The sequence below is a fragment of the Condylostylus longicornis genome, unplaced genomic scaffold (assembly GCF_029603195.1).
Source record: "Condylostylus longicornis isolate FDR11 unplaced genomic scaffold, ASM2960319v2 ptg000055l, whole genome shotgun sequence".
NCBI classification, from domain to species: domain Eukaryota; kingdom Metazoa; phylum Arthropoda; class Insecta; order Diptera; family Dolichopodidae; genus Condylostylus; species Condylostylus longicornis.
The window spans coordinates 13,666,222-13,777,848 of record NW_026578024.1 but is presented as its reverse complement, the minus strand read 5'-3'; the positions used below and the strand labels follow the sequence as shown (position 1 = coordinate 13,777,848).

Below are 111,627 nucleotides of genomic sequence, written 5' to 3'. Positions count from 1 at the left end.
CAATTCAGATACAATGTATACATATTACTTCATAAGACCACATGTGAATTTGTGCATTAAATTATGCATATTGTAAATATGTACCTATTGGTATATAAAAATGTAAATCGCATCATAACTATTATTTTGTTGCCCCCAAAAAAAATTTAAACACTGAATTATTTATAACTCTTACTAAATCAATAAAACAAAAAATAAATTAAACACGGATCACAAAAAATTTAACTCCCTTCTCTCCCCCCCCCCCCCTTGCCACGTGCATTATAAAAGTCTTAATTTTTCAATTACACACCTTTATAGTTACTGAAATACCTGAACAAAAACAAAAGAAGTAAAATAGGGAAACAAAAATTAAACGTACGCTCTAATTTCTCTTTATTTTTCTTTTTTTTTTCTCATTTTTTGTAAAATTTTAATCATTAGGCTTGAAAACATGTCTAAAGGGAATAAAATAGCAAAATAACAAAAAAACTCTTTTCAATACGTACATACAGTCAATTCACTGACCTGATTATTACTGCATCTAAAAATAAAAAGAGCAATAACAATGAAATTTTACAATTTATCCCCAACAAAACCTAAATGAAATGCCTCTCTGTTCAATATTCCGAAATATGATGGTTGAATTGTCTACTAAAGTAAAAAAAAAAATTTCTACTTTACAAATTAATTTTCAAAATTTATCCTCTGTGGCTTAAAATGGAAGTTAAAACAGGAGAAAAGAAACTGATGTGGTCAACACGTAACCGACCGTGAATTGTACTTAACATACAATTAAGCTTTAACCACATATTTTAGAGACGTTAGTAAATTTGAAGTTTACCAGCGTCTCCAAATACTTTGAATGACGTAAAGTTGATTTTTAATAGACGTTTACTTTCGTCGAATCCAATTTTCCCGTAGTGTTTGATAGTAAATTTTATTAACAAATTTAACTTAAATATTAAATTTCAAGAAATTTCAAAGAGAACCTGGATATTCCGGAAAAACTTACTGCTTAATTTATTGTTATAACAACCACATTTAAAATATCTAATAAGCGTATTTATAAGTTCCTGTAATATGACACATAAAATTTTTCACCAAAGTTAATTCATCCGATACTATGAATTGCGAATCCACACAGAAACAAGACAGTAGGTTCTTTTCTCTCTAAACGTAGTTCATATTCGTTGTTTAATCAGAAAGAAATAGAAAATTTGAGATTTAAAATTTGATACAATTACAGTACCTCCCTTATTATATGAAATGCGAACGGTAAAAATTAAGAGATTTCTTTTTTTTTTTTGTTTAAATAAAATATTTTAAATATTTTAATCTCTGTGGATCGCATTTAGTGAAAATCTTTTGAACTCTACCCATATTATTAAATCAATAATTTTGATTGCAATTATAGCATGTTTTATTATTAATATGTTAGAGGAATTCCGGTGGTATGCTAATAAAATATTTTAGAAAAGTAATTTATTATAGAGAAATTTGAAACCACTTAGAATTTGAAAATTTGAGAACGATATTTTGTATTGTTTTTTTATTCACGGACAATAATAAAATGCAGTTTTTTAAAACTGTGTTGAAGTTGAAGTTTTGTTAGCAAAATGCATACAATTCCGTTTTTATTTGAAAAGATGAATTGAACGAGGACTCGAGGATAATTTCATTTGAATATTAGCATTGTGTAAGCAAATTACTTTAATTACTTTATTAAAATGCTCTATGCTAATTATTTTTGTGAAAATTTTAAGCTATTTAATAAAATTTAACAAATTCCAAAATATTGCATATCTGCCGGGGTCGGTAATTTATTTTATAATTATATTTTAGAAATAAAATTCATCAAAGTCAAAATTGGGAAAAGGAAATTTTTTTTGTTTTCTATTTTATTAGAAAAGAAAATTACAATATTATTTTTAATATTTTTCATATGATGCTAATGTAGGGGGGTACCTAGATAAAATTTTTACGCTTCTCGCATTAAACAATAATATTCATATTATAACAAAGCTATTATTTTAAATGTACCTACAAATTCCAGGTCTACTCATAACATACATACGAACAAAATCATTTGAAAATCAAAAAAATTTTTAAACTAAAAAGTTTAGCTATCATAGAATTTTACAAATTTATTCAAAAAATGTTGAAATAGAATTCAAAGTATGAGATCGTTTAGGTATGTAATTTTTCTATTTAAAAAAAAAATGTAGAAAATAATGTAGAAAATTTTTATTTTTTAAAGAAATTTTTTTTCTTAGTTTGGAATTTGTTTTTTATTTTTTCAAATTATGTGAAGACAAAAATACTTGAACCATATTAAAATGAAAAGGTTGGGCCAATATAGTTTAAAAAAGACTAAAATATAAGGAAGAAAAGAAATATTAGATGAGAAAAGATAAAAATTTAAGCTGACAAAAAGAATGAATATTTTTTAATGCTTTTTTTCCTGAAAAATATAAAAATCAAAATTTTTGATATTAAGAAATTTAGAAGTTTTTCAACCCTATCTTCTTATGCTATTATACAACTGAAATTGTATACATTTTACGATATGAAAGTTAAAATTGTTCTCGGAGATTGAAAACCCTACAGATACTCCGAAGGTATAATACGCTTACACATGTATTTAGTATTGAACATGTGTTCAAAAACTAAATACTAAATATCTTAATGCGAAATTCTTATTTATAAATTATTGAATATTGCAGTTTCCGGTACATTAGCCCCTTCCAATATCATACATTATGTCGATACAAAATTTATATTCCTAAAAATTTTCACTTAATTCTATAAATTCATTTTAACTTTCACCACATTATAATTTAAAACATGCATACAAACATACTATGTAAGATACAAAAAGTTCTTGATTTTAAATTTACTTAAAATTCCTGTACAAAATATATAGATAGAATCATTACCATTAAGATGAAAACTAAAGCGATCATCATTATTTATATTTTCATTTTTTTTTTAAGAATTTTTTTTTTAACAGTTTACATTAACTATTGCATCATTACGTACGTTATACCAGTTAAATTGTGGGATTTTTACTCTTTAAGTAAATGAAAAGAAGAACAAAATTATAAAAAAGAGAAAAGAGAAGAAAAAAATTCAATGTAATTCACGTTTTTTTATTAATGGAAAAGGAAAAGGGAAAGAATCTCTCCTCTCTACTCTCTAGTTCTTTTACTTTTGTTCTCATCCTCATACAAAATTACTTAGGTTGCGTATACGTACATTATATTTCGATTACAATATATTTGACATCCTCATCATTATAAGTAAATATTTAATAAAAAATAACAGTCAAAAAGGATGACAGATCAACTCAGCTATTGTAAAAATATCAAATAAAATGGTGAGTGTAAATTACAAAGAACGGAAAGTCTCTTTTATTTTCGATTTTTAAGTTGAATTTCTTTGTTCTCCGATGGTTGATAATTTCCGTGACGGTTTCTAGAACACGATTTTTACATTCTTCGAATATATACGTCAAGAACTCAGTAAACCTACTCATTTTTATGAGCTTCAATTTTTAATTGTAATTCAAATTTTCATACAATTTTGATTATTTGACCAAATATTTGTGAGAGTTTTTGTGATTTTATGCGTTTTTCTCAAATTAATTATGAAAAATCTCAAAATAATATTAAAAGTTCTGAACAGTAATAAATGTTTTTCCATGTGGTAACCCCCAAAATTTGGATCGCAATCAAATTCTTCCCTCTAGGAATTGTGTTCGACTTTATCGTTAAAGACTTGTAATAATCAATTTTACAATTAATTCTAAATGAATCTCACATTTTCGATATGGTTCCATTTATTGGTTAAGATATAACTGTTTTGTAATACCCTAACCGCTTAAATTATACAAAATAATAGTACAATATAAAAAGAAAATAATTTGAAAAGAATGTTTTGAATTAATAAAAAGTAAAAAAACTTACAATTTTCTTTATATTCAACTATTTTTACTTCTTCCTTTTCTTTGCTTTTGAAATTTCTTATACAATATGTGAAATCATATTAGTGAAAAAATTTACAAGAAAATTGAGAAAATTGCGAGAAAAAAAAATCTATATTGAGGGAAATAAAGAATTCACAATAGCGAAACATATGGGAAATAATAGGAGTATAAATTGGGTAATATGTGAACTATAAAATTTTTATATTGTAGTTACTTTTCTAGTAAAATATTTTTTTTTTTAAATTTTTATATGCTATGGAAACGAAAAAAAATGAATTTGTGAAGTAAAAAATTGCAACGAGAAAAGAAATACAAAAGGATATTCATTGCTAGCGATTGCTTGCGTTCCATTATCTATACATACATACACATAAATTTATAAAATTGACTAAACGAAGATCTTATTTGATATTGACATTCGCATATAATATAAATTTTCCTTCAACTTAAGGATAAATTTTTTATATAGAACCAGGAAGAAAAAGAAAAAAACTTCATCGTTTGTAAAAAATTTTTTATTTGCTTTTCTTTTTTCTCCGATCCTTATGTTGTTTTTTGTAAATAGAACCAGTATAACAATTGAATTGCATATAATGTAGCTCAACTTTTAAAAATAAACTCAAATTATATACAAGGAGGTGAGGGCGGGTATAAATCAATAATAAAATAAAATGAATAATATCTTAAATGATTTTGACAATAAAAATTCTCTAACAAAATAAAAATATTTTCAATTTTAAGTTTCTGTATTCGCTAAAAGAAAAAGGTATCTCTTCTTCACTTTGACAAAGACAAAAACATTTTTTTTTAAAAAAACTTTTAGAATGTACAAAATGAAAACTGCCATTATTGTGTTTTGTTTTTTTTAAGTGAATGCACATGAAATATTTCAATTATACAAAAATGATGTAGAAATTTGTTTTAAATATTTTGGTCATAAAATATAGGTTGAATTTTGTTCAGGAGGAATGCAAATTTTAAGCAAATGAAAATATTTACATCATAGGCCTGGAAAATCCCACTATTTACTGTCAATTTTGCGTCTAACTTGTATTTCTCGCAACTTTGTAATTAATTCAAATTAAAAATCTAAAATTATTTCAATTCTTCAGTTTTCTAAAATTTTAAATATTTTAGAATTTTTAGAAAAACAAGAATACGCTCAATGTATATATACAATGTGTGTAAACACAAAGCGCAATTTTCACCATTAACAATTTGAATGTATTTTAGAAGCAAATAATGTGGTGTTTCCTTAAAAGAAATAAAGACAGCAAAAATGAGTGGAAAATATAGAAAATTCTTTTTGCAATACAAATTTCCGGATGAACAATTATTTTTTAAATTATTCACATAAATGTTTTTCGCTTTCGGATTTTCCCGTATATTTTTTTTTGTATAAAGAAAAAAATTTAAAATATTCTTTATAGAACAATATACCATTTTCAAAAACGCAAAGCACAAGTAGTATATCTATAAAAATATCTTGTCATGCTTTCTCAATTTCATACGCATACACATACATACAAAGTCAATGACAGTTTAAAATTTCAACAACAACAAAAGAAATGAAAAACAAAAATATTGTCTAATAAAATTTTTTAAAAAACAAAATTTTCAGAGCGTAATATACATATACATACAATATATTGTGTAAGAGCATAGCGAAAAGAGAGTAAGACAACCTGTCTACAATATTTTAAAATTAAATTTTTTTAAAAGTTAAATTAAAAAAAAAAATAAATAAATTTTATTCTTTCAATAAAAATTTTAATGAAAAATTGCAGAAAAATTATATCACAATAATATAAATAATGACATTATAAAAATTTCATAGTGTCAAAAGAGTTCCCATATAACATAAGTACTGATTTATAAAGAAAATTGCTCATTTTGTATCAAAAAATGTAAAGCCTTTAAAAAATTGTGAAAAAAAAACGTTTTATGTAAACCATTTTGAAAATTTTAGTAAAAATTTATTTTGAAAAATTTATTTAACAATAAAATAATTCGGATTTTGTTTAAAAGAATATTTGCAATAACCGGTTTATACTTTCAATAGTTTTCTACAGTAAAACTCGGAATAAATGGTTTTAGATGAGAGGGATTATTTTAATAACGTCATCTGTTTGTTTGGGAATTTCGAATTGGTCATGAACGAGAATCTCAAATTGCAAATAATTAATTGTACACGTCTAACATGAAAGGAAAATTCGTTGTTGCTCTTCATTTGCTCTTTGTTTGACATTCAAAGAGCAAAAGCTTAATATCAAAAGATTTTATTCTTACGAATTGACAATAACAGCGTGTAGTTGTTTAATCGTTATTATTAACTTCTAATTGAAATTTCTTCATATTTGATTTACTTTAATCACCTTACTTTTCTCATCTGTAAGGATATACTATATTCAAAAGGATACACTATATACGTGTATCATATTACGCTAAATGTTTAAAACACCATTTTTACTTACTTAAATCATAAGTATGTTGCTTCACGTTAACAATATTAAATTTTATTATAAAAAAAAAGAAACAAATTTAAATTAATGGAAAATTTTTCAACTCAACATACTTTTATTGTTGTTTTTTTTTTTTTAACACACTTTTCCTTTAACCACAATAATAATAACAACTACCTTGTTAAAACAAACAACAAAAATAAAATAATATCGTAATTTTCGTTGATATACTCAACTATCAAATTATCTCCCTCTCTCTCTCTCTCTCTCTCTCTCTCTCTCTTTGAATGTGATGCACAAATTTTTTTAATTATTATTTTCCTCATTAAAATATAGTATCACATAGTATTTTAAAAATATTGGTTTCGTCATACACATCCTACTTTGTATTTTAATATTATATAATTAACATTTATTTCTGTATGGTTTACCGGTATAATTTTAATAATAATAACTACCTACATATTAATTTATATTGCAACACTTTGATATTGCCACATGCATATACATGCATATGCGAGTTGAATGAGAGTTATATAAATTTATTGTCTCTGATTCTGTTATCCTAGATTTATAATTATTATTTCGTGATGTAAACATAATGCGGTTAAATGCAAATTAATATTAATTAGGATGATGTTCGAGATTTCCAGAATATTTTATTATTTTTATATATTATATAATAATGTTTGTATTGAATTGATGGAAAATTTATTACGATTTATTTTATTACTTTATGTAAGTACTTTATATATGTATCTAGGTATATAAATAGTTTATTTACTTATTGTTGATATCCAGTGTTTTGGATATTAAAATATTGGTAGATATGAAAACGTTAATTACTTGTAAAAATTTTCAATTTAATTATGCAATTGAATTGAAAAAAAAAAAAATTTATTATTAAAATTGCAATATTGAAATAATTTTTATTTCAAAGATTTTATTATATATAAAATATGTAATTAAATTAAAGTATAGTTGAATATGAGTAAGTATATGTGTAATATTCCTTCAAATAGCAATAATTAATATAAAAATTCATGAATCTTTTCATAATTAAATTATTTGTCGTAGAAGAAAAAATAAAATTTTTAATATAAAATTTGTTGTAAATCTTTGATATAAAAGTCTATTTATATAGCTGTTATATTAATTATATGAAGCGTATATACCCAAAAAATTAGCATACAATTTTCACATCCATATTACTCGATATTAAACTAAGAAAAATAAACAATAAATACAAACACCTTAAATATTTAATATAAAGGAATAAAACTACAGCAAGCCAGTCACCAACCTAGTTAAAATACCTATGACACAATGAAACTGGAGCATGAGCCCTATACTTCTAGGAGTGAAAAAAGGGGAAAAAATGTACCTAAAATTATACAATATTTAAAAAATCAGCAAAATCTTAAAATCTCCAAGCTCAGGATGAACTTTATCAAAATGTGAAGATAATGCGTTAAAGTAATATTATTTGCATCAAATTTTTACAAAATCTTAAAGAAATTTTTATGTGGGGGTATTTTTGTAATTTTGCATACTTTTGGGATGAATTTAAAACAATATTTTTAAAAAATTAATATTGATGTAAAGATTGGATTAATAAGGTAATCAATTTAGTTACGATATAAGTGTATAGGTACTTTTCAATCTGAAGATGATTCGTTTTACTATCAGTTCGATAGAGCTTATAAAATAGGACTTAACGAAGACATTTGTTGATACATATTATCTATGAACTGTTATTATTAAAGATTCGTTCCAGAATTTTCTTTTTCCTTAAGATAAGAATTAGTTAAAAAATTAGGAGAAAGTCAAGTCATTTAAGATATGAATTTGACAACATATACGTTGACTGAAAGGAATGTAAAACCACTCTAAAAGTCCTATGAATTTTAACACACATCCTATGAATTTTAACACTAGTACGATTTATGTGATAGAGCATTCATGTTGCTCTCTTCGAACAAAAATATTATTCAATCTATTATTTAATAAAATATTTTACCATTAGGCTTACGATTTGAAAAAAATATTTGTATAAACTATAAGCCAAACCAAAATATATTGGTAAGTGGTGTAGACGAACCATTCGTTTAATACAACTTTAAAAATATATAGATCTACCACAATTTTTTAGTTTTAGAAAAAATCAGTTTCTAGAACACATTATTGTTTTATTTATTTTGTGTTTGATTTTTCATATATTTTCATATATACAGGGTGATTCAGAAAGGTATACAACAACATATACCATTGGTTAGAGGGTCGAAAATGGGTAAAACTTTTGTTCCGGAGTAGGTGTGAAATCTCAAGGGTTTTCGAGATACAGGGATTTTAACGAATTTTCACGAAATTTCTAGTTATCTAAGCTTTTTTGATTATAACTTCCGTTCCGAAAAAGATAGGGGCTTCAAACAAATAGTTTCTGAAAGGTCCAGTGAAGGGCTTCTTTTTCTTGCTTGATTATGTATTTTGTGCACTTTTGGGATACCAATCGTTCGAACTTTAGGAAAAATCAAAATTTTCCCCTTTTTTATTTTTTCAGTTTTTTCTAACCAGGTAATTTCGCTCGAAAATTTTTTGAAACTTAAAATTTTTTTATACAGAATTTTGGCCACTTTCTCCAGCTTTAATTTAAGCCACTAAGTGTTGAAAAAGTGTTGAAAGGTGCAGAAGATATAGCACGAAAACCATTCTTATGTCAAGATTTTAAGGGCCCTAATAAAATGTAAAAAACGACAAAATTGTATACAGTTGAATCCGATTATTATGACCTGGATACACAAAGGGAATTTATTTTTCTGGAAATTTGAATTTGTTTTAAAAACATTAATTACTTTATTCGTTATTTTACAAAAAAACTAATTTTTAGGCCATATAAGAGGAAAAGTTTTTGCTATTGCCTCTATGATCAATTAAGTTTTACGTTCAAATACTCATACTCATATTATTGCGACTCATACTATGATTATTAATGATTGTTTAATACTCAGAAAAGTATTATAATTCTTTTAAAATAAATTTTGCAGATGCTTCATTATTCTTCTTTTCGAATTGACGATTTGAATTTTCTTTCCAATATCATTTATTTAAGTGGCATGAATATTTCGGCGCTCATAAAATCGATTCTTTTTAAAATACAACTGTGCATGTGGTAATATGTATATTATATAATAAGCGGACAACCTATAAATTTTTTCATATATGCATAGTAGACTTTAATCCTTTCAAAACCATTACGTAAGTCTCTTTTTTCCATATTTTTATTTAGAATTGCATTCGTATTGTCCCACCCACATATGTCATATACAATACTATATAATATGTAATAGATATTGTGTACTTAAATTCTTATTGTACAATTGTGTGGTATTATGTAATACTCGTATGTTGGTGTTAACATGCCTGATTTTATTTAACGTGAATATTCTGTATTTGATATTCCAATATTTTAGAAAAAAACTAAGCTGTCTCCTCTATACGTTTTTGTATATTCAATAAAAATATGTGTATTGGTTAGAAAGAGAAAAGAAAGGAAAAAAAAATTTGTTTCATTTTTTTGTTTTAAAAACATTATTCCGTTCGTCTCTTGTTTAATTCTCTTCTCTTCGTTTTTCATTGAATTTTAAAATGAAATTTAATTATTCAAGAAAACAATACGAGATTGAGATTCCCAACCCAACCCAATCCAAAACCCGAAGAGCAGAAAAAAAAAATAAAAGACTCACCGTTTTTTGTTCTCATTTTCTGATTTTTTTGGTTTTATTTTTTTTCTTCTCCATATTTCAATATGTTTAATGAAAAAATAAATCAAAGAGAAAATAAATTTTAAGAAGAGCAAAATGTAAACGTGCAAATTGAAAAGTTAATTTTCTCAACTTTGAGATATTTTGCGCTTTGAAACTTTTTCAAAAGCCATTAAAATATTGTGAGATCTTTAACATTTTAAATGATAATTTATTATTTTAAAATTTTTTAAATTACTACACTTTGATTTGGATTGAGTTGGAAGAATGTGAGGAAAAATTGACGCAGATTTTAAACAGCAAAAAAAAAGATTTAAAATCGCTTGAATTATTATAGATGCGAATCCATTAGAATATGAAAATCGTTATCAGCAAAATTTATTCAGCAGCCGAAGTATACAACTTCAAATCAAGTTTAACATTCATGGGTAATAGCAATTTTAAGAAAAATTAAGTTTCTGTATTCACTCCGTTCAGCTGTTCTTATTCCATTCACATATGAATTCCCGAAAATTTTATATTAATAATTAGCGCTTTATTAAAAATCTAGCAATAAATTTTATTCTAAACAAAGATGAATATGAAAAATAATTTTTATTTGTGAAATGTCCGTGCTCAATTCTCAATTTATACCAAATTAAAATGGAAATAATATTTGATTTACCGTTGAAACTAAAATGTCAACAAAATAATCTCTTTGAGGGTTTCTCATTAGATAAGCACAAAAGAAAATTCTTAAGAAAAAAGAAAATTGTGTTGATTTCATACTCAGTCATTTCCAATTATATTCAAAAAACGCTAATCTCAAAGAATATATTTTATTAATCCAATGAAATAAATCAATATAAATACAAAATATTTGAAGGTCCTGTGGATTTCTAAGAGAAAATTTATTAAAAAAAATAACTCAATTCTTTTTACATTCATTAAAAATAATTACAAACGCAAAGATGGTCTTTTAATATCCTTTTCTGTCTATATCATGTAGCATGTAGTTACCAAAAATATTAACGTTAAAAAAAAAATGAAGGTGAAAATTTTTTAAACAAATCGTATATTGAAACCGAAATTTTTCAATGCCATCAGTATTTCATTTGTAATTTACTTTTACGTAAATCTGCAGCCGCTATTAAAGAAAGGGATTTTCTAAAAGAAATTCGAGTTTAAAAAGACACTGAAAGCACATGTTCTGTTAAAGAAGGTTTACATACATAATCTAATGGTAAAATTTATCGCTTTGAAGCGGCATAATACTAGGAATGATTTAAATCTTTTTTGAGAAAAATAAAAGTGAAAAATCTGATAGAAGATTTCCAATTTTTATTTTACCTATTTTTCTTCTTTTTTATGTTGAATTGGAAAACCTTTTACAACGAAAGCGTAATAAACTTCATCCAAACAAAGAAATTTCCAATAATTTTTGTTTGAAGTAAGGAAGAAGTATATATTATAGTCCTTCTAATAATTTTACAAAAAAAAAAAATCACATTTTTCTCATAGTCAAAATTCTAATAGGAAAAATTTACTAAGGGCAATGAAACGAAAATGTTCTGAACAATTTTTCGAGTACATTCCCAGTTAATTTTTAATAAACCAAATGGAAAACAGTAAATTCCAAAAATAAAAGTGTGGTGTAACCGAATACTGAAACCTTATCACTCGATTCCACAGCTCTTTTCTAATAAACTAAAACTCAATACATCTAAGGTGTAGATGTATTGGCGGAAGTGATGAAATTTTAGCCTATATCCGTGAAATTTAATAGTCTATTCAGTATATTTCATTCTTATGAAATTGGGAAGGTTATCTAAAATACCAACACTATTTATTGTTGATAACCAGATGGCATTCAGCAGAATTTGGTGTGTTTTTATAAAATTATTTCATTTTACTTCAACTAATTGTTATACAAAGAAATTGCATTGATTGAAAATCAATTTTAAAATTAGGACTTATTTTACATCAATTTGTGACGATTAAATTTTTATTTCGCTCTTATATGGCACACCCTCTCTAATGATTAATGGCCTTAAACTTTTAATATAGAATTGCTTCAAGCTATGTTTTTAATGAAAGGCAACAGTTTACCCAAATTGTGTTGATGATTTGTTATGTTGGTGTAAAAATGAGTAAATTATTGAAGGAGTACAAAAATAACTCAGGGAAATTTTGTGACATAAACTAACGTACATATATTATGAATTATTCTGAAAATGTTAATAATTTCGTTGAACTATATTCAAAACTCATGGGATTTAATTTAATGAAAACCGAAAGTCTTTAAAAAGGAATAGGCTTTATTTTGAAACTTACAAACAAATCGAAGTTTAAATAACTTCCAATTAAACTGCATCGAAAATCGTCATTCTGAACTCGACTCGATTTTCCTTCTTCCTATTTTTGCATTTGATTGAAATCATGGGGCGTTTTGGCAATTATAGTTAAAACTTTGGAAAATTATTGATAATTCCTGATTCTACATAAGATTAAGATAAAAATTTAATCACAAGTAATTTGTACTATAATCCATCAACTGAAAAATTATTGATTAATACTTGTTAAAACTAATATGTGTATGTGCTGTTTAAATATGTATATGTTAATATTAAGTTTAAATTATTTTACAAATTAGTGTTTTCAAGTTGAATTTTTCACCCTGGACTCATTATCACATTAAATATGAATAGAAATTAGAAAATCTAATAATTAAAAAAACCTATAAAATTTATTAACTCACACATAAACATGAAATTCTCACTCGATTAAGCACTACACACAAAAAGTTTTCATTACCTTAGCACATCACTTTTAAAACTATAATTAAAAAGTTGAAATATAACCCTTTCTTTAGGTATATAAAAAGGAACATAAATACATGGAAACGAATTTTGATTTCATGTTCTTAATTAATTACTTATACGTTATGCAAAAGGTTAATCAGGGTAAAAGGTAATTAACAATAAATATTCGATGAGAAAAAAAAAGATTAACTTCTTAAAATACAAATTCTTGTTACATAATGACGTGTGCGAAATATAAAATAAAATTGATTTAAATTAAGTCTTTAGTAACCTTTAGAAACTTGATAAAAAGAAAGTGTATTTGAGTTTGAGTTCATTTTGAAGAACTGCTTTTAACTGTCGAATATTGGAACAATTATTTCAAATACGTCTATAAATTCATGATTTTAAATTTCTACTAAATAATATCAAAAACGTTCAGGGTATATTTAGTTTAGACGAGATTTTCAAAGATAGTTTTAATATTAATTTTAATAAAGTTGGGTCAAACCAATGGTTTGTATTGTAGCACTTTTCCCTTCAACAAGTGAAAATTCTGCTTTTAAATACAGTCTATGTATACCTACCACACTATTAAAACTATTTTCATTCATATTTAACTATTTCTAGGATTGCCTATATTTAGGATGACGCATATATGCAGTCTTTGAAATAAAGCAAAAATTAATATAAAAAGGGGTTAACACAATGCTCGATTTTAAGGGTTAATTGTGTGAGTTAAGAAAAATAATTATATTTTTTAATTTCATGGAATTTACCGTTAGCTTTTTGCGTTTATAAAAATTTGGAAAAGCTTTCGGTTTCGGAAATATAAGGTGTCAAAAATTCAAATTTTACGAATTTCAAGAGGTGATAACTTGAGAGGGGGTGGAGATGGAAAAAAATTTTCTTCTAACAAAATGAACTATTTGTTAATATCTAAAAGCTCCTAAAATTTCAAGCTTCTACAGTCTGGGGTTTAGAAGAAAAACGACATAAAAAATTTGGAAAAAAAGGACTTTAGATAACGGTAAATTTGAACGGCCATTTTGTTTTTCTAAAGTTTAACTATAGCATACCGCGCAAGGGGAAGCAAGCCACTGCCTTTCTCCGTTTGCAAAATTTCAAAAATGCTTATGGTTTCATTGCAACAAATATTTAAAAAAGGCCATTTCTAGGGTTTTGGGGGGGTATAACTTCTACAGGGGGGGAGATAGGTAAAAATTTTGTTCTACAGAAATAAGTTTCTAGTGAAGATCTATGTACGTATTAAATTTCAGCTTTCTATCTTCAAGGGTGTAGAAGTTTTGTAAACAGACACACGGACAGACGGACGGACGGACGGACGGACGGACGGACGGACGGACGGACAGACGGACGGACGGACGGACGGACGGACGGACGGACGGACAGAGTGAAACTAATAAGCACTTTTTTCAAAAATCATTTTGGAAAAGTGCTAAAAATAGCCCAAACTTTCACTTTTCCAACATAAAAATTACGCAAAAAAGGTCCTTGAAATAAACTTCTGTAAAATGCAATTTAAATTGCTTACAATAAAGTTAAAACGGGATTTATATCGTCGACTGAGCGCTATTGTGATGCATACGACATATTTTTTAAATCGAGAAAAACGCGCTTAAAATTTAACAGCATTTTATTTCAAAACAAAACGATGAGATTTCTCAAATTTCTGTAGGGGTTTCATTAAAGTTTAAAGCGTTTGAATATAAAGTTTCGGTCAAAAAACTAATTAAGAGATCTAGACTTATAGCAAGTTAATTAGACAAGGTCCAGTGCGATTTTGATGGTAAATAAAAAATCTTTGTACTTTAAATTTATTCCTCAAATTAAGCCTGCGACGAGTGGCTTTTAATACCAATAGTAAATTAAATCTCGTATTTTTAAAACAATGTAAGCAATACCCTCAAGTTTTCATGAATCTAATTAAATTCTTGTAATTTTCCTTTACAGAAGATTTAACAAAACAAATCAAACAAAATTAAATTCAACTAAAATAAACGCAATATCAAATAGGTTCTTTTTCCATTTCATGTACTCATACATTTAAAAATATTTCAAGTTTTTTCTTTTTTTGTTCAAATAAAATTGAAATTCGCACAATTATTTTTTATATTTTTTGAAATTCTCAATTTTTCTCAATTTTTTTCCTTCTTAAAAAAAAGTCACGTTTATTTCTTTTGTACTTTTTTTTTTCGTCCTTAATATTTATAACATTTTTGTTTTTTTTTTTCTATAATTGATTTTTTCCTTAAATTTTATTTCACTTTACAACAACATTATTATTTTTTTTGCTTTAAATTTTTTTTTATCCTATATATTTCACTATAATTTAAATTTTCAATTTTGTAAACCTCACGTTTTCTTTTATAAATAGTATAGAGTACGAGTACATAAGTATTGGCGTGCGGGTTTGCATCGAATAGAGGGCTTAACAAAGAAAGAAAAGGTAAGTTAAAAAAAAAATTTTTTTTTTTTAGTTGGAAATTTTTTAAAATACTTTTTAGCCAACAACAAACAATGTCCTTTATGTTGTCCTTTACAATCCCGCCAAATTTTTTTCTTTCATACTTCATTCTTCATTTTACTTTTTATATACTATCTACTATTAAAATTGTCCTTAAATTTAAATTTAAGGAAATATATCCTTTAAGGATCCTTATTTAAATTTACACTATTTTCTATTCCCTATATACTTGCTTTAACATTAAAATTTTCTCCTTATATTTTAAACTTCAATTCAAATTGTACACCGAAATGAAAATTTTCCTACATAAGAAGAAAATTATTTATTCTTCTTCCATAAAGTAAAATTATTTACAATTTCACATTCTAATTAAAAAAAAAACTTTGCATACATTGGCACAGTTTCAAATTTAATTTTCTTTTTTCATTTTATTTTCTAATTTTTATCAAATATTTAAACAGTTATATTCATTTATAATTACATACTTTATATGTGTATGTAGTTGTGAACATTAAATAGTAATTCAAATATTTTAAAGCCGGAAAAATTTTCCTGTTTTCGTAAAAAAAAAATTAAATTTTTTTTATTTTCTTAAAATTTTCCCATAAATTTTTTTTTGTATTAAGAAGAATTTCATCCGTTTTTCAATACCGTATTGTTCGAATTCTATCGAGATACTGACTGAATAATATTAAAAATGGGAAATCCATTTAAAGTTGTCAGAAATACAAAAAAATACAAAAAAAAAAAAAAAACAAGAAAATTTTCTATATTTTTACAACAGCCAGCAGCAGTAGCAGCAGTAAAAGAAAACAAAAAGAAAAACAAATAATAAATACGTAAACGTACTTTTTATGTAACAGCAACATATCGATAGCCCCAGTATATTACAGAATATTTTGTTCGGTATATTCATATAGTTGTCGGTATTAGGCAAAAAGAAAGGAAAATCAAAAATAATAATCAACAACAAAAAAAAAAGGAGACAACAACAACAACAATATGAAAAATTTTCTAGCATCCTATGAACTCTGTGTATCTTGTGTTGTAATATTTTTATTTTTCTCTTTTTTTTTCTTATGAAAAGCACAAATTACTATATAGAAAAGTAAAAATAAGAAATATAAATAAAATGAATAATATAATGGTGGTTTATTTAACGGTAAATATGTATATATGTATGTAGTTTTATGTATACATATTTTTATTACAGTTTTTTCTTCAAATTCTATAAATTTTATTTTTGTTTTCTTTATTATTTTTTACTTTTTATTCACCGATATCCTTGCAAATGTAAACTGTAATATTCACGTTCATTTATATAGGTTAAAATATAGTTTTTTTTTTTAATTCTTCTATTTCTGTATACACTTGTGTGGATATATGTGTTATATATACATATATATATAATTAAGTCAGCTGATATTTAAGGAAACCACGTTATTGAGCATATTTTTGATATGTGCATATACATACCCATTCACACATAGTTGGCTATACATACATAAGTATGTGGGTATATAACAATTATATGCAAATGTATGAACTTTGTTATTTATGTAAATAAAAAATTTTTTCGCCTCAGACAATCGTCATTAATACTATGATTTTCGCCGCTCAAATATTTTTTTTTTTATTATACTTTCTTTTATTCTCTCTTACTTAGGTATACAAAATTCTCTATTTTCCTGTCATTTTGTTGTCTCTCTCCTAATGTTATTACAATTACAATTTTTAAAAAAGAATATCACAATATTTTTGTTGTCTGTTATCTTTTATCTGTAATATAATCTGTTATTTTGTTTGTGTAATAATAACATTATTTTTTCATATTGAATAAAAAGAAGCAATGCCAAGTTAATTGTTTTATCTTTATTTACAAGATTTAATTAAAAAAATTGAATATAAAATGGTGAGAAAAAAAATTTTGATTGCTTGATCAAGGAATTATAGGAAGAATCGAATATCGTATCTGAACAATCACTCATATCGTAAAATAGGCATAAGAATAAACGATAGATGTGATTTAACCATAAATTGTTCTTAATTGCTTATAATTTTATTCACGTTGTATAGCCAACTGCTTTCAATAAAAAAATTTTTCAATATTATCATTTTACTTTTATTTTTATAGATTTTGTGATAATTTTGCTAAATATTTTATTTCATATTTGCTACAGGGACGTGTCATCATGCGAATCCCTTAATTTAAGTATTTCCCAAAATTATCCAAATTTAATTCAAGTTGAAATTCATTCTTCAACGATTTTGCTAATTAAATTGTACTACATATGCTTAGGTATAATTTTTTGCGTATCATCCTGAAAACGAATATAGAGAAAAGTATTGGCTCCTAAATCGTAAATGAAAGATTGGCAACATACAATAACGTGTTCATATATAAGCAAATAATATGGACGTTTGGCTTCCAACGTTATGGGGTTATTACAAGCAAACACAAATCAAACGACTGCAAACTTTCCAGAACGAGATCTTCGTAATATGGTGGGTGTACCCTGGTATATGCACAATAGTTACATTGATAGAAATCTGGGTGTCCCCCAATGAAATTAGGAACTGTAGAACACGAAACATACTGCGCATTTGAATCAGTATGTAAATGTCGAGGCCTGTCGGCTTATAGGGAACAGGATTTGCACAAGAGTGAGTGAGACCTTTCGATTTATCCTTAAATTCTGTGACAGCACTTCTCTGCCTTCTTTCATGGAATATAGGCACAAAAACACAATATAGCAACTAGCAGTTTGACTAGTTTTGGGAGTTTAAGACCATCTTGGGGCGTTAACAAAAAAAAGTATAACAAAATCCTGAATTTTGAATAGGAAAGCTATTGAAATTAATTTATAATAATAAAGTCATCATTCTTACAAAATAAATATTTTTTAATTTTCAAAAATTGGAAAATAATTCGATGTATAAACTTGATATAAAATGAACTCTGTTAAAATTAATTCTTATATTTATTATTATTTTAATAACCAATTTATATTTTAACTGACATGAAAATATTGAAACTGACATTATTAAAAAGTAGTATTAAAAGTTGGAAATTTATAAAGTTTGAAAAATTAAATTTTGTGCCAAGTATATGATAAGAAAAATATTAAAATAGACAAAAAAGCAACTATGCACATACCTGTTAAAAATAAAGATTCTGAATTCAACTTTTTTACAAAAATATATAGTTAACGAGATACTTTAAGGATTTACTATTTCTTAATGCTCAATGATGAGAGCAAATATATATGAGTACATTTCGTATATGTTGCTTAATGCTTTAATAAATTCATATACGTGTATATAAATTTAGCATTGATATACAAATATTGCATGTAATAAAACATAAACCCTCATACTATGGCTGGAATAGACGCAGAATACATCATCTTCTGTTTCATACAATTTGAAATGTTAAAAAACTGTTGTCTACTATAGCTGGAATTACTTATATATGCACATATACGCTTAATATGTACAAAATGTAAAATCATAATAATATGTGAGATGATAAATAGTGAACACTTTGTTATATGGTGTATGAAAGCTGTAATTTTTCTTCATAAATTTCAATTTTCAGGTATATATGAAAAAGTTTTTTTTCAAAAAGAATAAGAAAAAGAAAATTTTTTCTAAAGTTAAAAAATAAAAGAGAAAAAAACAAGGACAAAGAAAAATCAAAGCCAAAACAAAGAAGAAGGACGATTTCATATTAAATTTTTTTTTTGTTTTTGTTTCTTTCTCTCAAATTAATTTTTCGTTTTGTTATTTTTCTTAATTCTGAAAAGTTTTTCGTACAGATAAGAACGACGAAACCTTCATTAAAAATAAAAAATTTAATTTTAAATGCATTTCAAATTATAGGGAAAAAAAAACAAAAAACTATAAAGCAAGTTTAAAAATGTTATTGAAAAGTTTATAATCTTGATATGTTGGAGACGATAATTAAATTTTTTGTTCATTTTCTTGTTTTATATCCTTTCAACCTTGTCAAAATGATAAGAGGGAAAGTAGTAACTGGTCAAGGGGAAAATATAAAAGAAAAACAAAAATTTTATTTAAAAACCAAAATTTTTTTTAATGTGTAAAAAATTAGAAATGACCATAATTTAAAATTGAAGCATAAATTCCAAAAAAAAAAAAACAAAAGGAAAAAAAAACAGAAAAATTTCAATTTTATTGGGAAAAATTCCAATAAATTTTCAAAAAAAATTGATTTTTTTCATACATATTAGAAAAAGTTCGAAAGGATTTTCATAACACTGACAAGCAATTAAGTATAAAATTTTTTGGCAAAATAAACTTTTTTTTTCATTACTCCAAATAATATTTTTGGAAAATTTTGAAAAAAAATACAAAAGGAAAATTTGAAATTATTATAAAATTCGAATAAAAATAAGAATGTAAGATGAAAATATTATTGTCCTTTATGACGGACCTTCTTTAGAAAGTAATTGAGTAGATTTAGAAGCTGATAATATTTCTACACTTCTATGGTTCAGTTGATTTAGGGTTAAACGTCATTGAGTCTAGTTTGAGGTTAGATTTGAGTAAGGCTTTTTATATAAAAAAATATGAATTTGAAGTCATTCTTGCATAGGAGTATATGTGAAGTGTTTGATCGAAATTATGCTTAAAAATCGGGAATTTGATAATTTTGAAAAATATTAGAATTGATAGTAATCAGTTTTTTACCCTATCATTAACCTGGACCGATTATGCTGCAGTTGTAACCCCGGTCCTTTAACCGAAAAACTTGGGGTCAAAGCCCGGTCAAGTCAATTAAAAAAGTTTATATACAATATTATATAGCTTAATATACACCACATATAAAATAAAAAATTAGCATTAACTCATTACTATTATTTTAATATTAGTAATTTCCCAATTTTTTTCAGAACGGAGGTTATTAGCAAAAAAAAACTTGGAAACAATTAGAAATTTCGTGAAAATTCATTAAAATCCCTGTAACTCGAAAATCCTTGAGATTTGGCACCTAATCAGGAATAAAATTTTTACGCATTTTCGACCCTCTATAATCAATGAAATATTTATTGTTGTATAATTTTTTAAATCACCCTGTATTAAGAAAAAAACTACGGTACGTTTGTCGCCTTAAACTACTTAAAAAAAATTGGTCATGGCTTTCTGCGATAACATGAACCAACCCTATAATTTTCTTTTAGAGTTGAAATAGGAAAAAATATATAGAGCCCATAGTTGAGTTGGGAATTAATAACTATACATACTCGTACTATTAATTATTTAAGTAATAAACATTTCTGGTCAACCAAGAGATTGATGAAATTAGTTTTATGATTAAAAAGTAGGTTTTAAAATATAATTAATGGGAAATTTTAACAAGATCAATCAATATTATTTGATTTGAAATTTTCGTAATAATTAAAATAATTTTCATATCAATAGGGGCTTATACATGTTCTAATTACTCAAATTCCCTCAAACATTTCAATTAAAAGAAGAAATTTTAATATTAAGATTAATTTCAAAAATTCTACAGTGTATGTAATAGTAGTACAAATAGAATACCCTTTAAAAGTAAAAACCCTTCAAAGTAACAATATTAAATATTAACATCTAGGTACACAATGTACACAATTTAAAAAAAAATAATAAAACTTAAGGGTATTTTATTCCATAATGCATAATCAAATAAATTATTCTATGACATTTTATATTCAAATATATATTGTATATAACAGTTCCAAGGATTTAAGTAAAATTTAATTTAAAAAAAAAAAATAAAAAATCCTATAAAATATATTCGCGAACAAGTACTTTAAATAATAGAGTACACTATAAATATTATGGAGGATTTCAAACCAAATATGTATACACCCATGTATATAGGTATATGAACATTGTGTTCATTTAAATATTAAAGATATTTTATTGGTGTCAGACTAAATGTCCTAAAATCATAACACATAAAATTTAGGTTTTATTGCAATTTAAAACAGAAACTTAGTGATATCGAAGGAGGAAACATGTTAATATTTTGCTTAATATTAAAATTAAATAATAATATTAATGTGGTTAAAAATTTTTTCGCTGCTACTTATTCTATCTTATTATTCATTCCCTTACCGTAATTCAATTAATTCAGGCTTCATTTTTAAGGTGTAATATTCGTGCACAAAATTTTTTTAAATGCTCTATAGCTTGTATTGGATAATTTGGGCTACGGGTACAATCACTAATTCAGTTATGAATATAATCAAAAATTTAGTAACGACTACAACCGATTTTCGAAAATCTTAACGTGTCTAATATAACTTAAGGACTATGATAATTTTTAACAAGTTGCCTATTGTTGAATGGAATATAAATGTGTAGCAATAATTTGAAATTAAAAGATTTTTAATTCAGAACTAATTGGATTCATAAACATAACAGTTTTCCTATAGCCCCACCAAAATTTTAATTCAAAAAATATTAACTTTCTTATAAAATTCATGATCTCCGAAAATTTCTTAAATTATTTATGATTTCTTCACTTTTACTTATTACTATTCTTCTTTTAATAAAATATTGTGTATTGCTTTCGGGTGTTATACAAATGTTTGGTCTGAAGTAATATTGCACTCATTCTCTATATAAGGACAATGTACATATAAGCGGAATGAAATAACTTAAAAAAAAAAAAAAACTTTCAGTTTAAAATTGTTATATGTATAAGTATATTTATTAAATTGTGAACGTAATATAAATGCATGTTATTATATGCACACTACATACATACCTACATTTAACACATATATAGAAAATATTGTTCTTGAAACATTTTTATTACTTAAAAAGTGTAGAGTATTGCAACGTTTTAAAAAAAATGTAATCATATGAAAGGCTTTTTTCCTTGAAACAGATGAATGAACGTTAAATAAATAAAAAGAAAAAACAAAAGGCAAAAATATTAAAATGGATGTGTGTCATAAAAAAAAAATAACGGTTTTTTTCCTTATTTTTTCTCTTTGCTCATTTGATTGTACATTTTGTTCTTCTGTTGCTTGCTTTTTTTTTAATATTTTTATTTTATTTTTATTTTTGCTCCTTTTTCATACTAAATTAGGTCATATTTTTCAATTTATTTATTCTTACATGATGCCCTAATACAACACAAATGTCGTAAGTATTATGTAGCAGTTGAAGGTACTCATAAGTCATAGTAATGATGTCAAAAAACTTTTGATTTTTTGTTCATTTTTCTTCTTCTTCTAATAATATTTTTGTTTTCGTTTCTTTGTATTTTTATTATTATTACATTTTGTTTTTTTTTTTTTTTTATTTTAATATTTAATATTTTTTTTATAAATTTTTAAATAAATATTGTTATACACATTCGTATATTCTTCGTGGTAGGAGTCATGAATTTCCTCCCCCGTTCATGATCCCTACTATCACAGTCTCTTTAATGTACCCCGCCATGACAAATAATTTTAGAACTTTAATTTGCGAGTTAGCAGGAATTTAAATTTTAATCGGCACCCCCCTATAGGGTTAAAATCAAACTATTTTTAGTCACACTTATACTTTAAATAAAATCTTAATTAAACTCTAATAAACGTTTACCATAATTTGCCGGAAAAAACTGAATTTCTTTACTGATTCTTTTGTATTGAAATTTAGATTTAATGAAATTTTTTGAGAGAGAGAGAGAGAAATGACTTATGATACAAAATGAAATCAACGACAAGCCATCGAACGAATCTGAGAATTTAGCATAAAAATTCTTAATATTTAATAGAGTTCTTCAAAAAATTTTTGAGTTTGCCTGGAAACGCAATGACTTTCTAAAATACTCAATATATTTCATGAACGAATTATATACTCGGGCTAGTTATTAACCAGGCTAAATTTAAATTTTCCTAGGTCTTCCCAATGTTTTAATTTTTCAAATCATTTATAGGAGTGAATAAATGAACTCTGATTTCTTTTTCTATTATAAACTTACAAGTACGCTTATATTTTGTATCTTTTTGTATTATACATGGTCCCATTATAAAAAGGAGTCTATAACACTTGTATATTACATTATACTTTTACTTCTGTGTACTAGTCTGTGTATTCAATACATTCTTTATCATAAAGGAATTATAAAAATGTTGCAATAAAAGTATATGAAAAAGGATATGATAAATTTTTATGGTAAAGTTACTGAAAAAATAAAAATCAGTAGGTAACTAATTTAAAAAAAAAAACAAAGTTTTTTTTTTGGTCTTTTAGTTTCTGAATTAAAAACAAAAAGTAAGGTGTCATTTTAAACGCAATGCTTTTTACAAATTCAACAAAAAATGTTAAAATTTTCTACTTATAATATTTTTCTTCTATGCCATCTATCTTAGATCTCAAAATATTTTATTTATTTTTATAAATTTATAAAGGAAATATTTGATTTTATGTTTCAATTTTGTATTTAATTTTGCATTGCTTCACTTGCATTTTACTTCTTAGACTTAGACCGAAGAAATGGTACTAAAGTTTTATACATTTATTGAACATATATATATAGTCTGTATAGGAATATATATACACATAAAAATTAAATTCTGCATGGTTTTATTTCACTCAATAAATGTCAATAGTTGCGTCAATAATAATTAACCCTTAAGCTGTAAAATAATTTTATGGTCACAAAATGGGTATAATATTAAGTACGGGTTTGTATTACTAAAATGAGCTAAATAGCAAAGTCAATATATCTAACGTTAATAAAACTCTTACCAATTTATAAATTTCAAAAATTTACTAAAAGGGAAGAGTACAAATTTGTGCACAATTACCCTATTATTACGCTATTCTAACGACATACTATGATTTAAAAATCTGTTACCTAAAACCCCCACGAAATCTAGAGTGAATTCTAAACCTTTCAAATTTTATATATTTCTGTATTACCAATATTAGACCGTCATATTTGAAATTTCAATTTATTTGGTTGTGTGGCAGTATATTTTCTACTTCTTCTAGATTATTATCTATCCTTATTATTTTATGCTACTTAAAATTAATATTATGTAATGTGTAATAGCTTTACTTAATGTTGTAAATCAAAATTTACTCCTCAATTTTCGATTTTGATCAATCCTTAATAATTAATTATACCGAATACACGTACAAAAATGTATAAATTTATCTTTCGCAAGAAACGGTTAACATTTAATTGAAATTGTAAAAAATGTATTTAAAAATTTCCATATTGCTATAATAAGAAGCCCTTATTGTTCTTTATTTGAATTGTTATCAAAAATTTTGTAATGTTAAAGTTTATAAATATTAATAGCCAGACATTTGTTTTTCCTTTTTACAAAATTTATAATATCCTAACAAAAAATAACGAAAATCCTTATTTCGACGTTATACTATGCGCCTTACCCTCATAATTACCCAAAAATTAAAATATATCCGTATTATTTAAAATTCTTTCAAGGTCACATATTTTTTTTTTAACATTTTCCTTAAAATAAATATTGTGTACGCACATACATCTTATCTAATATCTAAGAATCTTTAATAATTAACCTTATACAAATTTAAAAAGAAGACAAAATAAGCCACCCTTCAAAATAATTTAACAAGGTCAGTGTGTATTACACATGTACGTATGTATGTACGTACCTTCATTATATATCAAGTTATAAAATAAATTTTATTTATAAGGTTTGTCTTTAAATAAACACAATTATTGGTACTTGTCACACAAACCACTTGTACTAATTTACATATTCTTGACTTTTAAAATTTAAGAAGAGAATATGGTGGGAAATTGTAAGTATAGTGTAGAATCTTGACTGTATAGATCTTAACAATATTTTTAATAGAAATGTTAAAGATATTCTTAAAAATTGAATTATCTGAAGGTGAAGCTTACTAAAATTTATTTTAACATTAACAGAGAAAGAGAGCGGATAAGAGAATAATTTCGCCGTAAAACAAAAACACAACAAAAAAATATTAAATATTTTGAATTTTTATCTCTCCTCATTCTCTCATGAGAAAATTTCTTTTGAGAGGAAAAATTTTTTTCTATATTTATAATTTTTTTTTTCTCTTTTTTTTTGCTTTTTATAATTGCGTTCTTTTTATTCTCTTTTATTGTTGTATTAGTGTTGTTTACTATTTTATTAGCCGGAAAATTCAAGTCACATGTTTTGTTAAACACTTTTGAGTTCATCATTCTTGATATTTTCCATTTACACACTAACACAATATGGAAAACAGCAAAAAAAGGCGAAAAACAATAAAATAAAATAAAATAAATCTACCTAATAGAAAAATATAAGAAAAAGGGTTAATAGAATATTTTACATTATGTAGGAAAGGAAAATAGAAAAAAACTAAAAAAAGAAGAAAAAAGTTTATGACACCCTAGTAGTGAAAGAATTATTTAAAGTGTCTCCTGTTCTTCATTCTCTCTCTCTCTATCCTTTCATTTCATCCTTTCTTTAATTCTTCCTTTCATAGTGCTTTTTGAATAAGATTTTTTATCCTGTACGGCTTTTGTATTATTTTTTGCATTAGATTTTTGTATTTTTTTTTGATAAGGATATTGGGCTGTACAGAAAATCCATTGGGCTTTGGACATAATAAATTTGTATAAATGTGAAATTAGTCTTATGTATGTGTCTAAATTTTTTTAGATAAGGTGATTAAGAGTGAATAGAATTATATTGAAATCAAATTTTAATACCTAATTATTTAAGTACAATTATGGTTCTTATTACCTTATAGTAATAATAATTAATTAAATAAGAACTCATAATATTTTCGTATTAATAAAATATAGCAATATAAATTAATTAATATAAACTGTCGATGTATTATAATTATATTATAATCGAGGACTTCATCATATTAATAACAGAATAATGGCGATTTAATTAAATATTTATAAAAATTAATTACCAAATTATTATTATATTACATTGTTCGAATGAAAACTGTTATATATAATAGAAAATTAATTTTTTTTATTATACATTTAATAATTTATTACAATAAATTAGTTAAACAATTCAGAAATGGAAGGTAAGTACCATACAAATTAATTGGTGCTACCATACCATCCGAACAAGGAAATCGAATTACATCGTAAGGCCCTTTATGTCGAAAATTCCACATAATTGTTACCTTTTCGATTGTTTTTGATTTAGATTGAGTTGAGAGAAAATAAATACAAATTTGAAGTTGTGAAACATGTTGAGGAGATTCGGGGTTACAAGAATTGTACTCAGAAATCTAGTAGCCATTGAAGTTTTAATAAAAAATATAGGAAGGATACTAAAATTACACTTATTGTATGATAATGGAAAAAAATATATGTATAAAAAATCTATTGTAATCAAAATGAAGGTTATTCCCAGAAGTTCTAATCAGACTGTTGTTTTGCTATTTGTGAAATATTAATGTAATTGAAAAGAAATGTGAACACTTTATGTTTTACAATATCGAAACTCTTAAGCGACTGACAATGTACTGAGATTATAAGAGTCTATATTAATTATACACGTATAGAAATACAATAAAAAGAAAAAATGTTTTTTTTTTCTAAACACGTGTGTCCTTCTCAAGAGTTATATAGGTGTGAAAAGTGATTTTACTTTTCTTCATTTTTGAATACTTTACATTTTCCACTTGGGAGTCAATACTGAAAATTGTTAAATGAATATTGTAGAAAATACAAAATAAATATTATAAAAGTTTTCGCATATAACACAGCTATAAATATATGTCAATGTACCTAGAACAGTTTTACGACTATATACATATGTACTCGTATGTATGAATTTGATGTTGATCACGAATTTGATGTTGATCATTGAGCTGCCACTCAACAAAAGCAAACGTAAATTTGAATAATGTATAAACAATTTATATTCTAAAACAAATTATTAAGCGACCGTCTCTTTATACAGGGTGATCCGATTGTGGTGCTCTGTAGAACAAAGTTGTAGCGCATCGAAAAGAAAGACAAAGATACCAGACATTTTTAGATAAATAACGTTTTTTGAAAAAATATTCAGATTATCAATCCAAAATTATGTTTGTATAACTCGAAAAAAGCAAGCCCGAATACTGTATAGTGAGTTTATAGAAAGCGTTCTTTCTATAAACTGCCTTTAATATCATTCGAGTCGAAAAAGTGAATATTCTAATCATCCTCCTAATATTAAATTCTGTATAAGAAGGGTTATATACAGCCAAACTTTCATAATACGGATGACTATTTAGCAACCAAATTACATTTAATCGCATTTATTATTTTATTGGGAAAATCATGTAAGTTAAGCATGCAATTATATACTGAACAAGGATATATGTGAGCTTCGAGTTGTTTTGCTCGATATTTTAGCTTGAGTAGTTCCGTCAGTACAACTTATGTTTAAGATAATTTTTCCAATTTCAGCACAAACTCACAGATTCAGAAAATCATGTTTATTTTGATGTCCAGCCCAGATATTGCCGATAGGTGCTAGGGCTATCTTATGTACTTCTATAGGAAGAAGAGGTTTAAAATAAGCAACAAATAATTGTAATATTTTTAAATCTGACTTATAATCAATTAATCTCAAATATCTGTTGAGCATTCAAAATTAATTTTGATAAATCTTCAAAACATTTGGCAATATATCATAAAATTTACATTTTTATTCTTACTAAGCTAAATTTAACTTCTTTTGTTCATATTTTATACAAAAAACCCGATTAATTTCGTTAAGATAGATTCATTAAGATTACACAACTACATCTATAGAAAAATCATTCACGTATGAATAGAGGATGTTTGTGGTTACAGTAGACAACAATCTATGATATTATAGATCCTTCATGATTGAATCCAATGTAAAGAAGATTTTTTTTTTAATCAGACATAAGTATATAATTATCTTGTCTGAATTTTCATTTACGTGCTGTTCAAAATATCACATAGATAGAAATGATTTTACAACTTCATTATATTATTTTAGTCTAGTAGAAATAGAAGTATAAAGGACCTTATGTGCGCAAAAATAATTCCTTTTCTAATGTATAATACTTAAATAAAAGATATAATGAAGGAATTATTTAAATATGTACGTATGTGTGTGTGTATTTCACTTAAAAGGAGAAAGAGATTTTTGTTATACAACTTTGTAATAATATTTTCATTCTAAATTCATGAAATATGTAGATGCTTATTGGTTTAATCTTTGTTAGAATTTTAATTTTGATTTAATTATACTCACGGACATAAGTATTATTCATAAACATAATTTTTCTTGAGTTTACAAAACTGGCACATCTTTGGAGTACGCATTTGATAATATGAAATAAAAGCTATTTGTCAAATTCGCCAAAATAAATCGCCTCAAGAAATAATTTTACAAGAAACTTCTAAAAGGAAGTAAGTTTTTTCTTACTTTAAGGTAGATCAGCAACCAGATATTATTAATTTTGAAGTTATTTCAAAAACGACTGTGCAAGCACAACCGACAACCGCCCTCAAGTTTTCAAATTTTCCCTACAAGAAATTTGCTACAACAAAAATGGTGCAAGAACGTTCCCTGAAACAAGTCGATGAATAAAAACCACATCAGCGATTAACCTACAAGAGCTCAATGTCTGTTAGTTTAACAATAATAGTTTATCTTCATACGGCGGCAACCTGTGATGATCAAACCAATCTAAGCCACGCAATACGAAACGAAGAAATCTCCTGCGAACCGATTCTGTTCTAGAAATATCAATAGAATTGATTAGCAAACTCCTTTGTTCACCTTATAAAGTAACCTAATTTAGAATTCACATTATATTTATCACCACATTAAGATGGGCATTAAAGTCAAACCTCCGGTTGACTATGATCCCAAGATCTTCTTGAATTTAACACGCTTCACAAACTTAATACATAGCACTTGTCTACGTCTAGGTGGCTGGACAGTGTAACGAAAAATAATCACTCTCAGAAAAAATCATGTTAGAAAGTTTTATTTTGTATCATCTGAAGAACTACTCAGTCTACAGTACACTGCAGAACCCGACGCATTGTTCGCGGATATAATAAAAACCGTGGCCCAAAAGCAGCAAAGAAAACTTCAGACAAAGATGATCGAAAAGACATTTGATATTCCCTATCTAACAAGTACAACCAAACTCACCTTAAACTGCGGATGCCGAACCCAACATCTCTTAATTTCAACAATATTAATCTATGAGGAATCCTATCAAAAATCTTACTAATATAAGTAAAAATAACGTCGACCGGACTGCTCTGCTCTGTAATATTCAAAGTATCCGAAACAAACTCCACAAATTCATAGACTTACGAATAGATTATTGTCTCTATTGTGCCTATTTAGTTAAGGAGCCGTAAAAAGAAAATTTTTGGACTAAACCTAAGTTTTTTTTATATTTAACTGCGAGCACGGGTTTTATAAACCATTTCAGATTTGGTCTCTGTTGGTTGGGATTCAACGTTAAAACATTTTATCGTAGTAACAATCGGTATTTCATTCTAAAAGAATAACTTTTAAATACCTGTGAGGCCAAAAGTCATAAATTTTTTAAAGTCAAAACCCCTACTACATACATACATAACATTTTTTCGTCTTTATATTTTCAATAAATTTATTTTTTCACGTCAAAACCCCATTATGATAAAGTGTGAGAAGAGATCTCAGTTCACCACCTAAATATTTTTCACACAATATACAAATAAACCATAGTGAGCAAACATTCATTTATACACATACATACATTACATACACATGTACTTTGTATACAATCAACTCTCCTTTTTATATTATTTAATGTGTATTCACGTCAACCTTTGTACGTGTTTTGGAAGTGCCTTGTTTTCATATGAAAAGAAGAGGTCAAAATTTTATATGAAAATTTATTTTAGTGTTTGATTGTCGTTAACATTGTATCAGTTGAGAATTTACATAATGTTTATTTGCTTTTTGTTTTTTTTTTACAAATTCAGTGAAAAATAACAATTTTTATTTATTTTATTTGTTTTTTTTTCTTTTTGGTTTTATAATACACATGTAGTTAATATCATTGTAAATGTAGGTTAGAAGGATATTTTGACAGTTAATACTTATTTTATTTCCTGTACAGCATTCGTCGGTCAACAAAGTTAAATTTTTTGTGAATTGTTTTTCGATTTTTTTTGATGTAAATAAAATTTTTTTTTACATAATTCAATTTGAATTTAATTGGAATCATAAAGAGATTAGTGAATATTTTGATTTAGTATTTTGAATTTTAAAAATTTAATTTTAGGGAATATTTTATTGAATTTGCTTTAAAAATGTTATTGAAATTGTAAAATAGAAATAAATTTGTAGCTGATATTGGAGTGAAAATAATTTATGTATGTCAGCTTACTTAATAAAAGTAAACTTAGCTGAACTAAAAGCAACATTTCGATATCAAGCATTAAGGTTCATACATGAGATTCATACACTAATTCGTAACAAAGTTTATTTGTGAGTGAACAACGTTTTTAATGACTTATTCAATAAATTATTAAAAAGAAAATTTTTTTTATGAGTAGAATAGTCTAAACAATTAAATTGGAACAAAAATTTTAGAAAATATAGGAACTAAGATTGTAATTAGTCAAGTAATAATTTCTCGATTTCTTAAATTTTTCCATAATTTATTCACTAATTTATTGCATTTTTCTCCGTGTAAGTTTAAGAGCTTTAAGAGTGAAAGTAATTTTACTGTTACAAAAAAAGTTTTATTTTTAGTTTTCACCCAAATTTGTGTTATTCGGTTTTTTCTTTTTAGTTTAGAGCTGAAAACAGAGCAAAAGCGATTTTCCGCGGCCAAATGTCCGAATTAATATAGAATACATATGTTTGAATGGGACTGCCAAGAATCAAGCAAAATTACCATCTGATTTCAAAATTTTGACATCATTTGTTTCCAGCTGTGGGTGTTGCATTATATGCAAAAAACAACCCGAAAAATCGATTTCGTCATTCAACTGTTGCAAAGGGTTTTCCATCATTATTGAACGGCTTTAATTCTGTTTTTACAGTATTATTAGTGAACGTTAGCATCATTTCACTTAAAGAAAATAATAGTAATCAGAACCGATGTTACCTCCAGTGCTGAAACTATATAAGATAGAAATATTCGATAATAGACAATTACAAACTTTTAGTAGAAATTTTCGTCCCTAAAACTTTACATAGCCATAACTTTACTTATTGTTAAATCGTTATATGAAGTGCTTGTGCTTGTACTACGTATAGACCACATAGAACTAAATCTCATTATTGATTTTTGATAATATTAAAATTATTTAAGCAAATTCTTTCGATTTTTCACCAACAATATCAAACGGGAACAATGTTATATAAAATATATAAAATTTCCGATTTATTTATTGGAAAATATTGTGGTATTTTACAAAAAAACAACACAAAAATCACACCTCGTTTAATTTTTCAACAGTTTAAATTTAACATTATTATTGATATAAAAATATCAAACACTATAAATTCAATATATCTGTTTCCTCTAACAAAATATACACATAAATAATCAATTTTAGATTTACAATTTATTATTTAAAATGTGAATGTCTTTATTATTTTCCATTTAACTATCACAATTTTAAAATTTTCACACTTTATACTATTTAATTTTGATCACATTCATTATTACGCGTCACTCATAAAATATACACTTAAAACAATATTATTTTGCATTTAATTAACCATAAATTATTATAGCGTAAATTAAATCATGAATTTCATCCTCAATAATTTATAATTTCATAATGTAGAACAAAATAATTTTCTCTAAACTATAATAATTATGTATAAATTTATATAAATAATATGTAACCTTTAACAACATACCTACATACTTTCTATTGCAAATCTTAATATACTTCTATTATCGATAGCTACATATCCAATATAATATACATAAAATGTCTCAATTTCAAAAAATAATCATTACATTTTGTATATAATATGTATGTGTGTATGTACAAGGAGGAAGAAAACAAGAAAATCACTTGATTTTCATATTGCATATATGATTTTATACATACATAACATAATATAACCGTAACCACAATAAATCTAAAGAAAATTACCATAATCGTAGAACAAAAAAAAAAATAACCGACATTATCATTATTATCTTCATCAACATTGTTTTGATGACACATAAAGTCTGGTTATTATCATTAAAAACGGAAATTAAAACATGTTTCACTGTTTTTTTTTCACTGTGTAGTTAATTTTACACAGAGAGAAAAAAACATATCGCACATATCAAGTATATACCGTCTTTATTTAAGTATCCAAATTGCACGCATATTTTCTGTACTATAATGTTAACTATACTCATATAATGTATATGTATGTATGTATAAGTAGTATAAATGTAAAATATTGTAATTAAGTAGATAGATTCAAATAAAGTTTTAGTTTTCCTTATTAGCATTGAAATATAAATTAAGAACAGAGAAATAAAACATGAAAACGTTGAATAACTTTAACTTGTATGATTAAAATCATAGACAATAATAAAAACTTGTTCATATGCTTTTCCACATACACACATATATATGTACATTACATATACATTTACTTGGTTATTTAAGTATTTTGTATATAAGATTCTCAAAAATTCATAGAGTAAAATGTGGAAAATCTTTGGTTTTAATTTATTTTTAGTTCTTTTTATAGAACTAATATTCCTCCGGTTTGTGTTTCCGTAACACATATCTCATAGTATATGTGTATGTTGTATGTATATTATTGTATAATAGAACAAGAAAAAAGGAAATTTTATTATAAAAGTTTGTTTTGTCTTATTTTACTTATATTTTTTTTTTGCCTCTTAAATGAAAAAACTCTCTGTATATATACGATAAATTGTTAGAATTATAAAATCCGACGGTATCTAAGGGAGAATTTACTTAAATATTATAATATGTACGTATGATGCATAATCCACATACATACTATAAATGAATGTAGGTGAACATATTATTTTTTTGTTCTTGTTATATTTATGATCCACGTCTAAATGTAAATACATAAGTATACTCGAGCATTAAATTGAACCCATGAATTGAAATATCCACCCAAGTTATACCAGTTATGTTTAGTACGGTTTGGTTTGAGATGAACTAAAAATATATAAAGAGCAATCAGAAATAAAACAAAAAAAAAAAAAACAATTTTGTTTTTGTATATGCACAGTTAACTTCCTCTTCATGTCTATGAAGACGAAGATTTATGAGAGTTAGAAAGGTATGTTACATTAACTATTATTTTTATTATAGTATACTTATGTAGATAGTTTTTAGGATTACCATACAATATGTTAACTGCCACATATACTTCCGTTTATATACATACTTACGATCTTGTAAATATTAACAGTTATATAATTTTATAATAAGCTAATACATAATAATGTTTTTGAAATAATAATGTTAGCTATTTATTTACCGTAAATTTTTGTATCTCTACGAACGTATACTCGAAGAATTTATTATAAAATTTACCATTCAGTTTGCAATACTGAGAATTAAAGGCTTGAGGTATAGACATGATTGGTTGTTTGACGTGGCCGGTGCAGCAGGCTCACCGCCCCCTAATTAGAACAAGTGTGCCGTTTTGTTACCACTGCTACGTGATTACCAGGAAGTCATTGAGCATACGATTACAAGTGGCCTATCTAAGCCAACTAGATCTCTTGAGAAATCTATCCGAATCTCTGATGCTAATCTTCCACATCTCGTATAGTCCCGTATAGGCTGATGTCAGGCAGCAAATGTCCCCCTGAGGCGTCATCAGGATAGAGACATATACATACATTTTTGCTCAGTACCGAATTTTAAGTTGATATAGCCATGTATATATTTATGCATTCGTCTGTCTGTCCTAGCGATAATTCGAAAAGTGACTTAACAAGGCTCAAAAATTTTACACAAATGCTAGAATTCTACTTAAATTGGATGTGATCGGAACCAGAGGATCAAGTAACTGCTATTCAACTTAAAAAGTTATTTATCCATACCATAAAAAATGGTTCAAGGTGCAATATTCAAATTTCGCACAAAAAAATATTTATAAATATCTCACAGTTGACAAGATCATCTTTACCCTATACTCACGTTATTATTAATTTTACATGAATATTTTGTATTAAAACACAAGTTCGCTTTTATATGCAATTTGTATCAAGTTTGTAGGTACACAGTGAACGTAATACTAAATAAAAAAATTTAAAATCTAGATATGAGTGATGGTTTCATACCATGTACATATAATACACTTAATAAGTACATAAAGGAAAATAAATAATATTATAATTACATAAAAAGTAAATGTGAAAAAAAAACTTAAAAGGAGAAGCAACAAAAAACATCCTGCGAAATTTTCCTTTATTTTTTTTTATTTTTATTCATCTTTGTAATTTATTTTTTTTTTAACATTATTCATAGTTTCCATTAAAAAAAAAAATTTATTAAAATATAATTGCAATTCATATAATTATATTTAAAAAAAACGAAATAATTGCAATTTATTTATTGTATAATTTGTAATTATTTTCTAGAAACACTCTACTAAATTAAAATCTTCCTTGAAGTTTCATGTTACTTTTCAATCTAGGTCTACATATTTTAATTATCTTTGTAAAATTAACCAAAGACTTTTTGTTTCCTTTATGCGTATTTCATTTTAATAAAGAATTTCATGCAATTTGTAAATTAACTTTAATATTAATAACTACTTGTACTATGTGTGTGTATTATGCAAATGTATGTGATCCAAAACTAATATTGTGAAAGAAAATAACTCTTGAGTTGAGATTCTAAAGAAGAAAATTTTTAATATTTGTAGATTTTCATCCTGACTTGAAAACACCCTTGAGAATTACTCAATAACTTATCGGATAACTCGGATAACTTACGAAATTATATGGTAAGATGAAAGTATAAGAATAAGAAATTTGCGCCTAATTTTATGCAATTTGAAAATATTTTTACTTTCATCATGTCATAAATAATTTCTTTTCTACATTTTTTTTTTTAAATCAAAATGTCAAAAGCAAAATATTTTATAAATCAAAAATTTTTACATCTAAGCAATTAAAAATTCAAAATAAAATTTTGATTTCTTTCGAATTTCATTTAAAAATTTCAAAATTCTTATTCAATATTCAAAATATTATGATTTTCGACAAAATATGTAAAAAAACGTCCCCATTTGAAAATGGTAAATATTCTTTAGAAATTGTATTCGATATTCCAGAAAATTTCACAGTTAAACAATTGTCAGAACTCGCTTTAATTGCTGTCAATCGAAAAATTCAATTGGATGTAAGAAAATGGCACAATGAGTTAATCCAAGTTCGTAATGAGATTTCAATTCTACAAACGCTCCTTTATGCAAAAAAACAACAAGAAGAAATTTTAAAACAAAAGTTAGACATTAATGATGGTTACAGTTACACTAACATAACAGGTTTTATTAAAAGAATTTTTACTCAATTTGGTATGAGTTTATTTTATATAAAAAATTATTTTATAAATTTGATGACGTCATCGATAGTAATTTCAATTGATAATGTAAAGAATTGTAATCTTATAACATCAACTGTTACTAAGATTCAAAGTACTTTATTAGAAAGAGAGAAAACATATGAATCAGCAATTGAGAAATATATTTTCAATGATTCAGAATCAGATATAAGCATTAAAGGTTTTCCATTATCACCACGGCATATTTATTTAGATGATGTCTTAGAAGATGATCAATTTAAAGAATCTAAAGTTTAATATTATTGTTGAATAGAAATAGGAGTGGAGGAATATCTGAAAAATATAAATTTTTTGTCAGAGAAGTAAGGGTCTTACAATTTTTGTCATTGCATTTTGGAATAAAAAATAAAATATACGGAAATAACATAATAAATAATATGAAAAATCATTCAGAAGATAGTTTGAAGTAAATCTATCAAGTATAAAATTATTGAACACGAAACTTATAATGCACCCGACCCGATAATGATGGCGCATTGCTAGAAAAGGAGACGCTAACATGGGGTATTCGCCAAAACAACAGATTTTCATTTAAAACTTACCGATACGAACTAGAAATTTAAACAAATTTTCATTCTTAAAGCCTTATGGGGTAACTCTGCTTTCCTAAAAATAAATTGGGGACACGAACATTGTACCAGGACAATTTTGAATGGCAATCTACATTATTTAAAACCTTTATTCCTTGTTTTAAATTTTTTCACAATATTGGTGAGGGAGCGATTTTTAAACTGATGTTTTCAATGAAATGATGAATTTTTTCGAAACCCTTCTAAAACCATTTGTTTTAAACGTGTATTTAATTATAATGCCGATCTTATACTTAATTCCAATTCGGATTTGCATGCAGTAAATAATTTACATCTACTCCAGATTTTAATTCTCCAGCTTTTTCAAATTCTAGTTGTCAAGAAAGCAAGTACATAAACAACAAACAGCCCGCGTTGCATATAATTATAAACGCATATATTTGACAGTATACAAGCTTATAAGCGATCTTTAAGCCATAAAATTTTTACCTATTTCAGGTATTTAGTTACAATTTAAAAAGCAATCATGAAAAGAAAGTCGTAAAGTTTTCACAAAAAATTGTATATACAAATTTTTAGTTTTACTTTATTCGAATGTAATTTTGAATTTTATAGCTAGTGTAGCTATTATACACAATTATTATTTTTAAAAACATTGCGTACTTACAGGTGCAAGTTTGTTAGCTGAATGAATTTCTAGTTGAATGAATAAAAAATTAATCAGTTGTGTATACAAATTTCTAAAATTCAAAATACATTCAAACTTTAATTTTACTGAAATAACAGTAAATAAATATAAATCAAAGATCATTTTCCACCAAATTATACTACAGCCATAATATTATAGAACCTTAATTTCAAATTGTAACAATTTAGGAGAAGATTTTAATTAAAAAAAAAAAAGAAAACACAAGAAAAAAAGGCGAAATCGAAATTGGTTCAGTAATTTAAATCAATAGCCCAGTTTAATAATTTCCAGCATCCATTTTGAGTACTTATCAAAGCAATTTACACTAAATTATCATTATTTTTCTATTCACTTTCTTCAGACAATAATAACTTCATTCCAAAAACTTAAAAAGAAAAACCTTTTTCCTTATATTATTGTACATTTATTTTTCTTATTCTTCTTTTCTCCTACATTTTAAATGTCCTTTATTCTTAAAACTATCTTAACAATTATTTTTTCTATTTCTTAACTATTTTTTATACCGCACATATATAAAATGGGTTAAAATAAAAAAGAAAGAAAAAAAAAATAGAAATGGCAAAAAAAAGGAGTAATCATTTTTTCATTTTATTATTCCCGTTTTTTCTTATTCTTCTTCTTCAATTCAATTCTTATTACAAATTCTCCTCCTTCTCATAAATTTTGATGCCCTTCTTGACTTAACAATAAAAGAAGTAAAATAAATGAAAAGCAAACCAAACTATTCTATATATATATATATATATACACTATGTATATACACTAGTAATATTTAGAATGAGTAGATGAAAATAATGAATATGTATATGGATAATCGCTTCAAAGAAAATTTTATAAGATTCTACAATGTAGGTTCCTAGACAATCATATAAAAGAAAATAAGAGAGTAATGATAAGTTAACTTTTGTTTTCTTCCAATTCTTTTCCATATATAAGAATGGTTGGTCATCATACAAATCTCATCTTCTATTTTTTTCTCGGTTTTATTTATCCTGATTTCTATAAATAATAAGAGAAAAAAAACTTGAATAAAAGCAATTTTTGTAATTTACAGCAGTAAAGACTCCAGGCAACAATTGTGTTTTTTTTTCATACATTACAGAGAAAATGTGTAGTAAAGAAGGACACTAAAGATAGACCTCATGTGGAGAAACATTTTTCTATAAAATCTTTTTGTTTTTTATTTTAGTTCTAATTTATTTTTTTTTACTTTTCAACTTATAATTTTGATTGTTAACAAAAAAATATTAAAGAATCATGAAATTAATTTTTCTTTTTGGTATAGCAATAATTGTTGGTATTTTATTTAGTATTAAATTTAGATTTTGGTGTAGGTACATAATACGAGTAAGGGACAAAATTTGTCTTCAATATCAGCTGCAATAATAGAAATTAAATTTTCTGAGTATAGTAATTTTTAAAATACTATAAAAATGAGGCATTTTCTAAAACACTTTAGGGAGGAAAGGGATAAATAGCATTTTGAATTAAATAACATTTTTTGAAAAATTGAACAATTTTCATATTTCTTCACCTTAACCTGAAATTAGCTCCAATATCTACGAAAATTAAGTTATTGTGTAACTGGACGAAGGCATTACATTCCTTTTTTTTTTTCTAAATTGAAAATTTTTATGAATTTTTATCTGTAATCCAAAACATTATAATGCAAACTTCAATTCAAATGAGTAAAATTTTGCTTTAAATTTTTAATTGTCCATAAAAATAATTTGAACCATTTTATTCCAATAAGACAAACTTAAGGTATAATGATTGCCCAATACAATACGCACTTTAATAAACGAAATACTAAAATTTAAAATTTAAATTAAAAAAATAATAAAATAAATTAGTGAGGGAAATTTTAGAATTCTAAATAAAAAATACTCCAATTATTAAAACAAGACCCTTCCGAAAAGCAAATGTCTAATATTATAGCAGACATTTTTGCATTTTGACAATTTCTAAAGAGAGGAAAGACAGGCCAAGAGAATAAAGAGCATAGAAATACCTCTTTCATTATCGCGTATTTGTTAATAATTTTAATGGGAATAGCAATCGTTATACAAAAAAAAAAAAACAAAAAAACAAAAAATAAAAAACTATATAAGAGAATGGTGGATGCATTTGAAAAATTCGTCTTAATTGCTTTTATAAGAATTTCTTCCTTACATAAGTAATTTCTTTCTTTTTTTTTCTAATCTTTCAGGGAAATTTTTTCTTCTTGTCCTTTTCTTATTATAGAGGAAAGTTATGAGATTTTTATAGCGAAGAGGATTTTAATTATTCTTGTATTATTTTATTTTTTATTTGTGTAGAATCCTTAAAATTTCAGTTTTGTTTTTTTTTTTTTTTGAAAAGAAATATAAAGAATTTCGGAAAATATTTTAATATCCCAAATTAAAATAATAAATTCAACATGAAGTGATGATTTTCTTTTAAGAAGAAAAAAATTTTCGCTTAATTAAGAAAAAAAAAGTTAAGAAGAATTTTTGTTGCATAAGCAATAAGTTTAAGTATAGTAGTGAATTTTGGAGTAGCAACAAAAATTTCTAAAAAATTGTATTCAATTTTTCTTTATAATTAATATAAAAATAATTTGAATAGTTTCGTTTTTTAAGGGCAGTATAATTATCGCAAAATTTTACATTTTCGACTTTTTAATATGAAATTTTGTTGAAAAAAATTAAAGGGTTTTTGATGGTCTACAACAAATAATTTTTAAGTGTCTTTTTGTAAAACTTGTCATTGATAACAATTAATTTTTAAATAGCTCAGATTCCAGAATTCAAGAATTAAAGATTTTAGTATATCTCGAAATTAATAATGGTTATCGAAGAGTTTAAATGGGGTGCTCAGCACCTTAACGGCCTATGCAATATTCTTGCAAAAATGAGTTATTATGTTCAATAGCGTTGTAATGGCCTAAATAATTTTTCTTTATTTTCAAAATACTTAGTTTAGTTTTCTTTTCACTCTATTTTGACGTACTCGTAAATTCGCTTGTGCCTGTGTTAAAATATTTCTTGAAATGTCATTTTTGCAAGTAGGCCACTAATGTGCTGAGCGCCTCAAATAAGAATACCTAATATAAATCGTAATAGTGAATTTCTTATTGATTTTATGAATTTTAAATTAGGATATATCAAAGATAAATTATAAATAGAGCTCGCGTATATAACGTAATTTTTTACTTCTTGAACCTATTGAAATTGCAAACAAGAGTAGCCATGAAAATTTGTGCTCCTATCAAATTCAAAATCAAAATTTTCTGCATTTTAATTTTTATTCTTACTTTAATTTCAAAGCATTTTAAATAAATTTGCGAATTATACAACAGATCAAACCAAAAAACAAAAACAAAAAAAATTAATGAAAAACAAAACCCATAATGAATAGCTGTTGATCACAACACCCAACAACATTAAAATTCTTCATTTTATTCATTTTAATGATGGTTCAAATTATAAAAAAAAAAAGTCCCTAAAAATATGCAAATTTTATGAATTAATAATAAATTGTTTGTATTTTTCTTTAGAAAAAGGAATTGTTCCCTATCGCTCTACCACTCTAGAACTAGTGGAATATTAGTTCACATAGACCCTTGATCGATGTAAATCTTAATACATAAATTTATAAACTATCGAACATAATATTCATTTTAAAAATTTTGGATTTACGAACTTCGGTGTCTATCAGTTTATTTTCAGGAAATAAATGTTCTAGTTTTCAGAGTGAGAGTACTCTGAAAGTAATAACGTAACGTATAGGGGCATTTAATATTTTCCGCATTGATATTCAATTATCTAACTCTGATAATTACTGATATTCAGTAATCTTTTCACGTCAATTGCGGTCAATTTAAATTTAAATTTAATAAACGAAATTTAAATTTTAAAAAATAATTTGTGAAATGATCAGGTGTGTTTAGATTTAGAACACTTCAAATTCTAAGTACAGTGGAAGTTCTTTTTAAATTATAAAGGAAGAAAAAGCAAATTTTGTCCTTAATTTTCTTGATATTCAATTCAGGTGCTTCAATAATATACTAGCTCGAAACCTCAAACAAAATGACCTAAACTCTTAATTTCTTAAATTTTCAATAAAACTTATTTTTCAAAAATATGATATAAATTTATATCATATTTGCAAACATTTCCCTACAGAAGTTCCTTACAGTCTTGAATCATCCAAATTTTATATCCAAATCTCATATTAATAAATTTTTTTTTTAATTTTAAAGGATTTCGCGTGCCTTTCATTGGCCAGGAAATTGAACAATAAATTATTTGTAGTTTTGTTTAAAGGATTCACATTACTTTTGATTTTAATACTATAAAATGCTCCTTTACAAAATACGAGAACTCCTTTTAAATTAAGGTCAGTAAATTATTAAGAAATCCTAACCTTTTTGTTACGTTTAAAAGTTTAGGTCAGGTCTATTTCATGTATAATTCAAAAAATCTTTTTAAGCAAAATAAAAATGTTTTTTTTTTTTTAAATTCTCCTTAATTTCAATGTGAAATTAAATAGCAATACAAAACATTTTCAACTTCTTAAGAGAATATAAAACGTACACACAATTCAACCAACTTTTAATGTAATATAAGGTCTGATGCCGACACGTGTTGATTAATATAAGTGCAACTATACAACTTAATACACGTGAAAATTTTTGTATATCAATAGTCGTAATAGTGGTATAGTCATAATAAAAGTAAAAACGGGAAAGATTTTTTCTCCTTACCTTTTTATTTTTTAATTTTTATTATAAACTTGAGGTTAACCACCATTAAGAATTATTCAGCAAAAAAAGCCATTAATAGAATTTGCCTTTAAGGTTTTTTGAAATTTCCTTATTTTGTATAATATAAAGTTCCTGCGTTGTCCTTGTACTCTTGCTTTATAATAAAATCATTTTACCAAAATATTATAACAAGTAATTTCTGTATTTATATACGAGTATATAGGTATTTTTAACTTTTCTGCTTTTAATGTTTTCTAATAAATATTCTAAGACAGTATCTACTACGAATAGTTATAGGGTCTGTCTATATGACTATTAAAGATATAGTGTAGTAGAAGAAGTGAAAATGGTAAAATAATGTTATAAAGTCAAGCGCAAGGAAAAGAATAACAGAAAATATGAAAAGGAGAAATCAAAGGGAAAAAAAAATTTTTAGCATGGATAATGGTCACATGATGGAAAGGATATCATTTAACTATTATATGGCTCCGTCTTTCCTTGTCTTTTATTATAATAATAATAATTGTGTGCGAAAAAAATTGTTCTTGCCCTCTTGTATATTATAATCACTTTAAATAATGCCACCCATTATAACAATTATTGTAATATACATTGGTATTGTAAGACATAAACAGTTAAAATATACACTTAATGGCTAATACATGCATATTACAAACATATCTACATCTTCAAAGCTATAACGATGATTATACGAGTATACATAGTGTATAACATGTATAACATTTGTTATATTGTCCATTTCATTCAATTAATATTGTTATTGTTTGTTAGTACTCGTACAATATTATAGCGTGTTATACTGGCACAGTATAACAGCGTTTTCCTGTTATATTACTGTCATGCTTTCAATATTTTTCAATATTGTTATGCTGATTTTTATAAAATTTCGCTTAAAGATATTTAAAAAGTTACAAAATAAAAAGTAAACAAGAAAAAAAAATTTATAAAATGATAGTCAAAACTGATCCTTGTATCCAAAGGACAAAAATGTCTTCAAGAACAAAAAATTCAATTTTATTTTCTTGCTTGTTTTTTTTATTCTTTCGAAGAACGAAATGAATGGGAACAATACCAAATGATTGCAAAATCTGTTGGAAAATTATTTCAGGAAAAAAAGCAACAAAACTAAAAACACCAATTTTATTATAAGAAAAAGTAATTGAAGTTTTCCTTGTATAGTTTTATTTACTGTTGATCTCTTGCTCTTTCTTATTATTAATAAAGAGCCACTCTTTTTTTCAGTCTCTCAGATGGTTAATATTCTTTCAATATTGTTGTTGCTGTTGTTGTTTTTTTTCTGTGTTCTCTATACGTTTATGTTATTCTTGTTGTTCTTGTATTTTTTGGTTTCATTTTGAAATTTTTTTATTTTTCTCATTTCTGATTTTATTATTTAAAGAAAAAAAAAAAGTGAATTTACCGACTCCCAATGGTGGTTTAATGGAGTGAAAATTTATTTAATGTGGTAACAATGAAAAAAAACAATTGCATTTAATGGACTCGAGAATATGAACTTCATTTATTTTTATCTGTTCTTGTTTATTATTATTGTGCTTGCTTCTTTTCCCTTCCGCCATGTTGAGGCCCATTAAAAAATTAGAAAATCTCAGTTTCAATGTTTTTTATATAAAATTGGAGATTTCTCCTTTTAATTTTATGCGGTAATTTTGTTTTTTTAAGTCAGACAAAGAGAGTTGTTAGTGGTGAGTTAGTGTGAATCAAGTATTGTTCGTAGTTACTGCAAAAGTGTTATAAGTCAAAAAATATAAATTTCTAGCAAATATGACACTTACATACCCGGGTAGGTTTTTCAATCTTAACTCTTAATTTTACTATCATTTAGATGTTCAAATAATCTAAAATTTTCAGTAGCTTTCTAAATTATGAAAAATATTTAAAAAAATATATGTACTTCATCCATTCTAAGCGATATGTTTTGTATATCACTTATTTCGTACACCCAATATACCCGGATAAGTAGCATGCATTTCATACATTTCATATGGAATTCGACAATTATTGGAAGCAGATGTTATATAAGCAGGTATATGTGTGCCAATAACCAATAAAGTAGAAGCAGGTATATTTGTGCCAATAACCAACTTTACACTGAAAAAATGAACCTTGGCCATAAAATTACGTTATTCTATCCTATATGGGAATTTTTAAAATTAACCTGAAGCTAGCTTCTCTGGATGTAACCTGAAGCTAGTTTCTCGTCCTACTTCCAACCGGAAAAATTGTTCTAAAGGTTGTTTTGGTATAAGAGTGAATATAATTATGACAGGCAGGCAGGTTTTATGAAATGTTCTTAAAAGAATTAATCTACAATATTTGCTTTTAGTAACGAAGTTACAACATTCTGGAATATTCCAAAAAGGAATAAAAATGTAATTCAATTAATTGTCTATTATTCATTTCAGCACAAACATTCTAATGCATGAACTACAACTATACTAAGAATGGTGTCGATAATTTCTACTAAATGCTGTATGAGCAAAAGATCATTAAATCAATAGCCCTTGTCTTTCTTTCTCAAATATGTTAGATGTTGCTGCTTTGGCTGCTTTTATAATTCATAAGCAATTCCTTATAACAGAAGGAAAAAATAATACTACCCATAGAAGAGGAACAAAAAGTATACAGGGTTACAAATAAAAATTGCAAATTGACATACCAAATAAATTCATTACGCCAGACCGGGATGGCTGTGAATATAATTTTTAACTTTTATATAATTTTAAAGAAAATTCATGCTTACCCGAGTTTGTTGGGAGTGTACGAATTCTAAAACACAGTATCACAATCTCACAAAATTATCTAAATTCCGAATGAACCGTGGTTGATTTTTTTATAAAAAATTCCAAGTAGGTCTCTAATTAACACATTACATGCATTTGAAATACGATAACGTTTCTGTAACAAATTTCCAAAAAGATTTTTTGCTGTCTCTTTGGAATTTTGATATTTTTTAACACCAACTTATTAATTACTTTACTAACAAAAAAATTTTTACTTTTATTAGAAACTTTTCATGTTGAATTTCGGATTATTTTTATTTTCAACACTTTATAAGTATACAAAAATTATTTTTTTTTGTATGATCATTTGGTGTGTATAATTCTTAATTTATTCTGTTATATTAGCACACTTATATATTTTGTATACCAGTTTTCAAAATAAACTGAATTTGAGTCAAAGACTATTTATTTTAATTTAAAAAAAAAAATTTTTTTTCTTAATTTTCTCTAAAGTTTTTTTAAGTATTGAGATTTTCTCAACTTTCTTATGCAAATAATTTTTTTTTTTGAAGATTCAGTTTTCCATTTTATATGACACTATATCTAACTTTATTCAAAGTGAGTGTTAATTCAAATGATTTCTTTGAACCTTGTAAAGAGTGTCACAACTTTGATAAATTTTTGTTTTTTTTTTCTTTTTTTTTTAAATTCCACTTAATTTTAGTTTGTTGTTTTTGTTATTTTTTTAATTCAGATTTCACTTTTTTTCTCTTGCAATTGCATATTATATAATAAAACTTTACTTAATAATGAATTTCCATTAAAAACTTTTCTTTTTCCTATTTAAACTTATGTAAAAGTTTTCCATCACTATGGAAAATATTTTCTTTAATGAAGATAGCGTTAGAAAAGAGATTGCTTTGTCGCAGTATTGGAATTTTTCAACGGTTTAATTTTACAATTTTAATTTTGTAATAAAATTCGAATTAAATCCTTTAAATATTTCAGTATTAATTATTATACTTATATAGAGATTTTTATTTAAAATTTGGATATGAAAGGTTATTTTAAATTATTATTTGAGCAAATGCCCTGAGTTGAAATTTAAAAATATTTTATTAATTTTTAATATAAAAAGTTTTCAAATTTTGAAAGATTGTCATATAAATTCGTATACATTCATACTTTAAAAGATGAAAATTAAATAACAAGATCTTAGTATTGTTCTCATTGTTGCAGTATGCATATCGAAATAAGAAACAAAGGAACCAACATTTTTTTAATGTTCTTATATTGCAGATATGTTTTTCTTAACGACGTACAGCATGTGTGTTTAAGGAAGCGTATTTATTTGGAAAATGTATATTATTAGTCCATTTTGAGGTTCATGCTAGTTGGGACAGTGAAGAGTATAATTAAAATGATGTTATAGCACAAAAAGCTTAATTTGAATTCAGATTTGGAAATCACAAAATGACGGCGTTGACATCATCCTAAAACCCATAATTCTATAGGTATAAGTCTGTTCTTTGTAGAAAATTCTTCATTCAATTGAATAATAATTAAATTGAATTATGCAACTTATTATAAAAAACGTGAATGTAATTGAAAAGAAGGTGTTACTCTTTAAATTCCCGAAAATAATTCTCTAAAATTTTAATTATGATATTTTATGTGATTTGAGCCTTCAAACATTTTAAGAAGTACAAAACAATATATATAAGATTATTACAAATTAATAGCAAATGAATGTTCTGATGTGACCAGCACGTGAGATCGAAACCGACCGAAAAGTGAAATGTCTAGTTTAGCGAAAATGTTGCTTAAAATTATAAGAATGCCTTTTAAATATTCCTTTCAAATTTTAAGCACACTAGTAAGTTACTTTTAAATAACATACCCAGAAAAATATGGATTTGGCTATGATTTGAGTATGACTTTAACCCATCCAAATTTTCTGAAAAGCTTGCCTTTAACTTTTGGTAGCAAACTGAACTTAAATATTAAATTTAATCAAATTCCGTCAGTTAGTCCCTTAGATATGGTGAAATATGAAAAATCTGTCTCACAGATCGGTTTTATTTGAGCTCTGTTATTTCCAAAAATTTTATACATTTACTGCATTAACACTCTGAATTTGTACATAAAATTTCATCGAAATCGTTTCAGCTGAACTTGAGATACACCGCGCTTATACACATAGGCCGATAGACTGGCATCTTTCTAAAAATAGTTAATTTACGCTTCCCCAAATGGTGCCATCATAAAACCTCCCTTATTGTATATAATGCCGATCAGTAACAATCAAAAAATATTTAGGGCTTTGAAAGTTCTTTATATTTCTCTCTTGTTTTCTCTTCCTATAGTTCGATTATACTCCAAATTTCTTAAGTTTATAGTTTCTTAAATTTTTAAATTCCACCTAAATCAAAATTTTTCAGGAACTTTTTTCCACATTTATAATAGAATAAATCATATGAATATGGAAAAAGATTCTTGAAATAAAAATTTTTATAACAAAATATTTAAGTGTCATGTTTCGTAAATTAGAACAACTTTAATCTAAAAATGAATCTTGAAACTTAAAATTTTTCTATCAACTTCAAATTTCAAGTAAAATTTAATGAAGAATTTTTTATTACAATATATTACGCCCCAATGCTACTTGTACATATTATGTAATATAAAGCATTAATTATTATCCCTTAAGATGTAAAAAATGCACTTCAGCTCAACTAAGTGGCATTGTTATAAATGCCTATAAGTATGTGCTCTTATTTACCTTTTACAATTACCCTACCTCAAAACTTTGAACTGAGAAGACAGAACGTTTACTGACTTTTATGGTAAGAACAATCAATAAACAAGTGGAATTCTTAGTTAAATAAGTATGAATTATTTACCCCATGTTTCTTACTGCATATTGTTTAAAACTTTGAACGACCATGACACAAATTTTTATTTTATCCACCCTAATAAACCACAGATTTTCTTTATAATATATTATTAAGCAATTTTTAATAAATTTCTCTCTTAAGTAATTGAAATTTGAATCTATTATTCTTAAAAATAAAAGGGCAGTCAACATATTCAATAAGAGAAGGCATTCTACACATTAAGTCTCGTTCAACACAATAAAAATAATATTTGATAAGGAGGAAATTGTATTGAATTTGAATTGTATTTGAATTTTATTTGAAATAGGTAGGTATCTAGTTCAACTTCTAAAATCTGTATTGTTTTAGAATATTTGATATAAGAATAGCTCGAATATAAATGAGTCAATTCGGTTATAGCCATGCGAATTATTGATTGTATGAGTTGCATGGGAAATGTGTAAATTAATTTTTTTCAGAAATAGCTCCACTTTTTAAAACAGTTCTTGCTTAATTTTATCATTTTAGTTTGAATATTAAAATTATAAGGGTGCTATTAGGTGAACCTCTGTCCGTCACTCTGGTATGCAGCCCCAAGATGTATGTCAAATGCTAAGAAAATCGCACAATAATCTGCTTTCAAGCCAGATACGTTTCTTTCTACGCAAATTGTCAAAAAAATTTAGACCTTCCTTCAAAATTCACGAAATATGTTATAAAGGTTGCCAAATTTCATGAAAATTAATATTAAATTAATAAAGAAAAAAATTGAAGAATAATGAGTCAAAAATTTTATAAATTGCAATTTCTCCTTTGAAGCATTTGAACTTTGTTGTGTATACACTGCAGTTGTTTGTGTAGCACACATCATTTTTAAGGATGCTTATATTCATGAATATATAAATAACGCTCTTAAGAAAACAAAAAAAAAAAAATAGTTTATTTTAAATTATATTTTTAGTCTTTAAAACTAAAAAAAACACAAACAGAATATTGTTGAATATTCTTAAAGGAAAATTAAAAATACACACTTAAAATATTTTAATTGAGAAAAAAGTTAAGATAAGAAAAGGATATAATTACATACATTAAAAATATATTTACACATATTATACCTACACACATACAAAAATTGCAAGAATCTTGTTTTCTGTAATTTACGTAAGTATTTTGTCAAGTATGGGTAGACATCGTCAGACACTATTAAAAAAAGGAAGAAATTTTTTTAATTCAAATTCATTTTATTTGTTTTTTTTTTTTTTAGCATTTTGTCAAAAAAAGATTGAAAAAAGTTCGTATTAATTTCACTCTGTCCCTTCGACTGCCCATCTACCCGCGTAGTATATTTTTAAAGCTTTCACAGCCTTTAAAATAGAAACGATTTAGAAGTTTTTTATAGAGGTTTTTGTATAAGGTTTCTAAAATTTTGTATATAGCCCCTTACAAGTTATTGCTCCCTAAAATTCTAATATTGTTTCTTTCGACTACTTATTTGTCGAAACCAGAAAAATTTAGTACATGTTTCTACCATGAAATATCATAGCCGAAGTCTAAAACTGAAGTGACAAAATGGCTTTTAAAATTAAAAGTTATCTAAAACCCCTAAAATATCTACCTATTATATTGCAATATGTAAAATTTAAATTTTCGGCGTCTTATATTTCGAAAACTAAAGATTTTCCAAATTTTCACAAATGCGAAAGACTAACCGTTAATGTCATTGCCTTCAAAAAATATAATTTTCTATTTTAACTAGCTTACTTAACCGTAGAATTCGAAACTTATGTTGCCGGTTCTTTCATTTCCTTTTTTTCATCCCAAATATATGCAGCAATTTGACTTTTTTTGAGAAAAGGTGTAGTTAGAAAATTATTTTGAAAAGCATTATTTTCCCCTGCTTAAGGGTAAAGTGCTACTTTATAAGCCATTGGTCTGATGTAAATTTATTTTTTAATTGGATTTCTTAAAAAAATGTAAAATTTTTTTTTCTCCTATAAACCAAAAGGAGTGTGGATAAAATACTTTGACTTTGACTTATTTTTGCCTTTGTTTTTTGGATTTTATCTGCTTTTATTCTATTTTAAAATTTTAAAGAATCTTATAGTGAGAAAGAAAAATTTCTAGAAATTTATTCACAAGAATAAATTTAAAAATTAAAAAAAAAAATTTCATTATGGAAGTGTTAAAGAACAAATCTAAATTTTAATTTTATTATCATTGGTTTTTAGAAAATCTAATTTGAATTTAATTTCTGATTCTTGTAATAATAAAAAAAGTAATTTTTAATTCTTTCTGTTCATATTTTCAAATTATTATTTGCATTTACTTATTTCTGAAAGAAAACTGGAAGTAATTTGTTAATTTTCTAAAGGGCTCCGTAATAGTGTATGTAAAGTTCAAGTAAATTGAAGACGTTCTTTGAATTTTGTTTAAGATGATAAGTTATTCAAAGGATGTTATGTTTTATTGAAATATTGTTTTAAATAGCTCCACTCATCTTGCACCACTATTGATAGTTCAATGTCAATAGTGCTCAATAGATTGAATAGAACTTGGTTGTTTAAAAATTTCTTTACTCTACGTCTTGTTTTTAATTAATTCGATATACCATAGCAATATTAAAATTTTTCTATGATTTAGTTCATCCTTTACTTTTAAGATTACTTTGAGGATTATCAATCAAAATAAATAGTGTATCAAATCCTTATAATAGGACAGTAATGCCATAACTTAAAATATCTATGTGCTTTTCATATTGTGCATATATTTTTGTAATTGATTTTGATACTGCAACAACTTTTTCTTAACTATATATGAGACTTTATTGTTGTACAGTAAATTTATAAAATTAAGAAGAAAATTTTCATTTAAATTTATAATTGATTTAAAAGCTGGAATAAATTTCTAACACAATTAGAGTAACTAGTTATTAAATAATTAAATATTGATATATAGAATGAAATTAAAAATTTAAAAGTTTTAAATTTTTGAAATTAAGAAAATTTTGTTATATTAATAGTTAATTATGTGTGTACTACACACAATATTGAATAATTAAAAAGTTTTATATAAAAAAGAAAACTTTTATTGTTAGAAGTCTAAAAAAAAGAAAAAGCATTTCTTTTTATTAACGTAGAAAAAAAATGAACAATAAGTAATTCAATTTTTTCCATACATACCTACAATAGGGTAAATGGTTATTAATAATAGGGTAAATGGTTTCATTACCTTTTTAATTGTGATTAAAATTTGCATACTTTTAGGGGTTTCGTATGAAAAATTCGATATGGCAGATGATTATATTAAATTTACTTATTTTCGATATTTTTTCTATTTTCTGTATAAATTGTAATCACGTTAATAAATTATAACGCGTTGAGGATGTTAAGCATTCATTGCCCCAATAAATTTCAAACGATTATCAAAGATACGAATAGTGTATTTCTGAGCGGTTACGTAAATATTTTAAAAAGCATCAGTGTATTAAGATAAGATGTCAAACATTTAAATTATTTAATCAAACAATTTATATTTAAATCAAACTCGTTCGAATTATCAAGATTTTATTACATTTCAATCAAACTCGTTCTACTCAAACACAATAATTAATTCTGGATACCTTTTATATTGCAACTAATATAATAAAATTTGGATACCGTTTAAAAGCTGTTGAATAGTCTTACAACACATTTACAAATTATTTTTTGAATTATGAATACTTTTACATATTTAAATACTAGTTTAACTTTGACAGTGTCGCAAATATTTCTAATATTCATCAAACTTGGAATTCTATTCCAAAGTCAATGGTTTTTAATTGTGATATTTATAACACAGTTTTAAACTTGCTCTCAGAATTACCCTAAAATTTATATAAGAGATTTAGCTCAAAGTGGAATTTAGAGTGAGTGTTAAATTAAGAGTAAATGCCATTGTAACTAACAATTTCTGTTAATATTAAATATTCACTTTTGTAAAAGAAATACACTTTAATTTCAATAATACTGCAATATAATAAATTATTAAATTTAATTTAATAAATGAGACTTAATATATTTACTTAAAGTAAGCAAAGAAATTTCAAAAAATATTTTTACTTCTTCTACTCAAGCGTGTAATTTATTTATTTCCATTAAATATCTTTTTCATTTGTAATATTGTTTATTAAATCTTATATTTGCTTATTATATATACTTATTACTAAAATTCCAATTCAAAAACCATTAAATATTCTTTAATAATTAATATCAAATGAAATTCAAGTATATCAAAGATAAAATTCTTTAATTTTAAAATAATTTTGTAATAAATCTTCTTGTACTCTTTTGTACACATTTTTGAACATAACAATTATGTGTGAGTGTAATAAATTATTAAAAATTATAAATCATTTTAGAACAAATAAACATTTAAAATATGTTCTCATCTTCTCATGTTTGTATACGATAAATTTAAAATTTCTTGTGTTTCATTTCAATTAAATTGTGTTCAGTTTATTCATTGTAATTAAAATTTAAAAATATGTTTACTAGATGATAAAATAAACAATATAGTATGAAAAATTAAAATTATCTATTGCAAATAGTGACATTTATTCAGAAACTACTGATATTTACTCAAAATGAAATATTACTGGAGTTAACTATTATGTGAAAATTTTGCGACTCAAAAAAGCTAAAAATTAAACATAACCCTGTGCCATTAAACATAAACCTGTTCATGTTTTTGGAAATGTTTGTACTTTGCATGTAAATTTATTCACAACCCTAGATTTCAACCACTTACCGGCCATAATTGGTTCATATGGGATGCAAATATATACAAGTCCAAATATTACGAGAATTTATTTAATTCCAATAAAGTAAAATTGTTAAAAATTTTATTACTAAACTGTTTCAATCCAATTTTAGTAAATGTGGAAATTGTAGCTATATAAACCCAAAAAAATCAAAACTGTCGACCCTTAATTATTATATTAATCAAATTACACAGATCAATTTTGATCACATTTTAAAGATTCCTGCTAATTTTATACGAGAAAATTCATACAGAAATTTTTGGATATAAGAACAAAAATCATATTTTTCATTTATAATATTTTCATGTAAAATTACTACGACCTAAAATCTTATTAAAAATTAATACATAAAATCTTCTAACACTTCCTGTAACCTATATTTTTAATAAGTGTGAATAATATTTATAGAAATAATCTTTTATGATAACTTTCTCAATTATCCTTAAAATCAAAAATTTTGCATATAATAAGCGATTACCTTTACTCTTATATTTTACAGTGTGATTCGATAATCAGTCAATCATTGTATACTGTCATTTAGGGAATCAAAAATTGGAGAAAAATTTTTTTTCGGAACTATGCAGATGTCAAATTTTAAAGGTTTCCGAGACAGATGCAATGATTTTGAAGAAGTTTCGTAGAACGTAGATTTTATTGAGTTTTTTTGGTTTGTTTTAGAGAGAACTATACTGTCAAAAAATTTTTCAAAAGTTTGAATGGTGGTCTTTTTGGAACTCTAAGGGGTAGATTTGTATAGATTCGCAATTCCAAAGAAATCGAAAGGAGCAAGCGGATATATCCAGTCGTTGTTCGCGACTTATTGTAGCCTACTAGAAAACCAATAACGGACAGTCACAAAGACTGTAGACGGCGGTCTCGTCACCATCCCCACAAGATCTGGACAAGTGAAGTCCGATTTCCCTAGCTTACGTAGGTGGCAGTGGCCAGTAAAAAAGTTCTCTATAGCACAGATCAGGTTTCATATCCATTTCCAACGGCTCCGCGGTCAACTATGCCGAACGCGATTGGAAACATAGCTTCGCACTTTGGTATTGCTACGTGCCAAGCAAGCAGGCAATCCGAGTCCCATCACCGTAGAAAGTCAGCGGCTCGACACAGTCCCACATGTCCCAGTGTGGCCAGACACACAAATTAGCCTGACTACATTTATCGAAATGGAACAATATTGTACTTATTACTAAATCACCCTGTATATAATTTTATCTCTACTTACTTCAAACACAAGCACTATAAAATATAGATTGAATAATTTTATTAAATTAATTTTTCATACTCTTATGTAACGATGTAATAATAATACTTTTAAAATATTATGCATATAATATAAACATTTTATATCTATTATATGAAATTTCAACAGCTCAAAGTGTTAAATTATAATTTTATATTCACCTAGGATCTTTTACACAAATAGAATTTATATATTATTAATATGAATATCCATTTGTAAAATTAAACATGAAAGGTAATATTATATACTTAAATGTAATTTCATTAACGTTTTTAAACTACTCGTATAATATGAGTGCTGTGTATAACTCTAAAGCTTAAATTATAATATTAATATTACATGAACATAATATGTTCGTAAGTGAGTGTATTCCAGTGTATGCAAAATATCTACTTATTTCATAAGATAAATCCATTAAATATATTGAATAAGAAGTCTTCGACTAAAATATTAATTTGTAAAATGTTATTATGTATGATGCTTTAAAACACCATATACTTATATTATTATACATGTTGGATATTATCCTGATAATTGATAAATATTATGAAGGATATGTTTGTATATATATACGATAAGGAAACTAAGTAATAAATTATAAGGTATTTTAAGATCTTAGGATGTAGTTGTAATAATATACGTCTATATTATGCTGGATTTTTTGGTATATTGAATACAAATTGCTAATTATTTTATGCTAGTTTTAAACAGTACTTATTTATTGGTACTATGTACTATTGTAGTGTATTACAGAAAATTTTAGAATATTTTAATTATTTTAATAAAAGCTTTTTTGTATTTTATGAAAAGACGTTATAACAAAATATTCCTGTTTTTGGAAAGCATGTTAAATTTATTCAAAAATTAGAAATATTAAAATATTAAAAGTGAATTTTAATTAATCTTATGAGATCCATATTAAGATTGTTGTTTATGATAAAAAGCATTGAAATCTAAAACTGCAAATTTTTAGTCTGTAAAAGATATACTGGTTCAAAGAGTGAAAAATATTTCTGTGACAATTTGTGCACTAATAATTAATTGGGTATTCTACAAAGATTTCGAAATTTAATAATATTTCCGAAGCAGGATGTCGAATCTAAATGATTCCTTCTAAAGTCATAATGGAGGTTAAAGTTTATTAGTCTTATACAGAAGCCAAAATAATTCATATCGAAAAATTGGAGAAGTAGAAGGAGGGACATGACTTCTTTATAAAATATATAGGGGAACGAGAATATTTTAGTCTAAACACAAAACTTTTAATAATTTTTTTCAATAAATTTTCCCGTAACTGCTATTTACTCAAAATTGTTTTTTATTAAATAAACCTATATTCCGTTTTTTTATGTTCTTACCAAATATGTGGCAAAAATCTCAGGATTCATATATCGAATTATTCAAAAATGGGAACCAAAGCATTCCGTATTCTCGCAACATCAAAAAAGAGAAAAAACGTAAAATGCTTATTGTCATTTTTTGTTCACCTGGTTTTATTCTTTCACCCTACTTCACGAATGCTATCGAATCGAGGATATCATGTACAAAACATATGCAACAATGGAAGGTAAATAATATTAATACAATTGAACAATCAGTGTTGCGATTTAAAATCAAAACCTCCCCACAATAATTTTGTTAAAAATGTAATTCCCCCCGCCTAGTAATTGTCATTATAAATATCCTGTAGGACTTCCCGTATATTAAAACAAAAAATTTAATTTTCTAATAAAATTTCTCTACTGTTTATTTGAAATTCTTTAAACTTTAATGTTTTATAATAAACAAAAAACTATATTTGTAATACAATAATCACAATATAATCAATTACATTGATTGTCCTTTATACTATTCATAAAATACAATATGTGATTCCATATAAGATGACATACGATAGGCATTCTATCTATGTAGATCCATTCTATATACGTGCAATAACAAAATTAAATTTCTAAATATATTTTCATATTTTATCCACCGCATAATAAGTAAGAATACCAAAAAAAAAAAAAAATTTTAGAATTCCAAAATAAGAGCAGACAATTACTTGAAAATTTCTTTAATATTTTTTTTTTTACTACAATAATAGTAACAATAATAATAACAATAATACTCGTAATAATAGTAAATGATTTTATTAAATATAATATCATTTTCTATATTTTAGATTTTTTGGAATATGTTACAATTTTATAACCAGACCATGATACTTTGAATAACCTAAAAACTTCAATGTGGCATACATATATAAACATACACACACACATAATATTATACATAGGCAGTGTACAGTGCAATACGTTGAAGTATAAAAAAGGATCTGTTCCTTTTTTATATTTTGCGGTTACGTACTGCAAAAATATTATAATATTTTTTATTTTATAGTTTGTGTATATGTGAAAATATAAAAGACATCTGGCAGTAATCCAAAAAAAAAAAAAAGAAAAGAAAAAGATGAAAGAAACCATAATATTGATTGCGGAAAAAAAGGAGAACTTTAAAAAGCATAAATTCAATTGATCCTTATGAAAAATAATAGAGGAAAGTAAGGAATAATTTTTTTCTTTTTTGTCTTTTTGAAATTGGTATAAAAAAAAAACATTTGGACCACATTTCTATTTTAGTTTATGTATATGAATTTTTTTTTTAATCAAAATGAGGAAGAAATTCACATAGGGTAGAGTTTTGATTTGCTCCAAAAAGTTTCGATTAGTCAAAAAAAAATAAAGAAATGCCTGGATATAGTGGAATAAAATTGCAAAAAATTGCTTAAAATTGCAGTGCTATCAGATTTAATTTCTAAATTTATTTTTTTTTTCTAGTTTCTTAATAGTCTACATTCACTATTTTCTCCATATTTTGGAAAATGTGTTTAAGGATGTGCTTAATATTTTGCTTTTTTTTTTTTTAAATAATCGTAGATGCAAGAATTTTTAATAAAATTTTTGCTACACCGCAATGACTGTAATAGATTCTATATAAATATAGGCACAAATTAAAATTATTAAAAAAATTGGTCTTATTTTTAAAATGCAAATAGTTTTTTTTTATAAATCACACAAGAACAGCAATATTAATTCATTATCACGTTTTAGACCACAATATTTATCAGACCACAATCCTCATCAAGTAGCAAGAATTGTTTGTAAATTGGTTTTGTGTGGAAATTAGTAATAGTAATATAGTATTATTATAAACAAATTATTACTGAAATTATACGGCTACCGAAACTTAAACAATTTCTATCAAATTGTTTTAAAAATTGGGGTCAGACATTAAAAATTAAAGGTGCTATGGTCGCTATATTTGAAAAATTTTAAATATTTAATTTTCCCTAAAGGTTTATGTATACATTGTTTTTATTTCTACCAGAATGCTGGTAGATTTATATATAAATTTATTCATAAATAGCTTTAGACAAAAACTGCTTAAAAGATTCAAGTGAAAATTCTTGATATTTTAAAATGAAATGTTGCTATTGTTTTCAAAAAGTTTTAAGTACCGAGGAACATTAAAATGTTGATATAGATTCAATTAGATCTGTAGGACATGAAAATTTCCAATGTGATTCAACAACAAAAAAATATTTATAATAACAATTAAATTTAATGAAGTTTTTAACGATTCTAGATAGGCTAAAGAAAAAACAAGTTATAATTACCTTTATTGTTTCACTGGTTTTCAGAAATTCAATGTTGAATTTCTAAATTATTTAAAATAATTTTATTTTAATTTGAACTCATCAAGTTCAGGAACGTGTTAAGTTTTTTTTTTGTGCTACATATAAACGCTCGAAAATTGTTTCAAGTTCTTATCAATTTTTAACTTTCATTTTAAAATTTTTCTTTATACAAGATTCTTTCATTCGGTTGAAAAGAACATTAAGAGAAAATTGTAAATGTAATAAAGTGTAATAAAATGAAAAAAAAAGAAAATTTCAACAAGATTACCAACTTATATTGAAAAATTTCTATACACTTCTGTGGCCAAACCAAATCTAGAATTATTAAGCGAATTATTATGCTTAACAATAGTTCAGCATCTACCTTGAGTTTTAATAAATATGCAATATACTTAAAGAAAAAAGCTATTTATTATAATGCGTTTTTAAACGATTTTTCATTGATGTTTTGAAAACACTGCGCTCAGCTATTTTTCTAGCCCTCATAAATTTTTATGAGACAAAATATCCCAACTACGTTGAAATTATTCAATATTCAATAAGTCCACATTATTGTGTTTGCATGCAATAGTATATTCAATTCCTACATAATTTGTGTTGAAATACTATTGTTCGGGCATTTGAACATTGAATTTCATCTCAATAAATTTGAGCGAACTAATTGAAGAAATTCAAGCTGTTTAATTGGAAATTAAGTTTTAATAAAAAATTCATTATTGCAATTGAAACATTTGTTCTGTTTACCTTTAAAACTCATTTTTCAAACAAACCACATGTGTGCGTTAAATCATCCATTCGACATCCCTATTTTATAATACAGAATAAAAAATAAAGTGTGAATGTTGAAAAGTTCTTACTTCAAAGTTAGAAGGATTAAAATTTATTAGAGAGATGGGAAAAAAAAAAACTAGATTTTTTTTATAGATTTATAAGATTAATGTTATAAAATTACAAGCATTGATTTTGATTCAATTAAAGAGAAATCTTAAATTTTATAATTTAAGATAAAAGATTTTTAGTTTTTTTCTTCTTTCATTCAAGGAGAAAAGAAGTTTTTTTCTTTTAATTCAAAAATTGCAATAGTAGAGCAAGAAAATCTTTTTTTTGTAACAAGATTTAATTTATTATAAAATTTGTTTTTTTTTAAAATTTAATTTAAAGCTAATAAGAAAATAGGTAGTATAGGTGCTTAACACCTGTTACATTTGAACTTATTCACTTTAATTATAGTATAAAAGAATTCTTCTGAATTAATAGGGCAATTTCAGATTTATTAGAGGCTAAAAAAATTATGGGTGTTAAATAATATTGAAACCTTATTTCGAGTTTTTAAGTTTATGTTACATTGCTGTTCAAAAATTGTTTCCAATGGAATTCCTTCTTAAGAAACTTTTACTTGTTAAGTTGGAATTTCTTATAATTAATCGGCAGCATTATTAATCAAAAATAATTCTGAATTTCAAATAACTTTTATTACTGGTCACGTACTCCTTGATCTTTCATTATTAAATTAATATTAAAAATAATTTGTACGCTTTTAAATTTTCTACGAAGTTATAACAAAAAAAAATATTAAACACCTTAAGCATTTAGAACGGAAATTAATATTATAAATTCATAAAATAAAATGCAAAATGGAATTAAAATGAAAAATTAAAATTTATAATTAATTAGCACCGCATAATATTAATTATAATGAAGGAACCATTTTTTCAATATCCTTTTTATAAAACTGGGTTGAACAAATATAAAAAAAATGGTGAAAATTGAATATTTTAAAGGTGAATTTTCTTTATATGGAAGAATTTTTAATTATATTTTTTTCTTTGCGTTTATTGTAGAGCCAAATTTTTATTGATTTCCAGTTTTATTTTGTATAAAAGTTCTAAAAATGCAGAATTATGGAGACTTTAATTTTCTATACAAGATAACTACTTTTCTATTAAGTAAATAATTTTCTCGCTCCACCTGTATTAATACAATAATTATGAAGAGCTTAAAATACACAAGTTCTAATTCAAGTTTGCAAATTTATTCATAATTTCTATTTAAATCCATTTTGTAAGTTAATTTACAAAAACAAAAACCTTCATGATGACTAGAAATTAAATTTATTGCACTTAATTCTACTCAATATTACTAATTTCGAAAAGGCGTGAAAAGAGTTAGAATATTATTTAATTTAAGGTGTGCAAATATAAAATTTTTTTGTATTATTTATTGGAATAATGTTGCTTAATATATATGAAATAATACAATGTAAATACCGCAATATCAACACGAATAGAGAATCAAATAAATAAAATTAAACTGGAAAACAATAAATTTTGATGGTAATTCAATAATGCCATTTTGGTAATAAAAATTAGAAAAACTATAATAAATTTCTATTTAACCTTGTAAATAAATAATATTGGCGGAAAAAGTTTGTTTAACTGCAAATAAACAGTAATAGGTGAAAAAGTAAAATGTTGAAATTTTAGATAGAAACGCCTAGCAAACACTCAGAAATATCAAATACACAATAATTATTTTCTAATAATCCTATTTTTTTGGTAAAGCACCATTTGCATCCACACTTTTATTTCTTACTTTACAAATTATACCCAATATGTGAATAGCAACATGTGGATAACTCGTACAATTAATTATACACCGCTATAAGCAAATCCTTAATTCCTAAAAATTTTAACCTGTTAATATTTGTAATACCTCCTATTTAAAACCTGTTAATACCTTTATATGTGAGACCACGTTATGAGTTTTCCAAAGGTACCGTTCTTCCCTTAATCACAACACACTCTGCCTAATACACTGAACTTATTTTTGCCATAATATAATCTTATAATTTTTTCCCTGATTAATTCTTGTATGAATTTAGTTAGTCCAGATTTTAATATAATTCGCTTTCTTAAGAAAAGAAAAATTTCATTACCTTCAAACATTTTTCCGTTATTAATTTCATTTTCCATTTTTAATCTCCTGTTCTTTCTGTACTCTTTTTTTTCTTTTATAAAACGAACTTTTCCTGATTAAGGTGTAAAAAAAAAATTGCATATATAATAAAAAACTTTCTTTCATAACACTTTCAACATTTAGAACGGAATTTCCTTTTAAAATTTTCCGTTTATTTTCTTTATTAGGTTATAGTTGAAAAAAAAAATTATGTGCAAAGGACGGAAAAGAAAGACCAATTTTTTTTTTCGCGAATAAAATTTCTGTCCTGATTCAACTTTTTCCTCTTGATAGCCATAAAATTCCAATATGTATTTTACATGAAATTTATTGGTACTTTCCTTATCACCTGTTTTTACATATATATACATCCGTTTTTATATAATAAGTATAGATATGGTAAATTATTAATACAGGTAAGTGGTGTTGAACAGCAATGCTCATATTATAGTGTTAGTAATAAATTCACTCTTTTGTAGAAATCTAAGAGAAGCAATATAGGGTGTGAGAATGTATTCAGAGTGGAATTTATCCCCTAAGTAGTGTCAAAAAGTTTAATCGTGTTTGTACATAACTAAAAGAATATATTATAAATTTTACAGTATGGCTAAATAAAATCCATGCAATATTTTAACGGTAGTAATGTCGCAGAAAAAATTCAAAAAATTTACGGCGAAAATACGGCGAAAAAAGCTTCCACTATTAGCTTACCCATACATTGCTCTGTTTCGCACAAATGCTGGTATAAACAAAAATAATTAAAATGATGATCAATGATGCAGATATTATACAGTTGCAGATAATACATAAAGAATCTGCGATTCATAATCTTGTCGAATTTATATAATTAAAATATATCCAATGTTGTATATCTTAATATCTGTCCTAGAAAATATAATTAATATATCACAAACCTTTAAATATGTTAAATAAAAATTGAATATAATGCATCAAACTCTTAAACTCTCCATCTGAAACGATCTACCAGACGATAAATTGCGCAAAAAATTTGTCACCATAGCATTATTTATAACAGAAGGTAAAGCAAATATCTTATAACCCGCTTTAGTTAATAAAACATTAGGTCTCCAAGGAGGTAAAATTTTTCTTTATCATTTTAAAGAAATTTAATAAAAATACTAGGATTAGGTTTAAAAATTTTGGAAAGAAGTACTTTATTAGAACATGTTACTGGAAATCATGATTGGTAATCAGTTGTTCTTTTGGCAATAACAATGACAAAATTATTTAAAATTTTAATTTGAAATTTCAATAGAAATTTTAAGTAATTTAAACATCAAAATACAATTTAAAAATTAAAAGAATCAACCGTTTTAGAAAAATTTTACATTTTCTGCGAAAAGAGCAAATCTATTTTAACTTTGCGTTGAATATTTTTTTCCCTGACTTAAATTACAATTTGCAGCATAAAATATTCAAAAATCGCATTGCAAAAAAAAAAATTTAATAAAATTTCCCATCCTAATAATTTGTAATATTTTTCCGAAAATTTCTGTAAGCATTCAATTTCGAATTAAAAATATTATTATTCATGCAAATCGAAATACTATTTAGTTGGAAAATTGGAATTTTTAGGTTTTCTAATTACTAAACCTAAAAAATTTGGTAACATACAATAAAAAAAAATTTAAAATGAATTTCATGGTAGAATTGAGAAGGGAAACAAAATTAAAAATTTAATATTTATCCAATGTGGTCAAATTTAATTCCTTTTTGTTCAATAAAAGCCCATGAAAACGCACAGTTTACTTTAATTGTATGTGAAAAAAATAACTTGTGTAATTTAAATTTAAATTCATTTTTTTGTAAAATTCACGATTTCAAAGAAATTTTATGAAATATTCTTGCAAAACAGTAATGAAATTAACGCACTCGTGAATTAAGAAAGAAATCCACCATTCACTAAACTTCTTCTCATACTTACCCTTTTTGTAGTAAATTATTTATATAAGTATAAATAAATGTGAGGAAATGCCCTACTTGGTTAACTCTAAATATCCTCGATGGATGGAGGCTCTCTTGGGCATGACCCTGCTTCATGCTCATTATAAGAAGAAGGTCATGAAGGGAGCATTGTGAATACCTGCGCCACCTCAGTATTATGAGAGAGATCAGCAGCCTTCAGTACATGTGGCTGTCCATGTACTTTGGTCCGAAGGTGAAAAACGTAGGTTGTGAATCTACTCGAAAGGCAGATCTGGGGCGAGGGAGGTCCGCAACCCGGTCCTGGATCCGTGATCTTCTACACGGATGGGTCCAAAAGCAATGAAGGAGTTGGCAGGGGTGTGTATCGCGAAGGCGTAAATATTACTATTTCAGTAATATTTTTATTATTTACTGAAATAGTAATAAGTATTTGGGGCTATCTCGTCTGATATAAGTACATGGATCCAAAATTCTAAGGGAATGCATTGAAGCCCATTACATCCAGGTTATACTACAATTTTTCAGGGACTTATATATTATAGTGCTAATGTAGGAGGGGATGAGAATTACAAAAGATCCTATATGGCTCGACGTGATTCTAAGAACCTAAGAATTAAAGATTCACTTAAGCGATCATTTTACTTTAAAATTTCCTCAAAACAATACTTTAAATTTCATTTTAAAAAGTTAAGCTATGTCATTAATTTTCAAAACGAATTTTAATTTTTATTTTGAAAAAAATTTTATAAAACAAAGAAAACCACAAAGATAACAATAGCATAACAACTGTAACAAACACCCACACTACGTTGAAATCCAATTACATTAGAAATCGTAAGATTTTTGAGCAATCCTATAAAATTTGTTCAGCAAGTAACTCTATATATAACTTCATACTTTTCATTTCATGATAAAATTGTGGTTCAAATGAAAATGACGAAGTTATTAAAAGCTTTAAGAAATTTCTAATACTCGTACTCGTATAAATTTTAAGTATTCGAAATACATGATTCTATATCAAAGTAAAAAATAATGTTGAAAGAGTAAAAATTCACCACAACTTATAAAATATTTTAAAAGTTTTAATACGCTGAAATTTCCAAATTTGGTACACTATTAAATTCCAATATTCATTATACCAACAAATATATCTCGTTTCCAATGAAATTATCTTGAGGTTTCTTGTATTAATTATTGTTTACCGGTTCAGAACGGCTATTTTTTACAGGAAGACTATGAATAAGCAATAATGATATTTTGTTCCAGGAAAATTTTACATATACATAATTCAAATACACAAAATCATTATCTCTAACATTAAATATGTATTTGCAAAGGATTTAGAATAAAATTTTGTAATAATAATAATAATTATGTATGTAATAATAATTAACTTACCTGATGGCCATAACGGTTCTATATTCTCCAGTATTAATTTTGATGTTGTTTTAGTTTTATTTTGTACATCAATAGACGATGTTGTATTCAAGACTGTGGTTACATTTGGCTTAATATTCATTGGAACTTTTATGTTTATAGTTATGGGAGTGGTATTTGTGGTAAATGTGGTATTCTTATTGCTATTATCATTATTATAGTTGTTGTTGTTGTTGTTACTTTTGACAACTTCTCCTTTTACAGTTTTATAAAGAAATGTTGTTAATGTAATTTTTGCTGTTGTTGTTGATTCTGTTGCAGATTTTGTTGTTACCGACATTGTCGGTTTTATATTATTATTTTGAATATTAATATTTATCCTTGAATTTGATGTATTATTGATATTGTTGTTAGTGATGTCATTTCTAAAATCATTTTTATTATTTCCAATTATTATAAAAGAATTTGTTTTATTTTTTGGTTTTTGTGGTATTACAAAAGTTTGCTTGTTGTCAACTGTAATAAGAGCAAAAAAAAAAATATTTGCTGGTTATCTGATTTAATATTGAAAGTAAGTAGTAGTGATATTGTAGGTGTGTACATAAATTATACAATAATGGGACTTTTCAGAGAACTCATGTAACGGTTAGATGTACAATGTTACAAAGGATTCTTCTTAGAGAAACTGAAGGTCTTCTCACAAAACTAATATGACCTAATCAGTATAATATTATAAGTATGATATGTATGAAATGGATCACAATCATCTCCTTGCCACAGAGAAAAGTCATTCGTTGGGCCATCCTAATATGTTTGTCAATTAAACAGTTACCATATATACTCGTAGCCGTTCTCACAAATACACAAATCGTTGATATTATAGTCCGACATTCAAATGTCGAAGATATAGTAGATCTTTCCTCCGACGCAGATTTAACTTTGGATTTTTACTACGTGAAATGCTTTTTGATTCTGATCACGTGAAATGCTTTTTGATTAGCCCACTTTCAACTGGTTTGCTCTTATACATACTCAGATGGCTGTCCAAAATGTATTTTTAAAAACATCCACCTTTTCACAAAACCTGTATGTATTTCATAAGCATAACGTAGGCATTCTTCCAAAGTTGGTATATTTTGAAATTTCTTTAAAAAATGAATGAATCAAAATACAAATTCATTACATCATTTGCAAAAACATTTTTTTTTTTTTTTGCACCTTCAATCAAATATTAAAACTTATTTATGTCCTCACGGCGGGATCCTTTCAAAAATAAAAATAATTGTCTTTACTTTTCCTTTTAATCACAATTATCTACAATATAGGTTTTACTGCTAAGTTGCTACAATACTTTTATAATAAACGTAGGTATGAACATAATATATAGTACTTATAACCACATGTATGCAGTAAGGCATTACATAATCTATCTCAGCTCTTTGCTCGTCATTATAACATGTAATTATTATTTCTCGAATGGAATGTTATTATTATAATAAATAAAGATTTCGAGAAAATATAATTATGCCATTATTATAATAACAACGATATTAAGTATGTATGTACGTAATTTAACTATATAATCAGTATAATAAAACATACCTGGTTGATTTTCTGAATAATTATTTTTTTTATTGAATAAAATATCAATGAAACGATATCTGGCACTGAAACCAAATGATGTACGATTTGCACTTGCTTCGAATTCAATAAGAAAATTTGGTCCGGAACTGATAATTTTACGGCTAGGTGTTTCATTACAAATTACATCAACTATTGATGATTTATCTGGTGTTTTACCATCATATATGATTATTTTATCAGTATGTCCGAGACAACTATACAATATAAATGTAATAAATAAAGAGAATTATTATTGTTATTATAAAAAATGGATATGAGGAGAAAAAAAAATTGTATAAAAATATGAGATCAAATTCTTTAATTGAGGAAATTAATGAAACAGAGAAAAGGAAAAAAATAAATATTGATTTTAGTATTTTTCACATATATTTGTTTGGTCAGACAAATGGAAAATTGCCAAAAAAAAAAACTTGTATCTGTACAGGTTGTAATAATAAATCTCCCACATAGTGCAAATATGACAATAACTGAAGAGAAAGTTTAATTGTAAATAAAAAAGAAAGTTATTTATTTTGTAGACACCACACACATTTACGCTTGAATTAAATTTACGTAGCTTAGTAAACAGCATTACACGAAGTCAAAATATCATAAGTAAACTTAAAACTATTTACGTATTTGATGGAAATTTTGATCAAAAATGTAACAAGGTCTACTGGCGGTCTTTGGTTATAAAATTATTTGAAAGACAAATTTCATTAAACATTATAGCACTTCATAGGTAACGACCGCAAAATATTAATAATTCCGTGGAAATATATTCTTGAACAGAATAATTTTGTTTCAGACGCTCTTATATGTACCAACTTATAATCTTTATTTAGTTGTTAAAGAATGAACTTTATCGAGTCTCCATATGAACAAAGGATGTACTAATTTAACTGCTTTAATAACTAGTATTTAACTTATATTAGAATTAAGTAGGATTAACTTACTTAATAAATTAATTTTAGTTATGTTTTTGAATTATTCATTTTTAAGTTGTCATTAAATCGAATAACGATCCCTCCACATTGCTTTACCTTAAATGTAATATCTTAAATGTTTATATGCTTAATTGTTTACTTTTATTGTCATATTGCCATAATAAGAAGTTTGAATTTATAAAATATGAAAGGAATGAAAAATTAAATATAAAAATTGTGGGGGATTAATTAATTTCTATGTAGAAAGTGAGGCATCCCAATTTGTTTTCAATTTTGGAAATCAAACAAAATTTTAGTTTAAATTTTGAATTAAAATTACCTGCTATGTCCTGTTAATAAGAGGATGTCATCAAATATTACTTCAACTCGGTTCTGAAATCTGTTCAAATTAAAATGATTAACATTTATTAAAATTAGTCTACGACAAGTCTGTAGATGGCATGATCAACTGGTATGACGAAATTGTATCATTAACCGGAATAAGTAATCGCGTATTGCTGATTTACTAGATCAACCTGTTTAACGAATGGCCAACATGTATGTATGAGCAAATGGCATGACAAATATGTGTGAAAAACCGGCATAATCAATATGCATTAATAATCGGCCTGTTCAACTTGCCTGCGTTGCATGTATGAACAATCGCCATGACCAACTTGTATGATCACAATGCATGAACATTCTGCATGACCAAGACCAGCATGCATGAACAACAGACAGGACCAATCTGGCATTACGCCAGATACGCCATAGCTTCCAAACCAATAGGTTTTTAAAATTTTTTTTTAAAAATCACCGCAGAAGTTCTCAAAAAATTTCATGGTGGTCGAATTAATAGTGTATAATATAAATTTGTACTGTTTAGTAGAAAATATGAATAATTTCAAATTTTTCCTATATACTTCTGCAAGATCAAAAGTAGTAAAAATTTTAAATCTCGCTTCTCTTACACCATAGATCACGTCAACGTTTATTGGTAAAATATTTTGATGTTGTGGTTATTGCATTTGTTATACGATATTTGAATTGTATTTGTGAGAAGAATTTATCCCATTTTTAAATAGATATAAAATATATGGAAGGCATCAAATATGTGAATAGAAAACTTATACAAAATACTCTACACGAGAAACTATCATGTTTTGTAAAAATTCGAAAAACAAAAATTCTCAGATAACCATATCTATATCATATTTTATTTTGTTAACAAATCCATACATATTTATGTACATAATAGATATGTAGTACAATTTGCTTTCTTATTCACTCTTAACAAAATTTAGAATATAGATAAAAATCAATAAATGCATGAATTTTTATTTCAAATCTGAAAATTTAAAAAAGTAGTTTCCAAAAAGGTAATATGAGTATTGGGTACTTATTGCTTTTCTCTACAAATTTCTTCTTTGGAAAAACGTTAAATTAACTGGCACGACCATTAAATTTTTTAAAACGTTGCTATTCCAAACAGCGATTAATGTTCCGACCAATTTTCTTGCGCTTAACCTGTGCAACTTGCAAGTATATAATTTTGCCAAATATTTTATGCAAAAAGTGCGATCAATGTTAAAGTGGGTAAAATAGATTTAAATTTTTTTTTACTTGAAATTTTGATTTTAAAATTCTAAAAATTTTAAATCACATAGATTTTCAATATACAACTTCAAATATTTGAACCTTACCCTCCAATAAACATATATGAACATTTTATATGATTTGGATATTTTGCTGGATATCTAGGTGAATAAAAATATCTCCATACATCTGATTCGTTATTAATATTAAAACCTTGATAAAAATCAATTCTCTTAGAATAGTTGACAAATTTGATTGGCACATGAGGTAAAAATTCATAGTCACAAAATGTTGACGGTACTAAATTTCCATCGGTTTTGAATAGATCTACAAATATAAATAAATAAAATCAAGTTTGTTACAATTTATATTCACATAATATAATGCAAATAAATCCATACATATATATATATGTATAAATGCTGCTATTCAATTTATACATAAAACAAAAAACTTAAAATATTGAATAAACAGGAAGCCATCCGCTAAAAGTAAACAAGAAACAAAACAATTCCATTTTTTTTTAAATATTCAATTGAAATCAAATTGAATTTCATGTTATTTAAAACAAAACAGAAAAACAAAAATTAAATACAAAACAAATTACACGGAAATATAACGTTAAAAATATACGTCAGATTCCATTGAAATTCTACTACACACACGTTCATAACAAAGGTGAATAATGCAAAAAAACACCTACAACAAAAAATGTTATTTCTTTGGTTATCGCTACACACTTATACATAATCACATAAATCTACAAAAATATTTGTATATAAAATTGTATACATATACTTTACTTTTATCTATAAACTTGAATTTTCCAATAACTTCAAATGGTTGATTTTGGTTTAGGTGCCCATAAATCAATCGCATAGCAAGAACTTTTTCTGTACAGCAAAAAAAAAAAACAAAATTAAAACAAAAAAAACTTGTAAGTACCAAAAATAAAAAGTATGAGAAACTAAAAACATAAAATCAGAAATATATTAAATTTTATATGTATAACAGTAAAATTTTATAAAACAATGTTGAATCCTTTTTTTGTTATTACAAATTCAAGTCAGTGACAAATTGTACTTTTATTATTTTTGTTATTTTTATAATTTTTAAAATTTTTAAATTTTACCTGAACTAAAAATTGATGATGAACTTTCAATATGAAATTCTTCATTTCCTCTATTAAAATTCATTGGTGAATTTTTTCCATTTATTTGCAATCTATCGAATTGCTTATGAAGGTTTGTGTCTTCAATAATATTATTTTTATATTGTACATTAATATTATTAATTTTATTTTCACCAAGACTATTGTGAATAAAGGTTTTTGTATTTGATAAAGTTTTATTTGAGTTTGTTTCAAAATTTTTTAGTAGGAATTGATAAACATTCTCAAAACATACTGTATCTTCCGGTTGATTTGTTTCCTGAATATGTGGTTCACGTAAATTTTCAAATATGTGTATTTGATCTAAGCACCTAAAATAATAGAAAAATGTTCTGTAATCTGAATTTAGTAAAACTTACACTTGTTAATAAAATTTGTAAAAATTATATTAATATATTTTGCAAATTGTAGCGTCTGTAAATGCAATTTGGTAATAATATGGAAAAATATCAATGACACATCGTGTTATACATAAATTTTCTAAAGCCTAACACACATAACATTGCAACTTTGCAGTATGACGATTTGATAATTTTGAAATAGAGTTTTGTGCGCTTTTACCCAGTATTTTAATTTTATCAATAGAAAATTTTTAATTTAGCCTCGTCGGTTTACATCGCAGTAAGAAACTTCAGTAATTTTCTTTATTAAATAAAATTGGCCATAAAATTGTTTTAGCAGTTCTCCAAAGAATTGCTTTATTGTACAACTAAAAATGACCCTTAGGCTATAGAAACCCGAAGTTTTAATAACAAAACAGAAAACAATTTTATAATATTTTAATTATTTATTTGTAATGCTTAAAAGTTAGTTTTGAAACTTATCAGAAGAGAATTTTTAACAAAAGCAAGAAAATTAAATTTTTAACTTGTTTCGCTTGATTCTGGTTCTTTTTCGTTTGGTTCTTCGGCTTTAACATGTTCTCTTCTTTTCCTTAGACCACAAATCATTTTACAAAATGCTTGATAATCAATTAATTTTGAACGATCATCTAAACTTTTTGGTTTTGCCAATGGTGCTTCTCTAAGTGCCTCAACTGCTTCAGTTTTTGAAAATTTATCACCTTTATGCATCAGATCGAAAAAAATTCTACAATTATAGATAAAAAAGAGCATAAATGCGTATGTAGCTATTTTCCATTTTTCTCTTTTATAATGTAAAAATTTCAGTGGCTTCAAGCACAAACGACTTAAGTCTGTTTTAGTGATTTCGAGATAAATGCATTTTAAACTTTAAATTAAATTTTGAAAAAAGTTATGAAGTTTTTTGAGCCAATTTTTTTTTTTATCGAAAGATAATTAAAAAAGGAAGCGATTAACTCATAATCTGAAGTAAAGCAACTAATAGTATTCTCATAATTATGAAAAAAGTGAGATAGGCGGTTATACAAAATTTATAAAAAGTACTTTGCAAAGCATAACTCGACTTAGGCGATTTGTGAAAAATTACTTTTGTATTTTCGTCAAACTTAAGTCGACTTAAGCTGTTGTTGCAAAACTGAAAATATGGTTTTAGGTGACTTAAGTTATACTAAAAAGGGAAGAAATATATGTATTATTTGTACGTTATTTGATTTTTCACTTTTTTTTCAAATCATTGTCATAAAAAACATAAATTGAGGTAAAAAATGAATAAACTTCAAGTAACAATTATTTCTAAAAGTTTAAAAATAATTTTTTCATTAAATTTAAGCAAGATGACAGTATCTTTTATTCTCTCTCGGATTCTCCAACTAAATATGGATGAGTATCTGCTAAATATCCAGTCTTAATCGTTTTGTAAAATTTGTAAACCAACAGATTAAAAAATTGCATCAAGTACTCTAAGTTTTTCTTTTTTGGGACTAATTTTCTCTTCTTCTTCAATTTGGAGCATGTCTTGAAAATCTAACTAGTTAACACCTCGTCTTAAAATATAAAAAATCTTTGTATAAACTGTTCTTGTAAAATATTTTTGGAAGTCAATTTTTTGAAATCTGTGGTGCGACTCTTTCCACTTAAGAGAATTTCAAAAGGTAATTCAATTACAAAAAGGCTTCATTGTGCAACGGATCTGACAAAGTTGTTACATTATTGTAAAAATGAGCACATAAAGTAATCTCTAAAATGAGTTTATGAGTTTTGTGTTTGTTATTTTATTTATGTACTATAGTCCATATGACTTTCTTACTTGTTCATAATGATACTAAATCCGAATTAATTAAAATTTTTAAATTAAAAACAAAATGAAATCGAGTGTGAGTCATTACAACTACTGTAATGAAATGTCAAATTTGATACTGAACTCGAACTCGTATAGAAAATAATAATTCGATACTTGTCAAAATTAAATCTTGGAGACGTATTATTAACGTATAGAAAATGGTTTGTTCGTCAGTTTTTCTCCAAGTTCTGCCGTAAAAAGTATATAGATCTCCGTAAAAAGTTGTGGCAAAGTAAATTGGTTCAGAATTTGCTCTCCTTTCATAGAGTATATAAGTATTTGATTATCAAATAAACAAAAAATATTGTAAGTTTGCACGACATTTTTATTTTAGCTGTCAGCATTTACTTTTCAATTAAGACTCCATACAAATTGACCACGAGTCAGTTTCGAGCGTTCATGTACTTGAGTGCATTGAGGAAGCCCGGTCGCGAAAGATTAAGCGAATTTTTCTAACCGTTCGGCAAATTGTAAAAGGATTTTTCTTAAAAGAATAAAAGTAGAAAGCCTTTCATATTTTTTTATCTCTACAGATATGTTCACATGCCCAATAGGACTCGAAAACTTGCTTTTGAATGTTGTCAATTTTAAAATCAGGATCATTAATACAGTCACCACGATCAAAGTCAATTGCGGTTTTCAAAACTGTATTAACTTCGGTTTTCAAAGTAAGATCTGTTGATACTTGTTTATTTACTATAGAACCAGTTTCGCTAATTTCTATGCTTAAAAACACTTTGAATCCGTTATGTTAATTTCAAATATATTGCAATACATCTAATATCCACCACAATCATTTCAGCTCGAATAGCAAGTTCCAAAATTTTTAACGTACATTGATTAAGCGTGGATAAAGTTTATATTGGATAATTTTTATATTATTTAACAATTTCCAACATAAGCACATTTAAAAACAATAATAAATAACTGTCTTTGTAAAAAATACTTCCTTCGAAATAACAAAAATATCATAAATATTTGAAAATCGAAGAAATTTGAACTCACGGAAATGAGTAATAAAAAGTATAACAAAATATTGTTATTCCCAGATGTACCAGTTTTATTTATTGAAAAAAAACCCTTGCAAATTATAATAATTTGAATTTCCTAACAAAATGTGTTTTACTAGTGTATAATAAAAGTATTGCTTTGTAATACAATAATTAAAATAAAAACTCTTGTTAAACACAAAAATTTTATCTTCCTAATAACATGTGTTTTACAAGGGCGTAATAAGACAACACTTTGTTTAATAATACAATTATGTAGACCACAAAGGCAAAACAATCTACCATCAGGTAGCTAGCCACGTGTCATTTTAACATGGGAACTCCGTCAATTGAAAAAAACATTTGTCGCAGGTAAATCACGAAATGACCTACAAGATTATTTGTTAAATAAAAAAATTCAAATCTTAAACATGGGATATTTGGGTAATTAGAGCATTAATAATGCAGGTAACTTGTGCAGATGTTTTATATTTTGGGTTAAAAAATACAACTATCTTACTTGTCGCTGAATGTAAGATTTAATTTTAACTATAGTGAACAAGTTTTAAACCATGGACATAAAGTACCTACACTATATATCACATAAAATAATATGTTAAGCGTTATAAAATATTTTTTATTATAAAAAACTAAAAAATATTCTATACTGATCATGTATTATTTCGAACACTAAACGCTTAACTTCGATGTATTGTTCTTATTTGCACGCGTTATAAAAACCTAACTCGACATAAGAAGCCTTTTGGAATATAATTGCATTTGCAATAATCGCCTAACTCGAGATGAGTTTAAAAAACCACCAATTATTATTTTACACAAATCGCTTATGTCGAGTTAGTATTTAAAAAAATTCAAAATTAATTTTGCAACAAAAGCCTAACTCGAGATAAGCGGTTGTAAAAATTCATACAAATAAAAAAAAATGTCACTAATTTTGATTTGCAACAACAGCCTATCTCGAAATAAGTGGTTTGTCAAAAACATAAAAAAGATGTTTTCTGATCTTAACTCGATTTAGGCGATTAGTGCAAGTGCACATTGTTGCCATTTCGAGTTAGGTCATGTGTGAATTCGACAATAACTCCGGCTACAACAGTCGTAGAACCACCAAATTTTGTGAGCATATGAAACTCAAAACGGAGAATTCGCTGGTAAACATATCTCATTTTTGTCTTAACTCGAGTTAGGCGGTTTGTGTTTGAGGCCACTGATTTATAGAATATTAAAATAAAAAAATAAAACACCTATCTTCGTCAATTAGACCGGTACCATTTATATCCCATTTACTCCAAGCTTCTAATAAAACATCTTCAGGATCTAATTCTATTGTTTTGTATCCCATTAGCATAACAAATGAATCAAAATTAATTGGTTGCATTGCTTCTTCCATCATCATTTTAATTTCTTCATCATCAACTTCTTTGCCAGTTGCAACATATGTTGATCTTAAATCTTCTTCTGATATTATACCATCATTGTCCATGTCAAACATTGAAAATGCCTATTATAAATTATTTTGTCAATTCAAATTACAAACTGTCCTTTATTTCTTCAATTACGGTAAATTAAACGCTCTTACCTCTTTCAATTCAAATATTTTTCTTTCATCTAATTCATTTAGTGCTTCAACATCATCTGCAGTTACAATATCTGGGGCAATATATTCTCCGAATGTTTCTGGTTTTTTAAATGTTGGATTAAAAATTTCTTCAATAGCTTTCAAAGCAGAAGATCGTCTCTCTTGTGGTGGTTCTGGTTCTTCGACTTTTGATTTTTTTCTTTTCTAATAAAAATTTTTTAAATTTTGGAATTACTTCAACAAAAAAAATTTATAATCAGAGCACAAATTAGATTGATGTAGTTTTCAAGGAAGAAATTTTCTATAATCTATTCACTAATTATATAATTTGTTAGTATATAAGCGAATATTATTTCAGAATCGAAAAATTCTAAAGCCAATTAAAAGAACATTTCCGGTTTCAACAAGCGTCTTAATCCGGTTCAAATTGGCATATTAACAAATTTATTTCTCACATTTTTGTTAAAACGTTCTAAGCATATAACCCTGAGTCTATTTATTCGCGTTCCTTTGGAGATAAAGACCAAGGGGAATTTGAATAAATAGAAAAAAGTACAAGAAAACTAGTAAGAAAATTTCTGAATTGATTTCGTTAATCGCTTTCTTTTATAATCCATTAAATTTTCTTGCTTCTAAAGTGGTTTGTGCTTCGATTTCAGTAGCAAGTATTTATTTTAACATAAATAATTGATATTCTTAATAAATACCCGCAAATGATCCGGTAATTCCAAGTTGATTGCATGAGGATCCATTGTTATTCACAGAGTAATTCCTAGTTTGTTTCCCAAATATTTTTACACTTTATATACACTACTTAGAACGCTTCTTTAACGAAAGCTATTAAATATTGTAATCCGTCAGCTTTGATTATGATTTATTATATAAAAAATTAAGACGAGTAGTGAGAATCAACTAATTAAAAATATTTAAGCAAATACGTTTTTATAGATTTCTAAAAATTAATTTTTACCTTTGATCCCACCAATTATTATAGAGGGAAACTTATTAAATAAAAAATACTTAAATTTCCTTTTAATTTTTATATTCTTTACTTTTTATTATTTTTTTTTTTAGTTATCATTTCCCTGATGCAAATTCTCAATCCCCCGGAACATTTTATATTTTATTTATTTAATTGATTTTTAATAAAATTAAAAAAACATAAATAACGCAATTACTTTGAAAAATTCGACAAAAATTTATCCAAGAGCAATCCTAAATTTTATTTTAATGACGTTGCACCTGCACTTATCTGTTCTTCTTTTTTTTTAAATATGGGCGACCAGTGCTAGAAATTTCTGTATTTTGATTAAATTCTCATAGTATGCGGAAAAGTTTTAAATATGAAATAAAATTTTAAATAATTTTTACTACAGTTGTCGATGATGAGCTTCAAGTTGAAGTTTCAATTCACTTGCAAAAACTAAACCAAGCCTCTAAAAAACTATGGGTTTTGCCATATTTTAGTTCTTATGTTCGAAGTGCCAAATCTTAAAATCTCGACACATACCGTGACTTCAATAATGCTTTATAAATATTTTAAGTACGGTATTAATACGATTGCAGTGCTGTCTCAGAGCTTTCAATACCTTTACATTGTAAAAAAAATTGCTAAAGCTTTTGATACATTTTGGAATACAATTTTTACAATATTAATGCACACTTTGACGTTTGTTTGAATATTTCAATTTAAAGTTCTATGCAAATATTAATTTTTAACAAACGTTACCACGTCATTGATAAAATAGCATTTTTAGAATAGCATTTAAAAAAAAAACTTAAGAACTTGCACTTTATTGCTCAAAATATATGCTTGCTTATTTAATTGATTATTTCTGGCAACATTTATATGACATGTATAAGAAAAACGTACTCGATTTTTTCGATACCCGAATTACTTTTATTTTGCGTATCCACTACGTATAGAACGCATTTAGGAACGTGTACAATGTCAAGAGCTTTTACTAAACTTTTTGGAATACTTTGCAAGGTTTATGTCGTAAGCGCATTGCTGAAGTCACGGATAATCGGCATCTAGACCTTTCAAAGTTTTATTGATTGTGGTTATCAATATTTATTAGCTATGTGCAAAAGATGAAAAAAAGTCTCCTATAAAATTTTAATGGCAGGCAAACTAGTAGCAGGCAAAAGATGTTTGATATATAGTTTTCTATGTGTAAGAGAAAAAAGGAACTAAAGCCTTATAAGCGAATTTGTTCTTACAGCAAGTTTTCTTGGTTTACTGTGCACCTCTGGGATTATCTGTGTTATTACGTAAGAAATGTGACGTATGATCAGTCAAATTTTATGATTTATGTAGATATTACAGGGAAAAATTCCGTCTTAACTTAAGTTGAAGTCAGTGGTTAATCAAGCAAACACTATAACAGCTGAATTTATTCGAACTATACAGTTACTTAACAGAGTATTTGTCAGAAAAATGAACGATACGCACGAAGTTGTATTTCAAATTGTTGCGATACCGAATTTGGGACCAACTTCAAAATCAGTTTTTGTCTGAACTATAGACGATTATTAAAGCTGAAGATTATCCTATAATCTATACCCGCACATAATATAGAGTGAAGTTGAACAACTGACCTTCCCAACGTACAACATTACACCTATATAAGTTTACGTGGGTTTTATACGAAAAGAAAAGTGTAATATTTAAATCATTTTTTTTTGATTTTGTGATCCAATAATATTCTTAAAAATATTTTATGTATGTACATAGGTAATAATATTATTACTATAATTAATCAATAAACTTCAAAAAATATGATAGCTACCACAAAAATATTAGAAAAAATTAAAATTTATTACAATTTAGCACAAGTGCAGAGTGAAAAAAAAACCCATATCATTCCAATTATTGCAATTCTATTCGCCGTTCATCTAAATTTTAATATTATTAAAAAGAAAACTAGAATAACTTGCATTCAATTAAAATTTATTAAAATTAGAAAATAAATACTTATTATAAAAAAAATTCGGAACTTAATAGCAAAAACTTGTCAAGTCGAAAAATCTGTTTTTTTGAGAGTAAATTAGTTTTAATGTTTAAGAATTTTGGAAAATCAAAATGCAGATTTAATCACAATTTCGAAACTATTCGAAGTAAAAACACTCAACTTAAATTCCGTATTGCAATAGATGAATAGAGAAATAGAGAAAAAAACCCTTATCTGAGCTCGGAAAAACCGAACTTGGAATTTAAATATAATCAAAAATTACAATTTTTTACTTTAACTTTTTGCCCCACAATTTCGAAATTTGTTAAGGTATACGAACCACAACAATAGGACAACAAATCAAATATGGCAAATTTGAATTGGTTATAAGTTCATAAAACGTTAAAATTTGACTTAAGCCGTGTTTGATTGTGATCACTGATATTTTACGTACGTATGTATTGGCGTATATTGGCATATTTTCATACAAGTGATTTGAGAATTAACAAAAATATTTATTTAAAATTTTCATTATAAAGGATTAAGTTTTCAATATTTTTAATATTTCATACAAAATTAGATTTTTGTATGGCGATGAATAAATTTATTTAAAAAAAAAAAAAACAAAATTTTATTATTTTGATATCTAAATGATTCATAAATAGTAATATTATTAAATGTAGCATAAAAATAAAATCAAATTGAATAGAAAAGTGTGCCGCGGACGTAAAAATTATAGGCAATTTTGTATCTCTGGATAGTTTTCAATAAAATTCTATTGTAACTCACATTTACTCAAATTTAAATGGCTTTTCAATTAAAGTGCGCATAGCAATATGATAGTACTCATTGTTGTAGAAACTCAAAAATTATAAATATTTACAAATCTTTGTTCAAAATATTAGAGTCAACTCAATGGTAAATTTGGATACTGATTCTTCAAAATATATAAAATACACAATATTTAAGTTGTAAGGTTTGAAAATAGAAGATGAGAAAGTTTCCGTCTATTTTCAAAATCTACAACTTAAGACTTATCAATTAAATTATGGAAATTATGGAAAATAAGGTAAATCGACAGAAATCAGAAACCTTATAAAATTGGAGACATTGAACTTCAATGAGAAATTTAATATTGAAATTATTTGCAACACACAAGTGTTATGAAACAATTGCAAAACCAATATAATGATTACGAGTGTATTTTTTGTGAAAGTTTTCATTGCAAAATGTAATACGAATAACCCCAAAAAAGAAACATTTTAAAAATGTCATTGCGTCGACCTAGTTTTCTTAATTTCAAATTGCACAGTTGTTTTCCAAGGACTTAGGAATGGCTTCTAAATAGTCGGAAGCGAACACCATTCCAGGAGGTCAAGCGGCGAAAACTTAAAGGGAAGAAAATGAAAATTATCAATTTCAGATTTCCCAATCGAATCAAGTTCAAATGAGCCTATAAAAAGATCATTAAAAATATCAAATTAAAAAATACGCAAATAAGTACGTCACGTCTCGCCAAATCAATAATTTTATTAAAAACGTGGAACAATATATTTTTCATATTGGCCAAAACTACTATGTGTACTCATGCACTACCCTCTCTTTCATAAAATAAATTTTGGTGTTCATGTTTTTATTATTATTTTAATGTACTTCATTAATCAAAGTGCCAAAAATATCTATAATTTTTATATTTTATATTTACAAAAATAATTTAAATATTTTCTTGACACATTAAATTTGATTTGATGGTATAAAACAAAATTCAATTGCTTTATAAATACAAAAAAAAATTTCACATGGTATAATTAATTTCTTAATTGATTACTTGATTTCAAGTTATAGAATTTATAAATTTTTCCTCTTTAAAATTTCTCTGTAATATTTTGATCAATTGATTGTTACAGATTACTCAATCTTTTCTTGAAAACAAAAGAAATCAATCAGAAATTTTATAATTGCCACATAAAATTTATTAATAAAATATTTTTTAAGTAAAAAATATTTTGCAAGAAAAAGATTTTGCATGTTTCATTCAATTTTCATAAAAATGTTAAAAATCAAATAAATCAATTTATTTTGGCAAGATGCCAGAGCCTTCAGTTAAAATGTAATAAGAATCTTAATCGAGAAATATAAATAAAAAATAATTATTAAAATAAAATTAAAGTTTTCATATCAATATTTATCTTGAAATCGTGAAATCTGCTCTAAAAGTATTAAGAAATAAAAATATAAAAATTTCTCCAATGCAGACGATAAAAATCTTTGCAATTCGTTTTTGGCAAACAGAGATATACTCTCCAATATTATAGAGTATTGAGAAATGTTTGATTCGGGGAACTTTAATTTTAGTTATAAAGGAAAATGAAAGCTGCATTTACGTCGATGCTTAGCACGGATCCAAATTAAAATGCCCATTGACAATCTCTTCAGATAAAGAATTCACTTTTCTCACCAAAGTGAAGAACATTGGATCCGAAACCCGTCCACTCATCTTTTGCACTTGTGATCTCTTGGGTCAAATCGCCCAAAAAGCACTTGTAATTTCTTTCACACCACTTGAACGAAGCTTTAATTGAAAAACGACACTTAAAAGAAACAAATTTCCCATCCTCCTTCACATCAGCAGTGACAGTGCGTTGCTCATGGGTAAATCTAACCTCAAATTTTTAAGACGTTCTACGCAAAAATGCTTTGTGAATACATTCTATACTATAATAAGACGTACGTACGACTGCTTGCGGGGCCCAAAACCGCACTGTCACCTCCTAGTGGAGGGCCCCGGTACTGGAGGCGGATAAAGGGGTGATTGAAACGATCAAAGTTACGTTCGGGTCGTGGTCATGTCTCGCGGCGAGCCTCTTGCTTTGTGAGTTTCAGCCCTATATCTATACGTGAAAAAGCATATGCCGATGACTGCGTGGCTAAGGGGGAGCTTAGTCGTTAGTATGCGGACTCTGGATACCAGGCGCCCTCCAGTTTAAACGAGCCTTCCCATGGCATGCCGGGCTCTGGCATGGGTGACTATACTTTCCCGCGCTATTCGTGGGAACAAGAAATGGAAAACATAAACAATAAAATAAAAACAGCAACAACAAGAACAACAACTGTGACAAATACAACAACTGCAACAACAACAACAACAACAACAACAACAACAGCAACAACAACAACAACAATAACAACAGTGACAACTACAACAACAACAACACTACTAAGGACACCATTAATATAAACACAGTTAGTGCTCAAGGGTCTGCGGAACCAGAGCTTCTCTCGACTGACGCAGAGAAGGAACTCCTTCACACGCCAGTAGAGGAAAAAGCGGCGCCTCCGATGGAGACGCATAATCAGGATCCTCTGGGACCTATTATCCAACAAACTGAGGAGGACGCAGTCTCCCCAGGGACAAATTTCTAAGTAGGATGGGGAAGCAATATCCCAGCCTCGAGATGAGTTCCTGGAGGGTGCTGAGGATGGATAGGGAAAAGGACGAGGGCTACTCCATCACTTTTTCCGTGGATGATTCCGGATTGGAAGATCTACGGAAAGCGGAGTTCCGACTTTTCCTGAATTTCTTCCGTGTTACCGTTCGGGTTAAAGGAAGAAAATCCTTTCAAGGTGCTAGCGGCAGGGCAGGGCAAAATAAGAAACCAACGCCCACCGCGACAACGATGAGTACTTCAGGCCAACCAAAAGAGCTAAAACTCATTGGAAAGTCTGAAATCACTCTGAAAACAGCGGAAACGGAAGGACCATCGACCAGCGCGCCGGATACAAGTGTCTCGTGTGAACCAAAAGGGCCCAAGCCCATTGGGAAGCCCGGTACTGCTTCGGTATCTGCTGTTGGAGGGGCTAGCGTGGCACCTAGGACGGCAAAGGAGGCTGTGGCAGGGTATGCGCCCACCAAGATGCGTAAAAAGGCGGCAATGAGAAGGCTCATTTAAAGCCTTTGTCTAAAGGGCCAAAGCCCATAGACAAGAGCCGGAGGAAATGATATGGCTGTGAGGTGCATCCAAATAAATCTACTATGCATGCTAGGGCGTCTACTGATGTTCTAGCTCATAGATTTATGAAGGATCACCTCGATATCGCCCTTATCTAAGTGCCTTACATAGTAAAGGATCAGGTTAAGGGCCTAACAGGTGAGCTACTATATGATAATACAATTGAGGGTAGGCGTAGGGCTTGCATTTTGTTTAGTAAAAAGCTAACGTATTTTCCCATTCCAGATTAAGGATCAGGTAGCTGCGTTGGTGAAGGTGAAGTCTTCCTAGGGCTGGACAGAGTTCATTGTGTGCTCATTCTACCTCACGGGAGAGTGTGCCCACCCGGACGAGCAACTGAAGTATCTAGTGGACTTTTGTGGAAGGAGGAATTTCCAACTTATAATAGGAAGTGATGCCAATGCCCACCACACCGTCTGGGGAAGCAGTAATATAAACAAAAGAGGTGAGTGCCTACTTGAATTTATATATAGCAATAAATTAATGGTTATGAATGAGGGCAATAGGCCGACATTCATAAATGCAATTAGGGAAGAGGTCCTTAACATCACCCTTTGCACTGAGTTTATCGACAGTAGGGTTGGTGGATGGCATGTCTCAAATGAGAGATCCATGTCCGATCATAGGCAGATTAGGTTTGATATCATGGTCCCCGGGGGCTTGGCAGAAGAAATGTATCGGGTACCCCAATCCACAGATTGGCGTCAATTCGAAACGCTCCTCATGGATGGGATTGCATCCGTTCCTGCTTCTGTCAGAACGGTGATGGATATCGAACTGGCCAGCGAGGCTCTGACGGCGGCTATTACTAGTGCATACGATGGGAACTGCCGCGCTAAGCCGAGGTGGAGCAATAGCAAGTGCCCGTGGTGGAATGAAGAGCTTTCAAGGCTTAGACTAAAGACCAGAAAGCTATTCAATAGGGCCAAGGCGTCGGGTTCGTGGGAGGAGTATAAAGACTCACTCACGAAATACAATAAAGAAATTAGGAAAGCGAAGAGAATTTCGTGGAGGGCGTTCTGCAAGGGCATTGATGAACTCTCCAGCAGTGCGCGTTTTCACAGGGTGCTTTCCAAAAATTATGCAGGCGTGTTGGGCCTAATGGAACGACCTGATGGCTCCAGGACTGAGAACGGAAAGCAGACGTTGGAGCTTATGGCGTCAACGCACTTTCCTGACTCGAGATTCTTCGGAATCACTCAAATGCGGTCACTGAACCGAGAGCATCCTGACCCAGGAGGGATGACTGGCAACGATCATGTCTGGTCTTCACGATGGGCAGGATTAGATGGGCTGTTTTCTCTTTCAGGCCCTTCAAATCTCCAGGTGATGACGGGATATATCCTGCATTTTTGCAGAGGGGTTTCCAACATATCGCCAGAGCACTGTAGGAAATTTTTCGTGCCAGCTATGCGTGGGGTTACATCCCTCAGGCATGGAGGGTGGCCTCCGTCGTACGGGGAAAATTTGAGAGATATCTGAACTTCTACAGCAAAATTTACGTGTTGTGAAGGGGTGGTGCAAAGGCGTTGGGTTAAATATAAATCCAAGCAAGAGCACTTTGGTCACCTTCACCAGACGCAGAAGCAGGGATAGATTAACGAGCCCAATTCTGTTTGGTGCATGTATTAGTTACTCTAGGGAAGTGAAGTATTTGGGGGAAACCCTGGATGATCGTCTCTCCTAGAATATCCATATAGATAGAGTTGTCGAGAGGGTTACGGCGGCCTTGTGGATGTGTAGGAGCTTTATCGGGGCGACCTGGGGAATTAGTCCCAGAATAGCACTGTGGCTATATACGGCCCTTGCTAGACCAATCGTCACCTATGCGTCGATTGTATGGTGCCGTAAGGCTCAGCAGGTGGGAGTGCGGGCCAAGCTGAAAAAGCTACAGAGGCTGGCCTGCCTGGGTGTGACCGGGGCAATGCGGACGGCTCCCAACGCTGCATTGGAGGTGATGATCGGATTGCCGCCACTGCACCTCCATATATTGAAGGAAGCTCGGCTAGTGACTTACCGACTTCTCTCTGGCGAGGACGGGGCAGGGCTAAAGTTGGCCCACAGGACTCACAGAGACTTCATTGAGAGCGATCCGATTCTAAGAATAACCATGTCGGATACCTGTCTGCAACGGTACAACTTCGACCACAAGTACAGGGTTCTGTTTCCCGATCGATGGGCGTGGGATCGGGGTGGCCCGGTACTTGAGTCGCGTTCGAGCGTTTGGTATGCGGACGGGTACAAAACGGAGTCGGGTGTGGGTTCGGGTTTATACGGTGGCCGACCGGACACCCGTGCATGCGCAACCCTTGACCCGTATTGCACGGTGTTCCACGCCGAAATACATGCAATAGAGTCTGAGAATCAATTTAGAAAGGGGGTATATAAACCGCACCATCTATGTGTTCTCGGACAGCAAGGCTGCACTGTTGGCGCTTCTTTCAGCTCAGGTTACATCCAAGCTTGCCTGGGGCTGCCTTGCTGCATTTTTGGGGTTGGCATCGGACAACAGAAACACGCTCACTTGGGTGCCGGGCCATAGTGGCCATGCGGGCAACGAAATTGCCGATGGGCTGGCGCGGAGGGGATCTGGGGCTGACTTTGTGCAGCCGCTGCCTTTCTGCGGTCTGCCTTCTTCCGCCGTGGGGACCAGACTTGCCTGCCTGCTCGCGGCGGAATGCGGCCGTCACTGGCGGGAGACGAAAGGGTGCCGTCATGCGAAAGTATTTCTTTCGGCGTGCTCCAGCGGCCTCACCGGAGTTGCTGGGGATGAGCAAGGGCCGGGTCGGGTCGGTTCTTTCGGCCGGGTTAATAGTTCGAATTTGTTCTATACATAGCAAAAATTCACATATGTAAGTGCAGCCGCTACCTATAATAAAATACTCTCCGCCGTATTATAGAAAGAGTAAAATAAGTTTTATAATTTGCATTTATTATTCAGCAAATTTTTAATTTATAAATTTTAATTCAATGTTACTGTTATATCGCTTTATTATGGAAGAAAATAGAAGTAGAATACGTATATAACTTATTTAAATATTCTTTAATAACTTTAGACTTTCATAATATTCTTTAATAACATGGAATATAGCCATGTAGTATTGCAATTTTGCACTTATAATTTTGTATAATATGATTTTGTACCCATATTATATTTTATGTATGTATATAATTATTATTTATTTTTTACCTACGTCATGACGTAATTAGAACTAAAATTATATTTTCTCTACTTACTTTGGTCTTAGTATAATTTCCTCAAATCTCATTTCAATAATTTCCTGTTCAGTTCCAGTAATAAAAATTAAAACACATTCTGAATTATTATAACGTTTATAGTCGGCCGATGAAATATTAAATTTTGTCCATTTTTGATTTTGCGTGCCACTTAAATAAATACATTGGCAATCTAATTTTACATTAAAGAAACAAAAAAAAATTAAAATAATAGAGAATATAAAGAAAATTACGCTAAAATGTCTTTCAAGGTATTGGGGGGAGGAGGTTTGGGATGGATTTTATAGGTTAAATATAAGTCACACGAAATAAGTATATGGATAAATGAAACAAAAAGAAAATATCATTTAGGTACTCACTTTTCCGGTATGGGGTTGAACTTTTGAATATAATTTTTGTTGACACATTAGATTGTGATGATATTAAAGAAATAATACTGATTAAGATAATGGCACTTGACAAGGATTTTTTAATAAAATTTTTCATTTTTTTTTTTTTAGTTTTTATTATTTAGATTTAAGATTATAACAGTTTGTATTCTTTTATATTATAATGAAAAAGGTTAAGAATGAAATCCATTAATTTATTGTATTGTACTTATTGTATAATGGCACCATTATTCATTATTCAATGCTAAATTTATAACAGTAAGTATTTCTATTATATTTTTTCAATAAAACACTGTTTTTATAAATATTCAATTAATTAGATCGACACAGACTAGATTTGTAATTATTAAAATTCTAATTCAAAATAATTTATTATTACCATAAAAGTTAATAAATTTTGTGTGAGTGAGGACCACTTGCAAAATACTTAAATGATTTCAATCAAATTTGGCAAACCGTCGATTTTGGTTTTTAAATAAAAAATTTAAATAACTTTTAGTTTATGTAGGCACCATTCAATGTTCAAAGTCCTACCGTTTATGATGTTAAATTTTCCATGCTCACAAATTTTAAGGAAATAAAAATGAATATTTTTTAACCCAACTGGGTGTTGTAAATTTTACATGACGTTCTTTATTGAAATGCATTCTTCAAAACAAATTTTAACAACCTTAAAGCCGAGCCGATATTTAAATATCGAAAACAATCACAGGGCAAACATTTTAAAATTTTTCTAGATGCTTTTTACAGTAATATCGTGTTTCTCTTTAATTAAAACATTCCTGTGGTAGATATTTGTTCTAGCATGCTGATTTTGCTCTCATGCAACAATAATTACTATTGTTAAGAATTCAAATTTCAAGTCTCTATTACTCATTTTCTACTCCCATAAAATTGCTTCAACAACAGACATAACTGAATTAATTTTGAATCCGATTCTGGGAAAGACTACATAATTATGATATTTTTTAGGGTTTGAAATCCTTTCGTCTTCATTTAGTACGTTGTAACAAATTTAATATACTTTTAAAAATAGGTACACCATGTAACTTGTTCCAATTGTTTTTATACCTTTCGTTGTATATTAAACAAAAACCAAAAAAAAAAATTTTGCTTCTATTTCCCTCCCTCCTCCCTACATACATATATAAAAGTCATCCTTTTTCATTAATCTAAATATAATTTTTGTCCGTTTTCCCATGTTATAAAATTAAAAAAAATAATGTAGGAGATTAAAATGGGTCATTGATTGTTTTTTACTGTAAATATTTAAAGACACCGTAAAGTTAAAAAAAAATTTTTATTAAATTAAAAATAGCTTTTATAAAATGCTCCAGAAAATTAATTAATATTGATTTTTAATAATAGGTAGGCTATATATGTATGTAGAGGGATTTTTCTTTAAAATATATAAAATTTTATTAGACAAAATGAAAGCACCATATTATGCAGTTTAATTATTCTGGTGAAAATATCGACTCGAATTTAAATTTTGTTTTAAAAAATTAATTGTTATTAAAATTTAATAATCATTAATTATTAAAAAAGTGTATTATAAGTGGTACTGCACTGCTTGCCTCAGCAAAATGAAATCTTACTGGTTTAGGTTTACTATCACTTGGCAGACCAGGTGGATAGCAAAATTCTATACTTGTAAAATTAATCTAAAGCGACCTAGACGTTTTACAATGCCATGATAAAATTAATACGTCCATAATACACATCATATATATTGGTTGCATATTTAATTGAAAATATACTCTACAATGTTAACCAAATATACCTCTTATCCTACAAGTCCGGTTATTAAAGTTAAAGCAAAGTTAGAGTATTATTTATGAAATTAATGAAACTGATTCATTCAATATAGAAAAAAAATTTTACACATTTTAAAATTAAAATTTTTAAAAATCAACTTTAAAATTGAACAAGAGTTATTGAACAAATTGCACTTTTATTAATATTCCGGAGCACTTTTAAATATCCGAACACGTTTTCATTATATTTATAATCGATTTGAAACAATCCGCTCCAATAACCGTTCTAGATAGAAAATTCCGAACAACTGTGACAAGAAAAAAAAATAATGTCTTTTGTTAGAAATAAGAAAAAAATTACAATAAATTACAACAAAATTTTTAACTATATGATTATGTGATTAAAATCTCTTAATAAAATTTAAACCATAATAAAATAATGTTAATCCTTTAACAATAAAAAAACCCTTATAAATTATAATACATAAGTCTATACATGCACATATGTTATAAGAGCACCGGTACGTCTATTGAATAGAAGTCATTCAAATCCATATGCCAGATAAAAATCAAAATTTCCGTGATATTTTCTAAATAAAATTCATATACCTACTCCGTATGTGTATAACATAAACATATTATAGTATAGCTAAAGGGCTGTTACAAAATATATATATAGATAATAAATATATATAAAATATATATATAGATAAATATATGTTACAAAATATATATATATATATATTAGGAAAAAGCATCCTTTATATAATATATGAATGAATAAATATAACACTTTTCTATAATTAGAAAATAGAATAAATAAAAATAATACACCTGTTGAATGCTCCTTACATATATGTAGTGTCGCAACATTACATTATATTATGTTTTTTACAGCTGAATACAGATTGTACTGAAAATTCTAATATTGTTATATATACAAAACATCAGGTATATACAAGATACAAAGTACAGTAGTACATAATTACGTATATGAATCTATACGTGTACGGTGTATATGTGCTTTACATTGAAATCTTTAAACATGAAAATTATCTCCTCTTTTACATATCCCATTCTTATGAAATTATGAAATATCATAATTGTCTTTCTATTTAAGAAATTTAAATATGGATTTAAAATAATCTGAAAAATAGCGCATTTCCCTTAATTAATTAAAATATTTTATTGCATACGCTTAGGAGGGGCAAAGGAGCAATATTAAACAAATACGAGAAGCACAAATCGGTGTAGCAGCCTACTAAATCACATCACACGTTACTAAAAGCACACCACAATTTACCTTTTACCTTTTACCTTATTTTTTTTATTTACTCTTTATCCTCAATTTATTAATATTTTTTGCTCATTATTATTTTCCATTCGTTTCAATTCCAAATTAAAAATTTGAATTTCCAACAAAAACTTTTTCAATCGAGTTCAAGTGGCCATTAAAGAGCAGATGGACTAGCAGAATGTTTCTAATAGGCACATTTTATTTGATTGATTAATATTATAAAATATTCTAATCTATGGTGTGTGAACACTAACAGATGCACATATGTATATTATTCCTGGATTCAGAGTATTTAATAAATTTATGATTTAAAGATCGCATCTTTAACAAATATTTAATATTTAATTTAAATAAAGTTTTTATTACAATTATGGCACACACACAAGGTTTTGTAATAATGTCATAATAAATATTTATGTAATACAGATTATAGGTTTTAAAATTCCATAGACAACAAACTTTTAATATAAAATTATTGGAAATCTTTTGACAATATTTGAACATTTCTAATTTGTTTTTAAATTAACTATGTGTTAGGTCAAAAGGAAATAAAAATAATTTTGTCTCCTATTGAAAGGTAATAAAACTTGAACTTTCGTGCAAGTTTGAATTCCATCTCTAAAACACAAGATGAAATAAAACAGTGAAATCGGACATTTGCGGCCCATTATTTAATTCACAACTTTTTGCGACATGAGATGTAAAGTTTAAGTATTAAAGTTTGAATAATATAGAAGCATTACTGATCCTCTTCACTCATACATAATATGTTTTCTTGAGAATGCTGACAAAGTAATGAACTCCAATAAATTACATATAAAATTGGTCATGTCTTGCAAAAGAATATACTCACAAAAATTTTGAATAATTTCCTAAATTTTCATTTATTTCCAAATATTAAAATTTTAAACTAATTCTGGAATCTAATTTTAAAAAATTTTCAAAAATGTAGGTAAATTTTTTAAACTTAAGCTTAAAAATGCTATAAATTAATTTTTCTCTTTCAAATTTTAATTTTTCTTGTAAAAATTTATAAAAGCACATTACACCATTTCTATACTATAAATTTTGATTAGAATAAAATTAATGTTTAACTAAAACTATACTTTAATAACGTCTTCCAATTTTCTTAATAAAAGCACTGCGATCATTTCTCTGTAATTCATTGTATTTTTCAATTGCAGTATTTAAAAATTCAGCAACACGTTTAACACGATTTAATGTTGCATCATCACTTAATGATTTTCCGATAGCTGGCATCGCTGCCGTAAATGATATTGTACATAATGGTGTTAGAGCACAAATTGCAGTTGTTAAAGCACCACCAAATAAAACTAAACCGACTGCTGATAAAGCAATTGCTGCTAATTTTAGCATCCATGCAAAAAGTACTTTTGGTATTAAACCTCTTAAAAATGACCAAAATGTTAGACTTGTTTCAGTTTGCTGCGGTTGTACTGGTATTATATAACCTTCATATCCTGTTTGAACAGCCAATGGAGTAGGTGGTGGTAAAACACCAGCAGTATATGGTACCGGACCACCAAAATAATTTAAATATTGTTGTATTGCATCTTGTGGAATAAAACTACTATAAATATCTGGATTATATGCTGGATTTTCCAAAACCTAAAATAAATTATTAATAATTAATAACAGAAGAATTTGAAATTAATTATTTTTCACTCACATTTGGATTTCCATCTTTATCTAAATATGAAATAGATGATGAACTAGCTTCTGCTGGTGATTGATCAACTTGATCTGTATTTGCAGTTATTTCAGAATTAGATTGTCTTAATTGCGGTGCATTATTGTTATTTATTTGCGGTTGCTTTTGATTTGGAACACTAAGTTGTGGTTGAGGTATTTGGTGTATTTGTTGTTGCTGCTGTGGTTGATGTTGTGCAAAAGCAACTGAATGAACAATTGCAAAAATTGTAATAAAAATTAAAATTTTCATTAACATTTTAAGATTAGAACTAATTTATTTCAGTTGTAGTAAATTAAAATTTTTATTTAATTTTATCTTTAACAAACAAATGTGTTTAAAGAACTAAAACCAAACATAAGACACGATAAGATTTTTATATTAACATCCCCCCTACTTTTTTTGTAAAATTAAGAATATTTTACATACTCTTATCACTTTTAATTTCTTTAAGACAAATTAGAAAACCAAATTCCTCTCTTATCTGTTTGTTTTATTGCATTGCAATTGTACCACACGCGGCTTTTTATTTACAAATATTTTAAAAATATGAATAAGAATGTGGGTCTCCTAATTGATGAATCACCTATTCAAAACAAAAGTTATTCTACCATTTGAAAGATTATTCAAAATAACATAATGGTGTTTAAGATTTAATACAGTCCTCAGACTTACTAGAAAAATCTATTCTCAAATTAATAATGATTTATGAATGAATGAAATATCTGAGACTATCCTAAAACCAACCTTTCGAATGCAAAATCCTATTATGTGCTTCAGTGATTAAATTACAAAGAAAGTAATTAAAAAAACAAGAAATTTTGTTTTTAAATTTTGCAATTTCAATTTCAATTGCAACATTTCAGCAGGTTAACCATCATAAATCATTAACAAATCTTATTTAAAATATCATTGTTTTTAAAATACGTTTAGCACAACCAAAATTATTTAGAAATCGCATACCATTTTTATGATTCATTTTTATTACACCAAAAAAAAAAAAGAATTTTCCGGTAGTTTTGCAAAATTCACTATTAAAAAAGAATTGAACGGAAATATTCATTCAACTTTCAGTTAATAAGGATAACGTTAAGGATAATAGTCCATTTCGTGAAGAGATAATTTAAAAGGAGATAACCTTTCTTAATATTTCATTTACGTTACTAGAAAATTCAGGTTATTCCTTTGGATATGATTGAGTCATTTTATAAAATCGGTGAACAGGTAGTCAATAAAATTACAATAACACCGACGGTAGGTACAGTTACCTTATACTATATATTACTACTTGACTTGTTTGACAAGTTTGTAAGTTAACAACATTGTATTCTACATACCTACCTGCATATGGAAATGTTGATAAATATGAAAATCAATTGGTATTCTAAATTTTCTTACTTATATTTTAAAGGTATAATTACAGTTTTTTTCAGACGAATTTTCCTATACATTTTCTTACGATATTTCCAATAGGTTTCCTTGAAGATTCTCTCAATTTCTCTTTATTACCATGCTGATTGCCGCTGTAACTCTACTCACTCATATATTCTCACTCACTGATTTTCATATATTCTTTCTTTGTTTTTCAAACTAGGAAAAAAGGATAGGAAAAATTCCTTTTCCTTACTATATTCCCCACAGTTGTTTTAGTGATTCCGTCAGTTACTCATGACTAACTCTATAGTTTTGTCCAAATATTCTTCCCTCTTTCCTGCTATGTTCCCAACCAAATTTTGCCGTTTTACATACTAATATTCCTAGATTTTTGTATTTGTTACAAATTCTAGCACTTGCACTGATTTAAAAAGATAAGTATTGTTAGTAATTTATCGAAATACTCATATCCAGTCAATATTTCGAATCCGGTGCGAAAATTACAATATTAGTTGGCGGGCCGGAATATACAAACTTATATATTATTATTTTTATTAGAAAATTATTGTCACGTTTTGTGAAAGCTTATAAAAAACATTTGATTTTTCATGTCCAATAAATTGTACATACTTAATGAAAAACCAAAAACTTGTAAACAAATCACGAATTTCTAATTTTAAATACTTATTATAAAACGTTTAAAATAATTATTGTGTACTCTTGCTATTTTTATCAAATTTTTTTAACTTACAATGCGAAATTTAAGGTTTAACGAAATTATACAATGACCGTAATAATAACAATCACAGTAGAATAAAGGAATCGATTATTTAAATAAAAAAATGTAAGCAGGGTAGGCATATAAAAAAAAACATACAATTAAATAGTAAGTAATATAAATTTACAACAAGTTAATATCGGATTACACAAAAGGGACATACAAATTGGATCGAAACCAATTTAAACGAGAAAAAATATAGTTGACCATGTCAACTATATGATACCCGTACGAATTTATTATCCTATGTGCGAGTTGACTATTATTTTAAGTTGCCGTATTACCATATTAATTTATGCATAATTTCAATACTGTGATTTTAATATTATTTAAGATATGGCCAAACTACTATTGAATTTGTGTGGCAGATACCACAAGGAGTTAAGAAATTTCAACGACTTTTATCACACATAATAGCCCTAATAATGGACTTCTTTTCAAGAAATATCTGTATTATAACTCCAATAATTTTTGTGATAATGCCAAATAATTTTCAAGTTGTATGGCACCAACCAGAAGGAGACAAGCAATTTTAATAACTTTTATCAAACATATTGGCTCTATTAATATATTTACATGTGCAAAATTTCAATACCATAGCTTTTACAGTTTCTGACGTATAGTCAACTAAATTTGAAACTTCTATGGTAGCTACCCGAATCAGTACCTCGATCACAACCAATTTAAATAGAGTTCTGGAATTTACTGTAATAAATCATTTGTGAAAATTTTGTGAACTTGGCTCAATTAGTTTTTGAGCTATCGTTGGGACTCACGAGTAGACAAAGCTAAATCAGCTCAGAATTTGACTCTGATCCAACACATATACTTGAGTCTATATCTCAGACCATTATTTCTTAGCGTTACAAACGGTAAGCCAAACTTAGTATACCCTTCGAACATACGTTCGTACGGATATTAAAATTAAATAACATAATTATTCATTGACGTATTCTTTTCATTTTATTTGCAACATTTTAGTAATTGTTATACTTATATACGTAATTTACTTTTTATATTCCATTCATTATAATCCTATAATAATGTGCTTATTAACTTAACGTGCATTCAGCTCATACGTGTCCGTTCCCACAATCCAATCAAATATTTATAAACACAACTATTAAAAGTATTTTTTATTTCAAATTTCTTTTTGCAAAGCACGCACAACATATACTCGTAAGTGCAAAATTTTCTTTCAAAAGAAGGCGTATGTTATGCATTATTTATCTATACTAAAAAAACAAATGTTACAACCATTAAAAGATGTCATTTACGTCAACACTTTCTTGTTAAAAAACGAATCTGATTTGGCCAGCACATTACCAACCATATTGTATTTTTCTCAAATAATATTGTCATTGTTCTAATAAATCTACTCAATTTGTATTAAGGCGGTAAAACCAATAAAAGAAAAGACGCAATGCTTTTGTGTAAAATTATTACGATTAGTAGGACTTTTTGGTGCCCAGAAAGTTTGCTGCATCATTCCTTCGATAATGCAGTTGGGATATGAGATTTCATTAATATTTTTGTTAATAATTTTTTATTTTGTTTTTGTTAATTCTGGGTCCAATTTCTTAAATTTAACCAGATTATCACAATCGCACACTTAACCCAAAGAAAAAGTAAATGAATATAGTTTCAGTCGCACTTGAGGTACAGGGGTTCAAACCTCCCTTATTGAATAGTAATTCGATAGTTGACAATAAATAAATGCAAATAACAGCAATGTATGTGAATGTCGCATAAGATTTTTTCAAGTTCAGCCAAATTCAACAAAAAGTGTAGGTCAAATTAATTAACACCCAGACGGCAAAATGGTGTCTTATACGTATATGTGCATAAGTATATTAATAATGATGTAATATTAAAGTTAAATTAGTTATCAAAATTGCAGAAGTAAACGGTTAATCGCGTGTGTTTAAGCAATATTTTAGCTAAAATTTAAGTCGGCTGTGAAAATTTATCAGCCTATAAAAGTTCCACCATCATTTTAATTTTGTTTTTTTTTACATTTAATTAAATTATTCTGTTTTCTATTTTCAACTTAATCGTTTTATGATGAAAATTCTGTTATATTAATTAAAAATGTTTACAAAATTTAGCGTTTCGCAAAAAGGAAATTACATGTTAGGTTAAAATATTTAATTTTTTTGACGCACGATACGAATCTCGTATAAAACATGTTTTTTTTTTATATCTTACAACTATTTCCTCCTTACGGTTGTAGGCTATTAAAACTCAAAAATTCAATTTAAATATTAATTATAATTAAGAAACTGTTTAATATATTTCGTAGTTTTTAATTTTTATATACAGGGTAGCCCTGAATCGGGGTTAAAGCTTTCGTAGTATGATTTCGTCAAGTTTTTAAGGAAAAAATTGTTCGCTTGGACGTCCGAGGTAATTTAGATATGGAAGAGTTTAAGAAAACGATGATCATCGAATAAATTCTGTCTAACAAATATGCATAAAAGCTTGGAAGCCGTTTAATTTAGAGCAATATGCTCTTTGTAAAATTTTTCTCAATTAATAGGGCTACATAATGGTAAATGATGACTAATCCTGATTCAAATTTTATTTTATCTAGTGAACCAAATTTTTCCTCAAATGCTTAAACACAGAGATTTTTCTTCCAGAACTTCACTTTATACCAGTGACACAGAGTAATTATATCATGAAACACTGTCTTATATATAAAAAGAAATTCCTAATAAAAAAAACACAAGTTTCATTAGTAGAAAATGTCCTTGAATATTTTTTTTCTTTGGTTTTATGACGATCCTAAAATTTGAATGGAAACCGAATTTTAGCGGTTTTTAAATTGTAAAAATCTACATAAAACAAAATTTTACGAAATTTTATTCTTAATTTTCCAAGAACTCCATCTCAACATTTAAATTTAGCTAACCAAATCCCTTTAAATTGATGGGCCTAAAATTAGAACAAAATTATCCTTTAATAGTATTGTTGTATTTTTTCATTTTATTCCTCACATAGCTATTTCTTTATAGCTATTTAATGTCCAATTTTTTTTTTAACATTTTCTAAACAAATACAATGAAAGTCTGTGAGTTAACGACATTATTATGTTGAGTTCTTTAATTCTTTATCCTTTTCTTTGTTTATTTGTTTTGATTTCCGTTGCGATAGGATATTCGCCATGACAACATTATACACGTACGTGTATTACATACGTTTTACCCCATCAAAGCATAATCATTAGATATATATAAATACGTATGTACTTAAAGGAAAATAGAGTTGTAAACTATTAACCAGTGATAGTTCTCTCTTACTGGGAAATACCGAAAAATACAAACATTTCCTTATTCTATTACATTACAAATGTAGTAAGATTAAAGAAGTGTCTAAATGTATAAGTATGTATGTATATTACTGGCACATTACTGGCAACAAAACTGTCAGGACCTTATACATTATTTTATTCATAAAATCCGCTGCTTAATTAAGCCAAGCTCCTATTTTTATCTTTAAAATCTTCTTCAATTAAAAGGTCACATGGTTTCCAAATTATCAACTACAATATACACTCATAAATTCACTGTAGGTGGTGATGATTCATTAGGTACAATTATTATCAATCTGTGACGTCAAATAATTCTCATTAGCTGAAAAACAATGATGTGGTTGTTAATAATAAAGTAAAACTTGGTATGATTCTTATTCATTCAAAAAATAACAATTTAGAACTGCGTTGTTCCATTGTTAACCATTGGTATCTACTAAAATAAAAAAGAAAATTAAATTTTCATGAGTATCGCCACTGTTTTTTTAAATGTAATCAAAATTCTTGTTTAAATTTTCGGATTTACCTTGATCTTTAATAGTTTTCCACCTTTTATTAGGAGAAAAAATATTGAAAAAGCGATAGAAAACTCTTCCCTCGAGCTTAGTTTATAAAAGTAAATAAATAAAATATAGAAGAGAAAAAAACGCAAAGTGTAAAGTCTAAAAATAAAAATTTTTGGAAAGGAAAAATTTTAGCTTATGCTCTCCTTATAATAGGTTTAAAAATTGTAATCAAGAACTAATGACCAATAATTATCAACAATTGAAATTGAATTTGTTAAATTTTACGATTTCTTTAATTATTCACATTGAGGTACATTCAAAGAATTCAGTTTTATTGATATTGTTTAAATACAACATTTAAAGCCATTGGATATGGGTAAATGAATCATGTAAAATAAACGTCAAACATGCTTAAACTAGAAAAATGTTCAAATAATCAAGAGTTGTGATTAACCGATCTACGCATATCCAGTGTTTAAATTAACCGCAATGAGACTTTATTAATTTATTTTAGGGCTCAGATAAATGCAATTTTTAGTTTTGCAATTGTTTAATTGCTTATTTGTATCCATGCAACTGTATGGTCGAATTCAATTAAGCAATCAAACAGCTTGTAATTATCTACAAATTGATTGCAATTTTTATTTAACACATTTGAATTTGCGTCGATTTGAATTGATGCAATAATTTAATTTGCAAGCGCAAACATTCTATATACTCAAGCAGCAATAATTGCAAAACTGAAAATTGCATGTATGTATGAGCCCCTAGGTATTACAACATATGAATTATGTCAAATAAGATTCCATTTACAGTCAATTGTGCTTAATACAAAAACTTTCAGCTAGGATCATACAAAAATTGAAAGTTTGAAATGAATGATAAATGTCCATAGAGGTTCGATCGAACATTATAAATAATATAAAATACTTATAATACCACTCGTAACAAGAAAAATTCAAGCAAACCATTATGTTGTGTTGGAAAAAGAAAAAACAAAAGCAGATGGAAAATAAGAATTTAGACTTAATAATATACTAGTACAGTTAACATTACATACACACAAACATACCCATATAAATAAATTTATTTACCGCTCAGATTTTCGCAATTTTCTTTTACTAAATTTTTTCGTATATCGAAGTGATTTTCGCTCTTTGTTCTTTTTTCTATTATTATTTAAAAAAAAAATTCTTATTTTTTGTATTGTTATTTATAAAATTTTATAGGAAAAGGAAAATAGAGAAAACAAAAACAAAATAAAAAAATAATGTGGAAAAGGAAAAATCAAAAAAATTAGAAATTTGAAATTTGTGAAAATTTCCAAAGCTCCAAAAATTATTTGCTTCTGTTTAGTCCAGAAAAGAATTAGCAACGTATTAGAGCGGTTTTTATTAGAAGAAAATAAAAAAGCAGACGAAAACTTTTGAAATAATTTTGTGTTTTTTTTTTTAATTTTTTTTTTAATTTTTTGATTTTTAATCGATTTATCCGTATTTAAAAAAAAGACAATAAAAAAAATGTGCTTATTTATTTTACTTAAAAAATTTCTTTAATTTTAAATACCTTGTATTTGTTTTATGGTTATTTTATTTGAACTTTGGGGCGATTTATTTCATTTTTCTTCTTCGCCCCCTATATAATTAAAAATTTATAAATTATAACAGTTCAATTTAGTTATATATGAGTGTGTATGCATGTAAGAAGAAATAACTGAAACTAGATTTATTTATTTAAAATTTTTTACATTGTTTATTTTTAATTTTATTCATTGTATCGTCGTTTTGCTGAAAGGTTGTTGTGGTATTGCAAGGAATAAAAAGTGCAAATATTAATAAAATTATTTTCGATTTTGATGAAAGAAATTCGAATAGCCCTTGAAAGACATGGGTGCATATTATATGAACTTACACACATACGTAGTGGTTTAAGATAATTGGATTGCATTCCTTGCTATTTGTGATCAATAATTTTTTTTTGTTTTTGTAAATTAGAAGTGACTTAAATATTAAATTTTAAAAATTATTTTCAAACAATTGCAAGATTTTAATTTCTTCAAAAACATTATATTCTAAATAAACTGATTATAGATCTAAACAATTGAGGATATAACTTGAATTTCGTTTATAATATGTGTATAAAAATAAAATATACAAGCATTTATTGATTAATGAATTAATAAAAAGGAAAAAAAAAATTTGAAGGTGAATACTTTAAACATTAAAATAGTATTCAATTCAAATACACAGAGAAAAAATTTATAAAAAAAAAACAAAAATACAAAAACGTGGTATTATTTGTACATTCTTTTTCCAAATTCAAACTGGGTAATTGTATTGATTCGGTAGCTGTAGTTCAGCAGAGGATTATTACAAAAGCAAAGTGAGTGAAATAATTTCGGTTGCCTTTTTGTATTTTAGGAACTTTTTTTTTTATTTGTGTACTTTTTATAGGTACATTTTTATATACAATAAAAAATCTACTTACTATAATTGCAATATAAAAAAAATTAAAAGAAATTAAAAATATTTTGAACATTTCAGAAAAAAAAAATAATCCTTGACATATTTTTTTTTTCGTAAAAGTTGCTTTGTCATTAAATTTTTTTAGTTAAACAATTATCGCTGTCGAAGAAAAGTCGAAAATTAAATATCCGGTACAAAACATTAAAATAATAATTATGGGTTAAATTAAGAAACAAGGAATAACTTCTATTTATCAGCTAATTTGCGAGTAAATGTAAATTTTTATTGGATTTAAGTCTAATAATAAGTGGTTAATAAAATAAATAATTTTTGAAATTAAATGCAATTTTAATTAATACCAACATTTCCCGCCATAAATATTATAGAACTGTTTTTAAAATTATATAAGAATTTAAAAAACAAAATAAAATATTTATTTTACAATCAAAAAATAATTTCGAAAAAGCCCATAAATTAAAATTTTATTAGGCTTTGTAAATACAATTACAAAATGCTATTTTTTTTCGATTTCTACTGTTCACGTATTTTTTGATACAGCGTCGGTCAAATATTTTGGTCATTAAACGTAGCTTTAAATAAAAGATAACCCGTTAATTGAAGAAAAATGTTTGTATTTTGTAAAGTGAGATACGTATCAAATTTTTGGTTCTCAACTTATATAAAGATCAGTAAAATTTAATATTATTTTATAATTCAATTTTAACTAAAATGACAGAACAGTTTATGAGTCAGTGAATTATGTCGTCGGTTTTGAATTTGTGCTATTTCAATTTTTTTTAAATTTTTTGTGTTATACAAATTTTTATTAAATTAATTAAATGATTTTGAATTGATAAAGAATACTTTAAATTCTCTTATCGTTAAAAAACACTCTACTCTCTTATTTTTGTATTCCATATAAAATACCATCAATTTTAAATTTTTTCAAAAATTTTAATGAAAATGTTTTAATATTGTGTAGAGAAAAATTAATAAATAATTGTTGTTATAATTTCTGTCCAATCACAAAGTTACAGGTTTACATAATACAACAATAGTCAATAGGAAATAAGAATTTAAAATAATTTCGAATTTTGTATAGCTGATATACAATAGATTATAGGGTAAATTCCAATAACAATTTGGAATATTCTTATATTATATAAATCTGTAACTTTGTGATTTATACATAGTTACATACTTAAAATACTTTGATGCAATGTCAGCTATGGCATGTAAAAAATTATCAAAATATTTGTTATTTTAGCTTGAAACAGTCATTTGAAAAAATAAATATAAATAATATCAAAAACATTAGAAATGACGTGCATGTCTAATAAAATAAATATTTAAATTGTAGGATAATAATAGGATACCAAAAGTAAACATTAAGATTTTAAAATCTATATGCAAATAAAAACAACTTACATAATATTGCACGCTATAATTTTAATAAGTAGGATATTAAAATAAACATGTTATGAATGGTAAAGCATAGTATGCATGTGAATTTTTGAAATAGTTTCTCAAATTTCATTATTGACAATTTCTTACAATATGAACAGGAAAGATATTTGAATTTATTTTTGTTGTATAATTAAAGTATGTATGCACTATATACCATAATAATTGAAATTTCTAATAATTTAACCTCCGAAAATGGTACACAATTGAAGAATAACTTAAAATATTTTTAACATTTTAATAATTTAAAATAAAGATTGAGAAAATAAAAAATTTTCTTATAATACTTCAAAAATTTCAGAATTTTTTATTTATTCGGTAAATAACTTAACAATAATAATAAAGTAATCAACAACCCTAGATGGTCTTCTGAAAAATCTAAGCGCTAAAAAGTAACTAAAAAATTCATATCCGATTGATTCTAACGATAATAATTATAGTCACAGTTTTGACAGAATAATTTGATTGACATTAACAAAAATTAAAAATATAAATTTGACAATTCATATGACATAATTTCATACATAACAATAGAACTCTGTCACGTTTAATGTCAACAAAACAAAATTTTACACCAAAAATTACTCTCATATCTTTTAATATTTTATATTTGTATTAATGTGTACAGTAAACAGATGCGTTCAAATATAGAACAATAATAAATACAAAAATAAAAAAAATAAATTCACAATAATTTTGACATTTTGCAATCAACAAAATAAAAAAAAGGAAAAAATTTTTTTTTTCAAGGTTCACAAAAATTTTGTTTTTAGATTTGCACGTCATGTCAGAAATAATGAGCATATTCATAACTACTAAGAGTACAAATACTAACGTCAAATTTTCTCATACATATTTGAAATTCATGGGGCGTCTAGTAATTTACTTGTTATTTCTACCTTTGGATTACAATTTAATAACATTTTGTTTATCAAAAATGGTACCGTTTTTCAAAAAAAAAATCATTTTTCAAAATGATTAGAAATGTGTACTTAATTCTGATTTCGTACTATTTTAGTTTCCTGTTTCAAATCAAAACACATTTACATAAATAATTACATTTACAAAACAAAGACTAACGAGAATAGGCTTAGTTGACCGACAACTCTGTGATACCTGCATAAATACTATTAAAATTTTAAGAGTTTGTATGATAATTTCCATACCCTTTCATACAACACACTCGTTTTCGTCTTTGAGTTCTCGTGTGTTTTTATATTACATAAAGTGCTGTTTTATACATATTATATGAGAGTTACCACATAAACTCTTTCTACCTCAAGAGTTTTTTTGAAATTAATGATCATATCACCATTCCCTTTTGCTAAATCTCAAGGTCAAGGCATAAGGAGTCACGCAATTTCAGCGACTTTTGTCATACGTAACAGACTGAATAATATATGTAATATGGGTGAGCGAAATATAAATACTGTATACCTCTAATAATTTCTGAAATACAGCCAAAAAACTTTTTTAATTGTATGGCAACTTTCCAAACCAAGGCAACGATCGAATCCAATTTACATAGAGCTTTGGCGTCAGCAATAGTAAATTATTTATGAAAATTTGGTTAACTGAACTCAACTAGTTTTTGATATCACTAAATCTTCTCAGAATTCAGTGCTGATCAAAAGCATATCTGTATACTTGAATCGCAAACGGAATATGGCAAATTCATAATACACTTCAAACATATGGATAAAAAATAAGTTGTAAGGATTTTTGACTTTTTACAAATGAAATTTACTTCTTCTTTACAAAAATATTACATAAAATTTATAATATTCTCAAGGACGATCATTTTTATATCCTTTGATACATATTATGCATAATATACACTGATACCAATATAATCGTGTATATAGAATGTACACGTGTATATAAAATTCATTTTAGCCATGACCTGCCATTTTTGTTGAGTTCACGTTATTCTTTTGTTTTTTTTTTTATCAAAATCTAGCATATAAATGCATGTACAATGTTATATAGGTTTTTTGTTAACGTAAAATCAATATGCAAAATAATTTATTTATAAAAAGAAGAAATATTTAAAAAAACAAAAAAGACTTTGATTTTTCTCTCTGTGTACTTGTAAGGTATATACAAATTACTGCAGTTTGATTAAGAATTCAAAACTTTATGTAGCTGGGTAGTAAGTCTTTTACACAAAAACTAAATTTTATTATAAAAAATTTGTAACTTCATCAAATTTTACGGCATTTGCTTAGGTTTTTCTCGTTCTCTTATGAAATATTTCTAAATGATTCTTACACAACAACCGTCTCCTATTCATAATAAATCACACAGAAAAAATTCATAATTAAAAAAAAAACATCCAAATGAATGTGCCAATAAAAAAATATTTGTTCCATATTATGAAGCTTTGATATTCAGCAGAGATTCAATGTAAAATGGATCCCTATATCACAAATTATAAATAACAAGCACTTCACATTTATTTCCATAGTCTCAGGATCTTGCCAATTAATAATTACAGCTAATTTAATAAAACTAAACATACCAGAATAAGTTCTTATTCTTTTTCATTATACTTGAACATTTTATTCAAATTCACTATATTAATTTATGCAGTGTGAATGATTTTTCAACGATTAACCAGTGATTACTGAATAAATATCCTTTACACTGGAGTTTAATTAATATCGAAAAAAAAATTTACATAATCTAAGTGGTTTTTAATGTATTCACTGAAAATTGTCTTCAATTAAAAAAAAATTTATTAAATTTCTTGCGAGCGTGTTATTAAAAAAAAAGCTGAAGGTATTTATAACATATATAAATATTCATTTATAATTCTCACCTCCAAGTCTAGTATATTTTAGCTTAACTTATCTTTTTTAAAAACGCAGTATATACAGTGAAAAATATACACAGTATGTACAGTGAAACGCAACATCCCGCCATATACATTGAAAAACATGCGACAAGAACATTGTGGCCAAAGCCATACTTGGGATCTTATATCTCTTTAAAGAGAGAATTTCAGGGCAGGTAATAAGGGCTCTAATTGTGCACTGTCTACCTCTACACGGAAGTTTCTTGGGTTTTATTTCTTTTAGTATGCTACCGACTTAACGAATGTCAATGACTTAGGAAACTTACATCCATCCGTTTTCCAAGAGCTGGTTCTAATGAAGGGGAAAGGGAGAGATTCGGCGGTACCTAGCACTGGGCCTAAACGTTTAAATGTACCTTTTGTTGAGCTGCGAAGATTTCAACAAAACCTACGTTTATAAACAACTGCTGCTATTCTTACCGACTTTACTGTACCTCTATTGTATCAGAAGAGTATTTTAATCGAAGTTCATTTCACTTTTCATATGAAAGAAAATTCAGTCTGTCAATGCTTTGGTATTTATGTAAATTGATTACATTCAAGTTTATTTTACGAATATCATGAGTGGTACTTATTTACAGATGTTATTTAAATTTCAAATATAAGCTAAGTTCGATATTAGAAGCAACCAGTATCGGAATTGGGAATATCGGAAACAGGAAATTGAAGCTCAACTACAGGTTGATTTTAAATTTTTAGCCATATCTTAAGAAATAGTAATTGAAAGATATCATTGAATTTTTATATATTTGGGTTTAGTAAAGAAACTGGATTCTAAGAATAACCATGTCGGATACCTGTCTACCGCGGTACAACTTCGACAGTAAGTATAGGGTTCTGTTTCCCGATCGATGGACGTGGGGTCGGGGTGGCCCGGTACTTGAGTCGGGTTCCAGCGCGTGGTATGCGGACGGGTCCAAGACGGAGTCGGGTGTAGGTTCGGGCGTATACGGTGTCCGCCCGGACACACGTATATATGCGACCCTTGACCCGGATTGCACGGTGTTCCAAGCCGAAATACATGCAATAGAGATCTGTCTGAGAATCAATATAGAAAGGGGTTATAGAAACCGCACCATTTATGTGTTCTCGGACAGCAGGGCTGCACTGCTGGCACTTCGCTCAGCTCAGGTTACATCTAAGCCGGTCTGGGGCTGCCTTGCTGCACTTGTGGAATTGGCATCGGAGAACAGAGTCACGCTCATTTGGGTGCCGAGCCACAGTGGCCATGCAGGCAACGAAATTGCCGATGGGTTGGCACAGGGGGGATTTGGAGCTGACTTTGTGCAGCCGCTGCGTTTCTGCGGTTTGCCTTCTTCCGCCTTGGGGGCCAGGCGGAATGCGGCCGTGGGGGCAGCAGGTTTGCTGGGGATGAGCAGGAGCCGGGTTCGCACTATTGCGAATTTCTTCACGGGGCACTGCCCAGTGAAGTACCACCTGCATAGGCTGGGAAAGTCAGGCTCCCCTCTGTGCAGATTTTGTGGGGGCGACGATGAGACCGCCGTGCACATTCTCTGCGACTGTCCGGCTTGGTTATTCAGCGCCGCAATTGTCTTGAACATGGGTCCCTAAGTGTTCGGGAACTGTTGTCCAACTCCCTTAGGGATATCTCTGGCTTTGTGGTTGGGACGGGGATATTATAGATGGGAGCGTGGGGAGGCTACAACAGGTCAAGAATGGCTGCGGTGGCTTTGGGGGTTACTCCTGTTCCACTCGGTTCCCTCGAAATCTACAATCTACAATCTAGTATAGAAACTAAATAAAGAGTTTTAAAATTATTTAACTGTTCAAATTGCTAAAATAATTTAAATTGCGTATATTATTTGAAGATTGAATTCGGGTTAAAACCTTCGATCTACTTTGAAAGTACAATTTAATACTTAGTCTTTAATAATTTTCGCTATAGTTGTCTTGAGCTTAATTACATTAATTTAATAATTGAAATTACATTTTGAAATAATATTGCTCCTCCTACCTCTCCCTCATACGTCCGCGTTTATTTATAGATTTCGAGTTATTTAATTTTCAATTTAATTATGTATATTGAAACAAATAACATTTATGTATGCTAAAACGATCTAATTAATTTAATCTTTTCCAATCCATTATATTAAAAGTTCTAATAAAAAGGTTAACAATTTTTTTTTTCCAATTAATTTATAAAACACATTTTTTGTTTTATTTTTTTAAGTTAAAAAGCTTTTTCCTAGAAAATTTATTATTTATAATTTTACATTGCATACAATGTATGTAAGTCCACACACTTTTGTTATGACACAAAATTGTAGTGTTGGATACAAGTTAATTTAAAACTTTAGCTTATACCCACACAAATATTATTGAGTTAGAAAGTTAAAGGCGATTACCTACAATAAATATATTTTATTTTTTTCTGACTATTTTGAATATAAAAAGCCTAGAAGAGTCCTTAAATTTTTATAATATTTAGAAAAAATTGGTTATTTTTTTAGTTTTTTACACACGGAGAAATTAAGGAGTACGAGAAGAATTTTCCATTGTTATTGGTAATAATCAAATTTTAAATTAAATTTATTAAATTATTTTTTATATATTTTTAAAATATTTGTATGTTAAAAATTTTTAAACTTAATTTTAATTAAATATATTAATGAGTGACTTTATTAAAGGTTAATGAGTGACTTAATTAAAGGTTAATTAAAATATTTTGAATTAATTTTAACCACAAATTTTGAGAAAAATGACAAGAAAAAACAATGAATTTATAAAAAATTTGAAAAATATTTAAACAAGAATAAGTGAATATTTTATATAAAATATTAATTAAATTGAATTATCAATGATAAAATTTATAAAAGTATGTTTACGGTATGTTTTTAAAAAAAAAAAAATTTTAAATTTCAGTAAAAACTAGAGTAAATATAACTAAAGTAAGCTAAGTAACTATATTGTAAAGTTTACTCGGGGATAGATGTATGTATATGTATATAGACGCTTCCATAATTATATCAACATGTTTAGCACTTAAATACTAGACTATTTAAGTTAAAATACCATTGTTGATCAGTAAAAGTGTAAAGTAATGAAGTTTAAAATTTATTTTTGTGAATTTCGGATAGCTATTGACAAATAATTTGAACTAAAAACACTATAATTGAGTTAAATTTATTATTAGTAATTGTAATTTCTAGGTTTTTTCGTGAGCACAATATTAAAATTTAGAACATATAAGCAATACATAATAATGTTTTTAATGTTACAGCGGTTCTGGCCCTACGTGGTATCGAAAAAGCGCTCCTTGCAAATGCTTATTTTGCATATATGTTTGATGCGACGCTGGTTTTAAAATTTTTTAAACTATTCTTGAATATTATACTTGACTAGACAATCATGAACCGTGAAATTTAAATGAAAATTTAATTTTTAAAACAATTATTTTCATTTCGATCGAGGTCATGTAAAATAATATTCTAATTTAAAGTAGAGCTATTCTTCAATTCATGTATACTACGACTATTATCGGTAATTTCAAAAATTTTTGGAACAATGTTAAATATAACATTTTTAATCAATGCCGAAATTTTAAATTATGTTGAACTTTGTCAAGCGTTAATAATATTTCCAACTTAAATAATTATAAAACTAAATTCCAACCATAAAATTAAAACAGAATATTTTTGTTCAATTTTTAATTTCTTAAAATTTAAAACTCTTACCAATTGAGCTAGAATTTTCCAATATTTTTTTATTTATAATAAATTTCTTTATTTAAATTCTGTTAAGAAAATTTCAATTAAGAATGTGCTTCTAATAGCTATCAACTTAGAACTGAACATTCTCTTTTAAGAATTTATTGAATACTATTTACAAAATTTTTTATTGCTATAATCGAAACTTGAAAATAAAAATTTTATTAATTTACTTTTTATTAAATGTAAGTAAATATTGTATAACTAGCTATAAAAATTCTATTAAATATCTTAATACTTTACACTCTTATTATTTAACCATTAACCTGAAAAAAAAAATCAATTATATAAGTAACTATTCAAAAATACTCAAGCAATCTGAAATTAAATTGAATATTTTCGAATTAAAAAATAAATATTTAAAAACTTTTATATATAAGATTTAAGAATATCTTAAATTAATATTAGGTCAATGTTATTCAATGTCATCATTCTTCTGTTAATAATTATTGTTTGTCGTATAGCAGTTTCAAAAGCAACTGCTATTATACTGCAAAATTTTTTGGATTTCAAATTTATTTCACTTCTTAACAGCTCCCTAGAATAAAACTCTATGTATATAGAAAAAAGTCATGAAACTTTAGAGACATGAATTTGATAAAATTAAGTGTGCAGAAATTCTGCACAATTAAAATTTGTTAGAAAACTGCTTATTATATGAAAACTGAAAATATGATTAATTTTATCTTAAGCAGCTCCCTTTTTGGAATTATTAAACCAAGCTCGACAAGTCATTTGCGTATTGTTTGCGTATTGTTGCGTATTGTTTTAATGAAAAAGTATTGCCCGTTTCATTAAAATAATGTTGAATATAAAAACAAAAATTGTAATTAAAAATTTTCTGAATTATTACATTTAATTGATAACTAACTGTATTATGTCCATTTAATTACATTTATTAAAAAATTTAAAGCTGTTTATAATTTTATAGAATTCTAAAATGAATAAACTACTCGTATAAGAATGGTGGCAATATAAAAACTACTCAACTTTATTATTTTGAAAATTCCGGAAATTATAAATTTTTAATTATTGCTAAGTAATAAATTCGAACAATTTCATATAATGAATTTTAGATTTTAATATTTTTAATTAAATTATACTTTTGCAGTTAATTTCGAATTTTATATAAGAACATGAAAAGCAAGGAAATTTTGTTAAATATTTAAAATATATGTATTATGTATATATGTATATATATATATGTATATATATATATGTATATATATTATGTAGTTATTTTTAAATCATTAATTTATAGGAAGTCAATATTTCCTTTTAATTATTATTCAAACTATTACAGAAATTAGAGTAATTACATGGTGCTTGTAATAAAAACTTCAAATATTTTTTTTACAATAACACCATTATTTAAATATTAAAGACGTGCATAATTAATCAAACAAGCACCCGAATTTACGAATATTTGATACCAAATGCAATATAAGACGAAATTCAGATATTAAAATATACTTGTAAGGTGGAATTTGTATAACTCTTTTAAGCAGTTTAAATTGTTTTTATAAATGTTAAAGATAGTTTCATGATTTTAAACAAAACTGTTTCATTAAGGCATATAAAACTCTGTTTCGACGCATCCATTCTTTTAATTTTGTCCCTTTTCATGTCACTCATTCTAAATTTCGTAATATAACTAGAATTTCGTTAACTTAATTGGAATTTCTTCATAAAACTGCAGAACAGATGGATGACATAATTAACGGAACGAGTTAATGGAAGAAAAATTAAAAAATTTTTCTCCTCGAACTGGACTCGAAATAGTGGTCTACCGCTTTCTAGGCGGACGTTCTACCAACTGAGCTACAGAGGTATGAAGAAATTGCCGACGAAATGTTCTTCACATTGGTTTCTACATGATTACTAAGTACTCCGTATTAGCGTTAAAATTATCTAGTTAAATCTAGCGTTTAAATTAGTATATGATTCCAAAATAAAATACAAGGGCACTGCATTGTAAACTGAAAATAAGTTTTCTACATTTCGGGAGTCGTCATACAAATTTGCTTTTTTTGTCGTAAAAATTTCTGTTTTGTGACAGGTAGTTTTTCTAAAATTCTTTATTACTACTCTCTTTATAATTTACTTGCTCATTATCAATTTTCTACATCAAAATTCAACTAACGCTTACTGGTTATACTTGCCGTCTAAATTCTACAAAGCACCCAGAATTTTTTGAATACGCGATTTTCTTTTTTCTGAATTTCGAAAACTCATTTTATACAATTCGGAATCCGTAATATAGTACAATTTTTTTATGATAGAATACAGAATGCGACAAGTCGTCAAAGTTTACGTTTTCTTTACAATACGGAATCTAACAGTAGTATATACTTATGTTACGTGTAATTCGTATAGGATCACTGTCCCAACATGTATTTTGATTATATTTTTAATACAATGATTGTGTTTTACATATACAACCCTACATTATACTCGTATTCACATTCAGTTTACCTGTCATGCATACATAATGTACTCGTATAAAACATTCACACTAACTTGATATACAATTATATTAAGGAAACGTTTAATTTGAAATAAAAATCGAAAATTACTATTTAAAAAGAATTTTTTATTTGTTGTCCTTTTATCCTAACCCCATTATCCTACTGATTGACCGCACCACAAGTCCCTCGTCATAATTTTGTTAATATAAGGAAAAAAAAGTTTTTTTTTCATATTTTCAGTTTATAAAAAGCTTTCATGTGGGTTAGATGCAATGATTTAATTTGAAATTATTAACCACTTTGTTTTTTTTGTTATATTCACACACACGCATACATAAACATTGATAAATTGTGATTTTCATTATTTTCATATTATTAATTCGTAATTTATTTACCAATATGGCGGTGTTTGTATTGATATTGTAATCTAATGCTAGTACTTTTGTTATACGTATATTAAAATTATAGAATACGATAATAATATACGAAAACATTTTATTATAATAATTACTTCATTTAATTAAATGAATTTATATTAAATATTTTAATAGTAGTATTGTTATTATTGCTAAATAATTTATTTAAAAATGGAAGTATCAACACGGGAAATTGTTGAAGATTTTGTATATTTTTTATTTAGAGGCGGACAAATGCCACCAATATTATATTATATTAAACCAAGTCCACCATGCCGGGCAATCCTATTATTAGGACGAATATTGGAATTAGAATTCGATTTAAAACAGGTCAATATTATGGAGAAAGAACATATGAAACCAGAATTTTTAAATATGAATCCTCAACATTGTTTACCAACAATAAATGATAGTGGATTAGTATTGTGGGAAAGGTAAGAAATATATATATTTATTATTTAATGAATTTATTATTATAATAATATGTATATGAAACAATATATTTAATGTTATACGCAATATTATAGTTTATAGTCCAATTATTATAATATTACTGGTATTTTAAATAGGTCTAATATAAGATTTCTAATAGAGTTTATGAATTTAAATGCTATTATAATTTGATTAAATTGAAAATTTAATTTTATTAATTAATTACTCGAGTATCAATTCACAATGCTAATTTGAAATCCCGCAAAATTTTAATGCGAAATATGTCGAAATGTCAAAATATGTCGAAATTTCTGGCTCATTTTATATTTAAAATCCAGCCCCCCCCCCCCCTTCCTATTTAATAAAATTCTAAATTTTTTTTAAATTCTCCTCTTACGGTTTTTCAAATTAAACCACTATATTGCGCTCGCTAAATGGAAAAGGTACTAACAGTACAAATTGTTTCAACAGACAATTTTGTCAAAAGCCGGATTTCAGAACAATGACGGTTGGTTGCATGTTCTAAAACAAAGTTCTATTATGAAATTTGCTCTTTTTCAAAACTAAATGAAGTTAAAATGGCGAATATCTTATTCGATTAAACTCTTGTGCCCCCCTTCCCCCCCTCCCCACCTTTTGCAACTCATTCCCTCAATTATTTTGCTTTTATTGTGATCTTCATAATAAACCTAATCTTTATAATTATTAATTATTATTTTTTTTTCTATACCCTAAAAAACTAAACAATAGCCGAGCAATTCTTGCATATTTGGTAGCCGCATATGGAAAAGATGACAGTTTATATCCAGCTGATATTCGAACTAGAGCTCTTATTGATCAACGCTTACAATTTGATTTGGGAACATTATACCAAAGAACAACTGATTTTTTTGTGAGTATCGAAATTTTATTTTCTTAATTTTAATAATTAAAATTTTAATATAATTTTCATTTTTAATATTTTTAAATAGTGGCCAACAATATTTATGGGAGCACCACTTGATGAAACAAAAAAAGCAAAATTAGCTGAAGCATTATATTGGTTAGATACCATACTTAAAGGGAGAACATTTTTAGCAACTGATAATTTTACAATAGCTGATTTATCACTTACAGTAACTGTTTCACAAATTGAAGTATTGGGTTTTCAAATGGGTCCATATCCTAGAGTAAGAGCCTGGTTACAAAAATGTAAAGATTATTTAGAACCATATGGTTACGATGTAAGATTTTATTGAAAATTTATTAATTGCCTAGTGTTATGTTAATTAAATTTATTATTTTATTTTAGGAAATCAATCAAACTGGAGCTGATATATTAGCTGAAATGTATTTTTCAAAATTACAAAAAACTGGAAATTAATTTTCTATAATATAAGTTAAAACAAAAAAATATCATGTATAACCAATCAATTCAGAGAGCAAATATGTCATGAATTAAGAAAAGAATATTGTAGCACTTTCGAAAATTTACTTACAATATTACTAAAATCGAAGAAGCTATAATATTCGAATTAAATGTAGGTTATCAATTTTTATATTTAAAGCTAATTGTAATGTAGTTTTATTTTATTATGTGGTAACATTTTCGTAATTTTCCAAAAATAATTTAACATGCAATGCAATTTCAATGCAATTAAACTATTTCTTACAAATACCCGAACTTAATGTGAAGAAAGGGTGCATAAAAAGGCAAATCTTAAAGAAATCTAACAAATTTTTGGTTACTATTTTAAATTAACTCGTGACATGTTCTATCGTAGCATGTGGTTGATTAAGCTATTGATGGTACTAAATCTAAGATAAAAACAAGTGAATTAATTAAAACATTCCATCTTAATTTCTAGAAATTTCAATACGAAGCTATCTATATATGGCATATGAGTTCTCTGAGTCGTTGTTAGTACACAATTTTAATTAATTAAGTATTTAAAACAGTAAAATGTTGTTCTTTTTTGATGTATCTGAAACTTTTTATTTTATTTCCCATATAAATTATTATAAATGTATAAAAGAAAAAGCAAACAAACAAACAAAATAAAAGTTTATATTAAATTTTTAAGTTGTTAAATTGAAATATAAGAAAGAAAAAAGGGTTATTTATTATAATCATAGGTTATACATATGTGTATTATAGACCTACATTTAAAGTTCCTGTAGACTATTGGTTAAAATTGGTGTAATAACACAATAGCAGATTCTCCTTTACAAAGCTCTTGTGTTATTATGTAACTATACAATACGATATCTCGTTGGTAATTAAGCTGAACTGAGGGAAAATACTCAGGTCCGCATTTTAAAATTAGTTTGTCTATAAAAATTTTCTGGAATTGAAGCCCATACGGTGCGTAGATTTTTAAAAATATTGTATTCATAATAAGAAATTTCAATTAAATTAAAAAGCAGGAAGCAAAATTTATCCATTTAATTGAAAAAAAGTAAATTCTACTCAAATTATTATGCAAATTTCGGAGTTTTTGAACCGAAAAGTTGTTAATTACAAATCATCGTAATTAAATTAACAAGTAGAATAGGAAAATTTCGAGCATAAGCGAATTCTTTTTTGCAATTTGTTTTTTATCTATCAGCTATCTATATATTCTGTTTTGCATAAATTTAGGAAAAATATATTTAAACACAAAATTAAACTTTGTGAAACAAGA

At 26.7% G+C, this 111,627-nt stretch overlaps 4 protein-coding genes across 4 annotated transcripts; 1 reads left to right on the top strand and 3 right to left on the bottom strand.

Moving 5' to 3' along the window:
- Nucleotides 1-36,889: 36,889 nt before the first annotated feature.
- On the bottom strand, nucleotides 36,890-84,578 carry LOC129612009 (uncharacterized). The gene is made up of 11 exons (XM_055525452.1): nucleotides 84,369-84,578; nucleotides 84,010-84,181; nucleotides 68,979-69,328; nucleotides 68,650-68,739; nucleotides 67,954-68,173; nucleotides 66,893-67,024; nucleotides 66,591-66,650; nucleotides 65,304-65,539; nucleotides 63,723-64,217; nucleotides 60,358-60,450; nucleotides 36,890-36,966 (listed from the first exon to the last, which is right to left on the bottom strand). The coding sequence occupies exons 1-11, from the start codon at nucleotides 84,493-84,495 to the stop codon at nucleotides 36,890-36,892; spliced, it is 2,052 nt and encodes a 683-aa protein (XP_055381427.1). The 5' UTR covers nucleotides 84,496-84,578.
- On the bottom strand, nucleotides 69,801-74,708 carry LOC129611876 (myosin regulatory light chain, smooth muscle). Its single transcript, XM_055525286.1, has 4 exons — nucleotides 74,516-74,708; nucleotides 73,809-74,012; nucleotides 73,474-73,730; nucleotides 69,801-70,106 (listed from the first exon to the last, which is right to left on the bottom strand). Exons 1-4 carry the CDS (start codon nucleotides 74,558-74,560, stop codon nucleotides 69,881-69,883), a joined length of 732 nt encoding a protein of 243 aa, XP_055381261.1. The 5' UTR covers nucleotides 74,561-74,708; the 3' UTR covers nucleotides 69,801-69,880.
- A 3,981-nt stretch (nucleotides 84,579-88,559) lies between the features above and the next one.
- On the bottom strand, nucleotides 88,560-90,142 carry LOC129612008 (uncharacterized). Its single transcript, XM_055525451.1, has 3 exons — nucleotides 90,127-90,142; nucleotides 89,143-89,369; nucleotides 88,560-89,081 (listed from the first exon to the last, which is right to left on the bottom strand). Exons 1-3 carry the CDS (start codon nucleotides 90,140-90,142, stop codon nucleotides 88,560-88,562), a joined length of 765 nt encoding a protein of 254 aa, XP_055381426.1.
- Nucleotides 90,143-96,523: 6,381 nt separating this feature from the next.
- LOC129611854 (glutathione S-transferase D7) lies at nucleotides 96,524-110,984 on the top strand. Its single transcript, XM_055525258.1, has 7 exons — nucleotides 96,524-97,516; nucleotides 104,392-104,445; nucleotides 104,592-104,767; nucleotides 108,757-108,966; nucleotides 109,715-109,856; nucleotides 109,936-110,187; nucleotides 110,256-110,984. The coding sequence occupies exons 3-7, from the start codon at nucleotides 104,739-104,741 to the stop codon at nucleotides 110,325-110,327; spliced, it is 705 nt and encodes a 234-aa protein (XP_055381233.1). The 5' UTR covers nucleotides 96,524-97,516; nucleotides 104,392-104,445; nucleotides 104,592-104,738; the 3' UTR covers nucleotides 110,328-110,984.
- The last annotated feature ends 643 nt before the right edge of the window (nucleotides 110,985-111,627 follow it).

Bases quoted from the DNA above. Each gene is read 5' to 3' on its own strand.
- LOC129611876 (XM_055525286.1), bottom strand. From the start codon at position 74,560: ATGGATCCTCATGCAATCAACTTGGAATTACCGGATCATTTGCGG. The intron at 74,013-74,515 runs GTATTTATTAAG...AATTTTTATTAG, and splicing joins AATTACCGGATCATTTGCGG to AAAAGAAAAAAATCAAAAGT. The intron at 70,107-73,473 runs GTGTTTTATTTT...CTATAATTGTAG, and splicing joins GGTCTAATTGACGAAGATAG to AATTTTTTTCGATCTGATGC.
- LOC129612009 (XM_055525452.1), bottom strand. From the start codon at position 84,495: ATGAAAAATTTTATTAAAAAATCCTTGTCAAGTGCCATTATCTTAATC. The intron at 84,182-84,368 runs GTGAGTACCTAA...ATGTAAAATTAG, and splicing joins TTCAACCCCATACCGGAAAA to ATTGCCAATGTATTTATTTA. The intron at 68,740-68,978 runs GTAAAATTTAAA...TTTGCTGTACAG, and splicing joins ATCATCAATTTTTAGTTCAG to AAAAAGTTCTTGCTATGCGA.
- LOC129612008 (XM_055525451.1), bottom strand. The intron at 89,082-89,142 runs GTGAGTGAAAAA...AATTTATTTTAG, and splicing joins ATAAAGATGGAAATCCAAAT to GTTTTGGAAAATCCAGCATA.
- LOC129611854 (XM_055525258.1), top strand. From the start codon at position 104,739: ATGATAAAATTTATAAAAGTATGTTTACG. The intron at 108,967-109,714 runs GTAAGAAATATA...ACTAAACAATAG, and splicing joins GGATTAGTATTGTGGGAAAG to CCGAGCAATTCTTGCATATT. The intron at 110,188-110,255 runs GTAAGATTTTAT...ATTTTATTTTAG, and splicing joins TAGAACCATATGGTTACGAT to GAAATCAATCAAACTGGAGC.